Below are 143,529 nucleotides of genomic sequence, written 5' to 3' on the forward strand. Positions count from 1 at the left end.
ACTGGTATTGCAGGAGAGGAGGAGCCAGATTCACATGTCCTAAACTGCACTTAAGTCACTGTATCTTCTATTTCTTTCTGATTTTTGGCCTTAAATCAGAGCCTTAGGTGGAATTTAGGCCATGAGAACCTGGTCTTCAGCCTCTCAGCAAGTGGAAATGCCCACAGCTGACTCGGGCTGGAAGATATTGAACACTTAACAGGAGAAAATACACCTGCTGAGTGTACTGATATATATATATACACAGCAGAGCAATTCTTCTGCCTCGGGCCCCCAGACTTTAAACTCTAACACAAAGAAAAGCAGAGCTGAATTTATACACATGGAGCATGCTGCAGCTGGACACTGCAGGTGAAGTGTGGGATGTGAACATCCTCCACCTGCTGACTGTGCTCTGCAGGATCCAGAAGCCAGTTTTCAAAGCAAGAGCTTGTATGTAACACCCCTCATCCCTGTTAACCACTGTACTGCGTACTGAAGGAAAGCTACTGAAATGTTTCCAAGAGCACAGGGAGTGTTATTTCCTTTCCATAGCTGTTATGCATCAGGAAAGCTTGTAAGCAGATAATATCTCAGGCACAGGTAAGAAAGATGGCAGAGTTAACATATCCAAATCTTTTTCACACACAAGCACACACCCTGAAATAAGCCAGAAATGCTAATTGTGTTTATTGCACTGTAGCATAAACAGCAATTACGAAGCTAAAGAAAGTAGCAAAGCACCCCTGCCTGAAGGGTCTTCTCCAGGCTACCACGCATCAGAGAAGAGACAAACACAGAAGCTTGAGACATAGTAAAAGAAAAGCTCTCCCCAGATACAAAGTCCATCACTATGTCCTAATATGCAGGGGGTATTTCACTCTCCAGGACAGAGTGGCTTTCTGTGACAATGTTTCATGTCCCAGATCCAGAGCACCTTCCCAAAAGCACTTTGGGAGGAGCAGACAGATACAGTCTATCCCGCACAGCCTTCAGCTTCAGTGGCGCACAGGAAGGTTTCACAGTCCCTGCCTGCAGTCACAACAGCTCCAAAGGAAAAGGGCTCAGCTGTTCTCACCTCAGAACAGGAATTCTGCTGCAGAAAGCCTATAGACCCCATCACCCATATCCCCCTATCCCAAACCCAAGGTACAGCAGGGAACAGGATAGTACTTGGAACTCCTAAGGTCAGTATGTTTGGTCACTGTGCAGAGTCAACTCATAAGGGATGTTAAGAACAGGGCTGCAACTTAAATCCACCCATCACAAAGAAGCAGAAAGGAGCTTCCTCCATCCATGCACTTAGACAGGAACCTGTCCTTCAAAAGCCAAAGTGCTTCACATACAAGGCACCAGCACCTTGTATCCTCCATGCAGCAGAGCAGGACTTAGCTCTCTCTGATGAGGCAGACTGAAGATTTCCTCCCTGCCATTGCTACCCCAAGCCAAGTCAGCTGAGGTCTCGCAGCAGCAGTGCCCTAACCTCCAGACTATCCCATCCAAGATGGAGAGATGACTCTCAGCTCCTGCAGTAGAAACGAGTCTGCCTTGCAGAACAGACAGTGGTTAAAATGCAGAGCAGGAATGGGGAGCAGAGAGGTTCCTCCTGTTTGCAGAGGCACTCCCCAGGGAGGAAAAGCCACTGGTCTCAGCTCTGAGAACAACTGGTCCAAAACACCAGCTCACTGAACACTGAACGCACCAAAGGCCCCGGGGGCAGGCAGCATATCCTGGACTCTCCTCTACCTCATCTCCAACTGCCCTTCAAAAGAAGGAAGCAGCAAAGACATGTCCAGTCCCATGGGTGTGCATTTGGAGAGTTTCAAGTGTGCCTCAGGAAGCTCCAGCAAAAGAACCTCCAGCTTCCACATTTAGGTTTGAACCACAGAGCTGGTCACAGCTGCAAGAAGAGGACATTGCCCAGTCATGCTCAGCAACAGAGAAAGGTAACAATAGAGTTGTTAACGCAGAGCACTGAGATTAAGGGGCCCTTCTTTCTACTGCCTGTTCTGACACCACATTAAACACTCCTCTACAAAAAGATTCACAAAAAACTCTTTCTTGACATCACAGGAACACTTAAGACTAAGTTAATTGAGTCAGGGCCCAGTCTTCTTGTAAATCAAGAGAAAGACAGAATATATACAAGACAGTCAATTTACATGAACAACAGATGATATTTTTTAAAATCAGACCTTTTTCCTTGTGCACTCAGTACTACCAAATTTTGCCTTGTCCTGTGCAAAGCATACAAGGTTAGAACAAAACAAGATCTTCTCCCACACTTGATGTGACATCGGCAGTGCCAGATGTCTTGCTGTTCATCTTCCCACACCTGGGGGTGTCCCATAAGTACCCCACTGTTTCCACTCCACATCATGTTTAAATAAAGAAAAACAGTTTACCAGTGTTACTCCTTCTTCCCAGTTTTTGGGCCACTGAGGAGGTGCCACAAACAAAAGCGAACAACATGCAACTGCTCCATTTATGTGTCCCAAGAACTGGCTCTGCACACTGGTGCCTGAAGAACAAGCACATTGCAAAAGCATTATGTTTCCAGTGGCAAGATGGATGGGAAAAGTGCCAGCCACTAGCTATAACCCTTTTGTCATGCCAATTGCTGGCTGCTATGAGGATGTACTTTAGATACCTCCTTAGAAAAGAGCTCTGCATCTCATCCTTCCAGATGGAGGAGGAATGATTCATACACACATAAGCATGCTAGAGTGATGGCTGAAGAGAAAACATTTTCTTTATGTTTTCTGTTTTGCATTACAGGCATGATCAGGGGCCTTAATCACAGCAAAAACTGAATTGAAGACAATGACACTTTTTTGCCCCAAAGAATGCTTGTGCAAAACCCCAATTCTGCTTCTCACTGGCAGTGTCAAGCCTCATGTTGCAGGCACACACCTTACATGCCTCATTTCCCTGCTTTCCCATTTTCACAGCATTTCTCTGCACAGAACATGACAGAATAACTCCACTCACAAAGCCACCACATCACAGAGTGACAAATACAGGGGAAAGCATCCGAGGAGGGATCAGGAGTTGAGAGCTCTAAAATGACCAAGGACCGACTTGTAACACAGAAGGAAAGCAAAGGATCTCTCTTCTTTCCAGACACACCAGAGACTGAAATGCACCCATTTACCAGGCATAGAATGGCTGATAAATGCAGAATAGATAGAAGGCTCAGCAGCCAGAGCACTTGTCTGCATGGTGCCTGTTTCCTTCATGGAGGCCACTGCAGGGATCCTCCTCCCCATCTTACCTGGACAGCACCTTTGCCACACACTCACACTCCTCTCAAGGGCCCTGCATCCTGTGAATCTTGTTCTGCTTCTCAGTATTAACCTGTAAATTCCCACCTATTTACTTTCCTCTGGCTTCTCTGATTTGTTAAGTCCTTGGAGCAGAGATTCTCTGTAAGCACCTGGAAAGTACCTGAAATATCCCGAGTCCTGCTGTGAGTAAATAAACAAACAGCAGTGCGTAAGCACACAACATGTATATTAAACCAAGCATGTAAGAGTCAACTCTGACAACAAAAAATAGGGCTGTAGCTTCTTCCTAGAGACAGTGGCAGTAAATCTACGCTTTAGGGTACATCCACTGACCAGGAAAACCTTCAGATTTGCCCTCCCTGCTACACGTTTCCCTCCTTCCCCCATCACATTACCCATTTCTGGAATCTATGCCTCACTTTTTATTATAAATTATTCTAATCAGTTTTGTGGCATGGCAGAAATCCAGCATAACCTTCAGAAATATACATGCACACATTGGCTATACAGCTTCTGCATTTCATAGGAGCCTTTCAAGGAGCCTGGTGCAGAGTCTGGGAGGATTTGGCAACCCTTCTCAGCAGCACCCCTGTAGTGGGGACCCTTTCCTAAAGGGTGCTAGATGCATTCACCTATACTATTTTCTTTCTTTGTAAAAGAAGGATCTTTTTTTTTTCCTTAATCTCTCATTAAAGCCAGGAAAAAGTGTTCAAGTAGGAATTTTTCCTCTGTTGTTTTTCAGGTTGAAGTAGTATGACTTGGGGGTGGTGAAGGGACTTGAGAGAATATCTGAAGTCCAACACAGACCTTTTTTCCCACCCCACCCTCTCCTGAATGGGAAGGTGTAAGATAGTGCTCCAGCTCCTTCAGAATCAAGAGTTCAAGTGAGAAAGAAAGGCAAAGGAAAAATAAAAAATAAAACAATAAGCACAGAAAGGCCCAGCAATTACATGGGTTCTTAACTTTTCCTGGGTAAGGAGCACAGGCTACATTTGTAGCTCTTGAAAACATCCCTACCCAGTTTGTTCACTCATGCTGCTAACAGCTCCAGAAGGAATCTGGATCTGTCGCTTTCCCATAAAACTAATAAGGAGGTCTGAACCCCACATTGGGGAGGGACAATAGAAAAAAACAAACACAACAACAAGGAATTTAAACACAAAGTTCTACCATCTTGTTAAATAATACGTTAAGAACTCATCTGCAAGACTGTCTTAGCCAATGAGGGACATAAATCAGGAAGATACAGTAATACTCTCTAGCATGCAATTAGTCACTGCTGTAAGCACTTTAACTCTGGATTTCTTGGATTATACTGCTGTTTGTAACAACTATTACTGTTGCTTTGTAGGAGTGATATGATAGCTGTCCAAGCACCACAATCAAATCATGCTACCAGGACATTTGGGCAATGGATTATCACAGCAAAGGAAATGGATTATCACAGCTTTTATTCTCAACAAGGATAAGAACAAGATGAGATATCATTTTGAACATGGCAGGAGGGACAAGCAGAAAACAATACCTGAGACTTACTTTTTTCCTTCTCCCTCTTTTGGACTTTCCAAGGTATGAATGCTAAAACAATTCTGCCAATTTTAAAAGACAGAAACTGCCTTTTGTAGAATTTGCATGGAAATATCTGAAAACAGAATAAATTCAAAATATTCCAAATCAAAGAACAGTAAAAATAGCCTCCTTGCATTGGCTGAATTCTGGAAGGATGCCTTGTTTCTGGGTATTTCCCATTGCATATCTGGCCACTGCTGCTTTCACCTGACATCAGGTAACAACCTCTGTGTTCCTTTGAAAAGGTTTAATAGTTTGAAGGTTCTCTTAAAGAGCTGTACCTTTTACATCACCACTGAAAACCTATCTCATTTTATACCTTAGTTCTCATACTGCATCTCAAAACAAATATTAGCTTTTCAACTTCACAAATCTTGTTTGATTTTTTTTTAAGAGTGTTTTGGTACCTTCAACACATAAATACATACTTTTTTGGTGCATGGTACTCAAGAGACCCTGATTCTGACCTCAATTTCTTTGGCAACAACCAAATATTCCAGTACATGATGAGGGAAAACACACTAGTCTTAACACTGTGATGCAGTTTGAGAGATCACTAGTAGCCTCTACGTACTAAAGATAAGAAAAGACTATTTTTCTAAGTTTGTTTTTCTGCTTCTATTTATTTGGCGGTTTTTTCTGTTTTAAAGATAGAAGTGAGCTCTGCACGAGATAGAAGAAGCAAAAAACCTGCTCTGCCACAGCACAGGGCACGTGCCTAAAGCTGAGGACACCTGGGTATTATTCCTGGCTGTGGTCCTGGCTCCTTCTAGATGACTGCACCAGTTCATGTCACACCTCCAACAGGCTCCCCCTTCACGTTTTCTGTTTGGAGTACAGGTCAGCAGTGGTGAACATTTTCCTTGCCAAGGATGGATGACACTAAACACTACTGGCATGCCACACCTCAGCATGGACCTTAGCACTGCATGACAGCAGTACAACCGCTTTCCATACCAAACCCAAGAAGTGTGGGCCACAGAAAACAGGATCTGGATGACAGTCCCCCAGATCTCACATTCCCACCATAAGCTTTTTAAGGAAGGCTCAGTTGCTATTTTTTTGTACCCTGTGTAGGGCAGTGTTATTTGGAGCTGTTATTGTGATTCTATAAGCAAGCAGCAACGTGGGTAGTTGATTAAGACTAGAAAGAACAATAACAAATGGGAAAAATTTGTCTGGAAAAAAATGGAGGGAATCAAAACAACCAACAAAAAAAGGAATTCAGCAGGACAAAAAGAAAGAAAGCAGCTGGTCAAAAGATACTTGGAAGGAAACTTAAAAAAGATAATCAAAAGTGAAAAAGGCATCCACAGGAACATTTGACTTCATTTCAGCCAAAAACATGGTGTGGGATTTTTTAATAACAACACTGAAATTGGGTAATCAAACAAGCAGTATTTTGTTTTGCCCCACAGCAAATACATGAATATAGACTTTTAAATTTTTAAGAGAAAGAGTCTAAGCTCTCAGTGCACTTGTTCTCAGAACTAATGCTTTAACCACATTAGTAACAGCTTATGACAGGACTGCAGAGTAACTACAATTCCTTCTTTATCTAGAAGTTACTTTTCCAGAGTCACCATCCCTACTATAATTTTGCAGTTGTTGCAGACCCTTGTTATATCTCGAAGTTCCTCCCTATTTTACACGGTAGGAGCTACAGAGGTTTTGTCCTGGTTCAGCTGAGATCTCTTCGTCCCTTTTTTTTCCCCTCCATTTCTGTGTTTTTAAACTGCCCTTAACTGGACACACATGGCAATGCCAGATATGAAGTACTGTGGATCACTACAACTATGAGCAAATATTTTAGAGAATCAGAGATTTAATTGCATGTCATGTTACTCCAACTTCTCTGCCCTTCCTGTCACTTCACCTGCTCGTAATCATTAGAAAGCAGAGTGTCAATTCTAAGCTGTAGTTGAGCACTAAAAGCACCATGTTGGCCCTCACTGGATCTACTTAATTAGAGATTAGGACAGACAAAGCATAGGGAGAATATAAACATCATTTTGCCAGTTTATCAGTAAACAGGCTTCGGTTACCAAAGAGATAAGACTGAGGCTGCCTGTTTTATCTGTGCGGCCGGACTGGCGAGTTTACTTTCACTGGAACCACGCCTGCATCAGAATTCCCTCTGAAATGTCAACATGAACCATATTATTAATTTTCCAAGTTGCTGACCTTTCGTGTTGTCTGCATCATAAATCCAGAATTCTGAACTGTTTCTATTCATACAAGAACGTGCTCCACACGTCTCACGGTATCTGAACTCGGTACACAGGCTGCTCACACGTCACAAAACAGATGCTCACTGCAGCATCCCTGAAGAAGCTGCTGAGTTGGACCTTCCTAGTTCCACAGAGTCCACCAAATTAACATCAGTTATCCTATCCAGCATGAAGGCAAAGAGGTTTCCTAGGTTACCCCAAAGTTCTTAGTGTATCCTTGCATGAAAAAAATCGTTTCAGAGTATTTTATCAAGGGTCACAGCACACAATCACATTAAAATAATTTGATTGTCAACTTGAGTTTAATTTCAATCAGGAAGAAGGAAAGAAAAACCAAAGTGCTTGGATTGGGAGACAGCCATTCCCACTTACATCTCCCAATTAAAATGTTTTATATAGATCATCAGAACCTAATGCATCATACACGTTACACAGCGTGCAACATAAGGCTGTCGGTCTGTCATTTCTCTGGAAGAGCTCAATGTGATGAATGATCTGGTTACTCCTCTTTCTGGTATAAAAGATGGAGAACCTTTGAGACAAAGAAATAAAGGCCAATGCATATTACAGATCTTACAGGGCTTAATATCATCCCTCCTGACTCACACCTCTGAAAACAGTTAAGGTCACTATTTCTCCTTTATTTTGACTATAGATTTCAGTACATCACATCAGAACCCTACAAACATTTGACAGAATTTAATTTAAAGCAGAAACAGGAATGTCAGGAACATACAGCATTTGGGCTACAACAAACAATGCCACACCAGCATGTCATTAGAAAAATAAGTGACCTTCCCTCTTGACTCTGCTGACAAACACACTTGAAGACACTTGCAGGCCAGGATGTCAGTGTGATTTCTGGAAGACAATCTATTAAATAAAGACTTAAAAGAGTTTTTAAACCCCCCCAAAACTGACTACTTATTGCCTGAACTGAAAAACCTGCCTTTCCAAATCAACTAATGGTTTGGCAAGCCTACACGAAAGGCAAACAAACAAAAAGCATCTTTTCCTTTTAACACAGAATCTGCAATAAGAAAAAGAAATCAGCATTTTATTGATTTCCATAATGCCATCTCTACAGCTTAACAAACTCACTCAGCTGCTAATGCACTGATGCTATGGAGCCTTCCCATATAATTATACACTCTCCACTTTGCTGAGCCCCAGGGCGCTATTTCCAACTTTCCAGAGGACCACTGCACCAAAAGTAAAAATAAAAAAACCTCTCTTTCATTACCCAAAGCAAACTGTAAACCAGATTTTGCTTATTTAAATGGGAAGTTAGAGAGACTTAATTTTGAAGGCAGGGAATAATCTGCTAGTCTGCATATATTTTCAGATTTGATATCGTGACAATGAACTCTCACTTAAACTCTCCCCACTTCTAATTTTTTTTTCTTCCTAAGAGTACACAAAATACAGCATATAAATATTGCAACAATTATGATTTCCAGGGAGAGATTCTAAAGTCCTTCTCAGCTCAGAAGTGCTTCAAGAGGGCAATTCAGAATCAGACATAGAGACTTTTGTGAATGTCACTGTAATTAACATTATAAAAAAATTATAAAATGTTACCATTGCTACAGGGAATATTTTATAAGTGAATGTATACTTCAAAGATATTTTTGTTAGGTTTTTGTTTTAAGAAAGCAACCCTGGAACACCTTCTAAACTGAATTTAAGGAAGATATCTTCTTGAAGTCTAAAATCAAAGATGTCCTAAATAATTAATGAAGTAAATTCTGCCATTTTTCTCCATTTCTCAAACAAATTCAGTAGTCCATAACCAAACAGACAGCTATAGCATATTTCAGTGAGAGTTTTGTTCAATTAGGGACTGCAGAATTTGGCCCAATTAATCTAATACTGTCTATCTGGAAAGAATGTAATGGAACTTTGCAGTGTAAACACCCTCCCCAGTGACAAAGTCCCCTTTCCTGCTCCCCCTGTTTATCCTGCCTTGATAGTTCAGACCCAACTGCACTGTATTCACCATGTCCATCATGATTCGATGTGCCATTTGAGCTAAAATAATTAATTTTGCTAGGGTTTCCCATGCATATATTAAGTTGGAATCAGTTAATCTATTTCCTCTGAGAATGGTGAACTGCTTGGATTTCTGTTCAACAAACAAACAAACAAGTTGACAGTATCAATACAGAGTTGGAGAACCACTAAAAACAATCTAGTTTGCATAATTAATGTTAATTACAATAACATCTCAATCAGTGACACAAAGGCTTAGCAATGAACACAGTCATACGAGGAAGTGAAAACATCAAACAAACATGAAAGGTTCTTGCCTTGTTCTGAAAGAGTATCAAGCAAACTTTCAAGAGATTTATAAATAAGAACAGAAAGGCAGAAGACAGTTCTGCTTTGTTAGACATATTTTCTTAGTACGGGAGCTTTCTTCTGAGATTGTAACAAGGCAGTGGATCTGAGCTGTGGACACACCAGATAATACTATCTTTTCACAACATCACATCCAAGTCATTATCAACTACTTTAAAGAAAAACAACTGGGGGCCTGATCCTTCTGCCAGTGATTTCAATAGCAAACATTTAAACAATGCGAGGTGGATGTTTGGGGGTTCTAGAGACAGAGGGGAATTTGAAAAAAACAACTCCAACTTGAACACAGTGTGTAGGTATGGAATCCCTCAGGCAAAGAGGAATTTCAAGACAAGATAATTAATATTTCAACAATCTTTTCCCTACTTTCCATAGCAACAAGGGAAATCTAAACACACAGAAAACTTACCTGCCTGTTTCACTTGGCAGCACAGAAGTCTTAAAACAGGGTTGTTTTTTTTTTTTTGGTACGGTCACTTAACGGAGCAGATTCACATTTAACCCTCAGAAGTTTTCCTCACGGCCCAAGAAAAATACTTATCCAGTATATTCTCATTTTAAAGGAAAGGGGGGAAAAAAATAGTCATGAAAAAATAAGCGCCACTCTACCTCTCCCGGGTCGGTGCTGTAGTACACACGTAGTCACACGGGCATCACAGGGAGTACCTGCGCAGTAAAGCACCACTCACGGTGAGTAAGGGTGGTGTAATTGGGTGTGCTGAGAGAAGGAATCAGAGCCTGTCACATCATTACTACAGGGGCCTTTCTGAAAACATGAGTTTCGTGATTACTCCTCACATTAATGCAAATCTGCTCCATTAATGAAGTTACACCGGTGCTAAACTGGTACCAGAGGAGAAAGAGGCCCTGTTTCATGTTGATTTAAGAGACCACAGCTCAAGGACCTCCCCATAAAGGTAAAATTTAGGAAGTTATCATGTTATGTTGGGTAAGATACTCCTTGGCAAAAGGACTGATTTTCTATTTGGTATCATTCTTACAGCTGATTTTTTATTCCCCTCCCTCTCTTTATAGATAGAAGCAAGACAAGATATGGTAAAGACTTCGTTTCCTCTAGAAATTTACTGATCTTAAGCACACTTAAGACTACACTTGAGTACCCACTGAGTAAAGCCACATTTTACTAGTATTTATTTACAAGAGTGCTTGCCTTAAAAAAGAGAAACTTCATGTGGAGGACTCCCAGAATGATGCTGACCTTTCCTCTTAACAAAAGTTCAGTAGATTTATTTTTCAGATGCCTGAGAAAGATGATTTTGGAGTGCTGTGAGGTTTGGTAAACCTTCAATTCGGCAATTAGCTTCCATGTGATATGAATTACAAAGATCAAGCAATTAATATGAATAAATAAACCCAGCAAAGTACCGAAGGTTTGGACGCCCTGTATATGGAAAGGCTGCTGTATTTGCTGGGGGTTTTCCATTCCTCTGTTTTATTTTAGCTACTCTGAACATACACCACATTCACGTTTCTAAAAATACATTAAAGAGAGAGAGAAAAAAAATTAAAAATCAATAGCAATGAAACAGAGACATAATGTGAAATGGTTAAGCACTCCCAAAATCAAGCCAAAGCCACCAAAGCTCCCCGCTGCGGACCACGGCTTCCCTCTTCCAAAAACGGCAAGTCAAGCCCAGGTAACACCGAAACATCCAGGAACGACAGGGTGGGGAGGAGGATGGAGCAACCTAGCAATACAAAAGGTGGGTTTCCCCCGGTTTTCCAGGACGGACGGTGCCCTGAGCCTGGTACGGAGGGGGGAGGTTTGTTCGACCCAGGGGCGGCTTTTCGGGATACCCTCCCCATCACCACAGCCTCAACCCGGGGGGGGGTGGGGATAAATAAAACAAAACCCACAAAATAAAACCCCACAAAATAAAACAAACATCACAAAATAAAATAAATAAACCACAAAAAATAAAATAAAAATCACCACCGCCGGCAGCACGACGCGCATTGGAAGTTGGCAACGGCGCCGGCGGGGTTATTATCTTAATTTTCTTTTTTTTTCCCGTCCCCTTCTCTGGCGGTCCGAGCGGTCAGTGCCCGGCGGCGGGAGATGGGGATGCCCCAACTTCGGAGCAGTTGTCGGTGCCCGCGCCCCCCGCGCCCCCCGAGCCCGCCCGGAGGGGCCGTGCCCGGCACTCACCCGCTCCGGGGGCTCCGCGGCGAGGACCGGCGAGGGGAGCGGGGGGGTCTGCGGAGAGGGGGGGGGCGCGGTGGGGACACACACACACACACAGGCGGGGGGAGCGCTTTAAACCGTGGGGAGGTCACTGCGAGACGCGCGGCGCTGCCCGGCTCTATCCCATGCCGCCGCGGCGGCCCCGAGCTGAGCGGGGTGAGCCGGGCGGGCAAGCGGCGGCGGCGGCGGGGAGGATGTGACACGGTGACAAGTGCGGCCCGCCAGCCCTGTGCCGGGGGAGGGGGGCCGGGGCAGCCCAGGCAGCGCCGCCCGCCCGCACACACGGCATTGACGGCGCTGCCGTGACTCACACACGGGAGTTGGTCACAGGGCGGCACCGCGGAGCGGGGGAGGGAGGGAGGGGCGGCGTCCCGCCCCCTCGGCCGCCTCACAGCCAATGGCGCGCCGCGGTGAGGCGGATTGACAGCGCGGGCGACCAATGGCTGCGAGGGCCCGCCGCCAGCGCCCGAGCGGCCCCTCCGGCCCAATGAGTCTTCTGAGGACACTCCGCCGCCAGGGGCCGGGGGGAGCCCCGCGGGGGCGGGCGGCCGGGCCCCCGCGGCCAATCAACGCCCAGGGTAGCGTTGATGGGCGGCGCGGGCGGCCAATCAGAAGCGCGTGCGGGGGGGGGGGGGGATATGGTCACGCAGAGAGGGAGCGGGGGCGGTGGAACCTCCGGGGGCGGGGCGGGGCGGGGCGGGGCCGGCGCCTCAGAGACCCCGGGCAGGGGAAGGGCTCGGCCCGGGCACCTCCTGCTCCGCGGGCGGCTCCGGGGCGGAGCGGGGCTGAGCCCCGGCGCCGCCAAGGTCGTTTCCCGCGGGAGGAAGGAGAGCGGGGCCGTGGGCCCGGTGCGGGGGAAGCCGGGGCGGCCGCGCCGGCACCGGTGGAGAGCCTGGGAAGGGGGTTGTGAGATCCTCGGCTTCCCTCGGGACACCGGGGCTTGGAATTGGGAAGTTGGGGTTTGCCTGTGTTTGACAGGTGTCACGGGCTCAAGGTCCTTTTTTCCTTCTTCTTTTTTTTTTTTTTAATTATTTATTTATTTTTATTTCTGACAGATTTTTTTTGAGAACAAAGCACGTCCCCAGGATCCAGCGCGATGTCGAAATTTGATCAGATGAATGAAAAAAAAAAAAAAAGAAAGTAATAGCCCCGACAGTGCAATTCCTCCTCTCGTGCTGCTGGGTGGGGGGGGGGGAATTGAAAGGTAGGAACAGTGTCAGTGGAAAGTAGAAAAGCAACATTGTTTTGAGGAATGATTAATATCGGAAGAATTTATTTTCGGTACCGGGAGGAAGTAATGCCCAGTAGGAGTTTCCAACAAATGCTGGAACCTCACCAAAAATTTAATCCTCGTGAAGGAAATGAGATACTCAAATTGTGTTTCACCTCTTCATGTCTACATGCAAACTCTTACACTAAGACCTGTTTTTTGCAGTGAAAGTATAAAATAGCTGATAAGACTTATGTAAGATAATGAGATAATGCTATCAGAATAAGGGACTACATTGGCATTTTCCCAGGCTGCAAAAATACACAGTTTTGTTTGGTTTTAAAAACTTGTTTCCTCATCAGAGTGCTATAAATACAGATTTTTTTTTTTTCCCCCATATTTTGGCATTCACAGTAATTGAGGAGCTGAAAAACTACAACCTGCAATAATTTGTTCATGTTTTTCACTTTAGAAATAGTGAGACTAATTACAGTTTTTTTCTGCTAGCTTTTATCGAAACCCAGGGAGCTGGAGCAGAGATTTCACAGTTCCTCATTTGAAGCAGGAATTGTTAAATCATACACAAAAAAAAAAAAAAAAATGGCCTTCAGATTTGTGTCTTAGCATCAAAGGCCCCTTACTATAGTGTAGTCCTTGCTATAGTGTCTTGCAAGAAATCCAGGATGGATGGTACTCAAATTGCTCTAATATGAAAAGGGAAGAAAATAAGACCATTAAGGCCATCCTGTCAGGATAAAAAAAAAGAAAAAGGAAGAAAAAAGATGGTGGGAGTAAGATATTCATTTCACCTAACCATTGGGAATAATGAATGATATTATAAGTGATCCCCATATTTTAATTGATAGCAAAAGCAGAGAATTTAAGATCTGTCATCTTTTCCCCTCCCCGCCATTAGAAAGAGGTTACAATACTTGCAAAGGATCTGCAACCTTCAGCAGTGCTCTCACTGAGTCATGCTTAGGGACTTGTGAATGCTGCACAAAAGAGGGCTTTGCATCAAATCATGTGCAATTTGGCAAACAAAATGAACAGAGTATTCACCATTCAGTGACAGATGAATGAATATATATATATGTATATACATATATACACACCCCCTCCTCCTCTTCAAAGAACTGAAAGGGGTGGGAATCTCAGGGCAGAGGACTGTCTTTTTGTAGTTCTTTTTTTCTTTAATAGCAATAGTGTAACAGAATTGAGACAGAAATTGAGCTCGTGAATTTGAGCTTGATTGTTTCTGGATGGTGAGAGTCTATAAGCAATCATCCCGCTCCACTGTACAACCTACAACAGGGGCTTCACACAACCCTCCCAGGGACAGCAGCCAAGGGAATATTTCATATCATCCCGGTGCTGCAGCTTTCCCAATATACAGCAGTTTTTCTTCAGGGCCAGCGCTGGCAGGGAAGCAATTATATGAAGGCTTTTACTTTTAAAATCTCAATTTCACAGTTACAGGTAACACAGCCTGCCTGCCAAAGGTGATTTCTGTCTGAGGTGGTTTTGGGTTTTGCAAGTTTGGTTGTTTAGGGTCAGTTGTTTAATTGTTTGCTTCAGCTGAACTAAACCAAGCTACTCCTCAGTTAGGCTGCGTTTAGAAATTGCAGTATTTCTACCCAACTGCTTCAAAACTGCTGACAGTTAGACTAATGCTGCCCAGACAAGGATCAGCTCAGCAGGGATAGTTGGTGTCCCTGGCTTGGAGATGGAGCAGCTCACCCTCTGGCTTTACCTGAGAGAACCAAACCACAAAACCCAAAGTAAAAGGAGCTCAGGCAACCAGCTCCGCTCAAGGTGTGTAGTGTGCCTGTAGCCAGGGTAGGTTCCAGGGTCTTGATGCAGCTCTCCCATCCTTGTAAGTGGGGAGTAATTCCCCTGAAGCTCACGGGTTTGAGGTTTCAAAGTCTGAAGCAAATCAGGGTCTGGCAAGAGAGGCCTGATCCCTCCCTGCTTGCATCCATGCACCTCCCAAGCAGCCAGAAATCTTTGATCCCATGCAGGTGCCCTGGTGACATGAACTCCACTTTCAGCTTCGTCTTCTAGGGTGCATCAGAAAGTGTGTATCATTTTGAAGAGAAAACTTGCTAAAAATCTTTCTCTTCTTAGCGTAATTGAGATGATTTTGTAGATATTTTCTCACAAAGACCTTGAAGCCTGGCTTTTTTACTGCACCATAGCTGTTTACAAAATAAGATTGTTTAGTTAGTTAGTGACCTTGGGGAATAACTTTAAAAACCTGTAAATACTCGCTCATATGTGAATAAAAGCAGTACATTTCCTTCATCTGTGTTTTGCTTTTTGAAAACATTCCAGTCAATTAGATTAGCAGCTAGAAATGTTTATGGAAAGAATTTTAAACCCATTTTAGAGGGTATTCATGGAAAGCAAAATTTTATCTCAAAAACACAGTCATCTTACCAGGTGTTAATTTATGTTCGCCGACTCAGGGAGTGCAAACCAGTATTATGTGTCTGATTTGTTCAGGTTGTGTATCTCTGCTGTTTATCCAGTCTTGTCTCTTTTTCTGCCCTGCTGATTCCTTCTCCTCTGCTATGCCAGGGATGGAAAACGGAACATTTTATTTGTTCGCTTCACACCTTCTGCATTTCCCTCTTGAACAGAGGGCTCCTTTCTTGAGCAACAGTGAAACTAAGCTGCTATCACAAAGCAAACTTGGGGCCCTGGAATATAAAACCACTCCCTGCAATATTTAAATTCCTTTGAAAACCATCCTCTGCCATATGTCTATAAACACTGTCCAGCTGCAATGAACTAGTAGATTCTTGGAGACCGTCTGCATTTAGCAAAGAAATAACAATATTGTGTGCTGCAATAGAGTCATTTGCCATTTTAAACATTTTGTGTAGATCTTAGGTAATTTTGATTCTTTCTCTGTTGGCAACTCTTAAGTAGAACCTGAGAACAAAGGTATACCAGTGTAATATACTTACTTTTCTTAAATGGCCTTCATCCTTCTAAACAGTTATATGAAAAGTATTGGTTTATTGCAGGACGTACAGCGTAATTGTGTAGTTTGAAAGACAGAGATTTAAGCTTAGTGTCAAAACTGCCATCACATAAACAGGCTAATGTGCGTGCTTCAGCAGTTTAGTGTCACATGCCCAATCCCTTTGCTTCACAAATGACCAAGAGAGAAGATCCAGAGCTCTTGTTGCAAGAAAACAGACCCTCCCTTACCTAATGGCAAAAAGTTCTGTAATGTTTTATCCCTAAATCATGCCATCTGCACACATGTTTGTAAGCTGCTCCTTCACTTTACACTGTGCTGCTTCTGTTGGTTACAACGCTGTCAGCTGTCCAGTGCCTGTGTCCCCACACAGCACTGTCAGACACCAACCTTTCGTGTAATTTTACAACTAAAATTACTTCCCTAGTATCTTGTAGATGCTTCTGCTCAAACAGCTTTATTGCCTGGTTTACAAACATTTCCAACCTAATCCATGAACGTATAATGCACTGAGCTTCTGGTATTATTCCACTACCAGAAACCATGTGACATTTATTATATTAAAGTACTGAATACTTCACTCTTAAGTCCAAAGTCTGAACCGCAATTTAAATATGTTCTTCCCCTCACACTACATTTATCATAGAAATTAGCAGAACTTTTATGTGGGCCTCTTAAATACGTAAGGGGTGCTTGTGTGCAAACTTCCACAGCCAGGTGTGCCACCTGCAGCACCTCAGTATTGCCAGCTGTCATCTGACTGCAGCCCATTCAGGGCAGAGGCTGTATGGTTTTTCCTGCTTAGGAATGGAGTTTCATAAGTGTAACACTGTAACACTGACAAAAATACAATAAATAATAGCACTGAACCGAGCACAATTCATCTGTCAAATGCCAAGGGTCAGGTACTTGTAGCAGGGATGCTTTTGTGTGGTCCATGAGAACAAGATTTACTTCTAGAAAATACCCAGTGAGATATTTCAAACACAAAAACTCGAGAAAACAAAGCTGCACGTGGAAAAGGATGCTGAATTCAACAGGAAACTCCCATGAGGTGTTTGTCCAGCTTAACTTGCAAGTGCCTCAAAGTCAGGATTTTATTGTAGGAGAACTACCAGACATTTGTTGTGAGGCATGGTCACCAATTTCTTACACACTGGTGCTGGAAGAAAATGGAGTGTAAATGAAAGGAACAATTTCAGTCATGGCAAAAGCACTTTTACATTTTAATCATGCTGCAGAAAGGTCAAGGCTGGATCTGTGTCGGTGCAGAGGGATAATTTGCTTTTATGGTTTAGGAATGTGCCTCTCCAAAACTGAAGCAGTAGGAGCTGGGGAATAAAACAAAATTTTCCTCTGTAGTCTGTTGATTCTGATGCACTTTTAAAACAGCCTTCCAGAAGCATCCTGAAATTTTACCAGCATGGTCAGATGAGAAGGGGTGTTTTCCCTTTCCCAGGACACTTCCCATCCCCTTTCCATCAGCTTGTTTTTGACCATTTGCAGCCTGCTCACCTTAGCAGGGCCATCAAACAGAGTTCTGTGAAACCTCTAAAGGAGTTGCATAGGGGTAATAAGAATTTTCTTTCTCTTACCCATTTTTCAGACCCAGTCCCACAAGACCAGGTCATGACACAGCTCCCAGTGAGATGTCACATCGAGGTTTAAAACTGTGGTCAGAAAGTTGCGCAGGGAGCTTGTCGAGAGAAAGTGAAGTGCTCTTGTTCTGAGGCCAAATGTTAAGCACCATCCCCCAGTTCTAGTACCATTTTTTAATGATCTGAATCTTTTACACATGGAGAGGGTCAGGTTGGAAGGGACCACAGTTGGTCATCTGGTCAAACCTCCCTGCTCAAGCAGGGTCATCCTAGAGCACATTGCACAGGATTGTGTCCAGACAGTTCTGGAATATCTCCAATGAGAGAGACTCTGCAACCACTCTGGGCAACCTGTTGCAGTGCACGGTCACCCAGGTGGTAAAGAAGCTCTTCCTCATGTTCAGGTGGAACTTCCTGTGGATCAGCATCTGCCCATTGCCTCTTGTTCTATTGCTTGGTACCACCGGGCAGAGCCTGGTCCATCCTCTTGGCACCCTGCCTTCAGATACTGATAGACATTGATGGGGTCCCCTCTCAGCCATCTCTTCTCAGGGATGAACAGGCCCAGTTCCCTCAGCCTTCCCTCATCAGAGAAATGCTCCAGTCCCTTGATCAACTTTGTAGCCTTCCACTGGACCCACTCCAGGAGCTCCGTGTCTCTCTTGTGCCAAAGAGCCCAGAATTGGACACAGTAAAATACTACAAATTTTAATAATTTTTAAAAGCATAATGCATTAGCTGTTTGCAGCTGGTTATGCCGTTCCACTCCAAGGAGAAAGACCCCCGTCGCCGTTATTTGTCTGCCAGCATTGCTGCAAGCCTCAGCCCTCCGGGGAGTGCGCCTGCGGTTGGTGCCGTACATCCCCCCCTGCAGCAGGAGACAGCCCCGGAGCCTGCAAGGCCGCATAGATAAGCCTGGAGCTGAGTGCCCTACAAAAACAGAGGTAAAGTGATTTGCTTAAAGATTTACTTAAAGATAAGACCGAGAAGACACCCCCACCCCTTGATCGCTTTAGCCCTGCCGTGCTGATGAGCTGCAAAGAACAGAGTCTCTCAGGTGGGGCAGTGGTTAATTCAGTGAGAAAGCAGAAGAAAAATGTCTTGCTACAGATTTAATTCCCACACTCGTCCTCTGTTACCTCTGTTGTAAACCTGAGGGCCCGCACACAGGCAGGAGTGTTTCTGTTAGAAGTGCTTCTGACAATAAATATTGTGAAAATCAGCATTGTTTTGTTAAAAAAAGAATGGATGTGCACCTCCAGTGACCTCTATTTTTCACTTCACTGAAGTGATTATAAATGGCTTTACTTCTCCATCAGTGCCTTTGCTGTGAACACTGGGCATTGTTTTTACCTCGTTGCCCGTATCCAGGTGTACTGAATTTTTTTACTCACATTTCCAAATGCTGCCTCTGCCCCAAACTGGGGCAGACTGTGCTCCTGCAACAGCACTTCAAAACTCATTGCTGTGGTTATCCATGCTGAAGGAGCGCCCAGGGTCGATGCATGGGTACCATTTCCATCCACAGCTCTGCTTGGTCCTCATTAATTCACCCACCATCACGGGAACAAGACAGGGGCTGGAGAGACGTGGGTGACAAGGGTGCTGGACCATGGGTCTGTCCTTCAGGGAGTGAGTGTGGGAGCTGTAACGAGGCCCTGTGGTCGGGAGAGCTTCAGATGTCATGGGCCAAAATAAGGATCAGGGCTCAGCCTGGGTAGTGGGAAGAGACAACACAGGGAAGCGCCTGGCAGGAACTGGGGAAATCTGCCAAGCTCAAGAGAGAGGTCTCCCCCTCTCTGGGCTGTATCCAGCCCTGATGAGGAACAGCCAAGCTGATGCCAGGAACTGGAAAGTGAAACTGCGCAGAGAGGGAAAAGAAAAAAAGAAAAGGCAAAACGGGAAAGATATCCAAGCTGCAAAGGAGGAAACAACACCAGAGTGAAAAGCCAGCGTGCTGGAAATAATTTGTTCAGACTGAATCCGCTAACGGAGGGGCAGAAATTTTGCTGTGCTTGGGAATGTCGCACTTGGAACTTGTTTATTGACAGCATTTCTTTTGCTCCCCCTCCTGCGCTGAGCTAAAGCCAGTGAGTGAGATGGAGGGAGGGAGAGAAGGAGGGAGAAAAAGCGAGGCCAAGAGCCTTCTGCGGTCGGTGGGGGCCTATAAATAGCCAGTGAAGTCTTCTAATACCGATCGGGTGCGTCACCACGGCCCTCCCCGGCCCCGCTCAGCAGCAGCCGAGCCAGCGGGAGCGGGAGCTGCGGCGGCACCCGGAGCCGAGCAGCTGGGCTTGGCACGGATGGAGCCGGGAGAGGGAGGCCGGGAGGTGCAAAGGGGGTTGAACGCTGCCTGCCGCAGTCAGGCTCCGGGAGAAAGGGGGTGGGAAATGATCCATACGTTCCCCACAAGCCGCCTCGCCTCGCCCGAGTGTTGCAAAGTGTATTCTAGTTCTCACTCTTGGCACCGGTTGGCATCGGTAAATGCTTCTTACTGGAATAAATGGGTGTCCAAGGTCTATGCCTACGCCTGACTTGGATGTTGGGAGGATTTCTGAAGTCCTGCTGTGCTGTTTGCTCCCCCTCCTCGCTCCTCCTCTCGCCATACTAAGGGTCAGAGGAGGAAGAAAGGGTGCTGGATGCAGCAAGATGCACGGCTGGTTCAGTGCCACCAGTTAGTGAACCCTCCTCTGCAGATTTAAATGTTACCCTCAAAGTGATTAATGGCAAAAGTCTGAGGGATGTTAGAGTGCATTTCTAGCCCAGATTTCCCATCCCTGTAACCATCAGTCCGCAATACTGTAGATAACGCTCCCATAAATAAAGCTGCTGCTCCCGCCTGGCCTTTTTAAACCATTGCTGTCTAATCCAGATTTCAAGGCTAGGGTGCTAGAGGACCTGATGCTTGCTTCTCTGAGCTCCTTCTATCAGCCCCATAGCAGCAAGCTTGCTACAAAGAACTTGTATCTAAGGCAGTATAAAATGCTTGCATAAATACAGGGACAACTTTCTGTACTAATTAAAATGAAACTCAAGTTACTTTCCCTTTTTTTTTATTTTTCTAAGCATCTGATCTGCTTCATATCAGTCATTTCTCCATCTGTTTTGTATTCCTTAATTCCTCCTTGCAATTGGCAAACTTGGATGTGATTTGATGTATATTTGTAGGAGCGCAGTTAAGGGAGATCTCTTCATCAGATAGTAGTTAGATACTCACAGTATCACTGGTAAAAGGACGAGGATGGACTGGCCAGATCTCAGTGGTTAAGTCTCTTCCAAAAGAAATTTTCAGTTATGGAGCATTGTTGAAATTGCTCACTTCAATCTAATGGAAAGAAGTGGAGTAACCCACTGACAAATTCTTCCTATCTGGGTCTATTTGCTAAAACTCAGCCTGTTAAGCAAGAAGATGCCAGGCTGACACAGTCAGGTCTCTCTGCCAAGCCAATGCCATGAGATATGCTTCTTTTCAGGGAAGGTGGTAATTTCTCCCACAGAGATTTGGGGCTCTCTGTGGGGTCTACCAGCACCACATCAAGGTCCAGTGGAGGAATCATCTCTCTGTGACATCACACCGCATCCAGCAACTGGACACCCCTTCAGGCATCCTGATTTCCTAAATTTCCTGAAGGTATTGAAGCTCTGGAGCAGTGTGGGGTTGGCTAAGAGAAGCCTCTGCAAGAGGGGGGGCAGCTGTCCTTGGATGTTTGAATAGCCAGTGGGTTTACCAGTACAAAAAACAGCAAAAAGAGGGGATAATGAGCATGGTGGTTAATCTTTTAGGGTATCAGTGGAGATTTGGCACTGGCATTTAAGGAGCAGCCCATGGTGGGCTTTGCTGTGTCAGGGGAGACTGCAGTGCTTGCAGCAAGTGATAAAATATCACTGAGAAAGAACAGGACCATCCTCATGTAGGAACAGCTTGCTCCCAAGCTGAGGGTTTGACTCCAAGCATTATTGTTTTCTTGGTATCTGAAAGGCTTAAACTTCTTGTTTTTGAAGCACTTGGTTTTGAAAGTATTTTGAAAGGATGGATGCAGAAAGAAGAACTGCCTCCTCCAAAAAAAACCCCACCCTAAAATCCAGTGAATAAAATTCTTGATGTGAAACTTCTGTCTAGGCTGACTTTTAGAGGAGACAGTGGATTTGGAACCAATCAGTAAATTACTATAATAATATTATCTCATCTAAAATATCAATATTATAAGTTGTGTTCTGAATGTGCAAGCCAGGCTCACCCTCAGATGTGCTCCCTTTGTACCCAAGCCAAGTTCTGTACAGGTTGCAAGAGCCTGGGAGGGAGGCAGTTGTGACCTGCCCTGTTTTCTCCACACCAGACAAGGCCCGTTCCTGAGGATGTGATGTCTTGGGTGCCCATGTTCTTCTGGTCACTCCATCATGCCAGAAGTCTCTCCATCAGGCTGCTTTGTTCCCCAGCTCTGCTCTCAGCAAAGCACAGCTAAAGCAGGAGCAGCCTCCCCAAGCAGACCTGTCTCAGTCCAGGGCAAACCTCAACCCCCCTTTCCCCATCTCCCAGCAGCCACCTCCCTGTCATTATTAATATAAATAAATTTGGGGGTGTACATCTTTTCACAGGGAAAAAATAAAACATGTGACTGAAAAGAGGTTTAAAATATTTTGGTTTTTTCTAATGGTGAGGTCCATGCTGGTAGCAGGTCTGATACGAGCTGGGATCTACCTTTCTGAACTGCAGTCATGAGGATTACTCACATATCTAAAAATAAGCCCGTGCTGAAATTCCCCTGTTGGATTAAGACCTAAATCCTGCAATTGTCACTTTTCCCACGAGTGTCAATGGCTTAACTAAATATACTGTCCACATTGCTGATGTTCCCAGATTGTTTCTCTTTTCCCTTTTACTAGAACTCCTCCATGTTTCTGTAAGTTTATTTCACTTTTTGGTTTCCTTACTTTTTCTTTTCACCAATTCATCACCTTTCCTGCTATATCCCTTTCCCCAGCTGTATATGATCTCTCATCCTGTCCTTTCCATTTCTTCTACAGCCTTCTCTGCCCATTTGCCACCCATTGCTTAAAACTTGGGAGAAACTACCCAAACTACACATTCCTGCAAGCGGTGGAAAAAAATATGTCCAAATTGACCCTGGATTTGTGTCTCTTCCACGCAAGAGCTGATAGAAGTTTATCCAGTGTTGGGGCAACTTGCTGGTAGGGATTCTCTAATGTCTAATAAGAACTGTGCTGACATGAAGTCATTTCAAGGTGACAGTCTTTTGGATCACTCTGATGAAAAAAGTGGGCTTAGTCACATGTGAGGAAGAAACCAAGAGCAAACACTAGGAAAAGGCAAGGATTTCATGTGATTCCAGTGTTTTGTTCTGTACTTTGAAACAAAAAAAGGGTCATGAACAGGGTTTTAAGTGCTGATAGATGCCTGGAGTTTGATGGCACCTGTGTGCAAGGAGAACATGAAACCCTCTTGAAGCACAATTACCTCTACAGGCACCTTACCTGGGTGCAAACCCACCAGCTCTGGTCTTGGATAGGAAAAGTTAAGACACAAGCATAATTTCTCATAATGCAGCATAAGCTCCCCCCATCCTTATTTACAATAAAAAGCTCTCTCTGGCCAGGAGGAAATAATTTTCCCTCTCTGAGCTGCTTTTTTTTTCTGGAATGGAGAGGGTAGGATGTGACAGCAAAAAGGGCATATGGCACGTTGGTAAGGTGGCACTGTAGGGATGTAGGGTGTTGATCCTTTTGTTTTAGGGCCATTCTGGAATGGAGAGGATAGGGTTAGGGTTAGGGTTACGGTTAGGATTTAGGGTTTAGGGTTATGGTTAGGGTTAGGGGTTAGGGTTTAAGGTTAGGTGTTAGGGTTAGGGTTTAGTGTTAGTGTTTAGGGTTAGAGTTTGTGTTAGGGGTTAGGGTTAGAGTTAGGGATAGGATTTAGGGGTTAAGGTTAGGGTTGGGGTTTAGCGTTAGGGTTAGGATTTAGGGTTAGGGTTATGGTTGTGGTTTAGGTTTAGGATTAGGGTTAGGGTTAGGGTTGGGGTTTAGGGTTAGGGTTAGGTTTAGGGTTACAGTTAGGAGTTAGGGTTAGGGTTAGGTCCTTCCTCACCACTGCATTGATCAGTGTGTCAAAGAGGTCTTAATTTGAGTAGTTTCCTAATGTACAGTGTGTGCAAGATTAAGCTTTTTTTCAAGAATTTACTGGTACAATAGAAATTTATTTCACAATAAGGAGAACAGTTGCCGTTCTAAATATCACAGCCTGAAGATACACACTTTGTTGTTCTGTTCCAAAGGACACTTTTGTTTCAAATTCCCTCCTTTCAGGAGCTTCCTCTTCTGAAATTTCTCGCTGTTGTTAAGTAGCCCAAAGGGGGATTTTGTGTGTGTGTGTGCACACATGGGAAGTTTGGCATAATTCATTCAGGATATTGAGGTAATGGGGTTATTCTAAGCATGAAACAACCTAATTTTCATGCCTTTTGGAAGCTGTTCTCTTTGCTTAATTTCAAATTGTTTCCCTTTCAAAGAGCTACTCCTGTACGTTGCAGCTGATGTGGCTGATATGAGACCACGTGCTGTGGACACCACGGCAGCACATCTGACCATCCAGGAGTGATCCTGACACGGGCACCAGGCCCTTCTCCATCACCCGGGGTAAGTCCCATCAGTGTGAGCACAAGCCATGGGTAGGGCCAAGGTGGAAACCACAGCCTCTGGTCTCCTCACTCACTCCTCCTGGAAGGCCCACTCCATCACCTGGAGGTTTAATGGTAACCCCCCCAAAACAGATGGGAGTATCCTTCAAATTTTGCCTCACTTTGTTCATTGCCTCACTGGGCTGAGTGAACTGTGATTTTTACAGAGTGCACTCAGATCCTCATCTCCTCACCAAAAAGAAGAGGCAAGCAGTAGCACCTGCTCTTACAAGGGACACATCCTCCACTCCATTCCACCCACCTCATGCTAGTCCCATTAACCACAGGTTAGATACTCTGAGTGTATTTAGGGGTCTGGAAGTGCAACAGATGCCTAAAATCCCACTGACAGTACAGGGAATTAGGTGCTGAACTGGCTGAGATGCTTTTAGACCTTCCCACCCCACAGCAAACTTCTGCTGAACTCCTATAGCGTATCTTTAGGGATGAAATTGGGAGTTTGACCCATGAGCTTGCACATTGTGCGTATGTTCTTTGCTGAATGAAAGCCAAGGGGTGTGAGCCTTTGAAATCCTTTCCCTCAGTTTGATAAGACAACGATTTATAACTGATTTTTGCCATATCCCTCTCCTTCTCACTATTATCCTGAAAGTATATGCATGATTCTGATGGTGGTTTATGATACCTACAAACACTGCTACTATTTCAGCTAAACCCTGCATTCCTCCCACAGTACACATGATGCTGTTATTATGGGTATGTAAAACACACATGACAAGAGAGAGACAGTGATTTTGGGAGGCCAGACCCTCCATGCTCCAACACTGAGCATTGTGCCAGGCAGAGAAGGGATGAAGGCTTGCCAATGGAGGCTTTATATCATCCCAGGGTGATGCATCTGGCAGGGGACCAGTGCAGCTCCTGGCATCCTTTCTCCCCATCTCAGGGTGCTTCTGATTTATGCCTGGCTTCAGTGGCCCTCCAAGGGCTCTCCCAATCCAGGGACATCCCTTATCTCCTGGCCATCTCCCATGATTTTCTCCCAAGCTTGGTTTTGGGCAGAGAAGTAAGGATTGCCATGCTTGTAGTTGGCATATCTTGAGATCCTAGTTATGCAGGAGGCTGTAAGCTTTTGACAGACAAAATATCTGTTTTAAATGTGAATTAATCTATGAAACAGCTACTGGTGGTGAAACTGAGCATATATGTCCCTGGCAGCCAAGAAGGGGGCATTCCCAACCCCCAAAGCTCACAAAACAAAACAGAATTACACTGAAAATTTAACTCCAAACTGTGAAATGACAACCAAAAGAAAGGCTTTTGTTTTCCCTCTCCTTTTTTTTCTCTTGAACTGAACAGTACCTAACTGTTTAACATGCAGGGAAGGATTAGTTATGTAGGGCTCTTGTGTAGGTAAAGCACCACGTCCTTGGCCCTCTGCCCACATAGCGCAGTGCGGGATCTCTTGTTACAAATTGCAGCTGTGTAACATAACAGGAAATGTGGGGCTTTAAGTTATTCCACTGGAAAGATTAATTATTTGGAAAATAGTTATGCAGCAGCTTTGTGTATTTTTGGAGCAAAGGTGACCAGCACCTTCTTCAATTTAAAGAAAGAAAGTCGCTGGGAAGGAAGAAAAAGAGGAGCTCTGGGGTGTAGAAGAGTTGTGGGACAATTTTATTTTAATTTTTTTTTTTAAATAATATTTGAGTCATCTGCTGTCATGGAAGGAGCAAAGCTGAGCTTCAAAAAGGACAGCCCTGGCAGGGTGAGGGTGGTGGAGGAACGAGACTTGTTGGATTCAACTGGACCTTGACCTTTCCCATCCAAAATTCCATTCATCTCCTTAGGGGAAGATGCAGGAATCCTGCTGATGGAGGAGATAGATGAGAAGTGAATTTGGAGGCACAGGCTCAGCATGGTGGGTCGTGATCTCCTCAAAACATGCTGCAAACAGCCTGTGGTAAGACACCGTATTCTGGAGAGCCTCCTCCCTCCAGGCAAACACTCCTGATAAGGCAAACACAGTGTCTAGAGGGGAACAGAGGGGCAGAGAATGGGGTGACAAGTGATATCTCCCCCTCATGTCACAGAAATAGCGTGGCCAGCAGGACCAGGGCAGTGATCATCCCCCTTACTTGGCACTGATGTGGCTTCACCTTGAATCCTGTGTTCCGTTTTGGGCCCCTCACTACAAAAAAGACATTGAGGTCCTGAAGCATGTCCAGAGAGGGGCAATAAAGCTAGGGAAGGAGCTGGAGAAGCATTGGAAGAGGCTGCCGTGGGAATTGGTGGACTCACCATCCCCAGAGGTATTTAAAAGACATGTGGCACTTGGGAACATGGTTTAGTGGTGGCCTTGGCAGTACTGCGTTAATGGTTGGACTTGAAGACCCTAAAGTTCTCTTCCAACTTAAAACAACTCCATGCTTCTGTGTCTGCCCGTCCCTGAGCTTCTTTATATAGCTGAGTTCACAGGATTTTAATTTGCTCCTCCGCGTGTGAGCGACCACCCCAATTAAAGGAAACCACTGAAACAGCCAAGGCGCTGCTGCAGTGCGTGGGCATGGGCCACAGCCAAGCTCTGCCATTGCCTCTGCACATGCTTCCCAGTGACTTCAGAGAGATCTGTGGCCAAAGCAAAATGTCTCCCTGATCAGGATTCCTCCCAGCATCCAAGTTTGCTTAAATACTGGAGCCCTCTGGAGGGATGTGGTTTGGATAAAGGAGTGGTAGCTATTTTTAGGCAGCACAATGCACCTCTTAGTATAAGTTTTTCCACTCAGACACTTAACCCATGACCATTTTGCAGGAGCAGCTATCCCAGAGCTAGCTTGGAGCTAACCTGGTCACCTGGGACTTTTGCCCACAGCTTTGGTGGAGACCTGGTGGTCCCTCTCTGTTTGCTGAGCTAGAGCTGCCAAAATGAAAGCCCCGAGGGAGAAGCCCTTCTGCATGAATATCTCTGTGGGTTTCGGGATGAACCTAGTGAAAACAGTGACTTTTGGCCTGGCACTTGTGCTCTTGGACTCCTCTCCTCTCCTGCAGGCAGAAGGAACAGGAAAGAAGTGCCCCAGGAGCAACAAGATGTAGAACCCAAACCGTGTCCGTCTTCCCTCCTTCCATCAACATGCTGGGGAAGCCTGTTTTCAAAGCAGCCCATTTTTCACGATCCACACTGGGATAGGGATAATTAATAATAGATTAATAATAGCAAGAGGCTGCATTCAAGGTATAAATGTCCCGTAATTGATGCAGGACAGCCCATTATTTTCAATTTTTACATTTCAGGTCTTGGCAAAGCACAGCATCAGTTTAAGAAGGGGCATAAAGAAAGTTTCTTATAAAATCAAGAATGCCTCCTACGTAAGTAGCAGACCAAACAGAGAGAGCAGTCTCTTAAACTTTCCAAGTTTTTTATTTCTGCCTCATTTGCTGCTACCTCAGACTAACCAAAAATTCTATGTTTGTCTAATATAAAACCCCCTATTTTTGCAAAACTCTTGAAGCCACAGTAGTTTAGCTCTACCACAATAATTTGCCACTCTGCTATAAAAAATGTTAATATATGAAAAAACCGAGTGGATATCTAAGAAAAAAAAAGAGCAGGAAATTATTTAATTTAATGTAGAGACATTTCAGTGCACTTGATAGAAGACAGAAGGCATATTTTTCAACAGCCAAAAAACACTAATAGAAGGCTACTTTCTTCACTGCATCTGCACCTCATGTGGCTGTTGGCTCTTTTATACCCATAAATGCATCCCCAAAGCAGATATCCACAAAATCCTTCCGGTGTGGGACATGAAGAATCCCACTCTGCTCCATAGCTGTAACTCCTGCCAGGAGAAATATCTCCTCTGTCTTTTGGGCCACTGACTACAGGGACAACCCAGGATGACAAAACTCTTTATTTTCCCTCCAATTTTTCAGACAACTGCTTGAAGTTGGGTGAGACAAACAGAAGGCAAAAGTGAGGTGTGTGGGGAAAAGGTCAATGCATAAACCTTTTCCAAGGAAAAAAGAAGTCACTGTAAATAGCAGAAGGGTGGTTAGGTCCGAGGTTAGCAAAGAGTTCAGCTGAGAAACAAGGGCAGCATAGATAAGCTGAGAAGCTTTCAAGAAACCAAGTCTTTTTGGAAAAGCAACCAATCTTCTACCTTTGACAGTCACCTGAAGACAGAAGGTGCCTGGAAGAACAAGATTTTGGTGCCAGCTCGCGAACGACCTCATTGTGCAACCAAAACTGACATCAGAGAGGTTGGTTGACACAATGGTCTTTTGAGTTTGCCAAAGAGCCAGATGTTCCTTGCCATCGGGAAATTGTCTTCCACACCTGGGCATCTGGTTCCTGTAGCTGTCAGTGAAAGAAGGGCACAGGCACATTGTATGGAGGTGCAGGTGGCACATGGCAACAGCTTTCCCAAATGATTACCAAGAGGAAGTATTACAACACTTTTTGGCTGAAATGATACAGACAAACAGTGAGAACATACTCTGTGAGCGTGGCTCAGGGAAACACTGAAATTATTATTTATCTCTTGATATTTCAGAGTGCTGGGGCAGAGGATTTAAAAAATGAAGGATTATTTGGCAATAAAGCCTGTTCCTGGTGCTATGGAGCAGATCTTTAAGTGAGCAGGCAGGCTATGAGTTATCCTGTGCCCACTCACACTGATTCATACCCTAAGGGGTGAACACCAAGCCCTTGCTAACCTTCCTACAGGGTTGGGCATTTCAGAAGCTAATCTAAGAAAAAGTGAAGGGCTTCAAAAGTAAGACAGAAAAATAGCGATTTTTCTTTAAACTCCATTCGAGCAATGAGCAAAATGCTTTAGAGGCTGTTGCAAGTCTGGCATCTCAGTTATCTGCTGGGCCCAGACTGTTGCCTTCATAAAGCTCTGTGAGGTCCTTCCCTCAAAGAGTGCATTTTCCAGGTGAGAAAAGCAGTGTGAGTACAGGAGCAATGGCTCCAGGAGCAAACCCCTTTCTCTTGGGAGAGGGTTATCTGCTGCAGGTCCCCACAGGGCAGAAGTTACACCAGCCTCAGTGCTCCCCATCCTGTGTCAGTGTTTCCAGCCAGTCCTTCCCACCCTTCCCTGGCTGTGGCTCCACCACCACCCCACTTTGGCACTTGCCGACCTCCATGAAGCTAAAAAAAGGCAATGGGAAGGTCTTAAGAACAGAAGTCTGGAAAAATCGGGAATGCTTCCTAAAATCCTGGCTTGTGTGACATCCATCTGCTCAGAGCACACATTAGCGGGTTGTTTCTTCTAAATTGAAAGCTGTGATAAACTCAGCTGCTGTCGGCTCCATCACCATCCTTATCCTTCGGAGTTAATTTGCTGAGATGAAAGGGGCTGTTCCCACTTCATAGATTAACTACTGGCCCGAGTTGCCTGCATGCTGGGGCAGTCTCTGCATCCCAGTGTAACACATCGCGGGTCTTTTTGATTTTCCCAGATCTGCCAAGGGGGCAGGGTGGGGGTGCGAGTGGCACTGGGTGTCCTCAGGTTGCAGCTTGGACCACACGTGGTGGACCTGCTCGGCTCCTGAGCGCTGCTGCTGTAAGCACGGTGGAGCCTGGCAGACGTCTGAGCCACCGACACCGGCAATTAAGTGTAATTATCTAAGGGGGGGGAGTGCCTGTTAAATGGAAACACAGCCCTGCCACGAGTGCTGATGTTCAGAGGTAAACACAGAGCTGAGTGGGGAAATAGCAGTCAACTCTCTCTGAATTTTTAATTTTTTCTGTTTTTTTTTTTTACACAGACTTGCTCACTGTTACGGAGCTGAGCCTTAGAGATTAGGTTTTTTTACAGAAACTGTGTTCAGGTGTATGAGGGACACCCCACTCCCCACCAGATGCCATACCAGGATGAGGATTTGGCCACATCCTCTGTGAAGAATCACCCCAGCAAATCTTACCCAGGGTGAGATTAGTGAGACATAGCCACAAGGAAATGAGTAATCTCTCGAGCTCTCAGTGTGGTGGGAATTAGGATAGAGAAGGTGAGGTGAACATCCAAAGAATGGGTGAAGATGGATCCTGAAAACTCAGAGTTCCCCATGTTACAGTTTATATGTGTTTTCGGTCACCTTGGGTGGGGCTGAGCAGGAAAGGTAAAACAATGACCTAGATAACATAACTGGGCAAAACAAAGGAGAAGATATTTGTGGAGGAGTAGCTCCCGGCTGGCTCCAGCTAGGCTACAAAGAGTTTACTCTTCTCAAGGCTAAATGTGAGATGAAAAGGAAGATCTCAAATATTGGAGGACCCCAGAGCCCAGCGAGGGCTTGGGGAGGAGGGGGATGGAGAGAGTATGGAGCCGTGCCCGCTGTCGGTAGGTGAAGAGAATGGCCACATCTTTGAAATAAGTAAAAATGGCTTTACTTGGATGGGATTGGTTTGGTGTTCATCAACCAGCTGCTCAGGTTCCTGTGCCTCCAGACTGGAGGTGCCACTGGGCACAAAATCCCAGACAGATAATGCCACAGCGACTTGGGAGGACTGTCCCTCCACTTTGGGGGACCACTGGGCCACCTCACGTCAGATCTCATGTGTTGGACAGCGTGCAACATCTCAAAAAGGTGCCAACACCTCCTAACCCTAAAAAGGAGAACCTGGGGAAAAAAAGCATTGCAAGGAAGAAACAACTTTGAAAAACATCTTTCTTTGGGTTAGGGAGGTTTGGGTGGCATCAGGAAAGATTTTCAAAAGTGGCCTATAATGATAAAACAAGAAACCATGGGTTTGTGCCAAAATCTCCTGAAGTTACCAGGGAAATGACCTTGGATCTGTCCTGATCAGGATTGAAGGGGATGGTGCATTATGTAACCTGAAAACTAAATTACAAATGCCTCAGGACACTGGGGTTTTTACATATCAAGCAGAGTACTTGGTGAGAGGCTTTGAGGTGGGAATGGCAACCCCCTATTTTCCTGAGCATCACAGAAATGTATCTAGGCCCTAGGGAGTGTTAGTATATTTTATTGGACAAGCCACTAGAGCTGGAAACAGCTTGTCAGCTGTTGGGCACAGAAAAGCTTACAGAATAAAAGAAAAAAAACTTAAAGCTTTTAAAAAGTGCCCAAAAATATCTCACTTGTGCCAACAACACCTTAAATAAACCATCAAAAGTAGCCAGACAAAAACTAGAAATATTCACAGGAGCCAAAGAAGTTCTGTAAGTGTGGATCACCTTTGGACAAGTTACAGCTGGTTTACTTGAAAGGCAAAATTTTCCCCTGCAAAATAAAAAAATCCTCCGTTTTAAAATTTTCTATCAAAACATGAAAATTTAATGAAAAGATTGATTGAAAACCAGCCAGGCTTGACACAGTTGGAACTTTGGCCAATTTTTTACTAATTCAAAATTCTAATTTTTTTCTAAAAATAGCTTGATAGAAAATCCCTGTGGATTGGCAGGGTATTCTCGTGGTTGGTGGGAGGGCCTGAGCTACCCAGGCATCTTGAATGAACAAGACATGATGGCAAGAGAAATATTAATATCATGAATGAACCTGAACTGGAGCATTCCAGCTCTGGAGCCTTGTCCCATTTTGTGTTTGATCCTATTCAGTGTCCAGGACCGGACATCTCATGAGTCTGAAGCTCTACCCATCACCAGGATAGTTCAAGATCTGGGTTTCTAAGAAATTTGGTTGAAAAGACAAGCAAAAGTCAAGGCAAAAGAGAGAATTTCTCATTCTCCATATTCTTTCATGTTTTTTACTTTTCTTTTTCCCTTGTTTTGTGAGTTGTAAGGAAGATTAGACTATTTCCTGTGAACCTGTACAGCTGAAGACACACTTAATCACTTTACCCAGGCACTTGCTACCTGCTCTGTCTGTCTAGAAGGCATTAAAAAAAAAAAAGTTTTTGCTCAAGTAAAAGCCTGGATGTTGCTTTCACATTACTTATATTCAAAATTTGTGCTGCTGAATGAAGCTGTGGGGTTTATCCCTGCATCACACCTCGCTTCAGACACTTCATCCAAAGAAAAGGAGGATGTTACAAGCAAAGTCCATGGACTGTGTTTCTTCTGTTGCTCTGCAAAAGGCATTTCAAGTGAGGCTGGTGTCTCAGCATTACTGTAAGCACCAAGGAAGGACTGCCAGCATCCATACACCAGGACTGAAACAAGGACTGCAGAGCAGCATTTCCCTCTCTTCAGGCTCCTTACTGAGGTTCTTGTCAAAGGCACAAAAACCCCAGCCCCTTGCAACATGAGACATTTGTTTAAGTCATGGTGGCTGCCAGAAGATAATAGCTGTCAGTGTAAAATTACAAATCATTCTGCATAATGCCTGTGCTGATTACCATGAAGGCAATGGCAGGATTTGAATTTTACTCCTTTTTTTTTTTTTTGCCTGTCTTTGTTGCCATGCTTAGCTGCAGAGCTCAGTGCAGCAGCCTCACTAAGGCAGCGTTTTGTACTCAGATCTCTGTGGCTGGACCGGTGTCGCTCTTCTACCACTCAGATTCTGGGAGGGGTTATGGGTCACAAAAGCATCTGGAGAATGTGCCAGGCCCTCTAAAGCATGGGGTGCTGCAATCAATAAAAAAGGCATCCGTCCCTCAAAGGAGTTGACATGGCCCCTTCCCACACAGGAGCCTGCTCCGCGTACAGCAGAATCTACCCTTCGTTCACAGTCGGGCTTTCCAAAGACACGAAACCCACTGTAAATGAGGCTTTCTGCCTTCTAACCCACCCCTGGAAATGATGTTTTCCCTCTTCCTGGCATCACAAAGTCGCCAGCAGTGCTATTTCAGAGAGCAGAGAAGAGCCCTTCATCTTCTTTAACACCCTCAGTTTTTCGCTTAGGTCAAGATGTGCTCATCTACCATTTTCTAGTGATTCACAAGCCCAGAAAAAGATCCTGGCTGCTTCAGAGAAGGGATGCACGAAGCCCTCAGTCACCATGAGTCACTTCTCTGCCAAATGCTAATTCTGCATCAGAAGCATGTTTTACTGGTATTTTGAGAGAACTTTTTTCTTTTTTTTTTTTCTTCTCAGCTCAGTCATTTGAGGACACATCCTGCCTGGGAGGTGGTGAGCACCCAAAAATCTTGTGAAATTTGTGGGTGCCAGAGCTTCTTATGTGGGATTTGGGACTAGAGTTTCCTTGGCTGTTACTTAGTGTAGTTGGTACCATCACGAACTTCCCTTCTCCCTGTAGATAAAACTTAGTAGGTCTTGTTAGATCCACATACACATGTTCAAATGATTAAACATTGGCCTTGGGTGGCCAAAGCCTCCATATACATATTATACAGCGAAGGTGAAGCTTGCAGAGGACATCCCTCCTCAGTAATGGAGTCAGTGAGGATGCCAGAGATTTAAGACCCTGTTCCCCAGCAAACACGGTAGAGGCTGCGCCACAAGCAGCCACATGGGAGTTTCTCTTCTTTCTTCCTTTCCCATCTAATTGAAGGTTGGAGGTTTCCACCTAATCGAATGTTAGAGTGGAGGCTACATGTGGTGGACAACCTGCAGACCTGAACTGTGCTTGTTTGGTAGGGTAACTAGGAGTAGATCTCTTGGGAAACAGAAACTGGGGGCAAGGTGGGAAGGGACATAGACAAAAAAAGGAAGACAGGAAGCAGAATCCAGAATATTCTGGGACCCTCCTCCTGCCATGTGTGTGATCACTGTACACTCACATGAACACCTGAAACACCAAACAAAACACAGGCTGTAACCCCAGGGGCAGTAGAAACAATGATGAGAGACACTGACCCTCCTCCAGGGGATGTGGGACATAACCTGGCGCAGGGAAACCTGCATTGCTTCTTGCGTGGAATATGCCCAAGCAACATCCTGTGCTGAGACCCTGAATGAGGGTTTCTAATGATTTATTTGCATCTGGGATTGTCTCTGCTTGACGGTCACATATCTGAGTGCAGGGCTGGAGCTGGCAGGGAGGGGTGGGAAAGCCCTATTAAATCATTAAGCCTCTCCCCTGAAGCTCAGGCCATGTGCTCTCCATCTGATAGAAACTGATACTGCACTTTATCTCTGTCAGAAGTGCTGTGAACACTTAGTGTCTGTCTCTTAATCTCATTTCTTTCTTAAAATACCACATCCTTGGGCTCTGCTATTATTTCAGCAGAAAAAGGGAAAGGCCTTTCTCTACCTCACGTTGCCTATATTTTTCTAGGAATCATCATCCAAGGTATTTGGCATCATCAGCCAAGATTTCCAGTATGGGGAAACTGAATCCTATTCGTGGGGTTTCAGAGACAAATATTTGGCAACAAGTTCTTACTTTCATCATACTGTTCTTTTCCAAAGGGATGATATATTAATCATAATCTTTGGTGGGGTTCAGCAGCTATGGGATTTTTTAATCTGGTAAACCAGAGGTGTGTTATAGCCCCATGACATTACACCTTGCCTGTTAGTTTTATTTCAGTAGGGGAAACCCTGCCATCTCCTGAGTTGGCCAAACATTCACATGTCTGTTGCTAACCTGCTTTCTCTAATGAAAGCATCAATTCCTAGCAGCAATAGTTGTCACTAAATCAATAAGACATGTAACCCATTCTTCTGGTGCCTCACACGAAAGCTCAAGCAGCTTGTTAGCAAGATTTGCTAATGCTGAGGTCCCACAGTCCAGAAACTTCCCACTGATGCTGAAAAAAAAAAAAAAAAAAAAGTTATTTGGCTCATGGAAGAACTTTCCTGGTTTGCTTTGTTCTCTGAAATATTTTAACCCTGTTTCCCCTACAATTTGTCAGTGTTTGAAACCTGTGGAGCAACTTTGCTTGGGTGGAGGCAGTTGAGGCTTGAACAAAGCACTGACAGCAAATATCAGGGATAGTTTTCTCCAGGTAGTCAAACACTGCCATGGAGACTGTCAGTTCTTAGTTTTCCCAGCAATTTATTTTTCCTCCAGTGAAACACTAAACTAACTCCTAGTAATCCCTAAGGGGTCTCCTCTCCCTGGGTTCTACCTAAATCACTTGAAAGTAAAACTATGGCCTCTTATAGTCTCTCAGCACTCTCCTGGCTGGTAAAAAAACTGTTCCTGGAATTCTAGAGGCTGGCTAATGTTTTAAGGATGAGGAGATGACCCAAAGGTCAGCAGTTTTGCCTCCAGAATATTTCCTGACATTAAAGTGAAGCTGCTGTGGCTTTTCTCTTGAGCATCAGGAGCAGCCTCTGCTGACAAGGGAGTGCTTCTGTGGTGTGAAACAGCCTTTTTTACTGGTTTTACAGGCTTTTGGAGTCTGGGTCTGACCATCTCCCTGAAAGATCTTCATCCATATTTGTGTGTCCACTGACACAGTGGGATTGAGGGCTGTAAAACTAAGAATCTATTGCTGACCTTCTGGCTTGTAGACCATAATTAGTTAACATCAGAAAAGCATGGCAACAGCAAAACATATCATGTGTGTCTGTTCAAAGAGACAAGCAGGGAGGTGAGGAGGGTGATGAAGCTCTAGAAAGAAGAGGAGAAATATAAAAGGAGTGAACAAGCTGGTGAAGGGGCTCAAGAATGAAGACACAAGGAGTTAAGCAAGCTGACTGTAGAGAAGTAGAGGCTGTGCTTCAAAATGTAAAGGGAAGCAGCGCAGAAAGACAAGGAAGAGCAGGAATGACAGGGAGATGGTGAGCAAGCCGTGGATTGCAGGCGAAGGCACAAAAGGGCAAGGACAGATACACACGGCTTTGCAATTAGCAGCTGTGATTTATGGTGGCTTCTTTGTCTTATCATCCTCCCCTGGCAGATGTCCTGCAAGCAGTGGCAGTCAGGGGGTAGCCAGGGAGGGGACAGAGGGAGTTTTAAATAGTCAGACTAACTGTGAGGTATGGAAGGGACTTTCTAGTAATCTGTACAGACTGCCCAGGCAATTCTCATTAGCAATATATGTTCTAAATTAAGTAGTAGCTGACCTTTTACAATCATTTTAGGAGATTTCTTCTCTTTCACCTCAACATTTGTGCTTCTCACAGTAGGTTTCTCTTCCCTCGGACAGGGCCCGAGCACTCAAAGCTGGTTTGGGTTTTAGCTGGTGGCCGACGAGGGGCTGGGGGGAGCAAACCAGGAATGAAGGTGATATAGAGGAAAAATTTTCTTTGTTGGCACAAATCTGCCGTCCTGCTCCCTGATCCTTTCTCCTCATCCTGAGCATCCCCTTTCCTCTGCACACACACACAAAAGTTTCTATCCCATCCCTTGTGCCAAAGCTGAAAGCAATATGATTGCATGGCCATCACGAAAGTAGCTGGCGAGGCCGTGAGGCTAAAGGAGAAGCTCTAAACCAGGGAGGGGGCTTAGATATTTAACTTTGATTTATTTTCAATGAGGTTTTTACATCTCTGATTATATGGCAATATGCACACCATGAGTAGGAAGCAATGGGCTAATCTTAACCCAAGGTGCCCATCACTTCCAGTCCCCACCACGGAAGAGCAGCTGTCTGAAGGAGGAACTGGGGCTGCATAGAAGGAGAAACAGGAGACAAACAGTGAATTTGGGAAGGGAGGGGTGCACTCCCTTGGGAGTGGAGGTCAGAGAGGCTCTAGTGTTCAGAGGGGACCAGCTGCAGCCACAGCAAAGGCGAGTGGTGGGGCAGGAGGGATGTGTGGGTGACCACGAGCTCCTCTGCTGGGTGTCCCTTAGGAGTGAGTCAGGACATGTGGGCTCGCTCTTTCCTATAATAGTCAGGGCCGAGGGTGTTTACCCTGTCTGCTTGGGTAGCCCAAGCACAGGCACCCTTTGTAGTCCTGCAGAAACCCACCTGCAGCTCCAGGCTGATGGGCTTCCTGCCCAGGGCACCTCGGGACTTCTGTCCCACTCAAGGGAATCAAGAAATAAAGTTCTTGGGATTGACTGTGTTAATAATGACACTATAGATACACATATAAATGCAACTACATGAATAGATTAACTTTGCTTCACTGTTCAATAGCTCCAGGAAAGCTTCTGTTTGGAGTAAGCACACCTTGGTAAATCACTGCCAAACACTTAACTTTGTTGGCCCAACCTGTACGTGCTTTTTTTTCTTTTTTTTTTTTCCCTCCCTTATTCTACTTTTGAAATTTCTTTTGCTGTTTTTCTCTTACCTGCAGGTTCTTTAGGTGAGTTGCAGATACCTTCTTGTCCAGCTTGACTGCCTTTTACTGATATCCCAGGCTCTTCTTGGTGTTTTTTGGAGGCTGTATCAGCTCCCCTGCCCTTAGAGGAGCTCAGGAGGAGCTTTGCCTGTGAAATGGGGATTTGCTGCCTCTTAGGCTGAACAAGAGCACACACTCTGGTAGTAAAGCATTAAACCTCCTCTGGCGTTATGTGTTAGAGATGAAAACCCCTGGTTTTCTGTCTGGTCTGGGGAACGGGCATCCCTCTTTTTTCCTCTAAGGGAATCTGTGAACAGTGAGAAATGCAAGTTAGGTAAAATACAGGTATCTCCATTTCCACTGGCATCTTTTAAGGTGGTCTATATACCTAAAAAGGCCACAAACAGCTGCTGGGGACACTGTCCCAGCTTGCTCCTGACGAGAGCTTGTCCCTGTGCTTGGAGGTAACTTCTTCTCCCAGCTGACTCCTGCTTCCCCCTGGAGTCAAGAGCCTGCAGCAGGCTCTTTAGAAGATGCCTTGTTAGAGGTGCTTCAGTCAAGCATCTGTGGATCCCAAATTAAGAAGTAAAAGTGGAATTCTTTAGGAAGTGAATCCATTTTTATCCTGGAAAGCAGAGGTTATGGGCTCAGCCTGGCTCGGTGGGGTGTTTCATGCTCTCCAGAGGAGGGCTGGGGTTTGCCCTCTCCCTGGTTAGAGCAGTTTTGACAAGTTCAGGAGGGAGGGAAGCAGTGGGAAAAAGGATGGGAATAAATAAAATAAAGCCAGGAGAGAGAGAAATTTCTTATGTTAATATTCACTTCCCAGCTGCAGAAGGGAAAAGAAAAATGCTTGGATGTTGCCCTTTCAACATCACATAGAAATGAAAGTGCATAAATTGTTTAAAAAAGCAACACCTGCAAAAAGCAAAGGGGGTGAGAAGGGGAGAAAATAAGAAGACATCAATTGGAGGAAGAGTGGAAAATATTTTGATTGAAAAATGTCAACAAGCTCTCCTAGAAGCAACAACAAGCAGCAATGATTGTGTTTGTACAAAACAAGCCCTTCTTCCCTGCGCAGAAGATTGATTTTATTTTTCCCACAAGAAAGCCAAATAAAACCCCCCCAGACATCCCGATTACACCCGTTGAACTCCCCAGAAAACTTTGGGTTGCAGAGAGGAGAAAAGAAGAAAAAAACCCCTCAAAACCAAAATATGACAGAAGGTCTGGATCCCCATAGACCTAAAAATAGCCTTGAGGACTGGACTCTGCGTTGGCAATGACGTTTCAGTGGAGAAGCTCTTCCTGCACATCCTGACTCCTTGCTTAAATTCAGCCACAGAAAGGGATTTTTGAGGTGTTTGGGTTGTTTGCGGGTTTAGTGCCTCACCAATGATTTCTAGGTTTTTTTATTCCCTAATCCTATGCAAGCACTGTAGGACGAGAGAGACATAATCCAGACCCTTGAATGAATCTCGCAGAGTTTTGTTCTTAGACAGAAAATGAATTAGGTTAAGCGGGGATTAGAGGAGACACACCACATGCCTGCTTGACCCCATGCAGTCATAATTGTTTATGTGAGAGCTGGAGGGAAAAATTGGTTTGGGGAAAAATAAATAGGTGTAGAAAATTAACGGGTTTTCCAAAGGGGGGAAACAAAAAAAAGGGTAAAAATAAAAAGTAACCTCGAAGGGTTGGGGAGCCTTTCTTCATATGACAATCCCAAAGTACTGAACAACCCTGGAGGCCTGGGAGAAAATATATCCAAGATGGAGACAGTATCCATGGAAAGATGGAGGCTCAATGCCTGTGGATAGGTCTGAGAATATGGAGACAAAGCTTCACTGGGCTACGAAGGGTGGATAGGGAGAGGATATCTTTAAACAGCAAATATCATGAAGATTCAGGTGGTGTTTTAAAAATTGCCATGGCAGCAGTGGGTGGTGATGGCCCACGGGTCATCCTGCTTAGCCCCGGCGTTTCCCCAGCCCGGAGAGGCCAGATCCTGCCCTGCCTGCCATGCTGGAGCTGGGCTTGCTGAGCATGGAGCACGATGCCTGCTTTCTGGGTTTTCTATTTTAAGCAGCTTCCGTCAGAGGTGAGGAGTTGAAAGTTGCCATGCCGACAGGGAAATTTCAGGCCCTAAAATAGTCAAAACTTGCTCCTGCATCATGCGAGCGTGCGTGTGCTTCCTGCGAGGGAGGCGAGGACCGAGCTAGGAGGGTGCAGGGAGGGTGTAAGGATCCTTCCTATGCAGGGGTGGAAACCATCCGCTGGAGAAAACACCTATGGGATGCTTTCAGACTCCTTTCCTATACCTATAGGATATCTGGGTACATTAAGCAGCAGCATGCAACATCAGCAATGAGCGGATCTTAATTATCACAGCATTAAAAACAATGATTCTTCCAGTTTTCACTATTGTTGTCACTGCTAGAGGTCTTAGCCTCTGGACCCTGATAAGGAATCCAGTACTCAGGGTGAGACATACAGAGGAGAAGAAAAGAAAAAGGTTGTTTTCTAAGAGGGAATATGCATTTCTTAAGGAGATCTTGCAGTCTGCTTGTGGGGCATTAGTGGTCCACGATGGTGTAAAAGATTTGCAGATGTGTGCTGGAGATATCCAAGGGCTGCACCAAGCACCCAGCCACATCCTGTCAATCATGGGCCTGAAGCCTCCTGCCATGCAGGACTAAATGGGCTTGGTTTTGCCTTTTTCTGGTTGTTCAATTAAATTTGACCAAAAATCTCAAAATGTGGACTTTTAAAATTTTTTTTAAAAGTTCTTTAAAACTGGAGTAGCCTCTGCAGAGATGCCCAAACCATTCAAGCCTGTGACAGAGATCTGCCAGTGGTTGGGGGACAGTTTCGTCTCTTGGGCATGCTTGGGTGAGGTTCTTCTCCAGTCTTACAGAAGCACAAATACAAATGCTGTTTAGTGAGGAGAAAATCTATTCACTTCATATGCCACCAGCAATGAACCCCAGCACAGCCCATGAAGCTCCTCACTACACTGAGACTCAATGTAATTTTTGGCAGGGAGAAATCACAGCTCACCTCTTATTTCCCACATTCTGCTTTTTTTTTTCCCTCTCTCCCTCGCTCCTTTTGTTTTCCCCTGCTCGCCCCTCCAGCCAGTTGTCGCTTCGCAGTCCACGCTTACAAATGTAATTTCTTCTGATGTATGAATATTTCACAAGCGCTGCCTCCCCGGGGACGGTGCCTGTGAGGAGGAGGCAGCCTCTGCGGGGATGGAAATGGTAGCAAATGACAATCTTAATGAAAGATCTCTTCTCCAAGGGCGTCTCTGCAGAAGAGTGCACCATCCTCCAAGAGTTCCCAGCTCGAGCACGCCGTGCTCTCTGGCTGCTTGAATTGCCTTTGGCCTTGAGTGGTGGACGTATAGAGAAATACAGCTCGGCCTTTTCCCAGGATACAATGTTTTGTGGTTTTGGAAGGTGTTGGGATGTCTGAGCTCCTCACAAAACTGTTGGAAATTTCTCCCCTTCTGTACATGTACAGTGGCATAACCCAGAGAGTGGCACCGTGCTTTGGGTGGAATTTTTTCCACCTGATGTCCGAACACAGGAAAGTCATGGCATAATTCTGTCCATCCTGATGCACATAGGTAGCTGATAATCGTGATGTGTATCAAATACAAACAACAAATTAAGCTTCTTCACTGAAGAAATGTGCACACGGGCCCGTATTTCCCTGCACTTCTGCATCTCCATCCCCTCCCAATCTCCTTGAACATCCTTTTTACACCTGTAGGCCACCAAGAGGGGCTGGCACCCAACTGATGTGTTTTCCTGGACACTTGTGACCCCAGACCCACCCACAGCTTTTCCAGTGAGATCTCCTCCCCGCTGGATCTCTCTCACTGTGCAGGACCACTCACTTCACATCAGCTTTCTGCGACCCATCAAGACTCAGAACTGTCACGTATGTAAATATTGATTGATATATACAATATTTGTATTGAGTTACATATATGCAATATACAACTGACCTCAGCAGTTGTATGACCATGTGTATATATCCCACTGACTGTACAGACCTGCCTTATAGACATCTGGCAGTCTCAGATATCTGAATGACATGTCTCAGATATTTATCTTAATTATTGACGGCAGCAGCAAGCGCCGCCCGTGCCGGAGCAGCGGCCCCGGTGCCGTCTGTCTCTCCGACAGTGGGTGGCACTATACCATCAGAATAGCTTCGCTTTCCCTTTATTCCACTGTCTTCATTTTTCAGCCCGGTGGGGTTTGAGCCCTGAGATTTCAGAGGGACAGGGAGCAGGGGGTTCACACCGACAACATCTCAAAGCTGAGGTTCATCGGAGGGGAACTGGAGAATTGTTCCCTAAAAGAACCAGAAATGGTAAAGTTACTCCAAAGGCTGAGCTTGGTTTGAGTTATGCTCTTTATCCCTTCTTTTATTATTTAAGGAATAAGAAGTATTTATTAGGATAAATCGAGTAAGGTTGCAACTTTTTGGCCTGTTTTTCCTGAAAAACACAGAGAATAATTGCCGGTCCGCTTTTTCAGGATGGTGTTATTTTATGACACTTCCCCTCCTACACATAACTTCAAAATATTGTTGTGTTGTGACTCGCTCCTCATAACAAAAGACGTGGAACTTGATTTGCAGCTGTTGTAATAATTTTCATTTGTATTTGTCTTCTGTTAGCGATGCAAGGGAGATACTTGGGCCTGACTTTCATCTGCCCTGGGACTTTCTCATCAGCACGCTCTCCCTAATTAACTTCTATTGCAAAACTTCTGCCAAACTGAACTGACCTCAAGTAAACAACAGTGAGGTGGCGTGGTCTGTGAGTCTCTGAGTGGTGGTACACTCAGGTTTATCATGAGGGGAAAGGACACAGAAATGTTTGCCCAGACTGCTGGGCTCACCAGGAGCATGGAGCACTTCAGCCTGTATAAAAATTATGTTCTCAAAAAAAAATCAATACAGTTTCTATGACATTAGCAAACCCTGAGCTGTATGGCAAGCTGTATTTAAAAGCTGAATGGATTTTTTTTAATCTAAACCACGACCTTGTCAGGGAAACAGTGGGATGCTTAAGGAACAATGAGAAAACAACTGTGTATTCCTGACAAAAATGCAGAATGTCCCAATACCTCACAGGAAGACCTGTTTTCAAGGTGACCAATGCACCAGAGTAAAATCCAGTGTGTTCTGTCGGGTATATCCCAGACCAGAGTTTCTCAGACAATGGGTGGTGAATCATTTCTCAGTGATACACTATACCAGGAGGTGTCAGTGTCTCCTGCCTCTGCTCTGTGTGCCTGCGAGGGGTTTATGGTAGGAGTTGCTCAGAGTTTGCAGTTGGGACTCTGGGATCTATTCAATGGAAAGTTGCCCCTGCTTTAAGCAGAGGAATGGGACTAGCTTTCAACTGCCACATGGGCCACGGAGAAAAGCAGCCAAGTTTATAGAGGTCAGCAGGGGAATTACAACTTCTGTTTAGTTCTTCATCCATGCAAATCCTGGGTTCACCTTAATAAAAATGACCCCTAAATAAGAGCAAAACGTTTTATTCAGGCAGCCCAGGTAATGTGGTACCCTGTTGAAGTCAGAGTGATGGAGGGTTTGTAAAACAACAATACATCATCTTCCAGGAGGGTATTTTGCACAAGGGCCTTCCGCTCCCTGTCAATCTTGGCCAGTTCAACTTCCCCGAGGCAAATGAGGACCCAAGTGAGGAAACTGGAACGCAAACATCTTCAGAGCCAAAACGCTGAGTGACCCTGGGAGCTGCTGGTTGTGTCCACAGCACCTCGGGCTCACTTTGGAGGACAGACTGTGCCCAGTCTGGCATGCTGACTGCGTGGACACATCCATCAGCAAGGATGTAAGTCATGCCTGAGAAATAAAATGCAAACAAAGTGAGTTTGCAAACTGGAAATGCTCAGTGATGTGCAATGGGGTCTTTGTTGGCACTCTCAGACAGGAGGGCTTAGGGTAACCCTTCTTGCAGGAATGACATGGGATCAAGCTTCCATTCACAAACACAGCACCCTCAGGAACTCAGAAAGCTATAGTTTACCTTGGAGTTGTGCAGAATCTAATCATTCTATTAGATGTTTGGAGGAAGTCTTTGAGAGAATAACAGTGCTTCTTTTGAGGGCCCAGACTAGAGAAAAGACTTTCACAGAACTCAGAAACCTGGTCCCTACAGGCAGGGAGAGTTGCAATGGTCATCAAATCCCTCTAAAGTGCAGTGAGAGGCTTGGACAAGCACACACAGGGTTGATGCAACATGGACACTCATTGCAGACCCCAAAAGAGCTACACCAGCAAAGGACACGACCATGCTGGGAGGCTGCTGCTTTTTCCACTTCCAGAGGAGACCTCTTTGGCAATTGCAAAGCTCACTCCACTTTTGCAGGCTGGAGCAAGGTTCATTTTACTGGGACTGGATGGGAAATCAAGGGGCTCTTGTCCCAGAGGGGATGTCTGGGTGTGAGAAAACACCAGTTTCCCCAAGCCATGCTGACTCTGTGCACCTCAGCATCCAAACTGGCAAAGACCTCAACACAACATCAGCCTCCCTTCTCCCTTTTGCAAAGGCCTTGGTTTTGCAGAGGCCCTGGGGCTCAGGGTCACCAACCACATGGGCCAGACCTTCACCCTCTCTTTCACAGCATCTTCTCTGCTCAGATGGGCAGTGCTCAACAGCAGGAGAGCACCGAGTAACATCACCTGCTGCTTTGGGGGTTGCTGTCAGTGTGGTGTGGTTTTTGTACGTGCTGGTGGAAAAGGCAAACTCTGCACTCGTAGTGAAATCTATGAGGTTTTATGGAAAATCAGGCAAGGCAACCTTGGTCCTGCCATCTCTGCCAGAGCTTGGGATTTCTTGTAAATTTCTGGAGTTTCTCCTAAGATCATCCCCACCAGTCCCCCATCTTTCTTTCTCCAGTGGAAGTAGAAGCTCATTGCCCAAGGACTGTCCCCACCATTCCCTTCTTACAATATATGCCTCAGTTCCTCGTGGCAAAATTAAATTCTGCTTATGCAGCTGGGGAATGTTGAGCTTTGCCCAGACTTGTGCTTGTCCAGTGCCCACACAGGCTGCAATGCTTGGAAAAACTCAAGACTAAAGCCCTCGGCTCAGACTTGCTCACTCGGCTGTGCTCGCCATCACTCCTCATCATGCCAAGTGTGGATATTATTATAGTTAATGTGGCAGAGTCACAGCCCTGGCCTGAAGGACCTGCCGTCCACAAGATGCCCTTTATGAAATGATTGCTGTCAGGGTGATTTAATGAGAAGCATTTTGCCTGGTTTTATCTCAGTGGGATGCCTTGGTGGGACTGGTGGAAGGTTTGCTCCAGCAGGCCCAGTGTCTGAACCATGAGCCAGAGGCTCTCAGAAGTGGCTTTGGCCTTTCTCAAATTAGTCTGCTTGTGACTCACAAGCTTGTGTCTTACTTTCAGATGAGAGAGATAGAGGAAGGATGGGTAAATAGGCAGACTGGTGAAAGTTTCATCCCAGGCTCTGCAAATTGCTTGAGCTACATCAGAGATGTTGCTAGTGGGCTTTAGACATGCAATTCCTGCCTGCTCCTTAATTAACCCTTCCCTTAGAGCAGGAAATAAGAGGACTTAATTTCCTCACCAGGACCAAAGCACAGTGCTAGGATGGTGAAATGACCCCTCATGCTTGTGTGCTGTGGGGGCCTGAGAAACAGGATGACCATCCAAAGTGTTCAGGGTTCCGTCACAGCATTCCATGTGTCTGGGGGACTGCTGGGTTTGCCCAGAAACCCTTCACCAAAATCTGTAGCATTTCCCACCAGCCTTCCCATATGCCTGAGAGCTGGAGGAGGAAACTCTGCATGAAGTAACCAGCTGCAGGAAGGGCTAAGGAAGGAGTCAGCACAGGAACTGGGTAAAACTGTTCCATGTCCTCTTCATGCTGGATACCTGCTTCACACGTGGGGGGTGATCAACTCCCAGGAAAGGATTTCTGAATATGCACAAGGCTAAAAGAGAATTGCTGTATCCCTGCTGGCTACAAGAGAGCCAAGAGTACAACTACACACCTGGTTGCAACAGTTTAATTACTGGAAATTTGAATTACACTGAATGTATTTAGAAATAAAAGCTGTATTTGCCAGTGATGCGTCTGATACAGTGACAGATGCTCCTAAGATACTTGTGGGGATTTCACTTTTGGAATTGGTTATCTGGCGCCAATGAAAATCTAGGCTATATTTACAAGTTCCCTCCATTGCCAGTCAGAATTACTTTTCATAGATCCCAGGTCCTGGGGAAGGGCTCAGAGTCCTGAATACAGTATTTTCCTGTTTTAGAGTTGGACCTGTGTACCCTAAGTACGTGCATGTACCTTACACAAACTAACACATCCTTTTTTGTTTATCTAGTTCAGCCTCTTGTGAAACACTCCTAGCAGATTCTGTGCATTTTCAGCCCAATTGCTCTGAATGTAATTACCCAATCTTGCTAAAACTGTTTCAATGCAATTAGCCAAAGCAATTATCCAATAATAAAGTCCAAAAATTAAAAGCAGCAGAAAGAAAACAAGGGGATGAGAAAAGAAAACAGGGGTATTTGCATCCGATTTTTTAAATTACTTTTCCTGTTTGACAGTATGGAGCGAACAACCCTCTGCAGCCAGAAAAAGATTGGTTTTGAAGCGGGAAAACCCCCAAACCTGCCTTATCACTAGAGTTCATTCCTTGAAAACAGTTTTCCATCTGAAAATGCAAACCCAGGGAAGCTTTTGTGCCATCTTCCCTGAGATCCTCTTTAGTCCCCTGGAGGCACATGAGACACAGCACTGCCTTGTTCCGCATGAGCGGGATCAACACTGGTCAATGTACCATGAAGGAAAATGCACCCAGAACCTGCTGGAGCTGGCTGGTGATGCTCTCCTGTGAAAGACATTGAGCCCTGGTGACTTCCTTGTGTTCCTGGGGAAATCATTTGGAGATGAAGTGGGAACTTTGCTCCAGGTGTGCGGGCAAATGCTGTGTCATGCACAGCAGCAACTCAAAGGTTTGCAGCCTTCTTCACCCAAAATGACCCTTCCAAGAACATCATATGGTCACTGACTCAATTTTCACTGAGAGGCCCTGAGCTTGAAGGCTATTGATCAGCTCAGTCCCTTTCTTTGCTGATTCCTCACCAATTTCTGCCCCCTGTGGACAGCCACATTAAACATCCAGACACCAAATCAACACAACTCTCCCAGCTCAGTAATGGAGGTTATAAGCCAGCTGAACAAGTAGAGACTTAGTGCTATGCATTCACTTTTCATTCTTCATTTCACTAATTAAATAAGAAACCTGGGTCTTAAATTAGTATGATTAAGGCAAATTAAGCAGCGTTGAACACACTCTTAGCTGAGCAGACCATGTAACTGTGCAGATTATAGGTCGCTCCATCTGGATTTGTTTGCTTAGCCCACTCTGGACAAAGTCCTAGCAGATTTTGAGCATTTAATTGTCAACTCTTAATTTTTTATGGTTCACTGCTCACAAGCCCACAGATTGCACAGACACTGATAGACAAAGGGCCAAATCCTGCCCCATCCTGTCCCACTGGGAATGAACTGAATCAACAGGACAACCAAGTGTGCTGCCAAGGGTGGGACATGGCTGTGCCTGGCCACTCACACTGCACTTCGGACTGAGTAGGAGGCAGTGGTGTTTTACCATAGACAAATTTCCTACCTTCCAAGACCCACCTCCTGTCCCCACCAGCTTTCGCTTTTCAGCTCAGGCCAGATCTCAGAATTTTCCCTGAACACTTTCCCTGGCTGTTTCCAGCTGGGAGCAAAGGATGGCCAGTCACAGGGCTCGTGGGGATAATTCATCCTTGTGCAGGTACTGGAGTACCCTGGCTGCTCCCCTGTCTTTCTGCTCAGCACCAGCATTCAGGGACCAAGTACCACCCGGCCACTACTTGCCCAAATGTGCTGCAGCACTGGAGGTATCTGAGCTCTTCCTGGTAGCACGCATTGTCCCCTAGAGAAGAAATTATGTTCCGTCCCCATCATTTAATTTTGGGGAGGGAAGCCAGGGAGATCAAAGTGGCCTGTAATCCCATCTCAGCCATGCATCTTCATGTTGCACTGGGGTGAAAATGCCGTGAGGCTTTTGCAGGCAGGTCTCCAACCCTTCGTTAGCCAAGCCCAGCTGAACATCTCCCTTCCTGCCTTGTTAGGAGCTGTGGCCCCTGCACAGGTAAGTCAGGATTCGGGATGGATGCAGGGAAGGGCAAACATCCAAACACCAGTGTTTTTTCTGAGCCCCAAGGGTATAGGTGAGATGGTGCATCTGCTGGCTTGAAGTGGATATTGTTACTGGAATTTGGGATGCCTTTAGGATTAAGCATCATGCAGTGCTCACAAGGCTCCACTTAGCTGACATGTCTGAGCTCTGCCTGAAAATCTGATCTCCCTGTCATTACTCCTAAAGCTGCCTTTGCCTCTCTTCTTTCTTTTCTGATTCTTTTCATCTTGGCCAGTTGTAACATGCACCTCCCTGTTATGTTCTTCAGATGTGCTGCTCTGTTTTTACATGAACTAAATAATTCTCTGTGCTCTTTTCTCCCTCTTTCCCAGCACTGGCCCTTCCCCCATATTCCTGGCACAGGCGATTTGTTTTCTATGGTTTTGCTTCAACTGAGTTTGGTTATTGAATGTTCCTTCTTCTTTCTAGAGAGACACTTGGTCCAGCCTCTGAGCTGCTTTTCCAACACATGAAGTGTTTCCATGTCTCTCCTCTGTTCCACTCCAAGAAGATTTAGTTGTATCCTTAAAAAAATAGCAGTAACCATTGACATCTCTACTGCTGGCTCATTTTCTAAAGACACAAGGTTTATTTAATGGTGCTGTGTGTGATTGATTCCCCCACGACTTAAACCCATTGGCCAAATTTAATGAAGGTGGAGAGTTAGAGGGCTCAAAGACTTCAGGTTCTGCAACGTTTTGTGAATACATGTGAGTGAGCAGACAAGGAATATGCTCTGTGTTCCCTTGACCAAAGGGCAGAAGAGACACTGGATTTGGGGCTAAAAGCTCAACAATATGATCCAAAGGCCTCCAGTATCAAAGGCAAATGAAAAACAAGCACTTACTTTTTCTTTTAAACCTCATGCTTTTTAATCCATAAAGTCGCATGAGTTTGGAGGGACCAGACTCCTGACTTTTAAACCCTTGGGTATGGAAGCACACAGCCTGGGACAAGGCGGATCAAAGAGCAGGATGTACTGGATAACCTTGGGAAAGTCTCTTTACCTTCCTGTGCCTCCATCTCTCTTCTCACTCCACAAAAACCTTTGATGGGGTGGATTTTTCCTTGATGTATCTGTACAGCACCTAGTGCTACAGGGTTCTCACCAGGCTGAGCCTGCAGCGAGGGACTGTATCGGGTCCTAAAACGTAATAGTTATGGGCACAGCAATCTCATTAAAGAGCCACAGGATCAGCTTCACCATGGAGAGCAAAGGGGACAGCCTTGCTTGTAGGAATCTTTGCTCAGGGGCTTTGTTCCTGGGATGGGTTTCCCTTGGCTGGGGTTTGTCTCACAGACGTTCATCCCAAGCAACACTGAAGAGATAAAAAGCTGAGGTGAGGGAAAAGAAAGAAGGCAGAAAGGAAGATGGACACTGGGAGAGAGAAAGCAGCAGACGGTTCTCATGTCTGTCGGAACAGGTTGTTGCTGATTCAGCAAGACCAAAAGGCTTTCCTAGTCCCATCTCCTGTGCACACACAGCCAGCAACCAGGAGAGGGTTGGCATTGCTCCCTGCTGAGGAGCATGGCTGAAAACTGCCCCATTTGCTTCCCTTGGGTGTATAAGTCACTCCCGGTAAAGGTCTGATAATCCAAGGGGAGCTTCTCCAGAATGTGCACTTGCCTTCATTCCTGACTGTATTTGGCTGTAGTAGGGGCATTTCACCTACAGTTCCCACGCGAAGAAACCCCCTGGGCTGTAACCCAGCTTCTCCCTCCCCACAGACAGCTATTTATAAGGTTTCAATGGGTAGGTCAGAAACGACTCCATGTCCAGAATTGCCACTGCCAAAGGAAGGAGACGGGGTCTTTGCAAAGGGCTTTAATAATCTTCCTGTTGCTTTGGCTGGCAGCTTTCGGCATTCGTCCCACATTCTTCAGTAGCCCTTTCCTTAGCAATGAATAGGCTTTCAGCACACTCTCATAATGGTTTCTTTTCCTGTGGCACTCAGAGAAAGCTTTCAGCCTGCTCCAGCTGCCGCCTCTGCTGCCTCTCCTTATCCACCAGAAAGATGTGGTGGCTCTGCTCAGCATATCCTCTGCTGCCAACAGAGCCACTCTTTCACCTCTGCAACAAGGTGGTGTGTGAGCAAGGGGTAGAGGGTGGCTTTGCCTCCCTTCTTTTTTCTTAAGGTTCTTTTGCAAGCTGAGTTAGGACTTCTTCACCCCCTCAAGAAGGACATGTGTCCCATGGCTCAGCAGCCCTGATGCAGGATCAGGGGTCTTCAGCTTGGATCTGACACCCTGTTCTGTGACTACACTGTGCCAGGGGCTGAACTTGCATTCTCTGATGCAGGAGGTCTGGGCTCTGATCTCAGGCAGGTATAAAGTGCACGCTCCTCCTGCCTTGTTTTTCCCATCTTAATTCCCAGCAGGGCTGTTACTCCCCAGACCTGCAGTAACAGGACTGTTACACGACCACAGATGTGTGTAATCTACTCTCACAGGTATGTTGTTGTTTGTTTTGTTTCGCCTGGTCTTGATAACGATTCTACTTCATTAGGGAGCTAAAATTGCTTTAATTCAGGCCAGTAAAAGGGCCATTAGAGCTCCCAGTAGTCATCTTACACACCTACAGTAGCCTAGACAGCTTTGGAAATGGTACAGCAGATAATATAAACTGAGATTCTCAAAGGTTTTGAGATCAATGAGAAATACAACCCCCAGAAAAACATCTGGGTATCTATGTACTTTTCTAGGTCTACTTTTCTAGACACAGTTTCTGTGTCTGAAACTGCAGACTTCAGCATCAAAAAGCTCATTTTCCACGATGCAAACATGATGGGAGGAAATTGAGAGAGTAGCAATGCAACTCGAGTATGTATTTACTATTTTCTTCAGATATATGTAACTGCCCCTGTATTACCACTTATTTTTATGTCTCATTTCAGGATTAAAGAGAAAATCTGCATCCACCCTTTCTCCCATAGTAGGAAAACAAATTTGTAATTCACACAGAGAATTGGGACAATGGTAAACACGAGGTAAGTGTTAGTCTGGTACATTGGCACATGCACTGGGAGATGTGTCTCTATGTGACTCCATCCATCCCTCATTAACAGCTCTTGACTCCAGCATGCAATTTCACTGAAATTTTGCTGAAGGGCAGAAATCTCGCAGGAAGTGTATTTCTGTGAGTTTGTTTCACAAAAATAGGCAGGTTGGCTAAAGAGAAACTTTCTCTGAGGAGCTGAGGAGCTGTCTCTGAGCAGAAATTGGAGGACCCACAGCCTCAGTAACTCACAGTCTCTTTAGACTCGTGAGCCTAATAACATCTCCTGAGCCTGAATGCCCAACTTGCAAAGGAGGGAATTGCACTCAGTGGCTGAATGGCAGCCTTGGAGGACAGAGGCAAAAAGCTGTAACACCTTCCTAAATCTCTGTTTTACAGATTATAGCAAACACAGTAAGTTTTTAGTGGATGCAGCCCTGGTAGCCACCTGTCTCCGCCAGGAGAGGTGCGTAGGATGACAAAAGCATGCAGTGAGCTGTACAGGACTAACCATACACCTCTGGAAAAAAAACCCCAGCAGACAAATTTGCAGGAGGAAAATTAATGGAAGGCTTTTAAATCCAAAGGACCACCTGGAAATATCCTAGCTGCAGATTGGTGGATGCCTGAGAAGTATTCTCAGAAAACATCACATGTTCTTGGTTTGCTTACTCTTATGTTCTTCTTTTCCAGTACAACTGTTCTCACAATATTTTGCTGCTCTCCTCATAGCCACAGGGATCTCTAGAGCTGCAGTTACTTCTCAGAGACATGCTTGGTCCATACATTGACTCCCACTGCCCCTTGGTGTGGCCACTATCACAGTGGCCACTGTCACACTCCTGCATCAAGCTGGGGGCATGGGAAAACATCCTTACAGGCCAGTGGGCAAAGGGCAGCTTCGTGGTCCCCTGTGTTCCTTGGCAGAAGCTTTGCCACTCCTGTTTGTTGTCATCCCAGTTTACTGTCACCCATAATCAGGGACACAGTATTGATTGTCATATCGTAATCAGGGATAAAATGCGTGAGGATAAGTATTCTCCTTGCTGCTTCTAGCCACTGAATCACAACCAACGTTCAGAAATTGCTCATGCTTCTTTCCCCTCCCTAATGTAGCTTTTTATAGCATATTCCATACAACTGATGTAAATCAAGGCATGCTGCGCTTGTGCATGAATCCTTGAATGCCAGGTGAATCCTCAATTGTCTAACTTACCCATCTCCTGCCAATGACAAGGCACTCTATCAACCCACAACCACAGGAGAAATCAGCAGGCACTTGGAGCACTTGCAGGTTCTTCATTCAAGCGTGTTTCCCACAGCTGAAACCCTCCCATCATTTCCCTTGCTTCTTCAGTAGCAAAGCTTTACTGCGAGAGATCACACAGCTTGTTTTCAGATCAACCCAGCTTATTTTGAAAAGCCTGACCCTGAATTTTCCCCACCAGCTAGAGGCAATGTCTCCTGCTAGGACAGGTTGTCACATATCCAAGATCTTGAACGTCTGTGCTTATTCTTGCCCTTTTTTCCTCCTTTTCCCTGCTTTACTGTCAAAGAAAAATCTTTGGGAGAGCTTATGAAGGAGAAAATTCCATTATTCCTGGGAGGTGATTCAGAGTCCCTCTTTTCCATCATGTACTGATTTGTTTTTCTTCATGTTTGTATATTATGATGGTTTTGAAAAAGGGAGTTACACTCCCGGTCTTAAATTTACTCCTGTCTCAATATGACTTTGTTTCCAGAGCCATCAAAGGAGCCTCAGAGTAAACAAGGTGTGTGTGGGAGTATTATTCTATATTTTTCATCTTCTTTCTGGTAAAAACTGCATGTGCCTTTGGAGGATAAAGTTAAATATTTACCCTAGGTTAACCATCCCTGTCTGCAGTTTATATGTTGTTGGAGTTTGGGCAAGCAAGTGGTATTTGCAGAATTCCTTGCCTGCCTCTGCTATTAGAAAACGCATTTACAAAGGCCTTTTCTTTTCATCCTCAGAATATTTTTGATCAGATGTGAGAATTTACCCAGTCTGGAAAGACATTGAATTAACATGTGACACTGTGGTAGGCTTGTATTTGGGACTGGGTTATTTCAGTTGCTAGTCAGGAACCTACATGAAACAGGACCTGAGGAATACTCTTTGAATCCATCATCACTCTGGGACTGGGGGGTTTCCTTCTGTGGTTTTTAATGTCTTGAAATCTGGCTCATTCTGACAAGTCCAGATGACTGTGTGTGGGTGGCTGGTCCTGCATCCAGCTTGCAATGGATGGGGTGAGCAGGTCAGAGGCACCAGGAAGAGCTGAGGAACACATCTCGTGTTCCTCCCAGAGGCAGGCGGAGAACATTTCTGCGATGGGGCTGGAGTCCATCCAAATTGCTTGGCATCCCAGGCCCAACAAGTCTTCTTGCCAAGCTAAAGTCTGCATACCAAGGAAGTGCTCTAGGCCTTCCCACCTCAGCTAGCGTGCCGTGGCTCTTCTGAGGACTTCATTTTGCTCGGTAGAAAACAAGCACTCTCCCATGTGCTTTTCCTGAATTCTCCTCAGAAAAAGGCCACTCTGTATTACAGCCCCTTAGGACACTGCAGGCTGCCCAGAACATCTCCATTTGGATGTTTGGGAGCATCTTTATTCGAGCTTCTCTTGAAAAACACAAATATAAAACACAATGTCCTTCTGCCCTTTTCCCTTTCATCTTGCTCCCTCCTCCCCCACCATGACTTTGAGGGATCAGTCTTCAAACTACTTCAAACCATGTGCCAGTCATGGCACGTGGGCTGATTGATGTCTTCTCTCTAAACCTACAGGAGTTAGGTCTCCCAAGAACAGAGGATAAACGGCACCCAGACCCAAGGAAGCTCCTGAAAGCTGCAGATGACCTTGTCAGTCTTACGAAGAGGGAAATAGAGTCAGGAAGACAGAGGAAAGGGAGGTGGCATGGTGAGTGTTCTCTGCACTCTTGCTGCTATGTGGTTTTGTAGGAAATGTGACCTGAGGGCTACTCTGACCTGTGTCAACTGAGCATGTAGCAGATGTGAGACTCACAGAGCTGCAAACAGCTCTTTGAAAGCCTTCCTCTCCTTCTCTAGCAAAGAAATTCAGATCTGATTTCTCTCAGACTTTGTATGGACCTCCCGCAGGTGTGGAAAACCATCACCTCTGTTTCCTTGGGGCATTAGAATTAGACATTATGTTAACAGAAGGCAACAGCAAGATTACAGATATCCTATTTTAAGTGTCTATCCCATGGATGTGCAGCAAGACTTTGCTAAAATTTAACAGTGGGAATGGATGAGTAGTAGGAAAAAGGACATGTAAGCTTTTGCTCTGAGAGGTCTGACTGTCAACTTCCCTCAACAAAGCAGGAACATTTCTGAGGAAAATGGCTCAAATTAAATCCTGCACTCTGGTTGCTTGGTGATGAAACACAAAGAAGAAGGATATGATTCCCTTACAGCCATCAAGATTTTTTCATTCCTTCTACTGAGGCTGAAATTTCAAATGCTTACCATCAGAAATTGATATCAAGCAGAACTTGACTGGACATCAGCATGACCATTCCTTCCTGGGCCAGTGGTGAAAACTGTACTGGCTATTTCCTCACATAAAGCAAAAGGATTTTTTAAACATTTTATTTAAAAGGAACTGGATTTTTTTTTCAGTGGTTGCTTTTTGTTGGTTTTTTTGTTTGGTTTTGATCTCTCTTCTGATTTCCGGAGGAAGCATTCTAAGCCCTGTGAAGGTGAAAGCCACTTAAGATAAAAAAAGAACCTTCAAGTTGCAATAGAAAAAGTCGAAATCCCTGATTTAGAAGCACCAGCAGGGTGGACACTGGAAACATGCAGACTCACTCACTGGAAAGCTCCCAAGATCTACAAGCGCTGAAATGAAAACATGACACAATGGATCAGTCAACGATTACTACTGAATAAGCCACTGGGCTTTGGGGTTAATCACTGCATCCATCCATGAACTCTCACAGCATGTGGAAAAACAGTTAGCTTTGCCTACAATGTCTTTGGGATGATGTCCATTTGTATGGTGGGAGGTTCATGTGCTCTCTTGTCTTCTTCTTGATAAAGCCATTCTGATTTCAAGATATGTCACGAAAAGAAGGAAAACTGTTTGGATCAGTGTTTGAATCAGGAAATCAGAAGGGGGGAAATAAAGGAAGGGGAAACTGGGAGTCTGAATTGTCATGGTGTCATTGACCAGAAAGCTTGACACAAGCATCCCTTTGTCAAAGTGTTCTTCTTGAAGGGTTGTCTATCACCAAACATCCTTAGCATGTGTTAAAAAACATTCACTGGGACCTGCGATTTTGGAGTGTGTGTTCCTTCAGGTCACCCGTCTGTTCTCATGGCACTGCTCTCAGCAAAGTCAGTCCCAAAAGGTCACGGTCTCTTTCCAAGAGAGAAGGAGTCTACTGTCATTTCATACAGTGGAAAAGGTTCTATGTTAACTCTTGTGCTGGTCTCATACATGTGCTGCTACAAATGAGTTTTCCAATTTAATATGTTCCTCTTGTTCACTCTTTCCTGAATTTCTTCCTTTGCTTTCATTTTGCATATGGGAATTTGTTTGTGTTTGTTGTTTGTGTTTTAGAGTCTTTTCTCAACTGAAACAGAGAATAAAGACTTTATATTCATGTATTTGTTTTACAATTTCCTGTTGTTGTTTCATTTCCCCCTTTCTTTTCCCTTTTCATGGGTAAATGGAAAGAAAAAAGAGTGAGACCAAGAAAGAACAGCAGGGAAAAATACAAGGAAAAAAAAGAAGCATGACATTTTCACAAGGAATGCTGTCAAAATATTAATTAAAAATCCGTTTTAGTAATGCCTCTAATGGAGAAAGAAACAGTTATGTTGGGTGGTTACTTTTTTATTATTAACAAACATATTTGCAGAAAAAGACCCAAACCTGATTTTAAAAGATCTACAAAGCTTTTTTGTTACTTTTGAGGTTTGTGGAACTGAATGTCTTTAGAAGCATTTGCAGATGCTTGTTTTCTTGTTTAGTTTAGTCTCTGTTTCCTATCTCTGCTTATTCTAATTTGATGGAACAGTCATTCCCAGACTTCCACAAGCCAAGTCTTACTCATAGGGAAAGTTATCAGAGGAAAAAAAATGGCTGAGTATCTTGAGTCAAATTTCAGTGCAAGAGCAAGCTGCAAGTCAAGACTTTGCATCAAGCTCTGAAGTGGATGGTGGCAAACACAATTGCTTGTTGGTGGTGTTGTTATCTATTTACACATGAACAATTCTCAGGAGTTCCAGCCATGGTGTAGCAATTTTCAGGTCTATCCATGAGATTGGAAAGCAGAAAAGAGTCTTATTAAATCAGGATTATTGTCCCATCACACCCTGTCAGTCTCTTTAATTAGTGCAGTCTACTTGAAAAGCAGATGTGTGGCTGATTGTTTTCACAGCATGTTTTCTGCTAGGCTGTGCTTTGCTGATGTCAAGGGAATGAACTGAAATGGAGCCCCTGCTCGAGTCCAAACATTGGCTGGAGCTCATGGAAGTGGCTCTGTGAGCAAACATGACAGTAGCACACCCCTGGGGCTCCCGCAGATTTGAAAGCCCCAGGTGCCCTTTTTGTCAGCCCCTCGTATCACCAGAGACATCATTTGCTCCTCAGAGAACCTGCTCGTGTGATCAGACTGGGTTGTAGCCCGGTTCCTCAAGGAAGCATGCTCAGAGTCCATGTGTTCGTACCACTGATGACCAGGAACACCACAACCTGTCCTGGGGTGGCTCCTGCCTTGATGAGAGGTTCCTGGAGAGAGAGAGGGATACCGTCAAGATATGTGAACTCCACTGGGGATGGGGACATGTATGAGCTGTGAGGCACTGAGGGGAACACTGAAGAGACATTATGGCTGTGAGGACACTGATGGGGATGTGTGTAAACCACGGGGACATGGAGGGGACGTGATTGAACCATGGGGCCACTAAGGAAACATGTGTGAGCTGTAGGGACACTGAGGGGGCATGTGTGAACTACGGGGATCCTGAGGGGATGCGTATGAAACATGGGGATGCTGAGGGGAACACTAGAGGAAAGCGTGTGAGCCATGGGGACACTGAGTGGGACACTGAAGAGACATATGTGAGCTGTGGAGACACTGACAGGGATGTGTATCGACTTTGGGGACACTGGGGGACATATGTGAGCTCTGGGACACCGAGAGGGGAACTGAGGGGACATGTGTGAACTATGGGGATCCTGAGGGGATGTGTATGAATGGTGGGGATATGGAGGGGGGAAACTGAGGGGACACGTGTGAGTTTTGGGACACTGATGGGGATCTGTGTAAACCATGGGACACTGGGGGGACACATGTGAGCTCTGAGACACCAAGGGGGCAACTGAGGGGACATGTGTGAACTATGGGGACCCTGAGGGGACGTGTATGAACAATGGGCATACTGAGGAGGGACATCGAGGGAGGGACATGTGAGCTTTGGGGCACCAAGGTGGCCGCTGAGGGGACGTATGTGAACTGTGAGGACAATGAGGGGATGTGCATGAACAACGGTGATACCGAAGGAGGACACGAGGGGGGCACGTGTGAGGTGTGGGACGCGGAGGGGGCACTGAGAGGACGCGTGTGGCCCTTGAGGGCACGGAGGGCTCTCACGCCACCCGTGTGTGGGCCGAGGGCCCGCGGGTCGAGCGCTGGGCTGACGTGCCGCCCCGCCGGCCGGCGATGGCGCTGTAGGGACCCGGCCCCAGCGGGCGGCAGCGGGGCGGGCCGGGGGTCACCGCCGTTCCTCCCCCGGGCGGGGCCGCCGCCGCCGCCGGCCCGGCCCTCGGCAGGCGGGGCCCGCCCGCTCAGTCAGAGCCTGCGAGCGCCGCGCGGTAGCGGGACACGAGGAGTTGCCGCGCCGCGAGCATGGAGGAGGCGGCGGCGGGCGAGGACAAGGCGGGCTACGGCCCGAACGGGCACGCCGAGGGCCCGGCGGCCGAGGGGCGGCGGGGCGGCGGGGCCTGGCTGCGGGGCTGCCGCGGGTTCCTGCGGCGCAACGCGCTGGTGCTGCTGACGGTGTCGGGGGTGGTGGCCGGCGTGGCGCTGGGGGCCGCCGTGCGCGGCGCGGCGCTGAGCCCCGCGCAGGTCGCCTACCTGGCCTTCCCCGGGGAGCTGCTGCTGCGGATGCTGCGCATGGTGATCCTGCCGCTCGTGGTCTGCAGCCTGGTGTCGGGCGCCGCCAGCCTGGACACCCGCTCGCTCGGCCGCCTGGGAGGCATCGCTATCGCCTATTTCCTGGGCACCACGCTGCTCGCCTCCGGCCTCGCCGTGGCCCTCGGCTTCATCGTCCGTCCCGGCGCCGGAGCCTCCGCGCTCAACACGCCCGGGCTGGGGCTGCCGGGCGCGCTGCCCACCAGCAAGGAGACCGTGGACTCCTTCCTCGATCTCGTCAGGTGAGGCCGCCCCGCGCCTTCCTCCTTCCCCCGCCCTCCCGCCGCCGGAGGATGATGACAGACCCGGCGGTGTTGCACGCTGCAGCCGGCAGCCCGAGACCCCCCTCCCCCCTCCTGCTTCTCATCCTCCTTCTCATCCTCCTTCTCCTTCTCATCCTCCTTCATCTTCTCATCCTCTTTCATCTTCTCCCTTCATCTTCTCATCTTCCTGCATCTTCTCATCCTTTTGCATCTTCTCTTCTTCCTGCATCTTCTCCTAATCCTCCTCATTCTTCTCCTCGTTCTTATTATTCTTCTTCTTTTCATCCTCCTCCTTCTTATCATCCTCCTCCTTCTTATCATCCTCCTCATCCTTATCCTGCCTTCTCCAGAAGCACCCCTCTCTCTCCCCAGGTACCCGCAGCCCGGCCAGGTGTAGGGCTGCACGGTGCTTTGCCTCTCCCCACTTTGTTTTTAATTTTGCCTGGGTGGCTGCAAGGATGAGTCGAGGCTTGCTCAGAGCTCTGGGTGCCTGGGCCCGTTCTTGGTTCTGCCTGGAGGGAGAGCGGCTCCTGGGTGCTTACCGTGGGGCAGGGATGGCTTTGCCTGGCACCTTCCTCTGCCCCGCTACCTGTTGTTGCCTGTCTCCTGCAGGCAGGGCAGGGCTGGGCAGCTCTCCCCATCCCTCACACACACCTCTTTCTTTTATTCCCCAACACTTCACTCAGTCTCCTCACCCAAATGCTTACCTGCCTTTTATAGTGCCCTCCTATAGATGTGGGCATGGAAATGCAACACTGTATTTCCGTCGAGGACATAACTGCAACAGAGTCCTGCATGAGGACACCCTGTAAGTTCCTGGGCTGCCCATCCCACCTCTGCACCTTGCAAAGGCAAGACTCATGTTCCCAAGTCTACCTGGAAGCAAGGCTTCCACTTCTAACCAGATCATAGTATTTTCGTTTATCCTTATTCCTCCTTGCAAAGTTGCAAGCTTCACCTGTTTTTTTTTTTTTTTCCCTCAAACGCCGTTGAGATCTGTCTGGCTTTTTAAATAAGAGTGGAGTGTAGCACTCACACAAATGAGGCAAACATCCAGCTGGTGTTTTGAGTATGGGACTTCCAACTGCATTTCCTCACGCTTTGCACCAGGGTGAAAACGAAGGTGGGGGGTGACCTGCATCACAGCTTAGTGGCTAGAAAGTTGTGCTTAGTGGATATCTTGCTAATTAAAACACTGAATGGGGGATTTTCATTAGAATTATTTGCTTTCTTTTATGAATTCAGTTTTTCAGCTGAGACATTTTTTTGCTGTGTCTGGGTAAGTGGGTGTGGCAACAAAGATAAAAAGAATTTCTAAAAAAAAAAAATACCCCAAACCCAGGACTGTATTTACAAATTCAGGTTAATGTCCTTTTCTTCCCCAGAGAGAAGTATGGTCCCTTTGGACTGAAAGTAAGTCTGATTTGTTCCACTGGCAGCCCTGTACTTAGTGTCCTCAGCTCACCTCTCTTAAGAACCAACCATTAAGGATCTCTCTTCAGGACCAGCAATTCCTGACAGCATGTTAAGGAGGAGTAACAGGATAGAGGGAGTAGATGGTCTGTCTGTGAAGGTGACATGGAGTTCAATGGAAGCGTAGGTAGGTAAAGGAAAATTGCCCAAAATGGAGTCAGCACACTGTGGAGAGTTGGGAAGACGACTGTAGTGGTGGCTGCCCCAGGTGCATCCTGGTGTGGCTGCTGTGGCTGGTGTTTCATTCCTGTGTCACTGTACAGCACGGAGCAGGATGTAGTTGGGAAACAAGGCAGAGATGCTCCAGCAAGCTTCAGGCTGCAGGTAATATCTGTGAAGCTGGGAGCAGGCAGCTGTTTCTTGCTCTGGTCTGTAAATGCAGATGGAGAGTTCCTCTTCAAAGGGAGGTGGTGATGGGATTGAGTCCCTAATTCCAAAGCAGTGCTCGTGGTGCTGTGACCTGGGTAAAGCATATGGGTTGCAGAAAAATTTCCTTCTGGGAAGTGCGGCCTTCCCCAAGTACAGTGGGATGTGAGTTCAGCTTTCTCTTGAAGCCCCAGAGAAGGGCTATTGCAGCTGCTCTGTTGGACAGTCTAGTTGTCACAGCAATGACAGTGAAATCCAGTCCAGAAAAGATGCTTTTGGACACAGCCATCACTAAAACTTCCAGTCTTAGCACAAATCCCTGACAGACCTAGGGATGGAGTGAGTATGTGATTTTCAGGAAATAAGATCCCTCTCTCCCTCTGCCATTTAATATTATTTTTAACTGTTCTTGAAAATGTGGGTGTTCTTGTTTGAGCACTGAACTCAGTCCCTGTTGTGATGGAAGTTATTAGAGTAACCTTATCTTCAGACAACAAGGCCTTGAGTCTGTAGGACCTCAAAGACTGAAGTCATTCCTTTTGGTGTGGGTGAGTCTTTCAGCATCCTGCTCTTTGCATCTCCCTTTCTCTCATTTCGTCATGAAACTTTCTATTAGACACAAGAAAACTTTGTTTTCAGTTGTGTCACAAGATTGGCCATGTCCTTCATGGCTTTGCTGCTGCTTGGTATCAGAGAAAAGGTAAAAATGGATAAACTGAGTCCCCCTACAACACTGAAAGCAGCTGTAAAACATGGCCTGAGGAAGAAACAGCCAAGAGGTAATCACAGTTGTTAGTCAGTATTTGCCATGGCTTCTGCAGGGACAACACAGGGTTGTCCTTTCCTGGCATGCAGATCCTTTCTGCCTTTGGGGAGTCTGTTAGGTAATGACCAAAGGTGTTGATTTATGTTGTTGCAGCCATATCTGGAGGCCAGCTTAATTCTTGGTCATGGTTTTCCTTTTCCAAGTCTAAAGCTTCCCCACAAACACACATCTAGGCATGGAGACCCAGCCTCTGCAAAAGAGATTTTCTGTGGGTTTTGGTAGCAAATGAATGGTGACTCACGGGTGACCCGAAAGGCTGTCTCTGTTTTATTTTGTCCATTGACCGTAACCTCCAGGTCTGATTTGTCTGGCTGGAGCTGCTGGAGTACCCTCCTGGTTTCCCTTCTGGCAAGTGCTGGAAGCAAGCCTTGAGCATACCTAGTCAGGGCTTGTGCATGCTGTCCTCTGCCCCAGGACATGGGGTGGGGACAGCAGAGCTGCCATAAGGTGCCTTTGTGCCCCACAGTGGGGATGCTGATGGCTCATCTCATCTTGGATCTGTCATGTGGGCAGCTCTTTGGAGCCAAGGCATGGCCAAAGGCAGTGATCATGGGAGGGATCCAGCAAGAGTTCAGAGGTGCATCCATGAGGCTGATGGCTTAAAAAAAAACCACCCAAAAAGTGGAGTGTTCTCTGAACTCAGCGGGGGACCTTGGAATTCCTTAACTCTGTCCAATGTCAGTGAAGAAAGGGGGGCTTCTCCAAAGGACCCACTGTGGGCTCTTACCTTAAGCCAGGCTCCAGTGCACTCTTACTCCATGTGGTCTTAGCTGAAGGTGGACTTTGTGAGCATCTCCAGAGCATCTGACATGGAGAGCTGCTCACTTGTACCTGAGTGCCAGCAGAAGATGAGGAGAGTGAAGAGAAATTTAGAATTTCTGGTTTTGTCCCTTGCTCGTTGGTTTGATGGAGAAGATAAAGCAACAGAGAATAAAGAGCACTTGTGAGCTTGACTGTGAAGTGGGTAGCAGTGGAGGAAGAGGCTGGCTGTGATATGATGGGCTCTTGGGCTCACACTCACCTGAGTAGATGACGTTGCAGAGAACCAGCTTGGCTCTGATCCTGCTGGGCACCTAACCAGGGAGGAGGGGAGAGTGTGGTGACAAGGATGGGACTCCTGCCACCTGCTAACAGCCTATAGCTTGTTGTAAAGCAGTTGAAACAGCAAGTGTTTTGCAAGAATCTACTGATTTGTTAACACTTCTGATGGGAGTTATTACAACTGCATGTTTCAATAAGGTCAGAGTTTTGTTTTAGCTCTGATTTATGTTTGCTGATTGAACAGAATTGAACAGTTTCAAAGGAACCTATTGATCGTGTCAAAATTTCCATCAGTGGGTGATCCTGACATTTCATTTCGGTGAGGTCAATGTTTTGCTGTAAGTTTATACAAAAGACTTTAAGTAGAAGATCTCAGGCATCAAAAAAAAGGAACATTTCAACAAAGTATTTTACAATATTTTTTTCAAGTGGAAAAAAAGGTCTGGAACAGGCTTTCTTTGCCCAATTTTGGGATGAAAACATGTTTTGAAGCTGTGGAATTGGCTTTGGGAAGGGAATTCTGCTTTTAAGCCAGCCCTAGCTGTAACAGTCCGGGAAGGGAAGGAGGAAGTAGCATCATCCGTTTTTTTATAGGAAGGGTGCACAAAGGGCCACATGTCTGCCCCAAGCAGTAAGGTCAGGGTTTCTCAAGTTGCCAGGCAAGTCTGCAAAAGCTGTTTAAATTTTACTGCTCCTCACTGCCCTGTCTGTCTGTGTGCCAGATGTTACCAGCTGTGCTGCCAAAGGCAGTACCCACAGCGCTGTCAGTGAGCCCGTGCCTTGGCTCTGAGCACCTCTGGAGCTGTAGGGAAGGCAGACATGAGCACAAGGACTAGCATCAGTTGTGTTTTGCCATCTGGACTACAGAGCAGCTGGCCAGAGTAGACCATAGGATCCAGAGCACTCGTGCAGTGACCCTCTCCTGGGCACCAGTTGCTCCAGTAGCACTCGTTTCTTACAGCCTTGATTTTCACAATGAGTCACCCAAAAGCAGCAACCATTAAGGCTGTCTCTGAAGTCCCAGTGTGGAAAGACAGTAAAAACATGACTGTTAGAAGAGGAGGGGGAGATGCCACCTTTGTAGTCATAAATAGAATAGAAATTGGCCAGGGAACAGCTACAGTTACACGAAGAGATGGGCTGACCACTGGTTTTCAAAGCTGATGGCTAGTTCTTAACTCTGGGGCACCCCCAGAAAGAAAGGGAAGTAAATGTTACTGTCCCCCTTGGCTTGTGTCATTTTCCATATGGAATCTCCCTTGAAGTAGAGGGATTGCTGACTGATTTTTGTAGGAAGAACTCAGTGTTTTCATTCATGTGCCTGCATTGTCTAGTGGGTTTTTTTTGGTAAACCTCTGAACATTTCTGCTCCTTTCTTCAGTTCTTTATATGGGTTGTTGCCTTTTACTACTGACTCTCCCCCCTTTAGTTTTATTTTTGAAGTAACAAAGATGCAGACTGGAACAGTAAGGCAAAAAAGTATCAAGTATTTGCTATAAGTAAACACATTTTCATGTTTCTCTGTGTTGAAACAAATGCACACACTGAGAAATATGTGTATGTCCAGAGCATGTATTGAGCACCCACGTACATATCAAAAAGCAGATGAGAAAAAATGCTCTGTGATAATGAATGGAAATCTTGGCACAGAAAGAAAAATAAAGGTAGTGTAGGAATTCAAACTGGGCTTCATCATTTTGCCACAGATGGCAATAAAGTTGCTGTGAGTGGACTTGTACCATTGAAAACACTTCATTGGAAAAACCCCCAGAACTGGAGATAGTGCAACACAGAATATTTTTTTTCTAGGCACCCTCACAGAAGTATGTTTTCCAACAGCAAGGGTTTTGGCATCAGAAGTGGAACCTTTTTGCAAGAAGCATGCAAGAGGAATGCATAGCATTTTAGGGTTTCATTCTACTTGTCTGGATATCCCTTCATGCTTTTGCTGCCAGAGTAAAGTTGTTTGCAGAGCTCTAGCAAAAGCATCGTTTAGAAACAGTTATTAATAATAATCCCTTACACATACAATGAAGGATTTCCTGTGGAATCCTTATCCTGTTGGTGGAAATATGCAGGCCTGTAAAGAAGAGAGCAATTTGACCATAATGTCAAAATAGAGAAGGGGGGAGCTACAGCCCCTCTTTGCTCCATTAATAGCTCCAAGTTCCCTTAATTGTCTGGGATTTCCAGCAGCAAGCATTGCAGCTAAACAAAGATTTCTATTGCAACAAAAGTACAGTGGGACCTTCCTGCTAAATTTGATTAGAGAAGTAATGGTCCCTTTTAGGTGGTAGGAGCAGCTTTTCACTGGAAGGAAGATGCACTTATCCAGCTGTGCATAGGGAGATGGTGTGATGAGCACAGTATTCAAGCAGAAAATATTCATGCACTGTAACGCCCACCCTTGCTGCTGCTGCTTTCTCATTCCTATTTTAAGAGGATCTGAGAAGGGTGGTTTCTCACACTGTGTGTTGTGCAGGTACCTGGAGGTTTCCTGGCTCAGCCCAGCTGCTGCTGCAGCCCCAGGACACAGCTATCACCCTCGACAGCTGTTTGATGGATTTCTGATACAGATATGGTTTGAAGCTGGCTCCTTGCCAAGTCTCCAAACCTTACCACCAGAAGTGTCCCCCCCCCCGCCCAAAACCTCAGGGAGAAGAGGGAGAAAAACAACCAACTAAGAAAACCCGAAACAAGAGAGACAGCTAAAGTGATATATATAAATATATTTACACTTATGTTACAATTGAAATATATATACAATTTAAAATATATACAATTTCACAAGGGAAGGGGAAGGGGGAAGGGAAAGGGAACAAAACCAAAATAATATATATATACGTATATATATATAAATCCCAATCAGTAGCCTGAGATTTAGTAACTAAAGAGTTAGCAAAGAAAATATCCCACCACTCTCCTTGGGACAACCGAGAGTCGCTCCGGGACGATGGCCGGCAACCTCCGCCTCCCAAGGTCGACAAGGCCTCACCAGGCCTCGCTCCCCAACACGGCAGACTCAACAGCAGGGAACCTGCACCTCCAAGCCGCCGGAAGGAAAGAGAGCGAAGACCTCTCCTCCTTTCTTCTTATAATCTGGCTTACGTAAAAATTGTAGGGAATACTGGGTAAATCTGGACCCTTCCTTGGTTACAAACTGGTCACCAAGGAAGGCCTAGCCCAAACCACCACAGGCTTTTTTGGGGCTGTCTGTGCAACTTGAAATAGAGAGAGACTTTCCTGGCTGGTGCTTGGTGAGGGGAGTGAAGTCTCTCTGTAGAACCACCTATTTCACTTTGATGTCAGAGAGGAGGTTGGGTCTGTACGTGTGTGGACTGAGGTCCTGGCAGCAGTGGAGCACCTGGGATGCACGAAGAACCTCTGTCCGCCTGCCGTGATGTCATGGGTCCCCTGTCTCATTCTGGTCACATGCAGCAGGTTTTGTCTTTGTGCATCACAAGGCCAAGGCTGTCTGATCCCACACTGCTGTGCCGGGCTCCTTATCACCCAGACTCAGGGTTCACTCAGCGTCACGTTCATGCGATAATCCACATCTGCTTCAAAAAGGCAACCGTGTTCTCTGGCACAGGATATGGAAACAGCAGAAATGGAGCCATTAGAAACAGTCAGCAGTCCAGTGATACAACCTGCTGTGAAGTGGGTAGCAGGTGGCAGAAGAGGCTGGCTCTGGTGTGGTGGGCTCAGGGGCTTGGCACCTGCCTGAGTAGGTGACGTTGCAGAGAACCAGCTTGGCTCTGATCCTGCTGGGCACCAAACCAGGGAGGAGGAGAGAGGTGGTGATGAGAATGTAACTCCAGCCACCTCCTAACACAGCTCACCTATACCTTTCCCTGTTTCCCTAAACTCCACGTTCACATTTGCTGTGGGCTTTCGAAGCAAAAAAACCTTCTCAGCATTTGGTCCTAACAGAAAAACCAACTGGCAGACACCCACATTTAATGTGCATGCCCAATTACCCAGCTCATCAGCTTTCCTGTTTGTTGGTTCACCCTCACAGGAGGGGTGTTCACACTTCCCCATGTGACTCCTCTGCTTGGGGACGCGCTGAATGCTGGCTCACAGGGACAGGGCTGTCTGGGTTTCTGTGGTGGGTGAACTTTGCCTTTCTGTACATGATGAGCAAACCCTGCAGGCACAATTACATGATGGGCCCAGGCAGGTCACTAGCCAGCTTTTGGCTCTCCCCAGAGCACGCAGCATCTTGCCCCCTTTTTTTTTTTTTTGGCATTGCTGTGGTGTTCTTGCACAAATCCATCCAAAGGTAAGAACCTGTGATCTGACCCACCTGTAATTAAAGTTGAATTTAATTCACATGCTGACTGAGCTTAGGTGAGCAATGAGTGTAGTATTTGCAGACCTCATGCCTCCAAGGTAAGCCATTTATTTGTTGATTGCTTTTTATGACCCAACACATTTTGTTCTTAAACTTCAGGATTTGAAACAGAGAGGAGCAAAACATTATTTTATGTGGTTTGGGTATTTTGCAGTCAGGTGTAGTTAGAAGTTGAGCTGAACAGAACATACAACTTCTTCTGAGCTGCTTGATTAAGATCCAGGTTTTTTACTTGGTGAATTGTTGGAAATGCTCTTCTTTGCCCTCAGAGTCAAGTCCTGCGACTGGTGCTGGAGTGATAAATAAAAGTGTGTGCTCTAGGTTCTTATTTGAGTAGCTTTAGCAGTATTCACACTTGAAGCAAGAACCTGCCCCTTGCCTTGCTGTAACAGGATTGCTGGCATCACTCAAGTATGTGCTTTAAGTATATACTTGGAGATAAGTTAGTGTTTAATTAGTGAGGCCCATGCTTGGCATACCGTGCAAATTGTGGAAGGCTTGGTTTCTTGGCCATGTTTAAACATTGGAGAACCATGTTGCTTAGGCTTTAGGATTGCTTCCTTTAGCTTTGTTTTCATCAGGATGGAAAAGCTGATTTAAAGAAAAAAAAAATTGATTTCTGGTTCGTTTTCAGTCTTTTTTCATCTCTTTGCTTCTTCAAAGTCCAGTCAGTTCTTTTTAAAAAAGAGTAATCATCCTGCTGTGAAAAGCTGAAAAGAAATACCCTTATTTTCCCAACAGCATGGGCCCATTTGTGTATGTGATATTTTATTCCTGATAACAGCAAGTTTGCTTTTTGTTTCCTCAAGGTTTTTATCCACCAGAGAGTTCCAGCTGTGCAAGCACTGATGCACATTAGCTGTTCCATTGATCTTATTTGACCAGTTCTTAAGCGTCTTTGCAGAATTAGAGCTCGCTCTCCTGCTTTCAGACAGACAGCTGTACTGTCAGCTTTTGAGGAGAAAAAGTTGCTGTTTCTTTCATCCTCAGTGGAATGTAGACTCCAGCAGGCAAATTATTCTTAGAGCAGTTTGGCTTTTGCAGCTGTCCCCTAATACACTTGTAGTGCAACAGAGAGGGAGGTTGAGGTAGTTCACAGCAGCCATGTGTTTGATGAAGTTCCATGTACTTTACAATTGCTGTCAAGGCTGTGGGAAAACTCCCTGTGTGGCAGGAGAGTGGAGCTATGCAACCAAAAAGACCAAAGTCCTTATCTGGGCCATGTTTTAATCTCCCTCTTGCTTTCAAAGGTTTGACTCTGCTGCTCTGTTTCTTGCTGTGGTTCGGATTTGCACGTTCCATGTCGGTCACGGAATGACCACAGCTGAAATGTCGTGTTTGCCAGGGTAACTACAGCAAAAACTTGGGGACCATTAGCAGGGCACAGCCTGGAGACACATGCAGTGTCCTTGGAGCAGAGTAAGAAGCAAAGGATGGGGAGCAGCTTCCCAGATGATTTTTATCAGAGTTAACTGTCTCTGAGTAAGGTCTTCTCTTTCCTTACCATAAGAATTCTTGTGCCTCCTTGATGCCTTCTGCTGTCAGTATTTTCAGTTCATACCCATCACCTTCCCTGCCCTCACCTGGGGTCCTGCCATGACCCCAGAGATCAGATTTTATTCCTATTTTCCTTTCTGACACAGGGAAAAAAAGAAGCTGTCATTTGGCTAGGGGAACACGTGCTCTTCGCCCAGCATAAGGGGAGAAAGGAATTAACACCAACTATAAAATATAACAAGAAGCAACATTTTCCCTACTTGGCCCAGTTCACCTTTCCTCACTGCTTCCTAGATGCAGAAATACACTGGATGCCCAGTAGAGGTGCATTTGTCTGCCTAACCTGCTGCTAGATTTGCATTTCTGTGTGAAGATGTTGCAGCTTTCTATAGGAGTTGCCCCTGCTTTCTTTCCATCTGTGTTGTCCAAGGCCTTGCAGAGAAGTCTGGCCCATGATATTGCTCTGCTCTGCCTCAGTGTTCAGGGAAGCTGACCTTGTTGTGTTGAAGGGTTAAGCCATTCTCTTAAGTGGATTTTGCTGATGGGATTGTCCTTCACGTTGATGCTGTGAGCACAGTGTAATCACATGAGTAATGTTAAAAATCTGCCTGACACTGGAGGCCCTGAGCTGTTGCTGCAGCTGGCGTGGCCGAGCCAGTTTCTGTAGCCACTGGCTGATGGGTGTGTATAACCAGCATTGTGTCTGATTACCTCTGGTGGCCCTACCCAAATGGTGAGGTTGGCAGACAAGCAGGGACCTTTTTATGTGAACCAAAGAAGATGGCACTGACACCTCTGGAGACATAGGAAGATATCTGCCATGCTGCCAGAGTAACTTCTGTACTACACACCTCACTAGTGCCCATATGCTTGCCTGTGCAAAAGGAACTCTGTTTCTGAGAGCATAACACCTTGGTGCATTCATTTTAGAATTTCTACAAGAAATACTTACTTTGCTTGTTTGTCTTTTACAGAAACCTGTTTCCTGCAAATCTTGTGGCTGCAGCTTTCCGAACGGTAAGATCTATATGGACTTTGGACATGAGCTATGGTGCACAGGCAGAGAAAGTTACTGCTCTTTTTTTACAAGAGGGCTAAAAATATGGCGTAGAAAATACCAAAAGTTAATTTACTTATATAATTGGAATATTTAAAAGCACATGATGTAATCAGACTTAGAACTTCTGTGACGAATAGTTTGGTTTTGAAAAATATTCGTCAAACAAAAGCATATTCAAAGCCTATCTTTTGTACCTTCACCAGAAATATTCTTTAAACTTTAAACTTTGGGTGTTGTGTTGGGCAGCAGTGGCAACTCTGCTTTGTGCCAGGCTGGTTACCACTTTGCAAGAGCTAGCTGGCAAATCCTTGGGTACATAGTTTAGAGCTGGGCTCAGAACTGACAAGGCTAAAGACTTTCAGGCTCCCATGTGTGTAAGCATTACCTGTTACCTGACGCTTGTATTCAGCATTTTCCATTTTATTTCTTGCTGGATTAATTACTCAGCCTGCCTTCTCTTCCAACTGAGACTGTGTGTGGTAGGATGATAACTGGCACCAGAACATAGTGTGGTTTAAACTGACGGACAGGAGCTGTAGGGCTCCAAAAAGATTTTGATTTAGTTCTCATTGCTAATTTTAGATGTCAGAATAGATAGTGTTGAGAATGTTGCTATGGGGCAGAGTGATTCTTCGTGATACAGGAGTGGAATAATAGCTTTTACCTTCATGGCGTTCTGTTGGTTTGCTTTTGTATCAAAACAAGGTCAAACTCTTAAAATAACACCAAGAAAAGGATATTCTGTGATGCCTCGAGTGTTCTGTGTGTTCAGGGATGAAATAAAGCAGTCCTCTTTTCCTCTATACTGCTGTTGTCATAGGGAATTGGCTTTTCTTTCCCTCATTTTATAATTAAAGAAAACAAGCCCAAAGAATTGCCCTACTTCGGAGGTGTCTAGCTTATTTATCAGAGTAAACTGTTGCCCTAGATTTTAGATGTTTTACTGACAATTTTAATGCTTGTCTCACTATTTTTTGGGTTTGTTTGGTTATGTTTTTTTTCTTACTTGCAGTATGCGACAGATTATAAGATGCTGCTCAGAAACACTACCTCTGGAAATGTCACGTTGGAAAAGGTAAGGTCACTTCTTAGGTTTTTAAACAAGCCCTTGTCAGCTGTAATATTTGACTACTCCAAAGTCTTTAATCCTTTCCAGCAGTCATTGGAAAGAAACAAGTACTTTTCTTTGCCTGGAACTGAGACACACAAGGTAGATCAGTTACCCACAGCCACACAAAAAATCTATGATGGAGGAGGAGAGTTGAGCTCAACTGGTCTGACCCACAACACATTATTTTTTAGGCCATGCTTTCTTGGACCTGATCTCACTTGATCCAAATTTTAATTAGTCACTGCCTCATATTTTTAAATAATTTTTTGTAGGCTTGGAATTAAATAGCAATCTGGCTGGCTGAGTATGTCCCTTAAACCTTTATCTTCATTAAGAGTTTGGAGAGAATGGGCTTTTTTCCACTACCCAAAGCTCTTTAAAAAAAACAGAAAAGAATTTGGTTGAGAATTTTTTTTTAGTTGCCATGCTGCTGAAGTTTTGTTTGAAGCTGTAACACGTGGGCTGGAGGCGTAAACATTACAGGCAGAACATTACAAATAGGCTGTTATTGGAATGGTGTCAAAAAAGAAACTAATTTGTAGGTGTAGATGAGGTAGAGAGTGTTATCTTCCATATGTAGCTTGTAGGACTTCAGAGATGCACTGTATCCCACTGAGTGGCATCTCTTTCATTGTGGGTCTATCAAACATGTTTGTTATTGGCCAGAGACAACATGTTGCAGGTCCAGCAATAATTACAGGCAGCATGCTGTGAAACAGAGCCAGTGCCCCAGCCTGCAAGGTGTCGCCTTGCTCCAAATGAAGTATCTCATGTGCTTTCATTGGATTTTGGGGAGACAGGTCTGAGAAATTACCTTCAAGGTTATTTTCTCTTCCTTAGGCTCATTCTGACTATCTGAGCTCAGTATCAGATGTTAGGTTGCCATATTTTTAATATGATTTGAATGCCCCTGGGGCAAGAGACTTTTAATGTTTGCATTTGTCATGGCAGGGCTCAGCTGGGGCTTGCCCATTAGTTTGTAAAATCATCAAGGAAAAAGCGGTTTATGATCACCCAGAGGGACTCTGGAGCATATCCCCGGGTGCAGGAAGTACTGGCTTCGTTACTTTCTCCTCCCCACGCGTGGTGTGTGAGCAGGTGATGCAAAACGGAGTATTTACGAGCTCTGCTTTCAGCTGATGGGCTGAACTTTCACCAGCCCTGGAGACAGGGTGACAGGTGACTTGGCTGACGCATGAACTGAGCAGGGGAAAAGTTATCCTGGACACCACAGGGCGAGCATTTTCAGTGGGCGAGAAGGCAGCTCCATCCGCCGGGCTCTGCCCGAGCCCGTTGGGTTGCATTAGCCCAGATCCACACTCGGCCCATCTGACACGGATGCACAGCAATGACTGTGGAATCCCAAAGGAGCACGTTCTCCTTTTGTCCCATAGTGTCCTTGGGCAGCTGCCCCTGCAGCTTCATGCTGCTAAAAAGCAAGTTCGGTATGAAAGGCTGTAGCAATGTACACTTAGCTTTGTGTGTTTGTTATAGAGTTTTTCTACATTTAAGCAGAAGCAAATGAAAGGGGAATGAGACTCTTCTATTGATCTTCAGTGTCAAGTTTGATAGGGGCTCCTTAGCAACCAAGCATGGATTAAGGCTAAACATATCCATTGAACATAGTCTTGGCTGTCAAGTATTTTTTAATGTTTGTTTGAAGCCATCACTCATCCTTAAGAGAGAGGAATGCATCTCTTGGCAGTTTAAATTTCGAGATTATTTTTCATTTCTCTTCTTTCTTTTTCCTGTTATCACTCTCCTCTTTGATGTAATATCAGGAAAAATATTCTCAATTCGTCACTGGTGCCTGTTTTTGCCAACAGTTATGATGTAAAGGTTATTTCTGCTATTGCTTTTCCAAAACCTTTCTTCAGTTGTTGGAGCAAAACCAGACCTGAGCTTCTTTAATTCCAGAAGACGCCCTACTGTCTCTAGGGATGAATGGACCAAATAAAAAGAAAGCATCATCTCAGTTTTGTTAGCTCAGTTTCAGTACTGATCTGACCATAGTATTTGTTGTTAGATGAGGATTAAGTTTGGAAAGGAAGAGTATGATTTTTGGAAATCATAGTGATAGAAGTTTGGTTCCAGGGAAGCAAAATTATATTCCTATCTGTTTTTTTTTCTTTCATCAGCAGAATATTTGATTGAAGAGAAGAAATGTTTTCCTTCAGCTTTCTGTATGCACAATGTAGACCAAAATTTTCCATTGATTATATTTCTTTCCCCCCCGCTGGTTAATAGGCCTTGTCTTCTCTTGCTGATGAAATGAACAGTGGATATGTAGATGTTTGCTCAGCCACGTCCTTTTTGTTGTTTCACATGCTCACCTCGTGTTTACCCAGCTTTTATGGCTACATCCTCTATGCTGCTTTGGCAGCAAGGCTTCCTGGGGCATGGACTATCTCAGTTCCCCATCTGTAGCACAGAGAGGCTTGGGGGAACTCAGTTCCTCTTCTGGCAGCAATAAAAATACACAAACCAGTGGTTGCTCTTCTTCCTCACATCACATGGCTGCATTTTCTTTTCAGCCATCTACTACTGGGGCAGTTCAATGTCAGCATTTGTTTCCTTGATAAGCATTTTGTTTCAAGAGCTAAAAAACAATAAGATCTTCAGAGAGATTCAAGGACCAGAAGAGCTCCATGAATCTTCCTACCAGAACGCAGAATTTCAGGCAAACAATAACGTGTCCCATAGTTTGTCCAGGAACAACGTCCTCATTAAAGCTGTTTTTGTTTGGTGTTCACAATGCTGCTTGGTTTGGCAACCCCTTTGGGGTGATGCACTTTTCTGTTGGAGTACAAAAAGGCTGTTCAGCATCTGCCAGTATTAGAGGCTGGGATTGAGAGGATCTTCCGCTGAAGATTTACTGCTGGACTCATTCCATATTGTGTGGCAGGGAGGTGAAATTCCCTGAATGCTGCAGATCGTCCCCTTGATTTGCAGGCAGAAATTTCTTGCAATAAGTTACTGCTCCATGCAAGTGATGCATCTTCTGCCTACAACTGCAGTGATGGGAGATGATGATGAATGTTGTGTGTTTAAAAAAAATTGGCTCAAGAGAGAGAAACAGAGAGCAAGACCTGAAAGTGGAAAAGTTTCTGAGAAGTCCAAATGGTAGTGGATTCCTGGGCTTCAGGCTCACACCACTGCATTTCATGAGATGAGAAGCAAATCCCTGGTAGAAGGAGTTTAAAGGGTGGAGATCCTTTGCAAGACATCAGTATTATGTAGTATAGTTAAATTCCTCCCCAGTAGCATCCAGATCTCTTTCAGTAGCTTGAAACACTGAATTTCTGTACCATAGCAAAGTCTTATATCAATTTTTTTTTTCAGAATGAGAACCAAACCAAAAGAATATTCAATGTTTTTAAGATAGTTTTATTTGTGGAAAAAGTTTGTGGCCATTATGGTAAAATTCCACTCCAAGCTGAACTTTTCATATTAGCCTTGTATAGAATGAACCCAGTAGAAGATGTTATATTATAAAATAACATCCCATGTACACAGGCAGTTTATCCACTTATTAAGAGGGTGTCATTTTTTTGGTCTTTTCTAACCACTGAAGAGTTTAGGGCTTTCAGATACCCAAAACAGAATATAGCCAAAAGTATCCAGACAGAAAAGTGTTACTGTGTGTGGAGGAAAGGGCACCTTTCTTCAGACATCCCTGGAGATGCACTGTGCCTCATGCTTTGTATCTGTCCATGTTTTCAGTTTTTTCAATTGGAAATCAAATAAATAATGGCAGCTTAGCCTGGAGCAAGCAACTACCATAAAAAATTGCAGATCCCATATCTAAGTATTTTGTATTAGCAAATAAAAATGTCAGCACCTTCACTGTTTGTAAACACTTTTGTTAAGAGCAGTTTAGCCTTCCTGCTTTTGTGTATAATTTATGTTTTACCCCCTTCCCTGCAGTGCTTTGTTTCCACCTGCCATTGAGAGACAGTCCAGTTCAGTGGTATACTTACAGCAAAAACATCATCTCAAGCAGGCTGATTTTATCAGATTTACAAGAACAGTATCCCAAAATCTGTAGTCAATATTCATTTCAAGCTTTTAGCTCAGAATATATTTTTCTTTCCTAGTGTTGAGCTAGTGTCCACTTAAACCAGCCAAAAGGCCAAAACTTGTACACAAACCTCATCTGTTATAGAAGTTCTTCCAAATAAAACAACAATTTGACATGTTGAGCCTGTACTGCCAAGTTGGGGAGGGAAAAAAAACAGTTTGTCAAAACAATTATATTTTTATGTAGCCACAAGAGCACTCATTCAGTTCATATGATACTACATTGCCAAACAGACTCCAGCTCTCTTTGAGAAACAAACCACGAAGGACTAGCAGAGCAGAGTAGTTTTTGTCAATAGGTGGATCCTGCTTTTATCCTCTTACCATGCAGTGACATGATTTCTGAGAGGGGGAACAGGTATCTCTTCTGTTCTCTGTGTATCTCCCACAGCTGACATGGACAGGTTAATGAGTAGGTTGTCACAGTATGTTGCCTTTCTCTGCCCTTCTCCCCTTTTCTTCTCCATAACGTTGGTTGTTTTCTCATGGGTTTCATTGTTGCACTAAAGTCCTGAATAAACTGGGGATTTTCCTGCTCAGGTCACTGACAACACACATATCATGTTGAAGGGCACGAGAGGGGGTAGTAGCAGGCACTTCTCCATGGATCCCTTCTCCAGTGAATCCATGCCAGCTCATGGCTAGAGAGTTTTGTATCTGAACTGCATCCAGATCGTTTGATCAAACAGAATAGGTTCTTCTTTCCAAAACAGGTTCTGCTTGTTGACTTCAGATCAATTGGGCAGCAACAAAATGAGGTGACCGTTTTGTTACGTTCTGTGCTGATCTCACATCTAACAAGCCTTCTCTTTTTTTTCTCTGCAGATCCCTGTTGGTACTGAGATTGAAGGGATGAACATCCTGGGACTGGTGCTGTTTGCTCTGGTTTTGGGAGTGGCCCTGAAAAAGCTTGGCCAGGAGGGGGAAGATCTGATTCGCTTCTTTAATTCATTTAATGAGGCGACCATGGTCCTGGTTTCCTGGATTATGTGGTAAGTGTGTGACTGCAGATGCACCTTTCAGTACAATATTATGTTCTGGAAACTTACCATTTATCTGTCTATCTGGCTTTTTCCTACCAGATCCCTCATCACAGCAAAAGTGAATGTCTTGGTATCACTTATGGGGTCTTTTCTTCTTGCTCATGCCCTGTAATTAGACAATCACTCATAGCTTAAGGTATCAGTCAGAAAAACTTTAGACATTTGTTTATAATGCCTCTGCAGGACTCCTTTTTGACTAATTAGTAGAATTAATTAGCTTTCTATTTCCTGAAGTTGATTGTTTACTTTTTCTCTGGCCTATTAATGAGCAAGTCCATTATTTCACTTAACTTCTCTGGAGTCTAGACATGTTTATGGACTGAATGTTGCTCTGACCCATCTCACAAAGCTTTTGGCACCAAAAAAGGTCTGTATATTAGGAACTGGACCTCACTGAACTTTCTCCCTAGGCAAGAAACCAGTGCTGAAGGAGGCAGGCACCTCTAGAGAGTGGTTCAGGCCCCCTAAGCCAGAGTAGGAGCAGCCTCCTGACAGGGCTTTTCTTGTCAGATAGATAAATCTTGACCTCAGAGCAGTGTCATAGCTGTCCTTGTGCAGCTGGATGGATCTAGGCCTCTCCTGTGAAACCAGCAGTGATAATACCTCACATGCAAAGTTAAACATATTCATAAGGATAGCAAATATATTAACAGTGGGACATTTCTCACTCCCTTTCCAAAGCTGTTGAGAAAGCTATAAACGTACCTTAGCAGAGGTATTTTTTTTCTCCTTCATTCTGCATTCGTTGTTCCTACTGTTTTCCTCTCTCTAAGAAGTAGAAAGGTTTTAACAAAACACCTGATTTTACACAGGCAGATCTCTGTGTTAGTTGCTGTCATAAGGGATTGAAAAATTCAGTCTCCAAGCAGCTTAAGTTTTTGGCTCTTGAGTGTAATTCCTTGGACACTGAATACTGATAAGAGGCAGTTCTTGTATTCAGCTCATTACAGTGCCAGCACTTCAAGCCAATCAGTTGGTATGTAATCCTTTACTTTGTGGATTATGGGGACCACTGCTGACTCTTAACACTGCAGTTCACTGTAGCCCTTACTTGTTCTCTTTACTTCCTTAAGGCTCTTTAGTTGTCCTGGTATTTATTCAGAATCTGTCAAGCTGCATGGGTGAAATTATACTATCAAGAGAAAAAGCACCTTGAGCTTGTACCTAGTCCTATTCAGCAGGACCGTTTATCAGCACTTTGGTCTCAACTTTCAGTTCCTTCCTCTCCAGCCTCCCTCTTCCAGGGGAGGAATCCAATCTCAGCTCTGAATCCAGTATTCATGTTTGCGGAGCTTGTGCAGGACCAGGCTCAGCTGGATCTGGCTAATCAGGGTGCTCAGAAACACAGTTCAAAGGTAGTAGGTGGCACAATGGCAGAGGCTAAGTGGGGAATGTTCAGCAGGCCCCTCTAGAGATTTGGCCAAGGGAGAGGATGCTCACATGGATCTGGGACATATGGATGTACTCTCTGCATGGAACAGAGGAGCTGCAGAACCACTGAGGGAGAGGCAGGCTGGGAAGAAGTGGGTGATCTGGCAACCTTAAGGCTTGCCCATCTTTCCAAACCTTTGCATGCTTAACCAAAGCTTCCGAAGTTTGTCCTTACCCAACAAATCAGCTTCTCTGAACATGGGCATTGGATTCTTCATTCCTGAGATGTACAGGCAAATCTTTTGTAGTCACATGTGTGCGTGGGGCAGGGTTTTGGGGAACTGGGTGATCTTGTAGTATTTCTAAATCTTAGAAGCAGAAAAGGATGAAGTGTGGACAGCATTAGCAGAGGTACTCAACCACAAACATCCCAGTAGAACTTGGGGAGGAACTGACCCTGGGCCTGAAGTGATTCAAGCAGTTCACTTAGAGCTGTTGTGCTCTTGGTGAAAAGGCAGTTCTGTCTTTCCAGGGCTGTTTCCAGCTGCACTGCTGGGACCAGAGGTGTGGCTGTGGCCTGCAGGTGGCCCGTCCCCTGGAGTAGCTCCAAGTGCTCTTGACGAAGGAAACCTTAAACAAAATGCTGACGTGGCATGTTTCTGGATAGGAGGCATGGATATGTGTGTGTGCCTGGCTGTTGGCTTGAAGGAAGCTCTTCAAGCTTAATCATTTAACTTAGTCCTTTGTAGGCAAATAGCAGAGCTAATTGCTATCTTTGGCACGTGCATCAGCAGCCTTTAGCTGAGCTCTCTGGTATGTGCATAGCTTTTTCTTTCCTACACTGAGTATCTTGGCATCCAGTATGTCTGTGATTTTAATGACCTAACCTCATACTTGTGCTAGGAGTTTCTGCATGTGTAAGACCCAACTCTTCACCCCTTTCTCTGCTCCAGTGACATGATACCGCTCCTTTTTCTTTCTTTCCATCTGCCATCCCTTCAGCTCTAGGTCTTTGCTTGCCTTCCACCCTAAAACTCCACACTGGTGCCTTGTCGTGGTAGCTTCTGCCAGCATTTCTGCTTCCTGCTCAGCTTCCCTTTGGCACTCTCCTCCTACCTGTGTCTTTGAGGGCATAAGTGAACAGAGCTTTTTCAGTTTAACTGCTTGCTGTCCACCAAGCAAAAGTGTTAGAGAAGCCTTCCCGATTTGCTTACTCTGAGTGCGTGGTGAATAAGGAACTACCCCTCAGTAGGAGCAGCAAGTTCTTTACAAGAACGTTATCTCCAGGATGAAAAAGGGCATATTTTCCAAGGCTTTTTGTTTGTACTTAATGACAGGCAATATTTCCTTTACACAGGTATGTACCTATTGGCATTATGTTCCTTGTTGGGAGCAAGATTGTGGAAATGGAAGATATTGTGCTTCTGGTGACCAGTCTGGGAAAATACATCTTCGCCTCTATTCTGGGCCACTTCATCCATGGAGGAATCATTCTACCACTTATTTATTTTGCAGCCACACGTCAAAATCCGTATCGTTTTCTCTTAGGACTTATCACACCACTTGCCACTGCTTTTGCCACTTGCTCCAGGTGGGTTTATGTGCTTCTTTTGGGATTATAGCCTGCTTATATATGACATTGTAACCTGATAATATCCAGTTTTAGTTTTAGGTGTGAGTGTTATTCCTGAGATTGCAAAAAAGAGACTTCAGAGAGTAGAGAGTCTCACTGCTGTCAGCAGCCTGCCACACATCACATACTGATAATTAGCTGTTGAAAACAATTCTTCAAAATACTGTGACTGTAGCATGATGCTGAGATGGAAATATTTGGGGAAAATAAAAGGTGAAAGTGATGGCCTTAAAAAGATCCTGCCAGCTGTCCTTTTAATTTTAAGTAAAGTGAGGATCAGTAGTGAGGGACTTTGTCATGAGAAGTTTACTTCTCTTAAGTTCAAAAGGACCTAGAACAAGTTTAGACTAATTTTGCAGGAGCAAAGCAGACTCGCTTGCTAGTTCAAAGCGATTTAACATTACTGATTTCAAAGATCTGGCCTGATCAGCTTTTATTTGTCATAACCAAACTATTGAGCATGTCATTTACACTTTACTCAAGAACAAACACCTGATCAAATAACATAACTATATAAAATCATTTCAGGTCATCTCCAAAAGTAGATGCATGTCTGTCACAGAAGCTGAACTACTATTCATAAACCTTCCTATATAGTAGGAGAGGGTTTATGAATGAAACAATTTAATTTTATAATGCAAGAAATAAATCCAACAGTGATATTTTCTTTTTAAATTCTTTTTCTGTTCATTTGAGAAGGCACTAGTACAATCTGTTGTGTTTATATTGTCATAGAATTATAGGATGGTTTGGGTTGAAAGGACCTTAAATCATCTCCTTACAGCCTCTCCTGCCATATTGGCATCTGCTGGTGTATTTTTGTGGTTTTGAGACTTGTAATGCTTCATACTATGTTAAGTCATGTTCTTGCTTCTGGGAGATTAGAGTCCTTATCAGCTATTTCTGGATGGAAGCAGATTATTAAATACCTCTGCTCAAGACTCAACAAGGAGAGTCCCTCATTGCCATTATGACAGAGAGGCATTGTTGCCTTGACATCCTGTCTGCACCATATTAGCAACATGAAAGCCACGAGGCAGTGACAGTGCACCCTGATGTGTTTGATTTCTCCCTGTTCTCTGTTTCCAGCTCAGCCACTCTCCCATCCATGATCAAGTGTGTTGAGGAGAACAATGGGGTCGACAAGAGGATCAGCAGGTTTATCCTTCCTATTGGGGCCACTGTAAACATGGATGGAGCTGCTATTTTTCAGTGCATGGCAACTGTGTTTATTGCTCAGCTGAACAACATCGACCTCAACCCTGGGCAAATCTTCACCATTCTGTAAGTTGCTTCGCTATTGCAACCACATCCTTCTGGTCCCCAGATGCACTCAAGCCTGTGGTCCCTCTGTTAATAACTAGCAGTTTGCATTCCACATCTCTGACCTAAAGCTTGCAAACTGCCATGAAACATAATTATAGGGTGATTAAAGGATGGAGTCTTTAAGCCTTTACAGGATTTTCCAGAGGCTCGATTTAATAAAAGGTAGAACCTGGGAGGGGTAATTGAATTCTGAAACAGACTTTGAGTGGTTTAAAGCTGTTTCTCACATGAAATTCTTCTCCTTCCTTAAGCATCTCACTCCTCCATCCTCCAGTCACCATTAGGCTGGGTAATTGAGGCATGCTGCTCTACCCAAAAAGCAGCCCCTGATTCCCTCTCTGGATCCTCCTGCCAGCTCCTCAGTTCCTTATGCATCTATTTCATACCAAAAACTCTGCTCCTGCTTACCTCTGCCCTTCCTACCATGACATTGATGGCTTTCCTGATCAAACCTGTTGTTGTTGCCCTCCTAATTGCTTTGCTCCATTATCCCCTCCACCACCTCAGTCCTACCTCCTTCTCTAGGACTCTCTCCCCTCCATGCCTGGAATATCCTCCCACATCCTGTATCCCATAAGGTGTTATTATCTTCATTTCCTGCCTCAAAATGCCTTCAGTGATGATCCTAGAAGGAGTCCTGGCGCCTCACCATGCTGAGCTGTCATAGCTGCATCCAACAGATGCCTCCTAGGGCTGGTTCCTGGAATTTTTTTACCCCCCCTAACTGGTTTTATTTCCTTCCTTATTACACTTCCCAGTATATTGTTCATCTATTTAAGACAGGGCTGGGGCATTATTACTTTTTTTGGGTTGGCCAAATTAGCCTTTCAGGTATTCTTAGTGAATCAGGTGTTAACACAGGCCAGAGGATGATGCAGTGAATAGCCCAAGGAAAGCTCAGTTGCACACAAAAAGGTGTGTGGTTTGTGACCGTAGCACAAGCACTGCAGGTTTCCAGCTTCTGATTTAGGAGCTGTGTTGGAGTGCAAACGAGACACAGAGAAGGGACTGTGCCCTGCATGGCAAGGTTTACCTTTATACATTTGAGGTCAGGAGATTTAAAGTACTCAGCATGTTGTGGAACTGATACAGGACTCGGGAATGGCTATATTAGTAAGGCAGCAGGATATAGTTGTACTGGTTGATTGTTTTTTATTTTGAAAAGGCAGTTAAGGTTTTAAACCCAGAGCCATTGCCTTGGTAACTGCTGTGGATCCTGCTGAGAGTTCTGCTCTGTGCCCATTCCTTTGCATTAGCAGGCAGGAAAGGGTTTGCCTGGGAAGCAAACGATCTGTGCGTCCCATGCTGTAGAGTTTGTTTACAATTCCCATAGCATGGAAACATGTGATGCAAGTGCAGCAGAGGAGAGCCACGAGCTCCTGCTAACCAGGCATGGGAATTGATTTGCAGTGTGACAGCCACTGCCTCCAGCGTGGGAGCAGCCGGGGTCCCTGCCGGAGGAGTCCTCACCATCGCCATCATCCTGGAGGCCATCGGGCTGCCCACCAACGACCTCTCCTTGATATTGGCCGTGGACTGGATTGTGTGAGTACTTCAGGCCACGTGTATCTGCTGTTGCGTGACATAGAAACACAGAATCGTTAAGGTTGGAAAAGATCTTTAAGATTCTTTAAGTCCAGCCATCAGTGTAGCACCACCACCGTGTCCTCAAGTGCCATACCCACACGTTTTTTGAACACTTCCTGGGATGGTGACTCCACCATGGGCAGTCTATTCCAATGCTTTACAACCCTTTCCATGAAAAAATAGTATCTAATCTAAACTTCCCCTGGTGCAACTTGAGACCATTTCTTTTATCACTTGTTACCCTGTGAGAAAAGACTGACATCCACCTCACTATGGCCTCCTTGTAGCATGTTCAGCTGTAAACAAGGACCACAGTATTCAAAGTACAAAATATAACTCTATATGAAATAAAATCAGTATAAAATAAGACCCTACAAGATATTCTGCCCACAGGACAGGCAGCTCTTCACAGGTGATGGAAAAAGTGGTTCCTTCTCAATTAGAGCAGTTAGAATGCTAAAATCCCTGTTCAGCTTTTTTTTTCAGCCTTTATTAAAACTTATTTCTTCTTGGCTTTGGTTCCCTTTGCAGAGATTCTTGAAAGTTTGTTCAGAAGGTGTTAACATTGCTGGAAGTTAGTTGGACACTAGAAGGGAAGGGCAGGAGAAAGGAAGTTGAGTCTGAATAGTGATGGAAAGTTTCCTTGGTGACATGTGGGAAGCAGTCTCCATCAGAAGCTCTTGTCAGCTATTGTTTTTTTATAGTTCAAGACTGATCAAAGCAACAACACAAGTGTCACAGAGAAGTGCTGTCCATTGGCAGGGAGAGTTTGTGGCACTCATCGCAGCTGTGGGCAGTGGCGTGACTGGAACATGCTGCTGAGAGCCACAAGTTTATTAGACAGTGTTGGCATCTTTTCTTTCCAAGACCTATTCCCCTCCTTGAAACATGAGGGGTTACCACCATGCACAGCTCTGTTTGGAGAAGCTTATCTCACCACTTAGCACAATTATGTCCTTTTTAAGGCCTAAATTTACCTTCTGCACCACCTAAATTAGATTAAGGAGAGCTTAGAAAATTTGTTTTGCTTTAAGTTTTGGGAACGCAGTCACAAGTGCATGATAACTGTAAATGCCACATGCAATTGATTTCTTGTAGCTTGGATGAACCCTGTGGAAAAAGGTGTCTCCACTTTTCCTCAAACAAGCCTGGCTGGCTGCACTTCTTCAAGTACTAGAGAATCAAACTGGAAGGACTTCTCTGAGCACTCATGAATTACAGCATGCTTAGAGTTTAAATGCTAGTGGAGTAAGCATGATCTGATAATTTAAAAGCATAATCTGCTTTCAAGCCCTCTGGTTGAAGTTGGGTAGTGGTCTGAAATGACTGGTCAGTATGGGTCAAGTGATCTGAATCCCATAGAGGTATTTTTGTTCCAGTTGGTGGGTTATTGGGCAGTTCCTGGTTTAGACTGCCCCTAATCCCTCTGCATTGCTTTTTGGAAACACCATGCTCTCTGTATAGATGGTGTACTCCCACAGCAGATGTGGAAATTAGGATGCCTGAGGACCCTCTTGAATTCCAGAGGCTGGAGAAGGTGACAGCTGTGTTACCTTCCCTTCCCACACAGGTGTGTCGGGAGCATAATCCTATTCCTACAGCTTCATTTCTTACTGTAACCTCTTGGGGATCAGCCACCTCCAAAGGACAGGAGAGAGAGGCAAAGCAGTGGCTAGCCATTTGTATCCTGGCTTCCTAAGGAAGTACAGTGGTATCTGTGTGTTCCACACCTGTACTTTCAAGTGCTTGGAGGCAAGAGTGAAAATCTTGCCCTTCCTTTCACTCTGGGCTGCCCTCAGCCTGTGTTGTGCTGGCTGCCTTTGTTTCAAAATATGTAGTAGCATCGCTCTGTGGTCAACACTGTTCTAGTCAAGGAACTCAGCCTTGTAATAGAAGGCGGAAGGAGGGAGGAAGGAGCCCTGTGTCTTGTTTTAATGCCAACTGTTTAATTACCAGAGAGGACCACAATTACAAGTTGAACCTATGTTAACTTAGGCTGCAGAATGATGAACAAATCTCAAACGACACATGAAGAAATTTTTCTTCTTTATGACCCATAAACATCCTCTATTACATCCTGGCACACTAGTTTTGTGTTGTAGGACCAAAGATTAGGAGAGGTGCTACGAGCAAGACATGCAGAGAACACAAGTCATTCTGTGCTTTTGCAAGGACCCCTTAAGTAGGTGTTTGGATTAAGGTGTGAGTGGCTATGGTTAAAAAAGAGAGCTGGGTGCTCTGAGTCACTTTCTGGATAGGCCCAAAATCAGTTCCTGCTCTGAACTTGCATTTGAAAAATGCTGGCCTGGGGAAAGGGAGGAGGAAGGAGGTGGGCTGGGAAAAGCAGGATGCCTGAGAAAGAGTAGTACCTTTGCTACAACCCACTGAGAGACCAGAACCAGTTGATGGTAAGTTTGGCTGACCTTCAACCAGCTCTGGTGCACATTTTTAGTTCTGAAATAGTGATGATACTTCTGTGGAGAACACCTGTGATAACACTACATCTCCCTTGTCCACCTCCACTGATGTTAGTGGATCAGCAGGGGTGAATCAACTCCCCTTATTGTGTTGTAACTCTCTTAAACTAAAAGCCTGCTGCTTTGGTTTTTGTTTCTGATCTTAACCAGGGACCGAACCACCACAGTTGTGAATGTGGAAGGGGATGCCCTAGGAGCAGGCATCCTTAATTACCTGAATGAAAAAGACAAGAAAGACAGAGAGCAGGAGCTAAAGGAAGTCACCGTAGAAGCAATTGCCAACAACAAGTCTGAAACGGAAACATCACCTTTGGTAACCCACAAAAACCGAGTCTCCAACACAAGCAGTACAGCAGACCCTGAATCCAAGGAATCAGTGTTGTGAACTCGAGGCCGTTCGTCAAGACCTGTCCTAGAGGTGGCCCCAGGGACTTGTCAGCACACCGGGACATTTGCAGTGTGACCAGGGGCTGGATGGCTCTTGGAAGTGCTCAGTTCCTGTCTGTTTTGAAAATATGCTGGCCTGGGGAAGGGGAGGGAGGTGGGGTGGGCAGGGAAAGGATGTTGAGAAGGAACACTCGCTTTATAATAGTATTTTGCTTGTTCACATGTGTGTATATGTGTGTTGTACGTGCGCACACATGTATACATGTATGTGAAAACTGCCACTGAGACTTCTGGTTTAACAAGACTTCTGCTAGCAAAGGCTCATACAGGTTGGAGAGGGGGAGGTAGACAAACCCAGTATGTGCTTACTGTAGGGAAAAATTAGAAAGCTTATTTTGCTGCTGTTTGAATGGAGAAGCAGTCTAGAAACTCCAGAGTGGGTGAAAATGTTGCTTAAATTTATTTTCTGGCCTTACCAACCATTACAGTCATGATATGAAGCAACATTTTTTTCCCACTCCCCTTCCTCTCCTCTTCTCCAATCCCTTAAAAATGTCAAATATGTCTTTATAACTAGCTTTTTTCTTTTTTTTTTTCATATCTGAATTAATAACTTATAGGGACTTGTTCCATTTCCCCACTGCAGTGCAGCTCATAGCAGCTTTCTGGCCTTTTGGTGAGTAACTCCCAAACCTTGGGACCAAACGTAGGAGATCTTCATGCAGATCAAGGATTGGTTTTCTACTTTCCTCTAACCAAGTGTTAAGGAAAAAATCCAGAGGAAACACAAATTTTGTTAAAGTAATCCCTCGGGGGCTGAAAGAAATGTAGAGTCTGTTCCAGTATAAATATGTCTGAAAGAGGGTTGCCTGTGACAACATCAGTAAATTCAGAAGTCAGCTCTCTTCATGAAAACACAGATGGTCCTCTGCTAGCACACCACGTCCTGCTCATGTTTATTTAATGGGTCAGTCCAAACAAATTAAGTCATATCCCTCTTCTAGCAAAATTGAGCAGGGAAGGAAAAAATTTGAACACACATCATGTGGGAACTGATGACAGACAAGTCTGAGTCCTGGCTTGAAAGGAGAAGAGAAGAGATGAGTTTATAACCTCAAGTAGTTCAGTGATGTCTGTGTGCTGGGGCAGCTGCCTGCCTGTTCCTGCTTGGAGTTTGGTCCTGCTATAAATGTTCTTCTGGCAGCAGTTTACATTTAGTAATTCTGGGCGGTGCTGGGCCAGGGTAGTGCTTAGTGGCAGATGGCAACCTTTGCTGGGGGCTGTGCCAAACGCTTCTGGATTCCCACTCCACCTTTTTTCCTGTACAATGTTCTTGCCGAATTTGCACCCCAAACCTGAACAAAGTCTGGCAAACTCATTGCAAATATCCTGTTGATTTATCTTGGCATTTTGGATGCCAGTAGTTTGCCTGGACTTGTGGATGTTTTCCCTTGGCTACTTTAACAAGAGGTTGCATATGGTCAGTCTCCACACTGTTAATTCAGCAGTATATATTTACACTTAGCTTTGGTATAAAGTAATACTAAGTCTCCCTTTTTCTTTCTCCTCTCTTACTTCAGAGGAAGCTATCCTGGAAAGATATCAGCACTAGGAAGAGGCAACTCCAATTTCATAGCAGGAGCTGCCTTCCTTTGCAAAGCATCCTCCCTGGTAAAGGGACACAATGCGTTTTGCAGGATGAGATGTGGCTGGCCAGCCCTGAGGGGAAACGCAGTGAGTGCACCATGCCTGGCTGGTTAATCTTGTGCAGCAGAGTTATGCAGACAATCCAAGTAGGAAAGGATTAGTCAGCCCACTGAGAAACTGCAGGTGGAGTCTCTTTTTAACCCGTTTATTTATAACCATGTCTACAAAATTTGGTCATTCCTTGGCTCGTCTTCAAAATGGAAGGAGATAAACACAATTCTGTAGGGACGTCCTTCGCCCAGCCGATCAAGCCCCACTGGAACTTTGCATTTCCTCCCATTAGAATCATTCCAACTCCTTTCATCTCAGGAAACCAAAAGCACAGTTTTAAGTCTGAATATCTCTTTCAAAAATCTGAATGCGCCGGAACCCAAATACTTTGATTTTAAAGCAGTATGTGGATATTTCAAGGAAGCTGAAAATCATGACTGTTCCCTGTGGGCTGGGTTCTGTAATTGCATTTTATCCCCCATTAGACATTTAGCTCCCTGCTCTTGTGAGACCCCCTGGAGTACTGTGTACAGTTCTGGTGTCCCCAGCATAGGAAGGACATGGAACTGTTGGAGCAAGTCCAGAGGAGGGCCACAAAGTCCAGAGGAGCACCTCCCCTACGGAGAGAGGCTGAAAAAGTTGGGGCTGTTCAGCCTGGAGAAGGGAAGGTTGTGTGGAGACCTCAGAGCAACCTTCCAGTATGTGAAGAGGACCTACTGGGAAGCCAGAGAGGGAGTCTGTCAGGAGCTGTAGTGACAGGACAAGGAGTAATGGGTACAAACTGAAAGAGGGGAAATCTAGGTTAGATACTAGGAAGAAATTTTTTACTGTGAGGGTGGTGAGACACTGGAACAGGTTGCCCAGGGAGGTTGTGGATGCCCCAGTCTGTCAGTGTTCAAAGCCAGGTTGGACAAGGCCTTGAGCAACCTGGTCTAGTGGGAGGATCCCAGGAAATGGTAGATTAAAGCAAATACCCCAGAGTCTTCTTAGTATTTTCCAAGAGCAATGCAGCAACTCAAAGTCTTTGCTGAACATCTCTCCCAGTCCCTACTAGTGGATTGCCACGTTTGCTTCGATGGGAATGTCTAGTTCCATGTAAAGCTTGTTAGAGCAGTCAGATTTAAGGAGGTCAAATCATTCTCTTAGCAGGAATTTGATGAAGGAAATCTGACACTCCTTCTCCTGCAAACAGGTGCTATAGGATTTATATGAACTACGAATATTCAGCTCTTAACCTGTCAGAAATCTGTAGTCTTAGAACAGCCCTACTTTAGACTTACAAATTTGCCAGTTCTTTTGTTGTTTGTGCACAAGAGGGATCCATGGAAGCAGGAATGCTGGGTAACTACCACTTGTCAGAACATCTTTTTTGGTATTTTTTGTATCATTTGTGTCAGAATTTACATTTCTTATTTTTCGGTGATGTTCTCATTCCTCACGATAGCCATGATGCATCTTCTAGGGTTCTCTACCTGGATTTTTTTTCTTACGGTACAAGTGTGAAAGATCCAATATTAAACTCTCTCAGACTGTAAAAAATGTTAACACATTCCAATGACTGCCATTGTAACAATGTGAATCCCGATGGAAAGCCTGATGAGATAAAAGACTTGCCATTTGCTTCAAGTGGTCAAGGTCTTCAGGTAAGGGCACTGGGAGAAAAATCAAAGGGCTGTTGAGGGATGTGCATTTTAGATTCTGTTCTTGACCTGCCGTGCAAGGTCTCCATGCAGCCTCTTTCCAGGTCGCTGTGAGCTGGGAAGGTCCTCAGCAGCCATGCAGGTAGTACCTGCTCTGTTCTCACCCAGGCACCCCACAAATCTGGTGCCAGTGTGGTACTTAACTCCAGTGTCTCTTGGCTGGACATATATTTCTGTTCTCCTGACGTGACTGTAAATTGGAAACCTTTAGTCAGTTCCTTTTTCTTTCAAGAGGAAATAAATTTCATCTAGAAAACACAATTTTTCTACTTGATTTTAGTTTTTTGTTTTGTTGGTTTTTTTTTTATGGAAGGTACAAATTCTCTTCTTAGAAAAGGAGGGTACCAACACCTCGTGTCCTATCCTCTAGTACAGGAGCTGCTTTTTGAGAGAGATACGGAAATCACGTGGTGTGGTTCTTGGGGTGTCCTGCACAGGGCCAGGAATTGTACTCGATGATCCTTATGGGTCCCTTCCAGCTCAGCATATTCTATGGTTCTGTTAAGTATTTAAGAGAAGATTCTGCAAGCCTCTGGCATATGCAATCCCACTTTGTCTCTGATGCCATTTATTATTCCACTTTTGCATTCTCTTTTTTCAGTGAAGTTTCTTTGACTGTTTTGAACCATCTTTTATTTCTTCTCCAGGATTTGACTTTTCACTCTGTGCTTCATCCATCACTGCCTGATGTCATCCCATTTCCTGGAATACCCTATGTTCTTTTTATGTTTCAGTGGCTCAGGAATAAATGGGAGAGTGAACAGAGTTTTGAGGGCTCCAGTTTGCATTCTGCCTTGCTCCTGTCCGTAGCTCAGCAGAGGTTTGTGAGCCTTAGTAATTTAGAGTTGCTCTGAGGCTGCAGAGCAGTATCTGTCTCTCAGACTGAGAAAGGTGCTTGTTCTGTGCTGCAAGATGTGGCTATAGATGCCTGAAAAGTGGTAGTGAGCAATGGAGGGTGCCAGCACTTGGCTGCCATTGGGATATTTTCAGTAAAGACCCATTATTCCTCAGAACTGAGCTTTAGCTGAGTCTTGGTGTTGGTAATTGCACTACAAGATTCAGTAATTGCAATGGACTTTAAACACTTCTGGGGATGTCTCTTGCAATCAGGATGGCTTTGGTGGTGAGGACAGACCAGGGTCAATCCCAGGGCTTCCCCTGCAGGGATGTGACGAACGGGACTGTGTCCTGTGGACATAACAGAGATGTGGAGCCAGCCAAAGTACCAAATCTGTTGGTGAAACAATCTCTGCTTTGTCTTTTCTGGGCAGGCGTTACTGCCTGAAGAGGCTGAGCTGGAGGTGGCAAGAGTTTGGGGGGACGGTATGAGGGGCAGGAGGGTTTCTTGTGTGCTTGCTCTGTTCCTAAACTCTTCCCTGGGCATTTGCTGTGGCCCACAGAGACGGATGTGACCCAGTGTCACCATTCTTAGACTCATTCTTCTGTGGTTCCTCCTTATTTTACAGCGAGAATAATGAAAACTTGAGGTGTTTAGCAGTTCCTCTTTCAGACGAGCCAAAGGCCCTGGCATCTCTGTGACTGACCACCCTACCATATGTTGTAGGCTGTGTCCTCGAGAGCTTGCAAAAGGGACAACACCACCACCTCTTTCTGCAAAGATTTGCAGTATTGGTCAACAGTCTGGGCTAAATCTTCACTCTGGTCCTCTGCTAACACAGCGAGTTTCTGCAGCCACTGAAAAGCATTCTCCTGCTGGAAATCATCATTTTTAATCCTGACCTCCCCACAGGCAGTGAGCAGTGAGCCTCAGGTATGAAATCAAAAGACCAAAAGACAAACTCTCGCCAAAGGAAAATTGTCACATCTTCATTGATTTTAGCAGGGCCTTGGCAGTTCATAATCACTCACAGACCTGCCTGTATTGACTGATCCTGATGAACAGCACAGAATTAGCAGGTCACATAAATCCTATACCTGTGCCTCCTTTTCTGTGAATTAGCTTTACAGGTGTACCGGTATCTCACAGGCAGTAGTGTGGAAGATAGTGAGTTGCAGTGTTTGGAAAGCACTCCTAAGACACAGAGCACTAAATCTCAAATAATGATGAACTTTTCAAAAATCTGAAAGGAATCAAATAATGAAAGTATGCAGAGTTGCAGTGTGCTAGAGGATAAATGACTGTGATGGAAAAGAGATCTGTGTAGGCATTTGCTGGGCTAACTCAGGGGAAGTGGAGAGCTGATGTCAGTGTGAGCTGCAGTTCAAAAAGTGGATGTGACTTAGTCAAGGACAACACAGTGTCCTGTTCTATCTGCCTCCTTCCATCTCCACCTGACATGCCATGAAAGCTTAGGCTCAGGTAAATTAACAGACATCACCATGGATTCAACACCTAAATTGGGAGTCTTGACAGCTTAGTTTCTGTCTCGTTTCAATGAAAGAAAGAGCTTTTCAACTAAAAGAACAGGTTGTCTTGTTGTCAATATGGGTGACAAAAGTGGAGAAAAAGAAGGAAGAGCTTGGGGGTTGCAGGAGGACCATCAGAGAAGACAGGGTAAGCAGGAAGATAAAGAAGTTAAGACCTGAAGGAAGCGTGTTTCCCTTGGCGTTTTGATATAGATAGCATCAAAAAGACTGCGGGCATTTGCCTGGCATGTAGCAGAGAATGCAAATCCCTGCCTGCTGCCTGGCCAGGATTTGCAGGGAGAGGCATGAGTGCTGATGTTTCTGAAATGCCTCGTCACTGAGCAACAGGGGAACATGCAGTGAGCCAGCGTGGAGCTCTGATAAGCTGCTCCTGGCTGCTAGCCATGACCAGAGGAATAGCAGCACAGTTCTGGATCAGGGATTGACCCACATTCCTCCTTGCAGGATAGCTGGGACAAATGCCCCTCAGAGAAATGCCTGGTGACCATTATTCTCCGAGGACAAAGACGAACTTGTTATCTGTGTGAGCATATTGATGAAAGCCATGTTCACTTGCTGTTTCAGCTTCTGGCAGGAGGGAAAAGGGTTTGACAAATGATCTGAAACTTTTTCCAGACGTTGGGCAACACATTAAGACAGTTGCTCCTGAATGTTTTAACTCTGACAATAAGTGATCAAGAGCCTTATTTGGCTCCTGTAGCTCTTCGTTGTCACATCTGAGCACTGTCTTGGGAAGTTAATGTTAACATGGAATTCATTCTCTGCATGGGGTCTTTACGGGCATTTATGACCAGCAGGCACCAGTTCACAGCTGCACAAATGAATACATGCAGAAAAAGGTGGAAAAATGCTCATCTTGAGTCACGTGAAGAGTCACCAAGCAGGCTAGGAGCAGATCCCAAATCCTGAAGCCAGCTTCATTGTTAGCTAATAACTGTCATCTCCCTAAAAAAAGTAACATCTGGGGGTTTATATATATTTTTTATTTAGTATGGAGTTTTGAAGAGAAAAGGAAAAAGAAAACCTCTTTCATTCAAGAATTGACATTATGGTTACTTACCAAATTCTATCACATTGTCAGCAGATATATCATTCTTAACAACTATGAAATCTCATTTGGATTTAACCTGATCTCACTGCCAGCAGGAGGTGAGGATTGTGGACATTTCAGCAGGCCAGCTCATCTTATATGAAGTCCTGCTTAAGAACATTTATACTTGTCTCTCTCAAGGCCACAGATGCTGTTTGCAAGGCAGGCAGGGTGACCAACAAGAACCAGCATGAGGAAATTAATTTTGAGCCAACTGTGTTGTAATGCAAAGTTAACAGTGTTGTTTTAAGCCACAGAGACCAAGAAATTCAGTATTAGATGTTCCTTAGGATAGCTTTCACTTGCTCCTTCTGGTAACAACGCTGAGAAAGTAATACCCTTCTTTGACAAGCATGTATTTAGTACTTGGAACTAAACTGCATGTGGCATGTCAGTGCAACTTCATTGCTGTTACTTATTGCAGAAAGAAATTTCTAAGGGAAATCTTCTCTCAAGGAAACTGTTTACACATGCCTGAATCCCCCTGGATTACATTCCCACAGAAAGAATTGTGCTTAACCATAAAAAGTACACCAAATATTAAGTGGTTTGGATGGGAGCTTTGTTAAGAATCAGAAGGAATGCCACAAAAAGGACAGGCCAGGAACTTCGCTGATGTACACTGATGTAATTTCCTGAGCTTTCAGTGGCTTGTGGACTTCTGATGGAGATGGTACTTCCTTAGCAGCATAGGGGTTTGGGTTTGGTCTGGGCCTTTTAAGATGATCATATTTGGTAAAGCAGCAGTAAAGGAATGTTTTTAAAACTTGTTGTATATAATTAGAGGCATTTTACATGCTCATGGTATTCTTATGATGTACCTCCAAAAAGAAAAAAGTGTTTTCTAGATGGTTGGTGTTGATGCAAAGGAAAACTTCCTCAACTTTTGTTCAGTTTGCTTTCTCTATATCCCTCCTGCAGAGTCTTTTGTGCTGCTTGGAGTCTGCCCAGATCCCAGCAGGCTCCTAGAGTACATAGATCAAACTTAAAGATATTCTGGTCCCGTGTGAGGACAAAGACTGTTTCACATCCCTTTGTGAGAGGGCAAAGATATAGTTTCAGCTTCAGAGGAGCATCTGGACTCAACAAACCCCTACTTCATTAAGGCAATACATTGATGACATTTTGCACTTAATAAGTCAAATAATTGTGACCAAGGTAGCCCAGCCCTGACTGCCTCCCTGCTCTGCCCCACAATAGATGCTCTGTTGACATCTCTTGCCTGAAGACCAGTGTGGAGGTGATATGTTTGCCATCCGTGAGTATTCCATTCTTTCTCTGTTACTTTTCTGGCTGCACTTGTGTCAGGTCATCCACAAAGCATGTGCTGTAGGGGACGGAGACCGCGTGTAGCATTACAAATAGCTGAGTGTACCTCTGCTTATGGGGGATGAGCTTCTGCTTCTGGACTGCTGCTTGGTTATAGCAAACTGAGACCGACTCACTCACGTTTGGTGAGGATGAAGATTTTGATTAGGTTTTGATTAATCCCTCTAGATTCAAGGATAGCAGGACCACCCCTGCCTAAGTGGAGTCCCCTTCTGCAGCAGAGGTATGCAATCTGCCTTATTATCCTTAAAGGTGCCTTGTCCTGGTTCCCTTCAGGACAAATTCCAAGTTGCTGTTTGGCTTTCAAATATAACTATGCACCAAAGCTGAAAGACTCCATTATCCCTGGAGACAGGAGGGAGAACATGATGTCCTGGTGTGAGACGAGGAAAGTGGGTTTCTTTTCTTTATCCTGTAAGCTCTCTGACAGCAATCCCGAGGTGTGTATGTGTGTGTGTGCTTTTATTTCTACAAGAACACAAGTTCTCTAATTAGGAGGGAGGATTCTTGTATTTTTATATGCTAAACCATTTGATTAATTACTTTAATAAAAAGACAGAGGAACTCTGAAATCCACTGCCACCTGCTCCAGTACAGTCCAGTATCACTGATACAAACGTATCTGCCTTCGGGTTAAAACCTAGTGCTTAAGAGTAACCACTCCATTGAGGAAGTGCTTGTGCCATGTGGGTGTGTTGATCCTTGTCAACATCTGTAACTGTTCCTCTTTTAAAGCTGTGGGTTTCATCTGTGTGACTCTGTATCAGCCTTTTATTACCAAGAACAGACGTATGTGCACATATGCAAAGACCATATTGCTGTGTCTGGGGGTGTGTGACCCTGGGGCAGATATTAAAGATGTTTATTATGTAGTGTACTCTTTGGAGTAAAACCCCCCTGCCTGCCTGGGGAGCAAACAGTCCCGTGGCTCAGGCTGGGATGGTTTGTTGTATTAGGAGGGTGACGCAATGGGATGCTGTCTCTCTTTTTCCATTCTCTGATGGAAGTGTATATTTGTTCTCTCTTTGTGTAGCTTCTCAATCTGAAATAAAAATCACCCCAAACGGAATTCATGTTTCCATCTTTGTTTGGAGAAGACCTGGCCTTTTAGTTTGGATCAGCCTTGCACAGGCAGCAGGACATCCTGCTGGACCAGGCTCTGTCGCAGAAGCAAAGACTCCTTTGGAAATGTCCCTGAATGAGAATTGTGCAACTCGGTATTTGGTTCCATTTCCCAGACCATGCCCTTTGTTGGAATGCTGGTGTCACTGGATTGTCACCATTTAACCCTTTCCCAGCCATTGTTAGTGCTTGCTAGGCATTATTTTGGATAAATAGATAAAGTTTCCTATGATATTTCAACAAAAAGATAAAATTTGGAATATTTTCTAATTGAAGTTTAATGATTTTATTCTGTTTTTCTACATCTACAAATCTGGCCACCTGCTTTCCAATTTCTTAATTTCATTTTTTTTTTTTTTTTTTTTAAGAGGAAGAGAGTTCTTGGAAAATGCTCCTGACTTCTTCCTTCTAAGGATTTCTAGGCAGGCAACACTCATTCCTCTAGTTCACATAAAGAAAAGCATTTAAAAGTAAATTTATTAGAAAAGTCGCTGCTATTGTTGTAACTTAATATTTGCAGAAGAAATCCAATTATGGCCAAGGAGCAGATTAGTCCTTTTTTTAAATCCTCATTTTGTTTGATTAAGATAGATATAATTATAGGAAAGTGCTTTGTGAGTTAGATAAATGGAAGACAATACAAATTTGTTCTGCTGCTAAATGAATGGTTTGAGTTGAACAGGTTGTGTGGCACAGCTGCACTGACTGGTCACCTTTAAAATATATACATCTGTTGAAAGTCAGATCTCTGCTATGTCCCCATTATAAGCATTAAAGGGAGTATCACTGAATCCTTGTAGGAGATCTTACAGAAGGGAAATATGGCATTTATTTACGTTTTAAGCTGATTTTACCTGCCTGCACTTGTTCCCTCAGAGGTTTCATTCACACAAGCAACAGGACGTGGTTGTTCAGTCTTGGCCACGATCACTTATGTGCAACATAGACCACAAGGGATGATGGCTGCCACCAAACCTCCCAGTTTTGGGACAGTTCTTAAATAATCTTTAAGAATCAATAGTTGTTTTCTGATGATCCTCTGCTGCCTGACTGCCAGGAGTGGGAATGGGAGATGTGAAATGCTGCCAACCTCTTCTTGTCAGAGAGGAGGCTCTCCCTCAAATGAGTTGTGTGTGCTGTGTTCTTAGCAGTGGCTCAAATTTTTAGTCTCAAATTTTTTGCTGGCAATGGTGTTTGTTATAAATTCAAGCTGTTCCCATCCTCCCTGCTCTGCTATTTCTTCTTACACTTACATACAGAGATTTTCATTTGTACCAACCCCAGTATTTTGCAAATCTCTGTGCTGATGACTGGTTCCTGCAGATCCCAGCTCTGTTTTTGAAGAGCCTCTTGGTTCTGCTCAGGACAACACACAAATGACAAAGGGCTGAGACATCCCAGCAAATTAGAATGAAAAAGAATTGCTCACATTCCCCACTGAAAGCAGCAGTAAAATCTCACGTTTAATGAGTAAAATTCCAACTATTCATTGCCCATTATAATTGACACTAATGAAAAGCTGCCATGACCTCTTGACCATCTGGCTCCTATTTCTCTCACAGCAAGGGTTCACCTTCCTCCAGGAGGAAAGATGGAGGGTCTGGACCACTCCAGCTCCATCCCATCCAGGCCCCTCTGCACCACGGCACCCAGCCCCGAGCTGCAGCTGCGTGAGTGTTTTAAAGGGCCTGGATAGAGGGAAGGAGATGCTTTTGAGGAATACCAACCCCTGAAACACCTGCCTTTGTAGCTGCTAGCTCTTGCTGGTGGTCTGGCCAGGCTGTTCGCGGTGTGATGGGTACATCGTGTGGCCAGAAAGGAGAAGTGCAACTTCTATTTGACCTCTTGGGCTAAATCCTGCCTCTTGGTCCAACTAAGCAACCAAGTGGTAAATAACTCGAATTGCCCAGCTGCTACCACTGGGATTCATTGCTCTACACTTCTAAGTTGACACTGAAATACATGTCATTCCAGTTTTCCCTCTGTTCTTCATTAATCCTGGCTTACATGTCATATTTTTAGGGGCTTCTCCAAAATCATGAAGAAAAAGCAGCAGCTACCTTTATTAGGAAATATTCAGTAATAGTGCAATAGTTGCCATGATGATCTAGAAGAGTGCTGGAAGGTTCGCAGGCTTTTGGTAAGTCTTCTTAGGGCCTTAAAAAGAAGCTAAAGCAACATGGCTGAGCTTGAACCTGCTTATTTAGACATTACTAGAGCAGCTGTCCAGCTGAATGACTGGAATCCTTAGGGGCCTGCTGTAGGTCCAGGACCGTAAGTAGCTGATTAGTGACACCAATGTTGGAACAGAGAAAATCTGCAGGTCCCACCTGGAGAAGGTCTGGGAAAATGGAAAAGGGTAGGGCTGAAATCCATAGCAACATCAGAAAAATTGAGAGTGAGTCTGGGAAACAGAGGCTGCAAAGAATTAGTCAAGATAAGAGTGATTAACTGCACTAACACTTGTGGGAAATGGTAGGTTAAGGAGCAGGAGCAGGAAGCTGTGGGCAGTCAGAAGCAGGAGTCCATGCCCTGTGCTGTGAATAAGGCAGATACTGTACCAGGGTGTGTAAGTCTGGGCTACCACATCAGTTCTGCTTAATCATAGCCAAGCCCATGCTGGAGTTTTGGACCAGTGTTAAACTTCAAAGAAATGTGGCCCAAAGAGTGAAAATCAAGAGGAGAACAAGAATAGTCCAAGACTTGGAAATCCTGGAAAGAAAAGGGTTGTTAGCCACAAGAAGAGAAGGACAAACACCTGCAAACACCTTTCAGAGAGGGGTTAGCAAACAGATTCCCGAGCAGTTTGTAAAAAGATGAATTAATATTGCTCTGAATGCTCTGGGAACAAGTAGGTTGGGTCCAAGCCCTGAATTTGCTGACATCTCATCCATCCCAGACATTTGCATTGCGAGACTGAAACTTGATGCTGAAGATAGTGCAGATGCCCTGCAAGAACATATGGTGCACCTCCAGGCTTCAGGTTTCGTGGTAGTGTTGACTGTCTGGCTTGTAGCTTGAAACCATTCAAGGCAGAAAGAAATAACAAATCAATGTGCCAAAAGCTCTGGATAACAGCAGGTCACCAGTTATGGGCATATTAAAACTCTGGATACATACAGCTGGTGTTCATGATGGATCCAGTTCCGTACAAACCCGATGGATATTCCCACCAAGAAGGTAGCTTCTCATGTACCAGAAAATACACTGCTTTCAAATCTGATCATCATAAGCAAGTCTAGTTCACGTCATAAGTAGGGGGATTACTGCTGAACTGTTGCGTTCACAGATGCAGAGAAACCATTTGTCTGCAAAAACCGAAGTCTGAAAGAATCCCGAGGTCCCAAATCAGCAAGAAAATATCCATGCTAGTCTTTGCCAGCCTTGAGTGAATTTGGGTGGGAGTTTGACTGACCCTGTATTATAGATCAAATAAGCCAGTTTCTCTTCAGCAGGGTTCCTAACAAAGAGGGCCAGATGCCAGCAGAATAAAGTCGGTATTGTTTCCCTGAATTTTTTTAATCATCTCTCCTTTAGACCATCAGTTGGTTCCCCCCCTTGTTTATTGACACCCACTCAGCGTGAGCCCAAGGAGAGAGAGGGGAAAGATTTTGCGGCTCCTTTGGCTGTTCTCGTAGACATCCTGGCACTTGTTTGATCGGGGGCGGAACAGGACACGAACCTTTCCTGCCGGGGCCGAGACCGCAGCCGGGTGCTATTCAGCTCCCAGAACAATGTCTGGCAGCTTGCGAGTAATTCAAACCCGGCTAAAAACAGCCGAGCCTGGGGATGAATCATGACCCATCCGTGTGTGCTTCCGCCTTCCCACTCGCCTGCATCAGCACGGCCCCTACTGGCTCCCTGGAGAATAAGCAATAAACAACATTTTAAAGGGCTTTTCCTTCACAAGGGCTTTGCCTGTGTGAATTCCAAAAAAAAAAGCCAGCTCTCCAAAGTCTTGCGTCCGAAGCAGAGGGATGTGCAGCCCACCCGGAAGACCTGCTGCAACGGTCATCAAAGAGACCCCAAATATAGAAATACTGCACAGGAACAGAGGTGATCTGGGCTTTTTTTTGGCTGTGAGTTCTCCTGAGAGCGCCCACCATGTTATACTGCAGCATTACAGCTCTGCTTCGGGAAGCAACCCTGAAAAAGGTATTCCCACTGTGTTTCTCAAGGGAGAAAAAGCAAGAACCTCCAGGACGTAAATGGGGTTGGCTCCGTTGAGTTCAACAGGCCACAGCCACTGGGAATCTGGACTATAACACAGGGGTGGCAGAGCTGGAACATGCTGCAGAACCAAGGAGTGTGACTCTTTGGTCCTTCTGGGCTTAAAGCTGGGAACAATGTTGTCCAAAAAGCGCTTTATCAGTTAACTGACATGTAGGAAATTTCAGCGTTATCTAGGAAATAGATAAGCTATTCCTAGATATCTAGGAAAGCTGCAGAGCAGGTGACAAAAACAAAATCCAGAATCAGCCTATGGCCAGCAACAAGGGGAAAGGTTAGTATTTTCTCTGGGATACGGAAACATGTCTGCTCCACCCACCAAAGAAGGGTCTGGCCAGGTACAATCCCCAGAGCAGCCTGCTTTAAAGTGTGGCACCAGGATCTTCCCAGAAAGCCGCCCCAAGGGCAGGGCATGGCCGGCATCCCACAGGGATCCTTGAGACAGACCCCCTTGGGGGGGGGGGGTGTCCTCCGCTACCCCGGTGGGAGGTCTTGCACCGGGACCTCCTCCTGGAGCAGTGCTCGGAGGATGCCGGGATTTGTTCGCCCGTGGCTCGCGCAGTGCCAATTTTAGCGGTTTCCCACCCCCGAAGCAGCGCGGAAATGTCCGGGAAGGTCGATATGTGGGATACGAGTAAACACCCCGGAGTTGAGACAAGCAACCTCAAGGGCGTCCCGGGAGACGCTCCTCAGGTCCCCGGTGACAAGGGGACCGCGAGCGAGGCCGGGATTGGGATCGGGCCGGGACGTGGCCGGGGCAGGGGGCGTGGCCTGGTCGACGGGGGGCGTGGCCTCGTCGTGTCGGCCTCGCCCCTCCCGCGAGCGGGGTCAGCACCGGCCGAGGGGCGGGGCCGCCCCTCGCGCTGCGCTCCCATTGGCCGCCGGGGCAGCGGGGGCGCTCGCGCCTGCACCACCCGGCGCTCCCATTGGCTGCGCGCGCGGAGGGGGCGGGGCGCGGCCGTCGCTCGGTGAGTGAGGGACGGGGCGCGGCCTGAGGGGCGTCCCGGGGGCGATCCCGGGGGTCCCGGGAGACTTTCCCTTGGGAATCCCGGCACCCGGCAGCGCCGGGCACCCCGGGCGTGCGCCGCCTCCTCGGTGTCGTTGCCGTGATTTCTTGTCTTTTTGGTTAATTGCCGGGTTTTTTCGCAGCCGCGGGAAGGCTTCTCGGGCAGAGAGGAAAGGAGCGGAAAATCCCAAACCGCGGATCCCGCGGGATCTGAGAGGCCAGAGCGGTGTGGGTTTGTCTCAGAAAACAAGCCCCCAAAATGCTCCCCAGCCAAAGCGGAGCTGGCGGGAGGCGGAAATTCCATCAGCATCCGCTGCGCTCGCCGAATTCCATGAGCCAGGCGAGACCCGCGGGCGGTGGGAGCCGCTCCATGGGATAGAGCCCTCCTTGTCCGCCGGGAATTTTGTGGCGCCCTGGGGCCGGCAGGGCCCTCCTGGCGGCGTGGAAAAGCTCAGGGATTGCCTTTCAGGAGAGATCCCTGCGGACCTCCCCTGTTGGAATGAATGAAACAGCGACTTGTCTTCACCTCTTATCTAAAAACACGCCCGCGGGTCCTGTTTCTGTGTCGCTGCCGAGACAATTGAGGGCTCGGGTGTAGCTGGGGTTTTTTTGGCTGTTTTCCCGTGCGTTTGAGGCCAGTGGAAAGTCTCCACCGTGCCCAAAGCTGTGGTCGTGCATCCCTCTTCAGTCCTGCCCGAGGATTTGGGATTCCTTCTTCCTGCCCTGAGGGTTGATCTTGGTGCGTCGCTGCCGCTGAATTTTTGTGGGTTTGTTGGAAAATGGTGAGAAACTTTGTTTTCTAGTCGTTTGTGTAGTTGAGAGTTGCACGTCGTGGCAGCAGCACGTTCACTTTGCTGTTAAATGTGACTTTTTGCCTGATTGTTCTGTGTGTGGGATGTGTGTGACATCCCCATCTCCTATGCATCCAGGTGTGGTTCTGTATCCTGCTCTCCCTGAAGTTAATTGAAATCGTCTGCCTGAATTAGAGACTTTTGAAAATGCAGTGAGATCCCTGGTGTCCCTTTAAATACCCTTACAAATCCTGAAATAAGCAGATTTACTCTCGCCCCTGTGTACTGGCAGGTTTCCTGGTTTCTCTTTAGCTTCCAATTAGCTTCTGGAGATTTAATGGACCTGTGAACCAGCACTTGCTCTTTTTTTTAAAGACCAGTGGCATCACAGAAATGTAAATCACTGCATGCTGTCTCCACAAGATAACAAATGATCTTAAGTTCAGAATATTCAACCTTTTCCTCCTCCACACAGTTACAAAAATAACAGATGGGTCGCGACCTGCAGGTTTTATTTTATGTTTGCTTAACACTTGCTTTTCAGATTTAAGATCAAGCTTGTATGTGGTTTTTTATAGTTGTTAAAACAATTTGGCTGACACCTGACTCGGGCCACTAAATCCGATGGAGATAAAGATGTCCAACATCACTTTGAACTCAACGTGGCTTCTTCTTAAAGAATCTTTATTTTAAAAATAAAGAGGTCCTGAGGTCGATGGTTAATTACTGCACATGCACTTTGAAACTTTACAAGCTGCTTTGATGCCTTTTTAGGCTTTTCTTTCTTTTATATATATATTTTTAAATCACTACCCACCACAGGGGTAGGTTTATTGATTTCATTTATTTCAGTGACCCCACATTTTTGTTTGGATATACAGCCTTTCTGGGGGCAGAAGGAGAGTGGTGCTGTCGATTATGATAACACGACGTGCGTGGGGTTGTGTTTGGTAGCAGTTAAGCAATGGAGTGGGAAATTCCAGGTGTGTGGGGCTGAGGGAGAGGGCTGGCAGAGCCCAGCCTCGTCCTCCCCGCAGCTGCTGCCGTGCTGAATTTAGCTGCCGGCCCTTGGGAAGGGGGCAGGCAGCTGCAGAGCTGTCTGTGTGGGGATTTGGTCTCCCCTGGAGACCCGGCGCGTCGTCCCGCCGCTCTTTGTTCCCGTGCACACGGGCTCTGCCCGTGGGAAAACCCCGCTTGTCAGAGGGGGGGGATCGTAAAACTTGTGACAAAAGAGCTGAGTGAGTATCAGCTTGTCTCCCACTTCCAAGTATCGTTTGGGAATTCTTTCTTTCCTCCTTTTTTTTTTTTTTTTTTTTTTTTTTAACAGTTCTTTGTAGTTTGTTGTTGCTGCTCCCTTGGCCTCTCGGTTGGCACTGGCTGGGTGAGTCCCAGCAAAACCACCCTGCCGGCGTTGCCCTACTGGTTTGGGCTGGAATTGCTCTAAGAGGCCGTATTGGGTCTCCTTGATTTGGCTTATGAGTTGTCCTGCAGCAGCTCCTCACTCAAGCCCAGCGTGGGGAGCAGGAGGGGGGAGTGGAGCATCTCCATGCGTGGAGCATCCAGAGCTCAGGCTTTGAGTGGAATACCTCAGGTTAGAAGGTTTTGCAGCAAGGTGCACTGAGCTTGGCTGTACAGCACATGGGAAAATGTCATCAGCCGAGAAAGTAGTTCCATTGATTAATTTCACAAAGAATTAATTTCCTGAATTGAGGTAGAAGCTGCAGGTTTGAGTTTTACAGCCTCCTGCCTCCCACTCTGACATTTTATATCTACTTGCTTCTGGGTGGCTTCCATTTCGAGGTTTTGAATCTTTTGTGTCTTTAAAAAACCCTCAACTCTCCACCCCAACAGCCCCCAGGGCTCAGCCACACTCGTAGGTGCTTTATGTCCCAGTTAAGGATGTCTCATTTGGGCCCAGTGACCTCATGGTGCACAAACTGTTGGCGAAATTTGCCATTAATTCAGGATTCTGGTTCCACTCTGCCAGAACAAACCCAAGTGAGTTCTCGATGTGGCCAGGGCTTTAGTTAGATTTTCCCTGTGTGTGTCACATCCTTGAAACCTGGTAATGCTGCTGAGATGTGAGGGTTTGCTCTTTCCTCTGTCCCACTTGACACACCAAGATGCTCCTTTATGGAGCATGACCCAGATCATGCTTGAGCTCTTCGTTATTAGGGGCAAACCCAGTTTCTTTACTTGCTGTGGAGATGAGGGGGGATGATGAGTTGCCCTTACTGTGTGCTGTGTGTTCCAGAGAGCCCGAGGCTCGGTGTCCTCTTGCAGAAGAAGTTCTATCCTAATGGCTGTGGACGTGGGAAAATCCCTTTCTGAAGCCTCTCTGAGCGGGAATGCCGAGGACGATGGTAGTTGGGACTGCACAGAGGTGGATGTGGATGTGGACAGCCTGGAACTGACAGACAGCCTGCACAGGCTCTCAGGGGCAGAGGAAGCCAAGCCCAGCCCGCAAGGGATGGATGTGGCAATGAGCAGACACGGTCACTTGGCCACTGGTGTCACTCAGGGAGACTCCAGCTGCCATCCAGCAGTGTCTTCAGCATCTGCACACGGATTTTTCAGAGCAAGAGCAAACCTTTCAGAGAAAGAGACGCTGGTTTGTCGAGGTGCTGCTGGTGGTGACGTGCCTCCTCGTGTCAGCCACTGGTCCCTCTCCTCAGAAGAGCAGCAGGTGAGAGGGTTGTGTGTGCAGGTGTTGCTGCACCACCAGGAGGTCCCAGGCGAGGTGGGGACTTGTTTGCCAGGGCTGTCCTAGCAAGGGCTTTCCATCTCTTCCTGCTGGAGTGTGCCCACCCCTGCCCAGGCTAGGATGTGTGGTGGGAAAAGGCTGGGGCTCCAACACCCAAGTTGTTGCTTCCATTCCCATATTGCCACCGCAGAGCTGGAAAGTCGCTCAGGGCAGTGCTCCTTAAATAAATGCCTCTTGCTGCCAAATGACTCCTGCAGCTTCCCAAGCCCTCAAGATGCCTTTCCTTAAGATCAAGCCCCACTCTGGGCTCTGAGCAGCTGCAGGCTGTCCCACAGATGGCACAGAGCTCCACTTCCAGCCTCAGCTCATGGCAGGTCCGGGGCTGGGCATTTATCTCCATATCCTGGATATGTGTGGATGTCTTTGTCTGGTTACTTTGCTTCATTTTATGCATATCTCTCTCTCCCTTTCCTTTTCCACCCTGTCCTTGAGCAGGTGAAGCCATCGGGCTGTTGGGATCCGGCATCCAGCCCTCCCAGCCGGCGCAGCTCTGCAGAGGAGAACGTCCTTCCTGACAGCTGCCACGATGCCCCTGTTGGCCATCGGAGACAAAGTCTGGGAGCCCAATCCTCATCTCCCTCCACCCGAGAGCTCCTGCAGCCCCAAACCCCCCCCAGCCCAGAGAGCGCCCTGCGGAGCCGCTCCATGTTGAGCCTCTCCGCTCTGTCTTTGGGAAGGAGCGGCCTCTCCGAGGAGCCATCGGGAAGCTTGCCAGCCAGCATGGATGTCCCTTCTCCAGCAGCCACCATGGCCACCAGGGACCTGTGGTGCCGACAGGGAGCAGCAGAAGGCAGGGCCCTGCAGGCGCCTTTCCTCGATTGCCACGCCACCGTGGAGCGCATCCGGGAGGTCTCCTCCTACCAGTCCGATTACTGGGCCTGTGCCATCCCAGATTCCTTACCCCCGTCTCCAGACCGTTGCTCGCCCCACTGGAACCCCAACAAAGAATATGAGGACTTGCTGGATTATGCTTATCCGCTGAAGCCGAGGTACAAGCTGGGAAGGATGCCAGAGCCTGTCCTCCATGACTCAGGAGTCGGCCTGGACAGCTTTTCTGCTTCTCCTGAGGGCACGCTGAGGTCCACCAGCATCTACGGCCCCCGAGGTGGGCAGGCTCAGGGAAGCAGAGAAAATGGACGTTGGGAATTGGTGGCCTCTGCAGAGAGATTCTCCACCCCAGGGCCTGGAGAAAGAGGCTGCCCAGGAGCCGGATTGTTCTATGAACCTTCACCTATTGCCAAAGCATCCTTTGCAAGAAGCACTTCCTCTCGTCCTTCCAGAGGTTTTGCTAAGGATGTAAGAATGGAGTCAGGTGGGCCAAGTTCACCTGGGCACCCTGCTGTGGATGGGAGGAGCTGGTGTTCCAGAGGGAGCCCTTTCCCAAACCTCACAGGGGAGGCAAAAACCACTGCTAGGTTTTTACCTATCACAGGTGTGCTCCCCCTGAGAAAGGAGTGGGAAGGGGATGAAGAATTTCTTTCCCTGCCTCCAAGACTGCAGGAGCTGGAAAGGCTGGCTCATTTTCTCTCCAGTCTTTCCTTAACTGTAAGGACGCCCAGGCATGACCACCATAACCTGCCACGTCACAGGCAGCCCCTTTCATCTGGGCTGGCTCCTTTTGGAGAAGCGAGTGGCAGGGACAAAAGAGGGAACACTGAGGGTTATGCTGGGCTGTGGCAGCCCTGCAGCTCTCGAAAGCCCAGCTGGGAAAACACAGAATCGTGTGGCTGGATCCATAGGGATCCCCTCCGGGGGCTTCATCTACCGACCGGTCTCAGGGACACGTTGGATGGGATGTACCGAAATGAGCCACGGGTCAGGGGACATCCAATGAAGAGCCAGCAGAGCGAGTCCCTTGTCCAGTGTGTCAAGGTAGGCTGAGACCAGAAATAAAGTTTATTGTGGGAAGATCTCACATAAAACGTGCCTGGTCTTTATGGCACAATTAATTAAGGCTTCCTGTGCTGCATGATGTTGTGCTGCCTGGCAGCTGGTACTAATTTATGCAGGGGGGGATCACCAGAGCAGATAATTCCTTCTGATGGAGCAAGAGCCTGTCTTGCTTTTCCTGGGGCTCAGTATCACAGGGCCAGGCTCGGTGGAGATGTGACTCTCAGCTTCCCCCCATCCCCCTGCAGTGCTGCTGCACCAGGGAAGAGGCAGGAGCTGCAGCAACTGAGGAGTTGCCCAATTATTTTGAGAATTTTTATAATTAGAGTAAATGATGTCTCATGGCCATCCTGCCACCAGTGCTCTGCTCCCTGGCAAGCAGGCATTGCTCCCCACCTTCCTCTCCATCTTCTTCCCCACCCCAGTGCTGGGATGGATTTGGAAGTGATGCTGGGCTGTTTGCAGGAGTGTAATGATTATCACTCACATAGCTGCAAACTCATCCCCTCCTCCTGTATGGGAATAACTCTGCTGATTTATAAGGGTCTTTTCTGTATCTGTCACCCCAGACTGCCAGGGAAAAGCAGCTCAGCTTTATGGCAAACCCCTGATGAGCAGGAACAGGACTTGAGTCTGGTTTCAGTGCCAGGAGAGGCCCCTGGGTTTCATGCAGCATCTTACAAAAATAATCCCTTACCGAGACGCTTTAAAAATAAATGAAAGCGCTTAATTGAACGAGACAAACCCCTGGGGAAAAGCAACTGCAAATTAACTGCACAGCTCCAGTGAGGAGGAGGAGGAGGAGGAGGAGGGTGTCTCCTGGGCTGCGAGGTGGCAGAGGCCAACCTCTTCCTTCCGCCTGGGTGCTACCAGCTTCCAGCACCTCTCCATGCAGCCATTTCATGGTGACCCTCAATTCTTGCCACACAGTGACTTTTCTCCGTTGCAGCAATAGATCTGTGACCCCTTTTTTGTGCTTTGTTGAGTAGGTGTTTTGCTGCCAGCTGGAGGAGCTGATCCGTTGGCTGTACGACGTGGCCGATGTCACCGGCAGCTGGGTGCCCCCCTCGCCGGATGCCGGGAGCGTGACAGCATCGCTGCACCGCTACCTGGTGGGTACTGGCTTTGCTTCCCCCTCTCCAGTGGGAAGCAAGGCACCTCTGGAACGGTCCAGGGTGCATTGGGTTTGCAAAGACAAATTTGGGAGTGCCAGGAACCTGCTCAGGGGAAACTGCTCCCTGGGCGACCTGTGTCTATTCCAAAAACCCTTTTAAGCGATGCTGCTCCTCTCTTTTCCTTGCCAGGAGTTCAGGAAGGACGTGGCCAACCACCGGAGCCTGACGGAGAGCGTGCTGGAGAGGGGAGAAGCTCTCCTGGACTGCATGGCATCAAATTCCCCGGGTGAGGAGGGAGTGCTTGAGTGGGGCTGGTCATGAACGCAGCTGGTGATGCTTGTATAGCATCTGCCCCCCAAAATTCCTGGCCCCACATGTCTGGGGATGGGTCAGCAGTGGGAAGGAAAAGGGTTTTACACCTCTGTTGCTGCCCTGAGACCTGGAGGTGAGGTGGAGGTTTGAAGCCATTACTCCCAAGTGCTTTGGCTGCACTGTGCCTTGACCCTGGCCTTGGGCCCTGCCATCCATCAAGGGTGATGGATGTTCCTGCCTCTTAGGGGTCCTCTAGGCTATCCCAGTGGCAGCATGGCCAGCTCCCACTGGGCTGTGGATGGAGCTGGGAGGAGATGCTGTTTTCCAGGGCAGGAGAGAGTGATTTTAACACCCCATTTGCACTCGGTGCATCCTGTGCTGGTGTCAGCAGCCAGTCTGGGGGCACAGCCCAGCCAGACTGTGTGGAGTAGTTTCTCTGGTAACTTGGTGCATCCTGCACAAGGCTCTCTAAAGGGTGGGCTGTACCTGCAGTCACCAAAGGGGCTTTAGAGGCCGAGTGCTGTGTTATGGATGGGCTTTCTTACCCAGTCCCAAAGGTTTCCCTTATTTCTGCATCTCCATTAACCTGGAGCTTCCTAAGTTGCTCCCCACCCCCTCCAAACTCTGCATCACAATGTTGACAGGGTGAACATCAGATTATTGATTTCTAACACTCCATTTCCTTCAAAAGCTCTGCCTGGGTGAGCAGAACTCTCTCTTTCTGCTCTTACAGACACTGAATTACCACATTACTACCACCTCCATTCATGTTTTTTGTTTTCCAGCTCTGAAAGACACGCTGGGTTTGATTGCAAAGCAGTCGGAAGAGCTGGAAAGCCACGCAGAGCACCTGTACAAGTCCATTCTTGCTGCTGTGGGTCCTGTGCAGGGCAAGGACGAGGTGGATCAGGAGGGAGATGCAGCACAAAGCTGCCCCGTGGGTAAGCAGGGGGGCAAACCAGCCTTTCTGCAGTGGGGGAAGAGGGAAGGAAACGTAGGGAGAGAAACACTTAAATTAGCACGTCAGGGTTTATTGTTATTTCTTTGAATGTGATGTTTGGAAAGCAAGGGAGGTCTCAAAATGGATGCCCCATCACCTTTAACTGGGCAGCTCCTTGGAGGGACCCGGCAGGGAGGGCTGGGGGGACAGCAGCAGCAGCAGCAGCAGCAGCAGCAGCAGCAGCAGAGGGAAGATGAGGAAGGGGTATTTTTTGGCTTTGAGTTTTCTCAGAAACATTGTGGTTGCCATATAATGGTGGGAAAGGGAAGCAAGCGAATTTAGGTGTGAAATAGGGGCTACAAAACTTGTTTGATGATTTCTTGACTGTCTTCCTTCAAATAGAACTGGAGAGACAAGTGTTTCAGGAGTGTCAGCCTCTCACAACAGGATAATATCTTAAGTAGTGTTTGTTTTCTGTTTTTTTTTTAATTGATACCTATACCCAGCTGTACCCTATACACTGTGGGAGTAGCCAAAGAAGGTTTTTCTCTGTTTAACTGCAGCCAAAGTACAGTAACAAACACCCCCTTTTATTTCAGATGATGCTGCCTCTGTCAGACCTGGACTTCGTTAGCCCGTTGTGGGAGGGCTGAGAAGAACTGCAGCAAGCACCAAACCACCTCCATCACCACTTGCTGCAGAGATGCCAAAATGTGTTCAGTGAGCCCACCAGGGCTTGAGAAAGGTGTGTTGTACAGCAGGTACTCTGCTGCTGGGACGTCTGGAGTCGTGTAAGGAATGTACAGCTGGCCTTTTTCTGGTTTGTTTTTTTAACATAGCTTTCCTTTCTTTATTGAAGTGGCCTGTTCCATGTGTTAGCAGAATGTCAGGAACAGAGTTTTTTAACTGAGTAATCCATAGTGTTGCCATGCAGCTCCCTGCCAAGTAAAGCCGTGTGATTTTAATAGCCCCGTTCTCATGTTTTGTTTATGCTCGTCAAAAATAGGTGCCAGAAGCCAAGAAATAGCAACTCCTTCTGGTTCTTGGGAGCAAACTGAAGGTCTATTTATATTTACCACTCCCTGCTGAAGCAGAGCCTGTTTAACTTTCAATTTTCTTATGCATAAACACAAGCCGAAAGAGCGAATCTCAATAAAATAATAAACAGGCGATGGAGAACCAGGTTCTGTATAATCTGGTGTCACCAACTGTTGTTGGCTGTAGCTGTGTTGGTGCTGTGCTGGTTTCCCCTCTTACAGCTACTGCAGTTAACCACTGCTCACATCTCTGAAGCAGCACAACAAGGTAAGTGGCCAAACAAAGTTACAGCATGTTGGTACTCGGCTTTAATTAACCTTTAAACTAAATGCTGAGCGTGGTTTTCTTGTGCAGAAAGCATCACTTCTTCCCATTCCTGAGAACACAACACAGTCAAGTTTATGTTCTGCACAAGTAGAAGGTAAAAGCACAGGTAAACTGAAGCACCTACAACAAATAATTCATTGGAGTTTTTGGGGTTTTTTGGATACTCTCCCATCTTCTGTGTCCTAAGCCTCACAGGCAATTTTTTTTTGACCCATTATGTCAAAAGTATTTAGTATTTCAGCTCATGGGTAAGAGACTACAGTGCCCTTTTCCAGGACTCTCAGGCCTGCTCTGCCCTCACACCTCAGCCTGAAAACCACAAGCTTCAGCAGCACCAGCAAAGTCATGACTGAGGGGGGGAACAAATAACCACCAAACACCTGGTGTAGCCCAAGTTGGTTTTGCAATGCTTTTATTACTGTATATATTAACATTGGTTTGGATAGTATGTAGCAGGCATCTCGACATTGAAGTTCATTTGTGCACTCTCTGAAGGGAAGATGTTTCACCCTCAACACAACCTCCTTCTGCTTCGCTTCCTGATCTGGGCAGCACTCGCTGCTGCTCCTGCTCTCGAGGAGCAGCCACTCACATTTATAATGAATTATACCAACAAGCACATCTCTACTAGAAAGCACATCACTTTATTGTGAAGGTCTCAAGTGGAAGAGTTCAACTTAACCATGACAATACTTTATGTATTACAATTGCCTGTTGATTTATGCAACTATGTTGAAGAAAGCTGTTAGCCAAAGTCACCCCCCCCCCAAAAAAAAAAAAAAAAAATCAGAGGATATTTGCACCAGTTTTAGTTTATACCTCACAACATACCTAGGCTATATTTTTACTATCACAGGGTGTATTTACTACTAGGGGAATGTTACATGGTCTTTCAAACATGAGACTATTTACAGAATAGGCTGAACATTTGAGTTTAGATAAAGCTGAACAATTTTACATGTATAGGAAGTGTTATAGGCTAGCTTTCCTGTGGCTTTTAGCTAGACATCAGGCACTAATGATTTGATTAGCTCTGTACAAAGAATCACACACCATCCAAAACCTCTTGGCTGCTGGTTAGTTCCAAATTATTTGAGATAGCGCCTACTTTGAGCAACAGTCTGGTGGGGGGGCCCTGCTGCCCCCATGTCATCCTCCTGGTGCCTCGCTGCAGAACAGAATAGAAGCTAAGCTGTTGCACTAAGTCAGAAGAGTATTGATTAAAAGAGGATGGAATTAACAGTATATAGAAAAGACATAATATACTGGTAGAAAGTTACACCTCCTCCAGGTTACACTGAAATCACTCGTGTTAGGGAAATACTGTTCTCTCCCCTACTACGCAAAGCTGTCGGGAATCCCCTAAGTGGAGTCCTTGAGAAATAAATTAAGTTCCAAGACTAAGTTAGGGAACTGTTGTACATTCAGAGTGCATTATGCCTCCATGAACATTGGCTGGGTGTTTCTAGTACAGCACACGTGCCTTAAGCACCACGACAGCTCAGGCTTTGGGGCCACAGCCACTGGTTTGAGTTGCAGGGAAGGTCTCTGGTCTATCAGGAGGTCTGAGAGCCATGGCTGCACACACAGATATGTTTTGTGCACAATGCAAGCCTGATTTCCCCCTTAGCCATACAAATTAAGACAATATTTATCACCATACAGTTTGATATTACTTCCAATAAGTACAATATTTATTAAACATTTCTTCAGTTTTGTTACATATTGTGCAACAAATTACAATATTCTGCAGCCACAAATTATATGCAGAGTATGAAGAAACTATTAATCAGATAGTGTGATCTCTCCATTTATAATTCTACAAGAAGGAACTAGCAAATCAGATCTTACATATATCTTACTAAATTTTATGCATGGAAAGTGACAGACACTGTTGTGCTGTTTGATACAAAATGGCTAAACTTCATCTTCAGAAGACTAAACCTGACATCTAAACATGCCAATAGAAACATCAAAACAAAAATACATCCTAACCAACCACAGGAAACAGTCTGGTATCAGGAAAAGCAACAAGGATTACACGTTTATAAACCAGCACACAAAGGTTTAAAACAGTTCTGAAAATGAAGTTAGCTGTCTTGAGTCAAGGGAATAAAAAAAGTCAGTATTGACCATTTACAATCTCTGACCTTTGTGGAGACGGTAAGAATCTGTTGTAGTGCAGCTACATACAGTACAATTCAGGCAATTTTTTTTTTTTCACTTGGGTTCAGATTGCAAATTCATTGTTGTGAGACAAAAGGGGGGAGGCAAGTTTTAGCAGCAACCTCCACTAGACTGCTTGACTGGAGTGCTCTGAATTTTAACATTGGACTTCTCTGCACCACCAGCTGTCGCTCCCGGGCCCATTCGTTTTTTAATCTCAGCAGCCATGGTCATGAAAGACTGTTCTACATTTGTGGCATTCTTTGCACTGGTTTCCAAAAAGGGAATTCCAAGAGAATCTGCAAATTCCTGCAAATTGAGAAACAGTGAACAGTAAGCTCATACACAGGTTCACAGCTCACCTCCTTTCCTGGTGCACTGCCGGATAAGCCACAAGTTCCTGGATTCCACCCCACCCCCCATCTCCAGTCTGACCTGCAGGGCAGGGGGTCATTAAACTGCCCCCAGTTGTGTCACCCTGACACCCACGTACCACAGCACTTCCCTGCTCTAGCAGCTCTGTGCATTATGAACCAAAGCAGGTGCTCACCAAGCAAACACAGCTGTTTGTATCCACATACCTTTGCTGTTGTATAGTCTACTACTTTCTTTGTGGTCAGATCACATTTGTTCCCCACCAACAACTTGTTGACGTTTTCACTGGCATAACGGTCTATCTCCTGCAGCCACTGCTTTACATTATTGAAAGACTCCTGTGAGATAAGAGAACTGTAAGCAAGGCCCTGGGAGAGGGAAGTTCAGCACTTTGGTAATGACCAGGAAAGAACAGGAAGCGGTGCCCTGACCAATGTGATTCACAACCACGGGAGAGAACTCTCTAATGCTGCCATCCCTGATGGCCTCAGGACAGCCCAGTCACCACATGGTCTACACAGCTCTTGCTCCAAGCCCTACACAATCAGCCCTTCCTGCACTCCTCCTCCCCTATTATTTTCCCAGCTCCATATCTTGAATATTCAAGAGCTTCTACCATCTGGGACTCTTCTTCCTCTTCCTGTAGCAGAGATAAGAGACACAGCACACAGCTGAAACCAGAAGAATCCCACAAATTTACAAAGCACCAGGTATCAGGTGCAAACCACCTTGTTGTAGATGTGCTGGAACAACCTTTGACTGCAGAAATGCCGGATCAATATTCCAGTTAGCAACTGAACACAATTGTTCTTTTTCTATTAATGAAGGAAACCCTACACTTCCCAAGTGCCCTTCCAACAGGACAACTGCACCAGTAATCTTCAGAGATCCTTTCACAGAAAACACTGGCTCAGTTGTGTCCTACACACATGCTGACAATTTTCTGTTCCCAATGCCCATTTTTACTGAACACCAAAGTTCAAGTACATTCAGAAATCTTTCAACAACTTCCATCAGTAACTCAGGCTTCCTGCTACCAAAGGCAGGGTGAGAAGTATTCACACAGAACAATCAGTTACCTGCTCAGCAAGTTTGAGGTTAAGCCTAAAGTACAACTGTTTTAGAGCCACAAATCCCACTGCTCCTTTTATTTCTGTGTTCAGCCCCAAACCCTGCATAGGAACATATACACTCGGCTTGATAAACCTCAGTGCAGCCTGGAGAACTGCGCCACTGTCTCCTTAAGACGTGCTCAGTTGTTAAATTCCTGGGTTTATTTACTTATCAGCCTGGAGAAACTCTCCAGGCACAGGTTTTAACACTTACCTGATCTGTAACATCATACACAACTATGATGCCATGAGCTCCTCTATAGTAACTGGAAGTGATAGTCCGAAACCTCTCCTGTCCCGCCGTGTCCCACTACAAGACAAGTAACAGGGTCAGTCACCGCAGTGTGGCTGTGCCAGAGTTACACAGCAGCTTCCAGCAACACAGCTCAGAGGATCAGCCACCCAACTACAACCACATCCAAGTCACAGCTGCAGAAGTGGCTCTGAAACTGCGTGCATCCAACAGGATTTGAGGAGATCAAGTATTTTAGCTGAGAATTGCACCTGGGTAGCCACTTTTCTCAAGCGCTCATTTCCTTGGTTTCAGCCAAGGGTGGCCAGGAGATCTCTCAGAGGAGAACATGAAGCAGTTTTAACCCATGAAGAAGCCATGGTTCAGTGCTCAGAAGAACAAACACAAACCAGGGCTTGGTTAGAAAGAAGGTCGGAGCTGCAGGTCTCCAACGTGACCGCTCCCTGCAACTTCCTTGGCACAGGAGCTCCAGCAAAAGTATTTAAAGGCAACAACTCGAACCAAACCCAGTTCTCTTCTCCTGCTGTGAGACTTAAGGAGGGATATTAGGTGCTTGACCTCTTCCCCCACCCAGGACAGGAACAGCACTTGCCCAAACAGCTCCCTGGAGCCGTGTCAAGAATAGGGCTGGCTGCATGTTAGAAACAGTCAGACTCAGACTAATTCAACAGTGACAGCGTTCCTAGTGGGCTGCTCTATACTCAGGACAGTTACACTGGAGTCTGGAGGCTCGTGCTTCTGGCTGTAAGCTGGACTCCTGCTTCACAACATGGAATCCCTGAGTCATTGCTGTCAAGTCCTGAGAGCCTCTGCTTGAGCTGGAAGCAGTGGCTGACAAGGATTGTGTGACCTTGCACAGATATTGGGTTTCGTTACACCAGTCACCCTTTCAGAGTGCTTCAGGATTAAAGAACTGCCAAGTCTCTTCCCCTGTTTATTCCAAGTGGAAGGCCAAAAGCAGCACCGCCCAGTGCTAAGGCAGACAGACCAGTTACAAGGCTTTGTGTCAGTTTTTCCACTCAGGTCGACAAAAACAGTTTCCAGCACTAGACAGTGCAGTCTGCTAGTAACAGCTGCTGGGGAATTCAGGCATCTTGGACAACTCTGTGGTATTCCTGCACTTACACAAATCCTTGCTACAAACTGCAGAACTACACCAAATTTTGATACAAGAGCACTCCAGCACAGAACCTCCTCTTTCAGGGAAACATAATAAGCATCCTTCTTTAAGGACAGGTCATGGGAAGTCCTGGAATCCTGTGAAAACTGCCTTGCCTCTTGTAACAGGGAAGCTATCACTTACATTTTAATGATTAAAGTACAAAGATAACTGCCAACAGTTATGAATATAATTCTGTGCTCACACAGTTTAAAGTACCCAGGAGTTGAGAAATACTACTTACTATCTGAAGCTTGATTGTTTTCCCATCTAGTTCTATAGTTCTGATTTTGAAGTCCACACCAATCGTGCTGATGTAACTTTCTGTGTACGTGTCATCCTAGGAGAGAGAGTGAACAGAAGTCAAGCCAGCTGCACCTCTTCTGCAGCCACCTACTTCATTATGCACCAGGCAGACAAGGGTACTTAATTTCCTTGGAAAACCAGCCTGTTTTCTCATGGCAAAGTCCAGGAGGCAACTGTGCATTTCCACAGAGTATCTACTTTTCAAAATTCTGCAAAAGTTTTCCAAACGCACCACAACCAACCAGACCTGTGTTTCAAAAACTAGTCAAAAAAGCTTTTTTTCTGGAAATCCTGCAGTGTTAAGTCCTTGTGAATTGTAGTGTAAAAACCAGCTTTGCTGAAGTTGGCAGACTGAAGAACTACTTAGAATAACCACTGTGGTTAATAAAATGCATCAATTTTTATTTTCCTTTGATGTTTTTTCATCTGTGTTACACAGCAGCCACCTACAAGTCAGAGGCTTTGCTTCAGTCACACTCCACACATGAATTTCAGATCCTCTGCTGCTGCAGCTGGTTGCTAAGGCAGGTTAGAGTTACAGCTGAGGTACTTGTGCTGAGTCCTCTGCTCTGCAGCCTGTGTCAATACAGGAAGGAAAACACTGCTGAGCAGTTTGCAGGGACCTGGCTGCAGTCTCCAGCAGGCCTTAAGGCACACAGGAAGGGCTGGATCAGCCTTTGCTACCTTCTAGTGATGGTCAGCTTGTCAGAATAAAGGAAGTTTCTATTCCTAAAGTACCCATAGGATAGAACTTCATGCACAGTATACCACAAAAGGCTTTTATGCAACCAGTAGGTATCACAAACACAAGGGATTTCTTTGGGTTGTGAATGGAAGACATCTTAGGTAATACATCCAAGTAAGAATGAAATATTAAGCCTTTAAGAATGACATGACATTTATTTCCTTAACATTTCAGTACTCAGAAGGGTATGTTTGAAAAGCCTGAAGTTTAACCTACAGCAGCAAGAACACAGGTAAGTGAATGCTGTAGTAATTCCTTATGTCAGGGTAAAACAGCTTAGTTGGAAAGTCACATTTTTCCAAAGGACAGAGCTACTTAGTTGAAGAAACACCAGATAACTGAGCACAAACTTAAGCTGGCTATCAAAAAGGAAAAGTTGGATTATTTGCATGAGGCCAGGATTAATTCAACAGTATCTGTGAGAGAAGCTGGCTAGACTGCTCTGGGAATGCTGCTCCAGCTGTGGTGTCACTTCCAATCCACTGCCTCCATGCTGTGAGCAGAGCAGGGGACATCCTTCTCCTGTTCACACTGGTTTTAGTGCCTCCCTGCCCTAACACTGCACCACCAGCAGCTGTGACAGCTGTAACTGAGACTATCTGTACAGCCCAGACCACCACTTCACACTAATGACATGACACAACAGGCTCTTCCCAGAGGTGCCCAGAGCAATTGTTCAGGCTGCGAGAACGATGCCATCACCTTGTGGCAGCACCACACTTGAGTTTCTACATTAATGTCCCATATTCTCCCTTCCTTCCTCTCTTCCCATGGCAACATAAAGCTGCACTTTGGCACAGGCACAGATAAGAAGTTCACTGGACTTCAGCTTTTTCTACTAAGAGCTGTCAAGCCCATTCTAAATTTTCCTGTTGACAGGAAAACTTGAGCTTCTTGCATCAAAGTTCAGCCAGAGCAGCCCATCAGCAATTTCAACATTCACTAAAGGAAGCACAAGGCCTCGTCATTCCTAGATGATTATTTCAATTGCTTCTCTGACTAAACAACTGGTAGATCTTTTCAATGCAGATATCAAATTTTATCTGGCAGAAAATGTTCTTATCAAGTAGTAACTGATCAAGGTCTTGCCCTGACACATTTGTACCCCTCATGCCTGAAGGCTCACACCCCAGAATTCAAGTATATCCTTCCACCTTCAGTGTTCTACCACTACTGTAATGATGGAAGTTAAATTAAGATATCTTGTTCTCTAGCAAAAGGAAAATTAGAATTAAACTCAACTGGACACAGTCTTGATATTATTTCTTTCCAATTTACTCAAATACATCAGCTAGAAACAAATTCAGAAGACAGGAGGGCTTTGCAATACTGTACTTATTCCTTGGTATGCCAGACCTGACAGACATCAGCCCCGCTACCAGAACTACTTGAAAGGAGAGTTCTTGCTAAGCAGCTTTTTTACATAAAGTTTTCAAGCATGATCACTTACTGCAAACCTAAGTAGAAGGCAAGATTTCCCAACACCGGAGTCTCCAATCAGAAGTAGCTTGAATAAATAGTCACTGCAGAAGGAAAAAAAAAAAAATTAGGTCACTTAATGAAAAACACTGTCAAGAACCAAGTTCCTTACACCAGGGTATTATGATGTTTGAGAAGGGTAAATTGATTCACTGCTAGGAAATTCACCTACAACTCCAAGCTCCTCTATCCAGTTTAGACACAATTTACTTGGTAAGGGAAGTGAGAAGTAGATGCTCTGAACACAGCACTTTTATGTGGCACTGTGCTTTCCTAGGAAGTTACTCTGGGGATATTAGTTGGACAATCAGCAAGACTAACACAGTCCTACTCCAGCCCTTTGTGGTCTAGCACAGATGAAAATCATGCTCTGCAATTAAGTGCAAGCCTCACTGCTTGGGTGAGTAACTCAAATAACACGCAGGTGGCAGCGACAGCCTGCTGCCCACCAGAGCCATTATCTCTGCATCTTTAGGGTCAGAGGCTTCACAACACAGCTGCCCAAAGCCAACCATTTCTTTCCTCAGTTTAAGTCACCCATATTTAAGTTCCAACAGAATGCAACAGCACAGTATGCAATTTAAATATACAAACTATGAACACCAAGTGTCATAGTTACAGTGCCTGTTAAAGCAAAATTAACATCCACCTTCCACTACAGACTATTTATTAGCAGAGACCAATACTCCACCTGCCTTTCAGGAATTACAGCTAAAGTTATTGCCAGATGAGGATACATCTCTGGGGGACGTCAGGTGTGATATTAGTAATTCTCAAGACACACTGGAAGAGTTGACAATTCTCTTCTTGCCTAATGTTGAGTCTTCTCAACAATTAAGAACAAGTACAGTGTCATCAGTGACCAACCTAGATTTACACTTCTAAGAGTGGTGAAGATTTCATTATTGGCAAAATATAAGTTTCTGTGTTAGTCCTAAGACTAATGGGGAAATTTCATAGTAGAGAACAAGCAGCAGAGACAACACAAATAACACAAGTTATTTTGCTTCTTCAGTACTACACTAGCCCAGTTTACAACCTTCCAGCCCTGTAGTGGCCAGTTTTAAGTCCTCTTCTCATTTAACCACAGGAGTTTAACAGGCATATTTTTATGCCCACTTAACCAAGCTGAGTAAAGATTAAGTTTACCTAAATGCCTGAAATCAGCTGTCCCCCACCTACTATTCTTCAGCATCGCCACTGACTCTGGCTGGCAGGAATCCAGCCAGGAAACTGCATCCATCCCCAGCTGATAACAGCCAAGCAGATGGTCAACTGCTCAGCTTTTCACCACTCCTCTGCTTCAGTGCCCAAGTGACTCTTACCCTGGCTGGCCCCAGGCTGCAGGAACACACCCAGCTGAAACCTCCAGTTTCCAAGCACTCCTCTCAAGGCTAGAGAGGAGTCAGGAGCGGTAAATGTAGCAACTAATAAGCTGATCCTTAAAAATGCAACCCTGCAATGTAAAGCTAAAAGCACTCAAGGTATTAAAAAAGAATAATCAAAGTCAAAGGATACCTACCAGCTCACAGAAGTCACCACTCCACCTGTCAAGTCATGTACTATTACAAGGCAAGATGGTCTTAGGAGAATGACAGTTATTAACTGAAACTGTTCAGGGGGCATAAGTCACATTGCATCACAACCCACATATCTCAACAGATTCAAGGTGGCTGAAACACTGATCAGAAAACTTCTTAGCCCCACTAATTGTTTAGTTCCCCAAGAGCAGCAGAAACTCTCTGTAACCTGGGGACCAAGGTGAGGTACAAGAGCTGCAAGACCTGGACCACTGTTACACGTGTGCCTTCTCCCCCAACACTGATGCCTCAGGAAGCTTGGGTTTTTTAGTTTCCTACATATCCAGGATTTTCAGCAATCCTGAAGTTACATTATTACTTAAAGCAAGCACTAATACACTTGAAAGTATTACAGCTTGCAGCACATTATAATCCCCTTAAGAATATTAACATGTGAATATTAGCACTACATTGTTTTTACTAAAATTAGTGGGAAAAAGTAATCCTTCCTGGTATAGGTAAGGCTTCAGCTATGGTCTGAGATCCACCTAAAAGCCTCCCCTTGCTTCCAAGAGCAATTCAGGTTCCCCCAGACATCAAGTAACTTGTCTTCCTCTGTTACTCTTAGCACTATGAGCAGCTCCCAACCAAACCTACCCTGCCATTAAATCAGTTACTGCTCAGAAGCAAACAAGAATAACAGCTTATACACAGAACTGTTGTTAAGTAAATACAACAGGAACTCAGAAGCCTTAAATACTGGGTTTGACATCTTTGCTATTCAGATCTTCCCTCACTTAGGGCTTCAGTATTTTCAGAGGCAAGTGATAACCACAGGCTCACGTGGTGGCCTTAAGCCACCTGCCTCACCCTCACCAAAACCAGGGCCAGCAACAGGCTGGAAACAGCCTTTCCTGGGTTACCTCCATCTCTGAGCATAGAAACTGGTGTTGTGTCACAAAAACCTACTTATGCCAGAGATAAGCAAGGCTGATGCTTAGACCTGCATCAATTTGGAAATAAATTGCAGGGTTCTACTTAAATTAAGTTTTTAATTTTCTGAGACACTCCATATTGCAATAATACAGTGCCTTCCTTTCCAAACACAGGTTGGAAGCTGTACCTTTTAAAACACAGCAGGTGCCCACACAGGGGTTTGAGAACCAAACGTGCAGCCTCTGTTATACACAGCGTGATGCTTGAGACAGCTCCTGGGTACAGCAATGGTTTAAAGCAAATAAAACTAAGTATTTCTAGACTGAACTACACCAATAGACTATCTGTGTAAATGGGTTCAACTGCAGCAATGGGTCCAATGAGACACACTGGTTAATTCTGGTATTTACTCCCAAAGAGCCACACAACCATTTCTGAAGCCACTGAATTTTGCTCCTTAAACCTGAACACTTAAACTCATGAGCTCCTCCAGTTTAGAGAGCCTTCTCCACACTACTTAGGAGACAGTGGGAATTCAGGTTAATTATTCAACTATTTCTCACCATTTACATAAGCAAGTCCTACTTGGGACCCTCAGAGAAATCCCACTGGAAGAGCACAGACAGCAAGGCAGGTTCAGTCAGTAGGAGTGAGGCTTTCAAATCCTCTCCACCAGGAAGGGGATACAGTCACTTCCTCTTGCCCAAGAGATAAAGGACAAGTATGTGAAGTTTAACTGCCTCTTGCAAAAGAAAAAAAACAACCCAGGCACCTCCAAACCAGCCCTGTGGATGTTTTGAGCAGTGCAGCAGCATCCTCCTCTTATGTGCATGTCCCGTGTCAGCAGTTCAGCAGAAAACCAGGAAATCAAGTTTTTAGGACAGGTCTGGTCAAAGCTGTGTGGAACAAGGGACCTGTGGGGCTCTAAGATACTGTTGTTTATACAGGGAGGCACGTGGGGATTTTCTAAATGCCAGGAAGGTTTTATGCCAAAGCAGACAAGACCAGGTAGTCATCTGTCTCCAAGAAGGAACTGCTGCAATCAGCTTTAATCAGTGATCTCAGCTGCAAGTTTACAGTAAACAGGTACTCAAGCAGCCTCAATCCCAGGTCTTTGTTCTACCACCCCAGAAATTTTACTGAAGAGGAGCATGACTGTCACTCTGATTACACACCGCTTGTGTAAGTAAACAGAACCCAGAAGACATAATGCCACTTTGCATTGCAGACTGATATTTAGAAAGGTTAGAACACAAACAATTTCAGATGATTCCAGCAGCCCAGGAGCTGCTACTCAATTGTCATCTACCAACCGCCATCACACAAGACTGAAACCCCCTCACAGGTATTCTCCAGCACTCCTGAAGAATGAAAAAAAACAACCCCAGACTTACTCCAAACCCCACTTTAATTTCCTCATCTCTGCTTGAGAGTATCTAGAACAAGATTCAGACACTACAGAACATGGATCAAGATTAATTCCTGGTAAGACTTGGATAGTGCACCCACCAATGTGTTTGTGCCAGTTAGCCAACTACATGCAAGTGGCAGAAGGGGTAGGAAATGCTGAACCTGACATGATCTAGTCACAGCACAGTCAATATTGACATTTTGCTCGTTTAAACACCAGCGGGGAGGGAGGAACACAGAAGGAATACATCCCAGTGCTCACTGGGCAGGTGTTTTCAGAATTTAGCTTCCAAACACTAATATCTCTCATCCACTCCTCTTCAGCTCCAAATAGTCCACTAGGCTGTCCCACAGCCCTGGAGTTCCAAGGAAGCTCTCAGAACCACATACACCTCCCCCTTCAAGCCCTTGCAAGAATTAGCAGATTCTAATCCTGAACTTTAGCAGGAAAATTGAAGGAAACAGGTCTTTAGTGAGAGATTTTAACCATCGCACTGACTTCTGACAGAGTTCTGGAACGCCCAGAAGAGAGGATCTGGGGCCACAGCCTGATCTGAAGCTGTGATAAGGAAGTGAGAATGTGTTACAAGGCACTTCTAAGAGGAAAGCGGACGTATCTGCTACAGGGAACTAGAAGGAATAATGTCATAATATCTTAAATCTTATTCCTGGGTTAACACGGACCCAAGTACACCCATTACAGTGACAGGTATTTTCTGTCCATCTTACCACGCCCTTCCCATCTCCTCCCCTCATCCTGCAGGCCAAACCCTATCAGGAAGTGGCAATTTAACACTACAAGTTAATCTTAAACTACAGCTTTTCCTCTTTGTTTTGCTTTCAAGAACGCGTTCAGCGAGGAACAAGGAACGAGCACTCTTCCACTGAGAACAAGCCTCTTTCAGAACGTTTTCCCCCCTCTTCACAGCAGCTTTCAGTATCTCATTGCAGGGAATGACTCTCTGCATTATTCTAGAGAGCTGAGAGACTTCAGGAAAGGCAAAAAAAACCCCCAAACCAAACACGTCTGGGAAAAGCCCCCTTCGACCTGTTTCTGTAAGTGGTCTAACACTTTGCAGGTGTTAAAACTCAGAGTCTCACAGGTAAATTTGAGTTTAACTGTTGAGGACCACAGAGGCACCAGCAGATTGCTGGCCTGCCCACCTCCAGCTACTTGTCTTGGTGTTTTCCTAAGCTACACATGCAAGTTTGGGATGTAATCTTGCCAAGATGTAACTCGAGTTCCTGGCTGTACCCCTCGGGTTTCACCAACTCCCTCACACCAGCTGATGAGCACTTGTTTGCTCCTCAGGTGATTTTAAGAGGTAACGTTTGTGCAAAGAGCCAGAGGATCCATGGACACGCAAGAGTCAGGAGTCTGTGTTGTGTGGAAAAGCTGTGAGGACAGAGGTTGTGAGAGTGTCTGCCAGGAGCAGAGTCCATGGGTATCCAGAGCAGCAACGTCACACCACACGTGTGTTTCAGTACCAGAACCACCTGAGTGACATCAGAGGGCACAGTGGCTTCACCACCCCCCCAAACTGGAGTGCCAACAAAGCCAGAAGCCTAAACACACCCTAAAGGTTAAAGGGTTGGCAGTGCAGCAGCTGATTTCTGAAGTGCTTTTTAAACTTAACTCCAAGTCACTCTTCTCATTCGCTCAAAAAAAAGCCACGAGCAAAACAGTTTATTGTCCCCCACAGCCCGGTGGGAAGGACACAGCTCTCAGGAGCTACCAGAGAGCTCAGACACCTGAGCAGAGAGCTCAGATACCCCCACGCCCGAGCAGGGAAAGGCCACACTCACACAACGACCCTCCCAAAAAACAAAAAACCCTGTGTCATCCCCAGGCTTTCCAGGCAAGTGCTATTCCAGCTCCAGTCAGAGCCCCGAGAGCGCTCCATTATCGAGTCGCAGCGTTGCAAAATCTACATAGGCAAGAAGTGTTTTGCAAGAGCCATGTGACACACACATGACTCTCAGCTCCGGCGAAGGGTGGACCCCTGGCCGCCGATCCGCTGCGGGCCGGGGCCATCGCCTTTCCCCAGGTGCCGGTGCCCCCCCCCCCCGGGCACTTGTTGGATCCAAGGCCCCGCTGTGCTTCCCGAGCTCCGGGAAAATCGCCGCGGGCTGCGCCCCACGGCGGTCCCGGGGCGCTGGGGCGGCGATGCCGGTTCGCAGCGGGGACACCACTGACCCCTCACGGCCCCCCCGCTCCCACCCTCGGGCCGCCCCCCCTTCTCCCCTCCCGCCGCCCGGCCCCGGGCGCGGCCCCGCGGACACCGGGAGGGGGGGGGATCGAGCCCTCGGAACCACGGCCTCGGCCCGGCCCTCCCCGCGCCCCGCGGCGCCCCCAGCGCGGCCCCGGGGCCTCCGCGCCCCGCACTCACTATTCGGGGTTCATGCTGGACATGTCCGTGGGGCCCGCGGCCCGAGGGACGGCGAGCGCGCTGTGAGAGGGGGGGCGGTGCGGCGGCACCTCCCGCCGCCGAGGGCAGGCGCTCCGCGGTGCGCTGGTCCGAGGGAGCCGCGATCGCCCGGCGCTCGGCTCGGCTCGTCCGCCCGCGCCCGCTCCGCGGCCTCCGCGCTGCGCCTCAGCCCAAAATGGCCGCCGGAGCCCGACCAGGAAACGGGGCGGCCGCTCGCCGAGCAGCGCTTACATGGCCGGGGGGCGGTCGCGGGGCGCCACGGGAAACCGAGTCCACGCCGCCACCTCCGGCCGGCCCAAGCCGCCCCTTGTAGACTCGCTCTCCCGGCTGCCCTCGCGGCGGCGGCGGCGCATGCGCGCCGGCCGGCCTTTCTTCCCTAGGCCCCGTCGGCTCGGCGCGGCGGGCGGCGCCACTGATTGGCCGCAGGGCGCCGGCCGGGATGACGTCAGCGGGCAGACGTGGCAGCTCGGGCGAGTCAGCGCGCGGGAGGGGCGGGGGCGGGGCCTTCGCGCGGGGGGGGCGGGGCCTCGCGGGGCCGCGCCCGAGAGTTATCCCGGGACAGAGTCCGGGCGCATCCCTGGTTCCATCGCGGGCTCCGTCCTTCCATCCCTCCCGAGATCAATCCATGTCTTCCTCCATCCCTTCCTCCATCCCTCCGTCCCTCTGGGCCCGGTACCCCCCAGCGCGGCCCAGTGGTTCCCTTTCCTCCAGTGGTTACCTTATTTCTCCCGGTGGTTCCCTTCCCTCCACGCCAAGCGGTGACCAGGCGATTCCGACCCTCGCCCGGGTCTGACCCCCACGCCCCGATGGGGTTCCCAGTGTCCCACCAAGGCCCCGGGGCCGGGGGGTTGTGGGAGGGACAGGGCAGGGACATCGCGCGTCGGGAATGTTCCTTGGGAATGCGGACAGGGCGGCAGGTGGAGGGAGGAAGGGGAGAACCCGCTCTGCTGCTTGTTTTACCGCTTATCTCGGTGTCTGGTGGGGGTAGAACTGGAGACCTTGCAGAAAAACTGGGAAGCGCAGGGGTGGCAGCGCAGCAGCACCTGGAGCAGCACAGGGGCTTCTCCAGCCTCTGTCAGGCCTCTGCTCTCCACGGGCATTAGTAAGTCACAATCCTTTTTTACACTGCCACTGCATCTTCTATCAAAGGCTTTTTTTCGAGCGTTAGTTAGTTCGCATTTCACAGCATTCTTTGGGAACAGTAAATATTTCCACGCTCTTTTTGCTGCTGGGCATGGAGGGACTGTCCCATGCTTGGGATCTCAGAGCAAACAACCTGTTACAGCTGGAAGAATTTGCAAGACAGGAGTGTGGTTTTCTGGTCAACCACTTACAGAAAATTCTCACTCAACATCAGATTGTATTGCTGGCACTTTAGTTGTTGATGTTCCCAGGTTTATTCCTAGGCCCCAGCCTTTTCCACAGCATCACAAAGGACACAGGACTGCAACACTGCACATCATTCCAGACTCACACACAGGGCACTGCTAAATCTTACAAGTCTTAACAGCTCCTTGTAATGAGCTCAGGAATTTCAATCCCCACTAAACACATATTATCTGACATTGTTTCATTACAAAGGGCATAGTATAATACACTGACCAAAGTTTGTCTTCCAACAGGCTCAAAGGACAGGAGGAACAATCTCCAAGTGTATTGCGAGATCACTGAAATGTCCTGTGCAGGGAATTGTGTGTAGGACTCAGTTTACAAGCTGGGAAGCTTTGGATGCCGTGTGTTCAAAATCCTGACTTCCAGGAGTGTACGTACAGCAAGGGACTATCAAAATAACCAGTGTGAATGGGAGTCTTTCCCTTGGACAGCAACAGAGTAGAGCTGAAGCCCCAGAGGAACTGAAATTGCAGACTTGTCCTTTTTCTACCCACAGTAAGACCAAGAGAAGTCACTCATGCTCCTCGCATCTTCATGGTTTTAGTTACGTTCAGTTCCTCACAAAAAGTCAATAAACTGTGCTGGGTGTAATTGGCAATGCTGAGCACTGGTTACCAAGGGTTTGGGTTTCCTTTGCTTTCTCTCCTTGCTTGTTAGGTAACATAATCTACAGATGAATCTACCACATACCTTGCTGTACTTGCTGCTTCTGTGGTGGCCATCGCCAAAGTTTCCACTTCCCTTTCTCTATTACTTTGTGTACTTGTGAAACAATACCCATTTTGTTTGATGTTTGCCATCAGAAATCCGGTGAATCCTTTGAGACTCTCTCCTCTCTGTACAGCACAACTCTCAAGGCACTCTATGGAGGGTGACCGGACATGCAGGAATATCCCAGATGACAAACTTCATTTAGCAGGCAGCACTTAATTCTCTACTGAGTACAAAAATTGGTTTTGCAGGGACATTTTTAACATTTGTGCTTTTACTTTTCTCTTCCTCAGTGAAACGAAAAGCTCCAACCACCCCAATTCCTTATTCCGTTGTCAGGATTAATGCTCACAGGCCACAATACATAAGGCTCTGCCACATATGGCACTGCCTAAATGTACCCAGCAAAGTCAGAGTAGACACAGGGACAAACCAACACCAGCTAACTATGAACCCACAAATTAGATTTACTTCTGAAGTAGGGCACAGGTTAATAAGAGTTTGGGATGCTGTTTCATCTCAGAGAAATGTGTCTGTGTCTGAGACGAGCATATTTAATCTGTGTGACTGCACTGGCAGGGTGGCAGTCGTAGCAACCCCTGGCTAAGGGGTAAGTATGAAAAACAAGTCTCCCCCCAGCTCTGTGGGGAGGTGCAGGGAGGTTTTTCTGCTGCCCAAGCTCGGGCTGAGGTCACCTGCTGCTCTGATGTCACCTGCAGCTGGGTGCATGCACGTGTTTAACTGGATGAACAGGCTCAGCTGGAGACCCCTGCCTGGTATCTAGCTGGGATCTCAGCAATGGTTTATAACCTGTGTATCACATTCTGTCCTGTCTCTCCTCCTGTCTTCAGGGGTTATTCACAGTTTGTCTTGTACACCATGAACTGCTGGATGGTCAGAGAGGCCTTGTTCTTCTCTCACTATCAGGAGCGTAATGCAAAGGGCAATATCAGATGCCAGTCAGGGAAACATTGTTCGTGTACCCTCAGGGCTGAATTCTGCCTGTGAAAATAGAGGTTGATTTTATCCTGTTAGCTGCAGAATTTCCTTCAGCTTGGGCTACAGTGCTCTACCAGAGCAGCCAAGGGAAAGCCATCAGCACATGACATGTAACCACCTTCCCCAGTCCCATCCACCCTGGGGCAGTGTCCTGACCCACTAACTCGTGTTTCTGAGGTTGAACTCTCCTTGGTTCCTGGTTCCACTCAGGTAATCTGCCCTCCCCTGCTCCCATCTCTCTCCTCCCCAGGCCACAAAAGGCATGTGCCAGAGAAGGTTTTGGGAAATGAGGGGACAGGAGGGCAGAGGATGGGAGGGAGGGAGAGAGCAAGCTGCAGTAGCTACAGTCAGGTGTCAGAGGGGAAAGGAAGGAGGAGAAGCAGCACAGATGATGGGGGGAGGAATGTTACAGCTCAGGTTTTGCAGTGCAGTACAGAGCCCCATGCCTGCTCTGCCAGTGAGACTACGGTGGTGTCCCCTGTGTGGATTGCAGTCTACAGAAAGCAGGATTCATTCTACCTTCCTCTTCTGCCCTTATTTTATATGAGATGGTCCATATTTCTTAGCTATATAACCATTATCACACAGTCACAGGGTGAAGGAAGGTTTCAGGTCTGCTCTCTACCACTCTACCACAGTTTTACCCTGAAAATGTCTTTTTTTCCCCTGTGTAACAGTTCTTGAACTAAAGGTAGGAGGAATCAGGCTTCTGACCCAGAACTGCCTCCCCATAAAGCTGTCACGTTAGCACAGCAGTGTTCAGATACCATTTGCCCCCTGCTGGGTCCTTTTCCCTAGACTAAAATCAGAAAAAAAAATAATATAGGTATTTATTTGCCCTCTTGCCTTCTTCTGCCCTTCACTTCCCCTCCCCCTTCTCAGTGTCTGATCCATGGAGTGGGAAGCTCACAGGCTGATAGATGCACAACAGTCTTGCCGAGAAGGTCAGGCACCAGGAATGCACAACATTGCAATTGGCTGTTTTGATACTGGGAGTGCTGGGGAAGAAACACTGATTTTAGCTTATCAATAGCAGTGTGTTTCTCTCGTCTTGCTCACAGTCCTCCCATGTATATAATCTCTCTGCAGGACTTGTCAGCTACCGGTGTTTTTTAGACAATATAACCAATCCATTTTGGATGTGTTGGCAGCACACCTAAAGTGGTGTCAGCAAATCCTTCCTATTCATTCTTGATTTAGGAAGTAAAGGGCAAGGGAGAAGTAAGTTGCTGATGGATCTGTGGTACTGTTGGAAGGGAAAGAACAAATGAACCCATACTCAGGTGTAGCCTAATGTCAGAAAAATAGTAATGGAGAGGAAAATGGTATTTTGGAACCATTTAAAAGTGCTGGTCCACTACCACTCACTGCTTCTTACAGAAGTGCAGTGAAATTTATTGGTCTGTGAATCATCAGGAAACAGCTGATGTGCAGCTCTACCTCTTGGTTTTGCTGGACATCTGGCCTGTGCTTCCACATCCTACAGTGAGGGGAATGGAGCCAGAGCTTTCGCATTGGTTCCAATCACAGGCAGAAGACAAGAGGTGCGGGCAGGGTGAGGTATCAAGAGCACTCAGGGGATGTGAAGCAATAGCAGGATGCTCAGAGAGCAGATGTCCAAATCCAGGGAGCTAAATCCCTTTTGGGAAACTCCTAGAAGGAGATCTAGCACCTTGTTCTTCCTCCTTTCCTCAGGCCCAGTTTGCTTGAGTACTCCTGTGAGCACACGGAAGTTTTTCTAGCAACCATCACCCAAATCTGAAGTAGAAAATTATGTTGAGCAAGACATGAAACACTGTAATAAGCTGATTGCCTATTAACTTTGGTATCTTTCCTTTTTTTACTTTACACTGTTGCCATGGTTCAGACCATGATTTCGCTATATTTTGCAAAACTGACAATACCACATTTTGTATTGTGTGAGTAGCTATGGAGAAAGCAGAGGGTTGTGGGAGTTGCAGCTTCTGGGACACGAGCCTCATGGAAGCTGGGTAACATTGCCAGGTTAGGACAGCAACTGAATGCACCTGCTAAAATCATGGAAGAGACTCTAAGAGATGATCCAGTCAGTTCCTCTGCTTCAGCTGCATCAATTTTCATGTCAATAACGGCGTTCTTGAAAACGTCCAGATATGACAATTCCACCGTTCCCACAGGCCATTTATGACAGCATCCACAAGAAAGGTAAAAAAAGCTCACCACTAAAATGAGTCCAAGGATAAGTTAAGCAGTTTAGGCTTTTACTTAAGTTTGCTGGTGAACTCAGTACACTTTACTTCATCTGTTATCTCCTGGGCATCTTTTCAGTCATAATCTTCAGTGCCACCAGAGATAGAGGGGACAGAACCCGAGCTCATACGCTGTGCTCCCGTGGCAGCTGAGGATCCGACCTGTTTGTTTTTATAATGGCCACTCAAACTCTCACCACAACATGGGGTTGGACTTTGAGGTTGCCCTCTCCTGATGTCCTGCTTGCAGCACTCATTTCCTTCTAGCAAATGAACCCTTCCTTACTGCAGCAGAGCTTGGTAGAATGCCCCATAGACACTGGGGCAGAGTCCTGCTGGAAAGCACACCTGAAAGGAGCCCAGAAACATCAGCTTTGCTCAAGAGGGGATCAGAGTACTCCCTGCAGGTCCTGCCCAGGGCTATCTCCTACCTCTGACTCATGCATTTTGCAACAGGGGAGATAGCAGGGTAGTGCTCCATGGAATTTGGCCGCTCTGCTCTTTGCTTAGGTATCTGCTTGCTTAAGAGTTTGATTCATCATACCAATTATCATATAAATGCTCTGGCACCCATTCATCCAGCTGGGCTGGCATCTCCCTGCTTGGCACCGGATGTTATTTAACACTGACATTGATTTAATACTGAAGGTTGCTTTATTGGGTTTTGTAGGTGGCTTTGATGCCAGAGTTCTGGAAGGGAGTTTCACCCTGGTAAGCTGAAAAGCTTGTATCTTCTTCATGTGTATGGCATCCAGAAGTGGCAAAAGGATACATTTCTAATGAAAAACAGCAAATCAAATCAGTGGTTGTACTTTCTTTTAGCTTTCCTTCAATTGTCACATCCTTTTTCTTCCACACCAGCTTTTGTGCCACCAGCCTCTCTTATGACCTCTTCCATCTTCAAAAACTTTCTTCTCAGTTTTTCTTTGTTCACGATCCTCCTCTGTTTGCTCACCCTGTTTACACACCTGCCTGGCACATACTTTGTGTATTGCACACTTACAGGGGCCTGAAACATGTGATTCAACAACAGAATGCCCCTCTTGTTTCATGGCCTGACATCGACAATAACATTTTACACTTGTCATGATCTAAATTTTGAATGTCTTTCTCAACTCTGTGCTTTTTTGTCTTTCTTGGCCCTTGGCATTTTATTCTCACCCTGTTCATTCCCTAGAAGCTCCATCTAACTTGGTTTGGGGCATTCATTAGCAGGCTTGTTAAACTGCTTGCACATGCCTGTCCAATTAAGTGTCAGGAGAGAGAGTCTCAGACCTATATAATGACATTTGGGTCTGCAATTGCATATTAAACCATCTTCTGGGATTATCTGTTTCCATGGTGGCTACAAATGCAGAGAGAAAGGAGGAGTCACCTCCCACACTACCCAGGAACAAACACATATCTTCAGGAGGAAAGAACAAGCAACTTTTGCCAAGCTCCACAGGCACTTTCCTCTCCCCACAGGATTAATCTGGAGTCCTGCCAAGGCAATGGTTAGACACTGTTTGAGAAATAACTGTTACAGCTCAAAGATGCAGCACTAACCAGCCCCTCAAAACACAGCACATACTGTTCAGGGCTTCGGCCTCCACAGCCTTGCAGGCGCAGAACTCTTTCTGACAACTCTCAAAAGTCTTTCTTACAGCTCTGCACTTTTCTTCTCCATACTTTCTTCTCAGTTTCCTGCTATATTTCATGCCTAAAAATGGCAACAGGGGGAAAAAAAAGAAAAGCAGGCAACAAGGCCATTTAGTCTACCCAAAGCTCTAAATGAAGCCTCTGTTTGATGTTGTATCTTTCTGTAAACAGGTACATTTCAACTCAAGAGTTTTACTTTGTTAAGTATTATGGGATTTGGGGAGATTTGAAAATAAGCTTCCATAATTGGTTTATCCTATCAGTAACGTTGATAACTGCATAGCTTCCTCGGCTGGCAGGCTAAACTTTGAGTAGTCATAGACTAAATTAAACTAACAATCAACAGAAAACCAGATGGGATTCATCTTTTATTATTGCTATTCAGCATGAATCCTTAAATGTAACAAAAGCTCAAGGTAAAAATCTCAGGCTGTGGTTCAGTTATGACAGTCAAATGCCTTCATCTTTACCCTAACACAGGCCAGACAGAACTGTCCAGGATTAGGCATCATCCCTATTATTTCAAACAGAAGCTCATCATTTGTATCATATGAGGTTACACCACTACGGTCCTGTGAGGAGGATGGTACACATCAGTTTAGCAAGTCTTTGAAGAAGCAAAGAACTGTCTTTGAATGGTGGAATACTGTGATTTTTGGTAGCAGATTTTGAAGAAAAATAAAATTAAGAAAGGCTTCATCCTGCTTAAAACATTAATCAGTGAATTCAGGAGATAAAACTCTTCATAGTAGTAAAGCCAATATGAGAAGCAAGTATTCAGTGGGTTCTTTAGTCCACAAATGGTAAGGAACCCAGCCCTTGCCTTACTGGAACAGGGATACCTCCAGGCTTCAACAAACAGGCAACACGACCTATTTTACACAACTTACCACCTGCAAATTTTGAAGACCCATCTGCGAGTGAAAATGAGTCCCAACATGAAACTTTGTCTGGATTGTATGAAGCCAAAATTAGGACATTACACTCAGGATTCAGCTAAGTCTGGAAAATTTTCCATGCAATTCGAAGTCTTAATGAGCTGAGTGAACTCATTTTCCTTCCCATGGTTTCTCGATCTTTTCCTTCTCTATCTCTCTCTCCTTTCTCTTCTCTTTTTGCTTTTTTAGTTTATTTTTTTAAGATTGCAATGTGTCTGCACTGACTTGGTACACCTACCCATACTATTTAGACACATACAACCTAAATAAAGCAAGAAACAATTAAATTCCATAGAGCTGTTTCATTTTCAAGCTAAGAGGCAGCAACATTTAATTACCAGCAGGCTAATCCTGCAATCATCACTCCCTGGAACCACTCCACACAAGGGAAGGGTATTAAATTGATTCTAAGTAGCACTGTGTAGTGACTGACAAACGTAAAAAACAAACAAACAAGAAATCAAAGGTGTTCAGACACAGGACACATTCTGAAATGTGGTAGAAAAGCACAAATTAAGACTAAAATATCCACAGTGGCAGATCTAGATTGATTTCCAGGTACACCAAAATGTTTCTCCCAGATCTCAAAGACTATTTACCACCTATTAGTCAGCTATGGATTTTCTTGTAAGAGGTATCCTTCCATATCTGGGAGGGTCGTTGCACTAATTCATCAATATCATCCTTTTTGTGTGGCCAACCACAGTATGATATGGCACTGATGAAGCAGCTCCAGTTTCTTTCTAAAAGCAAGCGAAAGGAGAGAACAAATATATAATTTCAGGAGCTACAAATTCACGACTAAGAAATTAAAAAACCTATTTGCATTACATTGGCTATTGTGAGAAATAGTTACAAATAATATTATTTGAGATACGGTACTCAATTTGCTTCCTTTATCTTAAGAAAACTATTCAAGGATCTAATAATTCATATTTAAATGCAATTCATAGTTAAATGCAATTCATAGTTAAATGCAATCTCTCCCTACATGCTGCATGCATTGCCTATGTTCATTAACTAATGAGATTCCCTTTGTACCATGCAAAAAAAAGGGTGACATTTTGAATACATAAGATTCAATATTCAAATTTGGCTGTTATCTAACATAATATTGCCCCACGTAATATGCATTCCATAGCTGCATTTTTATGTTTAAATACAAAATCTGCTAAAATACATGGTTCAAAAGGCATAGTAATATCATACTTAAATCAAGAGCATCAGAAAGTTGTGTGGGGCAGAAAGCCACAGAGGCTTATTATGTGTGATGGGGTTTGAAGAAAAAAAATAATCAGGACAACTACATTTGCTTTCCTATTTGGTGTCCATGAGATATCCCCATGGAAGAGATACAGCACACAAGGGAACAAAGGTGGCAGCTTCCTCAGTGATGATTTTTCATTGCTTTTTTTTGTTCTAGTACTGTAGTTCGGAAAGAACAATGGACTATTGTGCTTTCCATCACCACATAATTAACAATATCAGAGATCCCAGCCCTCCTCATAATTCAAAACAGTCTGCCTCATCTTTCCTAGAGTATGTCAAATTTAACACTTGGTGAATTGAACGAGCACCCCACTCTGAGCATCTCTTTTGAAAGGCACCCAGTTCTACAGAACTATGAGGTCAGACATTCTTCCCCAAATCCCACTTTGAGTAGTTGTTCAAAATTGTGCAAAATAACCATCCGCCCTATTTTAGTGGTTACATTTTATGCTCCATGTCATAAACCTCAAAGATTACTGAGGAGGATGCAGCCTATCTAAAACTAAGAGGACACGGGGAAACTGTGCAGTGACAACATGTACTGTTGCAATGTACGTGTCAGACACGGGAGCAGAGAAAACTGATGGCCTCTGGAACCACTTTCTGTTCAGGGATATGACAAAACCTGCCACGGATCTTCCTTATGAAAGCTGAAGCAATGCATCTTCATTTTATTTTGGTGGGCAGTCACTGCACATGACAAAGAGAGCTACATGAAATGAACTATGGGTACAGCACTTAGTCCAGCCAAAGCTTTTCCAGTCCTGATAAAACCATTAAACTGAGTCAGAAACGACTCATTATTCTTCTCCATAACATTGCTCCAAAGCAACTGGCCTCAGAGAACCAAGATACTGGCCTACAATAGGAAGACAGAGAAGAGTATTCCAAGGAAGTACCAACTATACCTTTATGTTTATGGCCATTTTACCAAATTCAAACACATTTCTCCTGCTCACTGGGCTATATCCCGAAGGACAGTCTGGCATCCAGTGAGGGAGAGACCCTGAAAGAAATAAAACGGGGCACATGCAGTCTAATAGATAGTATCTATTAAATGTTTCAGGCAAGCTTTATCTTAATACCCACCACTTGCTTAATAACTGAGAGTGATAACGGGGAATGACAAGATAAAAATGCTGCACTTTGCCCTTCATTGTATCTAGACATGTATGAAAGTCACTCAGGACTTTGGACTCCTTCCCACAGCTGAGTCAAAAGCTCATTTTTATTAATTTTATTAATTTTATTAGTTTTAAACACAAAAAGTGTTCAAGGCAGAGCTGACCTGTAGGGAATGATCCTCTGTTTTTACAACTAGCATCCTGTTGGCCTTTCCATCCCAATGAATAACTCCCCCACACATATACAGCCCACTTGACAACAACATTCTTAACAATCTATTTACATTTTTAATCAGTTTATTGTAATAATTCATAGCTGATTATTAATAGTAGGTAATTATTGTAGTTAAGCTTTCTTTAAAAAAAAACCCAAACAACTATTGATATAAAAAAGGAGACAGAACCAGTATCGCCAGTATCAGTTAAGTTTCATGTTCTCTAAAATAATAATAATGGCTGACACAATCTGCTCGTCCCTCCCAACATCACCACAACCAGCTCAGATAAGGATGCTCCCTTTCATTAGAGCAGCACTTGTGTGGGCACCACGATGCTTACAGAAATGTTAATTTAGCAGCAATTTGCCTTCTAAAGCAAGCAAAAGTCGTGTATAAAAACTGGGGCCCGTAATGCCTTGGTTTCACTTTTGTTTCAGAGTTGCAACACTGTAACCGTGAAGCTTCAAGATGAAAAGGCTCCATCTCGCTGCTATATAGAAGTCTCTGTAGACAGGCTTACAAAATAGGTCTCCCAGGAATATATTCTGATTAAGAAGGGAAGAAAAATGAGATTTAGAAGGGCTACTCGTTTAACCTGATCGGCACAAATACGTCACTCAGGAGGAACCTACTCATTTTAACCAGCAATTTAAATACCAGTGATTTTAAAAGTATGGTTGTTCAACTCCAAAAAAAAAAAAAGATAAATCTTTAAGTTATACAATAGCAAAAAGTGACCAAACAAAAAGGAGATGTTTGAAGTCGGACTTCTGAACATGTATAAATGAGATGTACGAAGGGGAATAAGGACAAGTAGGAAACATCCAAATTTTGTGGGTGTTCAGGATGTTCTGAGGGACTTGGAGTTTCCTTGTGGGCTGCAATCACATGCCACCCCTTCAGCACTACAGAAGGAGGTCACATGCTGAACTGACTTGAACTTGTCTAGGTCTAGTTTGAGATAAATGGTCTTCTGCATGTAAAGACCCACTCTTGTATCAGTCTACATCAGCAGCTGGGGGAGAAAGGAAGGAAAAGGGAACTTTCAGTGGTTTGATTTGATCTAATGCATGTAAAAAATAATAAAAAAAAGCCCTTTTGTTTTCTAAAGAATGCTGTTCTACAAATAGATAGTGATAGATTGTAAATTACTGGATGTAAAGAGAAAATTTTTATATATGTATATTGTGTTGGCAATTTTTGTTGCATGAAACAAACAAACAAAGCATCCTTTTACTGATTTTAATACAGAATATTATCATATTCTGGCAGAACAAAGTACATCATCTGAGAAACTGTCTCACAATGTGTGATGTCTGGTATCTCACCTAATATTAGCTTTATGGACCAAGTAATAATATTATGTTAATAACTACTGATTGCTATTTGTGTACCAGACTGTTCCAATACCACAGTGATGAACATGCTGTTGGTGTCTGGAACAGATAGACAGAACACAAGAGATCATTGCCTTGATTTTAAGACAAATGGGATTACCTGTCTCATTAATAATGCCACATGAAAGCACAGACAAAACCACAATTTTATTTTCATCTCCAGTAACTGCAGAAGAAAAAGCGACCCATTGGGTGTACTAACAATTTACCCTAACTTTCAGAGAGAGCAATCCTTCTAATCACCTGTAAAGCCAATGCATCTACTTTACACTGTTAAGAGTGGAAACAAAATTCCCCACCTCACTCTCAGACACGTAACTCCTTTGTAGATCTTTGCAAAGGTGATACTTCAGGCTGGATATGAGGCAATTGCCCAACACTACTGATTCCCTGTCTGCTGATTTAAACACCCCTTACAAAGAAGTCATTGCAACAGCTTTCTGTCCTTTCTTGAGAACTGAAAGCACAACGAGTGCCACTTCATATCAACTTTTTGATATGACAAAGAAATAGGGAGAAAGGTACACTTCAATTCCATGTCGTTTCTTAAGCCCTACCACCAGGTAGACACTTTATTCTGCCCTCTCTTGTTCTTTCACAGAAATGAGGAAGAAAGACCAACAGATAGAAGAAGATAGAAATATTTTCACTGTAGGTTTTGCAGTTCTGTTTAGAATTAAGCCCATTATACTGGGAAAAAAATGGACTTGGGGCAATCTCATAGGCAGTAAAATAGATGATGCTGTATAGTATTGACAAACTGGTTTTGAGTGACTGAAAAAGCAGTTAAGTGGGGAAGAGAGCTCTGATAGGGCTCTGGGCCCATAACAATAACAAATCCTTTCCTATCTCACCAAAAGAGGAAACTGGAATTGTACTGCTTTCATATAAGAGCTGCCAATTTCCCACTGATAGCAGAAGCCAGTCATGTTTGGAAAGGAAATGACCTATTGCTGCATGGCAAAGCTGGCAGGTGCAGACAGCATGTGAAAAAATTTCCCAATCACTGATCTGCCAAGGTCACAAAACAGAAAGTACAAATGGTTTTAAGGACAATCATTAAGTTTCTGCCAGGTCATCTGCAGATTCTGACAGCACTTTATTCAACTTGACATCCAAAAATAAGGCCACCAACATAGGTGAGGTGTCACTGCAGTGATATATTCCCTTCTCACAAGACACACAAACAAAACTCTATAAATTACCGTGTCAGCCAACACTAGCAGACACTGAAGCACCACAATCATTCAAACAAACGCAGTGGCAATGCATCGTCTTTAAATTTAATCATCTGTTACTGCAGCCAGGAGCGTTCAGAAGTTCTCGCTTGTCCTGCAGCGCTGCCTGGCCCGCAGACAGCTCCCGATGTCACACTGCAGCAGAGCTGGGTGACAGGAGCTGCCGAGCGCCGCTGCCAACGCGACAACAGCGAGCACGAACCGGCTCACCGAGGGGCCGTGTCTCGGATTGGAAGGAGGAACAATCACCCAAAGTGCTGGAAGTCTGAGGAAACGAGATTTAGCAGCCTCTGCTGAACGTGACAAGCAAGGTCAGCGCTGGACGCGGCTGCTCACCAGGGTGTGCTGGCGGTGAAGCAGCAAAGCCTCGGAACTGAAACGGGAAAACTTTCTGCCGTGCTTTCGCTCTTCATTCCCTGTTTACCTGCAAGCAACACCCATCTGTCCAAGGAATCTTGTCACACCGCTACAGACGTAAAGAGATTTTCAGCAGGTCCCCGTTCACATCTGAAACACAAACCTTGAGAAAATAACAGGAAATAGCAGAGCAAAGACGGTTTCCAAGAAGCACAGAGCCAAGTCAGCACTTTGTTCTTAGTGGGTAAATTAAAAAACCTTCTCTGCTGCTCTGTGGAGCAGGGTGGAATACAGCAGAATTACTTACATTGCGGCAGAACTTTGCATTTGCAAATATTAGACTGCATTTTCATTTGTTTCCAGTCACAAAAACAGGTTGGAGAAGGTTGTTATAATGGTATTAATTTGAAAGCTAAGCAATGATAGCTGCACATACAAGACAGCATCCCGTCCTCCTCCTGAGGGATGAGTTCTTCCCTCCATCCTGAAATGGGTATCAAAGATCGAGGGAATGAATTTTCTTCTGAATTGCCTGTTTCTCCTTATTGAGTACTGACCATTTGCTGAGACAAGCTGACTGGAATTTTAGGGTGTGATTCATTTTACTTTGTCAATTACTTCTCGTCAATAAGAAAGTAAAGTTGTGTAATAAAAAAAGCAAAACTGTGTACAATACCATCATAGACTCCCTCTTTACTGTCTCAATAATTCAGTCTATTCATTTTCATTAGGAAAACACAGACTTTCCATGCTTTGACACTACATTTTTAGCCCAGGTTCTAGAAATTAAACTACATGCTTTTTGTTAACTTTATTATCCCCATATCTAGCAGAGGTACTGATAAATGACTACCAGAAAAATTGGTTTGGAATTAAGAGCTCATAATTCAGGGCATGAGATCAGTGAGTAAAAATCTCCATATATAAGGCTTTGCTATCTTCAAGGGGGAAAAAATGTAGGCAGGAGGAAAGGAAAGAGAAATTAAATGAAAGATTGTCCTGATCATGAGCTTCACCTTTAAGATTTTCTTGGATAATTGCCAATGAAATTAGTGAAATATTCTTGAGCAACAGTTATTTTTCAGCTGATAATATTAAAAATACTACCCAAGGAACACTGAAAGTGGTACTGGAAAATGTGACCCAAGATGCTCTGACTTACGCTGAGTATGTTAAGAGGAAGATCATGGCTGCTATGGGTGTGGTCTGTGCTCTGGGGCACCAGGGTCACACTCTACACAGCCTTTGTGCTTAAATCTTGTTTTCCATGATACAGACACTTCCAGTACATAGTGTCAAAGGAAGACTATTCAGGCTAGAATGAACATGTAGTAATACTTCTCATAAGCAGTCTCCCAGTCTCCAGCTTCCTTAAACATTTGCCCCTTCTGCAGCCAGGAACACAAACCCATGTCTGCCGCCAAGGTCGCACAAACAGACCTCTTCCTCTCCCAGAATCAAGAGAACCATCTTACTTGCATAATGGGCTAAGTACAAACATCACCCCAAACTATTCATTCAGATTCACTTAGTAGTTAGTACATAAATTGTTGATATTAACAGAAAGAAGGCACTTAACTGTCATGATATCTAAAGGAAGCCCTGGATTGGAAGACAGCTCTTGTTTTCCATACATACCCAGCAACTCACAGATGGCTCACAAGACTCAGTTCTAACCTGCTGGCAAGTACAATGTTCAGTGCAGGAAAATGGTCTGAGTAGCCTGAAACCCCACCACTGCAGCTTTTCTTGGCCCTGCAGTTGATTCAGGTGTTGGCTAAGCTTATGCAAGCACAGATCTGGACAGTCAGGATACCTGTGCTAGTTTACGCCACCACCAGCACTGCTCAGGCAGGAGTCATTCAAATACCCAGGTCACACCACCTGGGTCAGAGTGTTGTGGAAGTCATTTGGCAGGTTTGACACCACCCTGAATTCCTTACAGAGGGGAATCCTAATCTCACTAACTCGGGATTGTTCAGTATTATAAACTGCACCTGTTGAAAGAAAGGCTCATGCCTTGCAAGCTCATTGCCTGTTAAAATTGAAAAAAATAAGGCTTGGAAGGCAGGAATTAAATAAGGAAGTCTGCTATCTCATAGCATAATATAAGAAATAAAATAAAAATGGGGAATAGGAGTTAACTTCCTCAGATTTAAAAGGAACTTATCCCAGGATAAGAGCTGTGCTGTTAGACAACACTTCCGAGGATCTAGTCTACACACAATTCTTGTAGAAGATTTATTACTTTCTAGAAGCACAAGTTACAGTTTGTTTAACTGAAATATTATTCTGTTACAAGCCCTACTGAATGGTACATTCTTCCACTGAGGCAAAGAAGTCTTTTTATCACACCTATCTATACAGATTCTTCCACCCTAGCTATCTCAACAGTTATTTTGTATTTGGGGGAAAAATGTTTGCACTTGGATAAGCACTTAGATAAAGCACTTTGTTTTGTGCAGTCAAGATGTATATTTTTTTACATGCAATGACATTATCTACACGAAACCAACCTTTCTTTCTTACAAAGTCTGACACGAGGTATAGACTGTGTATAATCTCTCTATAGAATACATTTTTAGCTGGTGCTAGTAAACATGAGGTAGTTTATTTAAACCTATGCCTGGAGCTAAATGAAGTTTTCAGAGACAGAGGGGACAAGAGCACAGCTGTTTATTCCAAACAGTTCTTCTGACAGTTTCCTCTTTTATTTCCATTTATGTGGGTTTTTTTTCCCTAGGCCACTACCAGATATTTCAGCTACAGGTTCTCAAACAGTCAAAGGAGGATTATTTTTCAAGTCAACCAAAGCATTAGCAAAACAATGGAGTTCTGACCTACTGAGGTGAAGATCAAAGATGAAGATGTTGATATCAACTACAGAAAATTGCTCTGGTTCACAAAATGTACCTATTAAACTTGACCTACATGTTCAGGTAGGTTGCTTTGTGCATCTGTTGCTGGATTTTGTTTTCTCATTCATCCCCACTGCAGCTCCCTCCTAGAAAAATATACATAATTTTGGAATGACTAACAGATTAGGCAAAATTAACCATATCAGTAACACTGGTGTAAGAAAGAGTTTAAAAAAAGTCATCTACATACAGATTTAGACCAAGACTTGAAATTCTAACTACGCATATTTTCACCTAATAAATAACCAAATTTCAAATAAATGCCAACAAACCCACAACAGGAGTACAGTGTTGTAAATCTATACCTCAGCTCTCTATGGAACAGGTCTGCAACATGAAAGCAGGCTTTAGTGCTGCTCCCATGTACCCTTTCTGTGCCCCAGCCTGAGGCGATCTTGCCAGTGCTGGAATCACCAAATCTGAAGGAACTGCCTTCTCCAACTGTTCTGATTTCCTAAGGAAAAAAGGCCTTTATCATCATATTTAGTGTATGAGTGCCTATTCTGCTGTCTTTACTTCCTCTTCCAGTAACTTTTGAATCCAGTATATGATTTTCAAACGAATTTGGAAGTGAATCACAGGTTTCAAGACACAAAATTGTCCCAGATTTAGTGGAAGCAGTTAGCCAGCTGGGAAGAAGAGGAGATCCAGATGGTGCCTTCAGCCATCAGAAAGGATATAGAAAAAGCCCCATTCTTACCAGGCATCTGACAATCCATAAAGGACAAAGACCATACAGAACAGGGGAAAAACTTGCATGAGGCACAAATCCATTGGAAACCAGGCTTCACTGATTCCATTGCTCGTGGATTTCTTGCTCATTTCTCTTAGGCTTTCCTACCACACACAGGGCTAGGGTTCCCTAAATATCTTCTCATGCCATTCACAAGTCCAAGCTGTATTCCCAGTACATTTTCTTCTTAAAAACTCCAGTGTATACTTGATGAGGACTTTTTTCCACACTTGTAATAGATCTCCTTAGTGCCCCAAACCACTACGCAGTTCTTCAAATACCGTTTCCGACTCTGTACAATTTTTCCCAGCACAAGAAACCGTTTTCTCTTGTGGTCTTATTTAAAATGGGATTCTGCTCACTGGCATTAGTTTGTAAAAGCACATGAGTCAGTCTTTTTCCTTCTATTTGCTGAGCTTAGATATTCAAATCCCCAGTTGGTATTCATTTACCTTTTGTGCGGGCAGAGGTCTTGCCCATGATGCCACATGACTGTGAATTTTCAGAAGGCCTCCAGGCTATGTGGAGGTGATTTCTTCTATGTTTAGCAGAGCCAGAGGACAGGATTAACTACTGCAGAAGTTCCTCACCACTCTTCAGATGTGCTAACAGAAGAGTTTATGGGAGTACTGCTAACTCAGGTGAGGCAAAGTCAGCTGCCATATCTCAGATCAGGATTTTAAACTGCTTAAAATTACATACCTAATTGTGGTTAATAGGAATTAGGGAGCACTTATAAAAACTTCTCGGTGACAGGTCAGTTTGTAGCAGCTAGAAGGACCCATGTGGCTGTGGAAGGAACACCTCCTTCCTCTGCACATCTGGATCTTGAAACAAAACATCTGTCCATGCCCTAAACTAGACAAGGCTGCAGCTACTCCTGTCCTAAGAAAATCAACAATCAGAAACAGAATCTTTAAGACTCCAAAAACATATGCTTAAAAAATAGAAAACCATATTTTTCCAGCAACACAGACATTGTAAGGCCCAAGTTTATTGTAATTTTTCATAGAGCAAAATACTTTTTGGCACATTCTCCAATCCCATAAATACTGAGAAGGAGCGAAAATTGAACTAATGCACAGGACAACTGTTAAGTCTCAGCCTTCAATCTAATGTTCAATTAACATTACTGATCATCTCTATGAAGCAAGTTTTGCACATTCTTTTACAGTTTCAGTGGCCTTACTTAAAAAAACACATACCTGCAAAAAGTGAGTTTCTCATCTTGACTCCGAATAAATATAATTTTTTTTCATATTTTGATATTTGAATCTTAGCATGTATCTTCTAAATTAACAAATGCCTTGATAGAAGGTAGTAGTAGGCTTTTTTTTCTCCCCCCAGCCATCCATTTTCATAAAACTGCTAGGAAGATGGAAGACTGGGGTCCTCTGTCTCTCTTCCACATGAAGTGAAATGGCCAATGGGGCCCTATGTTTTTGGAGCTAAATGTTGGAATAGGCTGAGTATGATCACACAAACCTTGTTTCTTTAGGGGATTGGGTTCCAAGAATCATCCCCCAGACACTTTTTGCACTAAAAAGACATCTATGAACTCCCTGATCTCCACAGAACAAAGGAAGTGAAGAAACAAAGCAAGTAAGAAGTTGACCAAAGAATAAATTTCTCTTTGGTAGCCAGAAGAGAAGGATGAAGAAATTTAATTACCACACCCTGCTAGTTATTAAAGGACCATGTGGAAGTCATGGCTGGGTGACTGCTTATGCAAACTTAGGGAAATGTTTGCTTAATAACAAGATTAAACAGAAGGTTCCCTGACAATGTCTGCTGTGTCTGAGGGGATGGGACTGTTACAGAAAACCTGATCTCACACTCAGATCCATTCAGGAAGACTGTTGTGTCTGTGTGGAGCAGACAGATCTGTGCATGCACAGGTTAACTGGAGCATTCAAACCACAGGGGGAAAAAAAGAAGAAAATTCTATTTTTTGCCTACAGACTGTGACAAAAAACAAGCTCAGAAAATTAGTTCTGTTATGGACTGAGAGTTTGCATGCATGTATCCATTTCAGGCAGAGCAGAGTTGCAACTTGTTCTGTTTGAAGGATTTGTTGCTTAGCAAACTTTTAAAGGAAGACTTTTCACGTGCATCTGAATGAAAAAAAAAATGTAAATTGAGATTTGGCCCAAAATACATATTTTTAAAATGTGGAGCTATAGGCAAAACCAATCAACAGATATACAAAATTTACAATAACATTTACAAGTAAAATTCCTACGATGAATACCCAGCAGAAATGAACAACGCTGCAGAACTCTCTTGGTTACATTTTTTACCACTGAATGGTTCACATTCTTCAAAAAGATTAGAAGTGGGAGGTTGCATGGAGCTACTCTGATTCATTTAATCTTTTTTTGTCTTCTTCCAACTAAGCATTTTCACAGGGGAAAAACAATGATGTCATCAAGTTCCTCTCTCTGCTGAGACTGGGTAGTTGTAAAGTTTTGTGCTGATTTTGTTGATTAGAAAATTGCAAACAGTGATATTATTAAAAAAAGTAGGTTATCTTGCCATTACTTCGTGGTAGTTCATGAGGGAGATGGAAGTACCTCATGATTTGCTTGTAGATCACAGTTAGGGGATGAAGGATCACCCAACCTTCCAGGATACCAAAAAGGAGACCGGAATTAGGCACACCTCTTATTTGAACAAAACAATTCCATATTTCATCAGGAGTTATTCTTGTTTGCAACATGACTTTCCCAGTTAGAAGAAGCAAACCCAGATGAGAATGAGACAGATTAAATTCTGCCTCTGCAATTTGCTGTAGTCTGTCCTTCTAGAAATATTGATCCAATTATTAAAAAAAAATCTAAGAAAACTCACACAATTCCACAGTAAAATTATTAAATAACTTAATTACATGTTTAATTGTCAGGCACAAAGGACAAATCTAGTTGTTGCCATCTTCAATATCCAAGCTGCTTGTTGTTGTGATGTTTAAGAAAAAGGGATGAGATCCTGAGTTCTGTGCCCAGCTCTGACTCCATTTGGAGCTGAGCCTAACTAAGCAGCAGTGAGTTGCTACTCAAGACTGCCACCTCCTGTTTTAAATCCCCACTCACTCACGGGCTGATTAGTAACCTGATCATGGTGTTTCTCCCAACACTGGCTTTGCTTGTAAAGATAATTCTACATAGAAACGATGTTTCCTCAAAAATAATCAGAAAAAAAATATTTACATAAGTTACAGAAAGCAAAACAACGTGAAATATGTTGTAGCCATTGATTTCCATGGATATCCAAAGCTATTAGACATAATGAACATAATAATAAAAATATTATTTCCTTCTCAAGCAGCACTGTACTGTGTCTCACTGTTCTGTATCTCAGCAGACAGGCCTGTCCATCTTGTTATGCACATTAATCAATTGCCAGATAAAAATACACTACTGGCATCTGAAATGTGCTACTGCATTTATAAACTGTTGATTAAAGGGAGAAAGATTAAAGGGAGAAAGGGTGCATTTTTTCCCCCCAACGATTAATATTAAGTTAAAGTACAAGTGGCATCAAAACTGCCAAAACTGAGAAATTAGAGCCAGTCTTATGCTTTGCACACTTCAGATGTCTGACAATTCTTTGCTTTTAATAAATTAGGCAGCAACACGACAGTCTTTTATTCACATCTGAGACTTTCTCTTCATCAGCCTGGCTACTGGAATCCAAGTAAATGCACATTCCTCTATTACTATCTAGTCTGAGATATCAGTATCTCCTTTGTCAGGAAGCATAAAAATTCTCACACAAAAGTTTTGACTACATCCAGTGTTCACCTGCAATTTAAAAACAAACACATGCTTGTATTTCCTTTCCTTTACTTCTTGTTTGTCTTATTCAATTCAGGGCAAATAATCTCTGCAAAATTGCTAACTGAAAGTTTGTGATATTTTTCAGTGTATCAAGAGAAGAGAGGTTTTCCTTACTTTATGGGAATGGTGCTGTTTATTTCCCTGTTTATTTCCCCATTTTCATTCTCAATCTTAGTAAGTTTTTGGACTTCATTAAAAACAGAAGGCCTTAAAAATACCAAATCTTTTGAAAAAAAAAGTGGAAGGTGCAGTTCAAACTCCCAGCAATATAAGATATTGATAATTGGTATGCCTTCTGGAAAAGCTACTTAATGAAAGACATTGCACTTAATTCAGAAGTGTCTCTTATTTCACCAAACCTCCCTGGTCTTCAAAATATTATAGAGAGCTCTCCAAGCACTGCAGGAGCCTGAGCAGAAGAGCTCAGGGAGGAGAGCATCAAAACCCCTGCAGAACAGCAGGACAGTGGCTTTCCTGCATCCCATAGACCACGAAGCCAACAAACAGATCTTTTCATCTCCTGCTGTATTTTTCAGCAACCACCTATACAGTCATGTAAAATATTTGGTAAAAACTGAATCTGAAAGTGCAGAAAACAGATAAACAATGGTAAAAAAAAAAAATCCATTAATCAATTTGTTAAAAGCAACATTCATTCTTATGGGGTTTTACTTCACTGCAGCAAAGAATGAATTTATTTGAAACCCCTTTCTTTGAAAATTTGAGGTGCAAATTTACTTCAGCTACCAGAATTCAACCAATTACACCAAAACACTATTTTGCATATGCTGTGGATGTGTTTTGAAAACTGCATTTATTTTTTTAACAAGTCAGTATTCAAGCTCACAGTATTAAAAAATCAGTGTTGTGGTAAATGCACAGGACTGGGCATCAGAAATTTAGATTCTAGTCTTGGCTCTGTCTCAGACTTCCCCCATGAGATCATCACGTACAATTTATCCTTTCAGAATTGGCATCTAATTTTGGATAACCCAGCTTTGCCTGCCAGACTTTAATATCTGGAACCCAATTTTCAGAAAATGGTTTCATTCACTTCAGCTGGTATAAAAAGAACTCAAAAATCTCTGGAAATCAGGTTCCTGAAACTCTGAAATGCCATTGGTTGCCATTTATATCCCTGCAAAGCATCCTCAAAATGTTACTGGTGATGTAAGAGGAGAATTCAGATTTATTAATACTTTGCATCCTCTGCACATCCCTAAACAACTGCAAAATATTTAGGGCAATGGAGAGCAGGGTCCAGGCAGAGCATCCAGAAGCTTGCCATGAGTCCCGTGTCCAACACACCCCATCTGCACATTTCAGTGCTTCCACTTAGGTTGTCAGAAATTCACCTGTTTCAAATACGAAGCCATAGATGTAAAGGCAG

At 45.2% G+C, this 143,529-nt stretch overlaps 4 protein-coding genes across 11 annotated transcripts in view; 2 read left to right on the top strand and 2 right to left on the bottom strand.

The window, feature by feature from the left end:
• SERTAD2 (SERTA domain containing 2) overlaps positions 1-11,658 on the bottom strand; it is a 79,801-nt gene extending 68,143 nt beyond the window's left edge. The window contains exon 1 of one of the 2 annotated variants that reach the window (XM_027663072.1): positions 11,598-11,658. The gene's annotated coding sequence lies outside the window, so the exon portion shown is untranslated. The remainder of the gene's footprint in view (positions 1-11,597) is intronic. The other variant, XM_027663071.1, reaches the window with a different exon arrangement.
• A 45,645-nt stretch (positions 11,659-57,303) lies between these two features.
• On the top strand, positions 57,304-83,607 carry SLC1A4 (solute carrier family 1 member 4). The gene is made up of 8 exons (XM_027663022.1): positions 57,304-57,854; positions 68,410-68,452; positions 69,508-69,570; positions 74,512-74,678; positions 77,458-77,691; positions 78,823-79,017; positions 80,470-80,604; positions 83,274-83,607. Exons 1-8 carry the CDS (start codon positions 57,328-57,330, stop codon positions 83,506-83,508), a joined length of 1,599 nt encoding a protein of 532 aa, XP_027518823.1. The 5' UTR covers positions 57,304-57,327; the 3' UTR covers positions 83,509-83,607.
• Positions 83,608-97,963: 14,356 nt separating this feature from the next.
• CEP68 (centrosomal protein 68) lies at positions 97,964-106,852 on the top strand. 7 transcript variants are annotated; one of them, XM_027663079.1, is made up of 9 exons: positions 98,312-98,855; positions 100,192-100,245; positions 101,119-101,550; positions 102,064-103,500; positions 104,508-104,630; positions 104,823-104,919; positions 105,731-105,886; positions 106,288-106,345; positions 106,485-106,852. In XM_027663079.1, the coding sequence occupies exons 1-8, from the start codon at positions 98,853-98,855 to the stop codon at positions 106,335-106,337; spliced, it is 2,352 nt and encodes a 783-aa protein (XP_027518880.1). In that variant the 5' UTR covers positions 98,312-98,852; the 3' UTR covers positions 106,338-106,345; positions 106,485-106,852. The 7 variants fall into 7 exon arrangements, with proteins under 7 accessions (XP_027518884.1, XP_027518885.1, XP_027518880.1 ...); XM_027663083.1 differs by lacking the exons at positions 98,312-98,855; positions 100,192-100,245 and adding an exon at positions 97,964-98,035; XM_027663084.1 differs by lacking the exons at positions 98,312-98,855; positions 100,192-100,245 and adding an exon at positions 98,046-98,305.
• Positions 106,853-107,873: 1,021 nt separating this feature from the next.
• Positions 107,874-121,493, bottom strand: RAB1A (RAB1A, member RAS oncogene family). Its single transcript, XM_027663086.1, is given in 9 exon segments — positions 107,874-109,725; positions 109,998-110,129; positions 111,118-111,213; positions 112,560-112,655; positions 114,817-114,889; positions 121,102-121,166; positions 121,168-121,203; positions 121,205-121,448; positions 121,450-121,493. Coding segments are annotated over 9 exon segments (984 nt in total). The 3' UTR covers positions 107,874-109,527.
• Between the last annotated feature and the right edge of the window lie 22,036 nt (positions 121,494-143,529).

The sequence above is a fragment of the Corapipo altera genome, unplaced genomic scaffold (genome assembly GCF_003945725.1).
Source record: "Corapipo altera isolate COAL_440 unplaced genomic scaffold, ASM394572v1 94, whole genome shotgun sequence".
Taxonomy (NCBI): Eukaryota; Metazoa; Chordata; class Aves; order Passeriformes; family Pipridae; genus Corapipo; species Corapipo altera.

Excerpts from the sequence above, each read along its gene's own strand:
- SLC1A4 (XM_027663022.1), top strand. The coding sequence starts at position 57,328 with ATGGAGGAGGCGGCGGCGGGCGAGGACAAGGCGGGCTACGGCCCGAAC. Across the intron at positions 68,453-69,507 it reads TGGCTGCAGCTTTCCGAACG|TATGCGACAGATTATAAGAT; the intron begins GTAAGATCTATA and ends TCTTACTTGCAG. Across the intron at positions 77,692-78,822 it reads GCTTTTGCCACTTGCTCCAG|CTCAGCCACTCTCCCATCCA; the intron begins GTGGGTTTATGT and ends CTCTGTTTCCAG.
- CEP68 (XM_027663079.1), top strand. Across the intron at positions 100,246-101,118 it reads TCTCGGTTGGCACTGGCTGG|AGAGCCCGAGGCTCGGTGTC; the intron begins GTGAGTCCCAGC and ends TGTGTGTTCCAG. Across the intron at positions 103,501-104,507 it reads CCCTTGTCCAGTGTGTCAAG|GTGTTTTGCTGCCAGCTGGA; the intron begins GTAGGCTGAGAC and ends TTTGTTGAGTAG.